Source organism: Gymnogyps californianus, chromosome 2, assembly GCF_018139145.2.
Source record: "Gymnogyps californianus isolate 813 chromosome 2, ASM1813914v2, whole genome shotgun sequence".
In the NCBI taxonomy this organism is placed as follows: Eukaryota; Metazoa; Chordata; class Aves; order Accipitriformes; family Cathartidae; genus Gymnogyps; species Gymnogyps californianus.
The window spans coordinates 132,008,203-132,130,098 of NC_059472.1; the positions used below are offsets into that span (position 1 = coordinate 132,008,203).

The 121,896-nt window shown below is 40.2% G+C and overlaps 3 protein-coding genes across 7 annotated transcripts; all 3 read right to left on the reverse strand.

Annotated features, from left to right (window-relative positions):
• Nucleotides 1-42,188: 42,188 nt before the first annotated feature.
• On the reverse strand, nucleotides 42,189-82,724 carry STK31 (serine/threonine kinase 31). Its single transcript, XM_050892478.1, has 23 exons — nucleotides 82,686-82,724; nucleotides 82,553-82,605; nucleotides 81,002-81,100; nucleotides 79,934-80,008; nucleotides 79,036-79,194; nucleotides 76,954-77,309; nucleotides 74,884-75,052; nucleotides 72,730-72,845; nucleotides 71,732-71,891; nucleotides 67,234-67,356; nucleotides 62,284-62,463; nucleotides 59,631-59,747; nucleotides 58,462-58,581; nucleotides 57,831-57,962; nucleotides 56,686-56,787; nucleotides 55,627-55,707; nucleotides 55,138-55,263; nucleotides 54,312-54,437; nucleotides 53,963-54,049; nucleotides 52,360-52,509; nucleotides 50,447-50,572; nucleotides 48,399-48,467; nucleotides 42,189-43,917 (listed from the first exon to the last, which is right to left on the reverse strand). The coding sequence occupies exons 1-23, from the start codon at nucleotides 82,711-82,713 to the stop codon at nucleotides 43,735-43,737; spliced, it is 2,937 nt and encodes a 978-aa protein (XP_050748435.1). The 5' UTR covers nucleotides 82,714-82,724; the 3' UTR covers nucleotides 42,189-43,734.
• A 4,911-nt stretch (nucleotides 82,725-87,635) lies between these two features.
• FAM221A (family with sequence similarity 221 member A) lies at nucleotides 87,636-96,553 on the reverse strand. 5 transcript variants are annotated; one of them, XM_050892223.1, is made up of 7 exons: nucleotides 96,498-96,553; nucleotides 94,628-94,801; nucleotides 93,970-94,160; nucleotides 91,509-91,715; nucleotides 90,560-90,670; nucleotides 89,799-89,887; nucleotides 87,636-88,025 (listed from the first exon to the last, which is right to left on the reverse strand). In XM_050892223.1, exons 1-7 carry the CDS (start codon nucleotides 96,551-96,553, stop codon nucleotides 87,963-87,965), a joined length of 891 nt encoding a protein of 296 aa, XP_050748180.1. In that variant the 3' UTR covers nucleotides 87,636-87,962. The 5 variants fall into 5 exon arrangements, with proteins under 5 accessions (XP_050748180.1, XP_050748181.1, XP_050748184.1 ...); XM_050892224.1 differs by lacking the exon at nucleotides 96,498-96,553 and adding an exon at nucleotides 96,067-96,281; XM_050892227.1 differs by lacking the exon at nucleotides 94,628-94,801.
• A 9,584-nt stretch (nucleotides 96,554-106,137) lies between these two features.
• Nucleotides 106,138-113,608, reverse strand: CCDC126 (coiled-coil domain containing 126). The gene is made up of 4 exons (XM_050892769.1): nucleotides 113,573-113,608; nucleotides 111,058-111,190; nucleotides 110,036-110,439; nucleotides 106,138-107,462 (listed from the first exon to the last, which is right to left on the reverse strand). The coding sequence occupies exons 3-4, from the start codon at nucleotides 110,271-110,273 to the stop codon at nucleotides 107,281-107,283; spliced, it is 420 nt and encodes a 139-aa protein (XP_050748726.1). The 5' UTR covers nucleotides 110,274-110,439; nucleotides 111,058-111,190; nucleotides 113,573-113,608; the 3' UTR covers nucleotides 106,138-107,280.
• Nucleotides 113,609-121,896: the final 8,288 nt, after the last annotated feature.

Genomic DNA, 121,896 nt, shown 5'->3' on the forward strand with positions numbered 1-121,896 from the left:
ACTGCTGCCGGTCTCACGTGGAAAGAGGCAATTGCTTCAAAACCGCTCGCTCCAAAAGACTCTTGGCAGCGCCCCAAAACCGGCACCTGGCCCAATGCCCTGGAAAGGCCACGGGGCTGCTGGGCTGCCACCACCACCAGTGCCCCACGCGCTCTGAAGCAGGGATGGTCCGCCACTGCTTCCAAGAGTCATCACCAGGGGTGGGGAGCAACAAAAATGCTGGTTCTGCTTGGCCATGAGATAGGGCTTCACGTATCTCACTGAACCGAAGAGAAAAAATGCTACAGGGGGTGCAAATGAAGGCCCCAGCCCCACAGAGCTTTGCACGGTGGAGGTCCTCTGTGCCCACAGCGCAACTTAAAGGACTGAGGTCAAAAAACATTTAAAGAATCCCTTTCCCCGTTAATTCAAGCCTTTTTGGTGCTGTTTGCAATTAAGGGATAATGCATTTAATTGCTAATTGCACCAATCAGTCTTGACTTCCAAAAAGCCAAGGGAAAGTTACTTTCCCTGAATTCCACTCACATAATTGGCATGCACAAGCCAGTGTGCAGACTGAAACAGTAGAAGCAGTGGGTTTATCTGTTGGAGTCTATATCCTTCTTCAACTCCAGGCTGCTTTGATGACAATGATTCTGGCTGGATTTCTGGTCTCTTGCTGCACAGTAGTTCTATATTGCAAAAAAATAAAAACAGAGAAAACTTTGCAAAGCAAGCTTTTCTTTTATGAAGATACCATCCTAGCTTTAAAAAAAAAAAAAAAAAAAAAGATAAAAGCAAACATGCAAAAGAAAAGGAAAAAAGGTTCAATCTTTTATATACAAGAACAAAGACCCAAATCCTAGATCTGTAAATTGTTTTGAAAATATGTGATGTAGTTCAAGTTTGGCTATAGCACAGGAAGCTAGTCACTCTTGAGGAGAGATGCCAACAATTTTGCAGTGAGCAATGTCATTCAAGTCTTCTGTGTGAGCTGCAAGCCTGACAAAAAAGCCTCATGGTGGTTCTGAGCTGCTGTTATTATTAGGCAACAGCATATGTATGCATCCTTGACACATTCAGCTTGTCAACACATTTCAATCTCAGGAGGACTCTAAATAAAATCTTTGCCTAGCATGTTCGTTAATAGTCTCAAGAAGAAAGAAGGACAGAGGAGGGCAAGATTACGGCATACAAGCTACGGAGATCTTGGATTTTGAGTCACCTAAAGCAATGAGAATCAGCAGTGGCTTGCTTAATCTTTTATTTCCTTTCCATAATGAGCCTGCCTCTATGAATACAGCTGCCTCTCAGCTGTTATCTGCCACTTCATAAAGCAAACACAGCTTCAAATTCGACAGTTTTCTTGTTGTTAGTCTTTGTTCTGAAACCAACTCTCCTGTTGATCTAAAAACCCAGCAGCTCTCAGCCCCATCCTGTCCTGATTACGGTCTTGTCTCTCCAGTGCGAAGACTTTCTTCAACTTGTTTTTTCAATGCTTTATCTCCCACCCCACAAACTAGAGCATCTCTACTAAACCCTACCACATTTGTGTTTCTCCCTTAACCTTAATACGGGAAACCAAAGCTAAAAATACTGCAGGACAGTAACACTGCATCCTACAAACTGTCTGGTCTACAGCTGATCAGAAATTTTTCTGAGAAAACTTCAACTGTGAAGAATTTTGCAGGACAAGGACAGCCAGTAACGAATTCTACCAGTCACAGCAGCATTACAAACACCCACAGAAAAATTGCTTGCTTCTTCTGTCAAAAAACTTCTGGGGGAAGACACATTTTGGGAGTTGTTGCTTCTTAAAGTCTGCAGCATATGAGCAACGTTAGCTAGGTTTGTAACATCTTGTTGGAACAGCTATATTTAATAAGAACAGCCGCTCTGGATCTGACAGAGGAGCCGTCTACCCCGCATCCACACAGCGATGAGCAGCAGATGCCTCCGATACAGAACAAGAACTGGGCAAGTATGCCATGATACCTCCCCCAGCGCAACTTCCCTGCTTCAAAAAGCCTGAAGTTTGGGCACATCCTCAAACAAAAATATGATCTACTGCTTAGCAGGCAAAGGATTTTTCTTCTTTTACTTTTTCTATGGTTTTGGGCACAGATAAACCTTTGGGATAAAGCCTTCTGTAACAGTGATTTTCACTGTGGCCAGATGCTGTGGAAGGAAGGACCTCTTTTGGTTCATCTGCAGCCTTCACAGACCAGTTCAAGACTGCTCATTCTTGCAGTATAAAAAGTTGTAATGGCAAGCATTCCCTTTTCACTATACCACTGCATTGTTTACATCATGGTGTATGCATCATTTCAGAACCTGAGCATTTTTTTCTTTTACTCTTCAACTTCAATTAATTTTCAAATTCATACTACTAAGCTCAGCTGAAGAATCCTAAATTTTCATAAAAATGGCAAACCAAGATGTGCAGTCAGTTTCCAACTTTATAAAATTCATGAATAGTTTCATTTTAATCAAATCTTTCATTTTCTTTTTTTTTTAAATAGATAAGAGGAAGGAGATGAAGATATTTATAACACTGCAAAAAAAAAAAAGCTTTCCTTTAAAAATCTTTTTACTGAAAGAAACTTCTGGATTCACGCCTAGAAGTCAAGCATTCAAGAAGGATCTAAATATAAGTATTTTAGCACTGGTGACTGGCCACCTAGTTTCATGTAGATCTGCTCAGGTGCAAAGACCACGATGAGAAAGCTTTCTGGCCATTCGCTATTAAACAAGGCAGATTTTGATGTGGCCCATCAGCTCTTCCATACATCATCTCCTCTGCAGAACCTTGAACTGCAGTATTGGGCCTGCTCCAGACACAGTCACATGTGTTGAAACGAAGGGAACATAAGAACATATGGAAAAATCACATTTAAATGTGGCAAAGTACTCAAAGATGCATTTTAGACACTTAAGAAACCCAAGAAGTTTGTTTAGGGCACTAGCATATTATGTAAAACCCAGAAAACACTGCAGTACATACACTCAGAAGGCTCCAGACTATCCAGGGATGTAGACTGAAGTAGGGAGATGCAAACAGATCAAGCCAACAGCCTTAAATGCCTGAAAGGCTACAGTCTAAGGATTTTCCTTTATCATCTGTCATTCTTTGCCTGAAGCAAAAACAGGAAGGTGTTGGTTAGACTTAATTAACTGAAAAACACCTGAATGTTCAATGCATGGCACCTCAGCCTTCTTCACTCAACACTAAATACTCCAGCAGACTGCCTTTGCTATCATTGTCCTTGGCCAAAACCTGGAGATTTCAGTTAAGTATCCAAAAATATCCATCAAAGTACAGTTATACTTCCTTGTTGACTCCAGCAGTTACAATGAGAAACCTTAGGTGAACCCAGCACTACAGCAAAACCCAAGTGCAGGTGAGATAAGCCACAATGACACAAACACAAGACACAGAGCAAGCTTTCTGTACAGATTTACTCATCTACACTTGGGGTTTGCTCTTTACCTTAGGGTAAAGTCCCAGCGAAGGCAGAGCCAGTGTCACTCTTCCCTTACTCCACTTCCCAGGTTACTCAGCATACACATCTCAGTACACCGGAGTCAAACATCCTTACTCCCTGAAACACTTGTCTATACGGTTGCTTCTAGCTCCAAGCAACTGTCACTAAAGTAGGGTTAACAATGCGTGTAGCCCATTTGTGAATATACACTCTGCAAAATGCTTCAAATACATCATCACTTGTTCACTTTTTAGTGAAGTAAGCAGAGCCATGCAAACTACTCCATTTGGTCATGCAAGTACACATGGAGAGACAGGAAAAAGGTGTTAAGAAAATGCTCCTAATTCAAGGGCCTGATGATGAGACATTTCCAAGCAAATAGCATTTGGACTTCAAAACAGAGAAGCGAAAAAAGCCTCAACTTTAACAGCATTAACTTCAGTAAGCTTTGGTAGAGAAGCATGGCAAAAAACACTGGAGACATTCCAATATTTACAGATGCAACTTTCTCCCTTTAAATTAGCAAGTTAAGAAAGCTAAAACACAAAGTGCAAAATCTTATTAAAAATATCACATAATGAGACTAATCAAAGCTTAATCATTAATTGGTTAAATTCACTCATAATCATTAAAACTGTAAAGCTTGTTACTAGAGTGGCTCAGGTCTGGGATTTCCCCCCTGACAACAGTACCAGCAGAAACAGTTAAAAAGCACTCCATAGCAAAGCCAACTGAAAGAAAAAAACCTTTCCAGTGGTATAGGAGGGGTGTTCAGAGGGGGAAAATTACTGCTTACAGTCTTAATACGTAAGGGGCTATTTTGAGTGGCACTATCTGTTCCCTCTCTTTCTCCCACACAAAGCAATTGTTCTCACGATGAGCAGCGCTGCCGAAGTAAACAAGGCAGATCCAAACAAACTTGTTGTTTGTTACCTGACAAGCCCGCAGGTCCAGCAGATCGGTCTATCCCCTCCTGGTGCACTTTCACAGTTGGATGAAGATGATCTAAACCCACATTGTCACCAGAAGGGGTAGAGCTGCCCCCAGCCACACGCTCCTGCCCTGCGCCACCGGTCATGCTCACACGACCATCTGGCCGGCCAGATCCACGAGCTGACACGCGGCTGAAAATTGACCCTGAAAAAAATAAGGTTACTGGCTAACTGAAAACAGTTAGCCAACTGTTAGTTAGTCAACTCCCTACATGGTTGCCCGTAATGCAATGCTGGCACAGGGAAAGAAGCAGAAAGGGCAGCACTAGTCATTTCAGAGGTGGCACAGGCTTCGATGAACTTAAACTGTCGCCAAACTACACCCTGAAATCAATCCCTGCATTGCTCGTGAGGCCCCATCTCCCAGGCATGTGGGTTTGTGATGTGTTTTGCATCAAAACACGTTTTTGAAACAGCCAGGGGTACCTACCCAGGGAAGTGGGGGACAGAGCTCCATCTTCCACCTGACTATCCCCTTGATAAGTCCTATTCAATCTCCTCTGCTCTATGTCCCATCCATACATCGTGATGATACTTAAAATTATCTGGATCCCTACAGATTAGCACTTGAAATAAATCACTGTTGTAAAACTTCTCAGACTACACAAAAGCACAAATCCTCCTTTTCTTTTGGTGCAGTTTCTCTTGAGGACATTTCTTTTAGGATCACATTCAGCGGAATGAATCAAAGTTCTCCTTGCTCTTTCACAGTCTACCTTCTCTGGTTTACCTGGTTTGATGTAACTGGGACATCCAGCACAAGTTACACAAGTACAAGTATGTAAGATTAATGTCAGGAGATGATAAATGAGGCGTGAAAAATCATTATCTGAGTTGCATTTATTATCAAAAGACTATCGGTTGGTCATCAACTCATTAACTAATGATTACTGTCTTCCACCCCAAAATCTCTTGAGGTTCTGCCTGAAGACCAGGGTTCCCTTCTGGTTAGCAGACAACTTTTTTAAAACTTAAAGGTACAGACAGAAGACAAATAGCAGAAGTTGGAAGAAAGCTGTAGTTCAAATCAGACACTTCAACCACCTGGCTTCATCACAGTATGTAGCAGGTTGATCACAGCGAACTCCCACAGAATCGCACACCAGAGATGCAATTACAACATATACAAAATGAGGGACAGTCACTGTGGGACCACAGATTATCTACAAAACTGTTTCCTTCCAAGGTCTTTTTCAGTGCTCAGGGAACAACCCTAGAAGTGAGTTACATGGGATGAAGTTCTCTCCAAGGAAGGGAAGGTCCAAGAACCAAACACTATAGGAATATAGGCACTTTGTAAGCCATTTAAGTCCCATGTAAGCATCATTTTGGAGGCCTGATGAGAATAAGCATAGCGTTGGTCCTTATGTGAATGCAATAGACAGAGAAGATGCAAATTAGGTTTAAGATTATATTTTTATCACACTTCAGGGCTGTAAGAGCTCCACATAATGAGGTCCACAGGATATAAATAGCAGACAATTCAAAAAGCCAGAGAAATATTATATTTTCCAACTTCTGAAAATAAAAATAATCAGAGAACAATTATCAAAGTTTGAGGTATTTTTTCCCTTTGAAAATAAAACAAAGCAAGAGTTGATGAGTGAATTGTAAAAATGAATGATTCAGGCTATAACATGCCTCAGAGGAGGTAAACCTGAATTTAAAACAGTTTTACAAAAAAAAGGCATGAGGTTGTCAGCCAATCAGTAAGGGAGGTTTTGCCTCTTACTTGATTACTGGCATGAAAGTCACTAAATCCCAACTCTCCTGATGAATCACTGAGAGTGGGTTAACACAAGCCACGACTCTACATTTTTTGTTTCTTCAAAGTTACGCGTTACGGTCTGATAAACAAAATTTTTCTTGAGTCATCAAGTAGTTAGATATCAGCATTAGATTTATTCTCATTTGCTGAAAAGCATTAAGGAAGAGCCACTGTCACTTAAGCCAAACAACTTTGTTTCTGCTAAAGTAAACAAGAAATCTAACTTGTTCTAGCAACAGAAAAGGGCAATTTTTTAAAGATATCATACAACATGACTGCTTGTGGTAAAAAAATCAATAAGCCAAAATCCTTTCTGAGTACCCCATTCTCACAGCTTCCAGGAAAGCAGTAAGTCATCAACACATCTGAATATCAGAGTCTGAATCTGAAGGGATTAATTTCCTTGATGATATGATTTATAGCCATTTATTACCACAGCTTGTAATCTATACCTGTTTGTCTATGCCATCCATAGCGGTACATAGTGGACCAACAGCATCTATACAGATTTAGCTCTACAGGGGATTTTTGATAGCTGTCAATATCCTATAAGGTAATAGCATTTCCAAAACAATTAAATCCTAGAGAGAATCTATCACTAGGCCCCTGCTGGAAGGGAGAGAAGCTATTAAACATACATCAAACCAGCTGCCATGCAAACCTAAAATACAAGAAAAAAATGTATAAATAGATTTATAGAAAATGTCAGTGGCGAGGGGGGAACCAAACCCACCAAAACCCAATGGCTCAAGGCTAATAGCGACCACAGTTTTTCAAAGTACATTCACATGCAATAAACAACAGCCTTCACAACTGACAGCATCTGCTCTCTGGCCTTTCACAGTTTAAAATGAAAGTAGGTCCTTCAGAGTGAATCAAGGCAAAGAGAGCAGAAACATCTCATAAAAGGAATAAAACAGTCTGTAGCTAACACTCTGTTAATCACTACTACACTTAAGTAGGAAAAGTGAAAAACTAGCCCTTTTGATCCTGATACACTGACTAAACTGGGGCCATTTTTACCAGAACGTACAATTTGACACGAGAAGTATGCAACCGATCTGGGACCCAGTTCTCGAAGGTGAAGATGCACCTTCATTTTCATGCAAGATGCATGTCGATGGGAATCAGGTGTGTTCAGCACCCTTCAGGACTGGGAGCCCAACTGCAGTCAGACAAGAAGTACTTCTCTCTCCCATTTCTCCTTTCATCCAATTTACTCTGTGGGTGCTTTGTCAGAACTCAGCCTTGGTAGGAAACATGTTCTTTCTCACAGATGATCAGCTCTTTGCAGGTATTACCATTTTTGCATTAGTCTATTCTACCACTGTTCATGGAAAGAAAGGGCTCTCTTCAGAAGAGCTACAAGTGAGGGAGGCTGTGGGAGTCTCCCTCCTTGGAGATATTCAAAAGCCATCTGGACATAGTCCTGGGCAACTGGCTGCAGGTGGCCCTGCCTGAGCAGGACCAGATGACCTCCAGAGGTCCCTCCCAACCTCAACCACTCTATGATTCTGTGATGTGCAACCTCCTCTCAGGCACCTGGAGAGGGATCTGAAGTTGTGAATTAGAGAGAAAGGCTCCCAGTACAGAGTTAACTTCAGAACAGCAGTCAGAACATTTGAGGGACTCATCTAAGGTACACAGCAAGGAAATTCTGTCTTCAGCCCCAGTCTTTCCCAGGGTTTAAATACCTGTATCACTTTGGGATTCACACCAGATTATTTGCAAAGCAGAGCTGGAGCCATTTCACACCTTGCCTGCGAGCAGCAACAGCCCCCAATCTTTGTACAGTAACATCACTGTCCGAGCATCCTGGCCGTGCTGCAGACAAGATTTCCGCACACCCGGCAGTCAGAGAGGATTCAAATCCACACACCTCTGTTCCTAAAGCTACTGGAGTTTTGCAGATGTTTATGGGGAGGAAGATTTTTAGCCTGCCAGAAGGCACATTGTTGGACCGGAGTTTTGCTTGTTCTCATGGGTGAAAGAAATCAGCAATGTTTTTACATAGACGGGAAGAGCCATTCCCATTTCAGCATCATTAGAGCAAGGTGCTGAGAAGGAAATGGATGGCTGGTTCATGCCAGGTCTATCATTTCCCACAGATGTATGTCATAACCACCAACCAGCTCCACATACTTCGGGACAGGACACCACTACCCCTCTCTTACCCATCTTTTTGGGCAAGAATGTCTATGACCACTATTTCCAGCAGACCTTTTACGTACCAGCTGCTGTCCTGCAGACACAGGGACTGACAGATATGACGGAACTTCTACGGCCCACAAGCACACTCATCATTTAGGTCCCAGAGGAGGTTTGGAAACATCTGAAAATTACCTTTTAGGACTTAGGCACCTAATTTTGCTAAATCTTAAACGACTAAACCTTTTTGTAGTTCTCCAGGATACGACTGCAGGTAGGGACACAGGAATTAGAAGGGACAAGAATGAGAACAGAATATTATTAAACAAGCAATAGCGATATAGGAGAATATGCATTATGGAATACCTGATAGTTTATTAACTCACTTTCTTTGGCATTCTGCAGTGATAAATCATGAGGAAAGATACAACAGACAAGACTCTTAGTGCCATTTGTGGGCCAAAAGTTTGAACAATTGAACAAGATTTGTCATGCCTTTACAGAAACCAGTATTTCTGCATGTCACTGTTCAAATTCGCCGACTGAAACAGGTAAACCTACCAAAAAGAAATATGTAGAGTACTGGATGTTAAATAATGGCCTATTTTTGCAATTTATAAACTCTACATTTAAAATTGACCTAATTGCAAGCAGAATACAATCTCCCCAATGTATCAAATCCTAAGTTTGTCACTAATAATGAACAGTATAAATTTAATCTTGACTCCATAAAATGTTCTTTTTCTTAGCAATGTCCATAAAGAAACATCGTGCTAATAGAGGTAGCAAGATTTATTTTTGAGGATGGTAATACAAAGATGCTGCTCTAGAAGCAATTGTAATATTTACCAAAGGCACCCATAGATTTTTATTTCCAGACAGGAAGATTATGACTATATAGTCTGGGCTGCTATGAAGCACCAATGACAGACAAAACAATTTCTGCGTCAAAGCCCATAAATTCCTGTTCAGACACTTCCTCACTTTCAGAGGGCTATCTTGATTTACAGTTTTTATATCATACCACTATGCTCTTGTGTGACACAATGGCTATTAGCCCTTTCTGTTAAATATGTACCCCATGTGCATAAACAGTGTGTCTGCGTAGACTCGTATATGGATTGCAAAAACGGCTATAAATTAAGAAATCTTACATCTTTGAGGAGAATCAGTTGGGCCTACACTGAAAGTCTACTTGAAGACTCCTCCTCTTCCCCACCCCTCCCAAATTGAACCAATCAAACCCAACCTTTTTGTTACCTGATTGCAAGCACCTCATCATCTGGGGCAACATTCTGACTTCATCTTCTCTGTAAAAGCTGTATCACAACTCCAGGACACAGGCCCAGCCCAAGTCTTCATTAATCTCCATTAGGGCACTGTACCCCATAAATCAGCATTTTCATTGCCATTAAGATATCTGTGGGTCCTAATACCTTAAAGGACACAAAAAGATGTCTTTCCTAGAAATGTAACTGCAAAATCAGTCTTTGCTTCGCTATGGCAGGAACTTACACTGAAACCAGCAGTGATCTTGTCACAGAGTAGACTAGGTATGGGCTTAGGGCTCTCTCTAAGTAACATCCTTTGGGTTGGACCATGAGCTGCGTTTAAACTCCAGGCTTTCCAGAACTCAAGGGGAGATCAGTCTTCATGAACAGGTGTGGTGGGTTAGCATTGACTAACAACCAAACGCCCACCCAGCTGCTCATTCACTCCCTACCCCCACAACAGGACCTATTTACAGAGGAGTAAATAGGAAGAACAGAAATGAGAAAGCTTGTAGGTTGACATAAAAACAGGGAGATCGCTTACTGTTACAGACTCAACTTGGAGAAAATTAACTTAATTTATTGCCAATTAAAATAGATATTTAATTACTGATTCGGGTAGTAGGAAACAAAAAGACAAATACTGAAACACCACCTTTACTCCCCCCTTTCCCACACCTAATCTCCTTCCTTCCCTCCTGCCTCCTCTACCCACTCCAAGAGGTATGGGGGTAGATGGGGATGGGGGATTATGGTCAGTACACAGCAGTTGCTCTCTGCCACTCGTTCCTCCCGACATCTTTCCTCTGCTCTGGCATGGGCTTTCCATGGGCACCTCCTCCTCCTCCAACCTTGCTGTTGAACCCTATTGTTTCTCACTCTTTTTCTTCCCTCTTCCTCTGCCTGTCCAGTGTTTTCTGCCCTTTCTTGAATACATTTTCCCAGAGGCACCACCAGCTTGGCTGATGGGCTCAGCTGTGTCCTGCAGTAGGTTCATTGGAGCCGGTCGTGTCCAGCATCCTCTCCTCACAGAGGCCACCCTTGCAGCCCCGCACTGCCAACACCTTGCCATGGTCACCCAATACAACAGGAGGCACACCAGCACACGGAGGTGTCCCAAAAGGCATGGGTCACATCTGCACATTGTGATCCCACTCAGCACAGAGAAGCCAGAGAGCAGCAGAGCCAGTGGCACTGTCGCAGCAGCATAGGGCAGGAGGCGGCAGCACCACGCTACCAGTTTCTGCACCAGCTGCCTGCAAAGACCCTCTCTGGGTGTTTCGGTACATACCAGATTGAGCATTCATTTCTGAGATGTGCCATTTGTGAGGCACTGGAAACACAGGCAGAGCATGAGGTTTTACTACATAAAGCCTTCTAAGAAAGAAATGAGTGAGAACAAAGGCATCGGATTTGCTGTTATTTGGAGAGCACATCCTTGCTGGTTTCAAAAACCTGCCATGTAACTCGGAGAACTCCAGCCTGCCTGCGCAGACAGCAGAAACACAGAAATGAGCTGGTGAATCTGTAGTGTCAGGAAGGAGAGGAAATGTTTTTTAAAAAAAAAAGATGCAAAGCATCTTAAAAGAGTTTTAATAAGTCTTTGAAAACTTATTGGCACTTCAGTCAAGAAGATGCAAAGATTTCATTTTAATACATTTTAATGGTTTTGCAGTGGTACAGCATGGAGCCATCAGGAATGCATGTCCCCACATGAGAACAGATGCCTAACTGTGCAAGTTACATTTATCATCTATACCTGGAATAAATCCCCTTTCAGCGTCTTCTGTCACAAGGAACACTGAGCTCCACTGAGGCTTTTGAAGGCATCAGCGCTTCACCAGGTGAAATCTGGTAAATATTACTGCTATATATAGCATCTACTTGATGGGAAATCCCCTCATCTTGATATGATCATATATTCTGCATCACAGCAAAAAAAAAAAAAAAAAAGTCTGAAGAACAAGATTGAGATGGCAGAAACTGATGGAAGGACTGCTCTGTATCCTGGAGAATTAGACCACGCGTTTATTACAGAATTTTCTTAGTCATATGAAAATGCCACACAAGAAGCTTAAGTTCACCCTGGTTTTCAGTACTAGGCAACATTTGAAGACATTTCAGGCAGCAAACTTGTGGAATGAAATAAAAAGGAAGAATTATTGGTCTAGGATTAAATCATTAAAATGTTGCAGCTAGAATCCAAATGATTACTCTGCTCACTTTTGAGCACCTTTGTAGGACGTGCAAAAGTCTGGCCACAAAATTCCGCACTTCTGAAGACCAGGCAATTTTCAGAAGTATGAAAATACTCAGAGAAAAATAATCTGTTTCATCATCCACAGGCAAACCAGAGTCTAGATTTAGTAATCTTAAAACAAACAAAAACCGAAAAAAACCCTGACAGAAAAGGCCCTCTCCATTTTCTAGCTGTAGTCACTTTCTCTCAAGAAAATCCAAATGAAGTATTACTGCACCAGTTGCCCAAAGGCATTATTCTTTGCTCTACCCTACTTTTTATTTTTTTCCCAGACCTGCCACCAGGTTTTTCTTCTTTATTCTCATCATGGTTTTGTGTAGCAGTAGCCTTGCTACAGCAAATTCAAATAGCACTCCTGTTTCTCAGTCAAAACTGAGAAGGTATCTAACTACTTTAAGCTCAAGGAAAACAGTGACTCATCAGTGTCGGTGATGTTCTGGAGAGCACCCAAGTGGCAGGTCATCTAAATCTGATCATACAGAATAAAATCTTTCCAGTCCTCCTCAGTGCAACTCCATACCGATCAGTGTTCACAGAAACACACATGTCTTCTTCCAGTGCCGTACAGCCTGATGGGAAGCAAAGATACCCAACCCTTGGATCACTGACTTGTATCAGCACTGAATCCCGAGAGATAATTTCAAGAATAAACACACAGAACCATAACATTTGCTTCTAAATACGTTTCCTTTACTACCTGGCTGGAAGTTACAGTGTTTGTACTCTCTTTCTTCTTCATTTTTAAATCATGAGTAGTATAAGCAAGTGGCTTCACCGCTTTGGGCTCAGCAAGAACAAGGTGAGCAATGGATACAATTTCAGGATCTCTGTGGCGTCCATTTAATCCTCAATATGTAGGTTTTGGCATCTGAAGTCAAACAACATTTCTGAGATTAGGCCCTGGAGAGGAGGAGCCGAAGAGGAAGATAAAAACCTGAAGGTTTCATCAGCACAAAGCCAGTGGCGGGTGAAGGTAGGTTTCTGAGCAGTGTGCTGTTTTCTTCTAAACGTCTGCTAAGACTGAGGGCACTGACTGAATACAACTGTGTTTGAACTGCTGCTCTGACTACTACAGTAATTAGTCCTACAGTTGCTGCATGCAGGTGTTTAATTATCAAGGTCCCACTAGCTACATGTTTTTATTAGATTGGCTTTTTCCTTTTGTGGCCTTCCACTGATGTGTGTTCAGACTTGATGGGGATGGTACCCTTGAGAGAGCAGATCTTTGATCTTCAGGGTTTATTTCAGCCATCCAAAGCAAGCAGAGGGAAACACAAGCGGTCGCAGGCATGCGTGCGCCCCAGGCTGAGCGTCCCGATGAGAGCAAACAGACTGTGCAAATGAAGGTTACTCACTAAGGCACGTCCTGGGAGAGGCAGGGATCCCCGTTAACTCCTGTCTCCCGGGACACACATCACCTTTAACTAGGCATGCCAAGATCGGGAATACAATTTTCCCTCATTCAGGACAACACCTAAACCATGTGCACTCTGCCAAAGCCATTTTAAAAATTTGGTTGTTATTTCACATTAGATCAAAACCTCCAGAAGGACAAACTACACCAAAAAGATCTTTGCTAGTTTCCATAAAACAAGCTTAAACGTACAATCCTTTGTTTTACTGCTTTAAACCATCTCTTATGTGTCTTTAAAAATCTTGGAGCTCCTTTTTAAACAACCATTTGTAGTCAGCTTCGCGTTTCTTTCCAGGAAGCACAAAATTCCCATTTCAATGTTATGAACAAAACAATCTCCATGCTGAGACTGACAACTAAGTGGTTAAAGACTGGCACAACCACCTTCACTTCCACAGCAAAAATAACCAATTGTATGTGGTTTGTAACTCTCTCCTCAGGAAGGCAGGTGATTTGAAAGAAACAGAGCGTAGATTTGGGCCAATGGAGTAAGCAATATTCTTAAACATTTCTGCAAATGAAATCCAATGTTCACTGGCATCTGTGACCGCCCTTTATTTGCTCATCCCTCCTTCTTTCCTTTCTATAAATGTTGCCAGTGACCACAACTGAACTCCTGAGAGCCTTCCTCAGGGATTTATTCCCAAAACCAGCAGGAGTACACTTCCCTGAAGACATTCACACCAGAAGTTCCAGCACGAAACCCATCACTTCCATCAGAAGTACAACACACATTTTATAAAGACATTTAGCCCTGCTTTAAATTATGGCATATCCATCACACCCAACAGTAAGCTGTCTCCTTAATTACCTTTGCTGTTAATCTTCTGCACCACACACACTCCCAAAAATCTATTGCATGAGATGGCACCTCAGCATGACGTTATCCTCTGAACCAGCCTCCTCACTGCTACAGGCTGAATGCTAATCTTCAGACCCAGTGCTCTCCTCCTTCTGCACAGATTCAGCAAAATTGAGCACCAGCATGGTATGAAGCATTGAAGCTCTTTCACAGTTTGCAAGTTGGCCAAATAGCTATTCCTGCACTCCTACGTGAAGGCAAGAGATCAGATGGAAAAGCCCAGTGGATCAGATCTGGCTCACAGATACTCCTGTTCAGCTCCATAAATAAGGGACAGAATAAAGTAGCTTTCTTGCTGCTGGAGGTGCCACTGGTGTGATCATTCCCACAGGGGAAACACTACGAGGAGATGCCCCCCGAGCACATCAGACACTAATGCTGACTCTCAGCTTGCCCTTCTCCACCTTTAAAAGCATTTACAGCAAAGTTATGAACCCCCCTCACCATGTGCACAAGAACATTGGAGGCATTTTTATCAAAGGAAGGCTGTCAATCAAGACCAGCTCTTTATCTAAAGGATGTGATTTAATCAAATGGGAATTAATCCAGAGAAGCCTCAGGAACTGAACTATGAAGGAGGCCAGACCTGACAACTTGGCACCTCTGTCACTGGTGTGAAGTTGGACGCAGAGCTCTGAGCACCTGAAGCCCATGATGGATGGACACGTAACCTACACCCCCATTCCCACTGCTGGCAGCTTCAAGGGTGCCCTGGGATGCCAGGGACAGAAGGCTCTTCTGGCTGCCACAGTTTGGCGCTCAGAGACCTCAGGGAGATGGCTAACTGAAGCTGGGGTGTAGGTGTCCTCTTGACAGCCATGACGTTCTTCAAAGTTGTTCATTCAAAACCTACTGCCAGAACTACCCTAACCATAAAATAAACAAAAACCACAATTGTGTGTATAGTGTTGGCTTTACAAAACTGCAATGGAAGCACTGAAGGCTGCAGCTCTCGTTTTACTCCTTGCAAAACAGAAATATCATCTGGTGCTAGAAAGGGCAGAGTACACAGGCATGACTACTCCCATGAGACTGAAGCACATGCCGCCACAGATTTCCTCCATCCTCACCACTCAAATTTGTGGACATACACAAGATACATGCGAAATGCATTTGTAGAAACATCAGGATTAATTCTGCAGAACACACAAGAGTAGTGCTGGGTTTACACCTCCGACCAGCCCAGAAGGTGCTTTGTGTCTCCTCTTGTTTCAGCGCCAGCCTTCACCCACAGAGGGATGTCCAGGCACAGTCTGTGGCCAGAGGAGCCACTCTTGCAGAGGCCCAGAACGAGCATCCCTTACACCACCCCTGTACCCACAGAGCATATGCTGTCCATGGACAGGGCTGAGAAGAGTGGTGTCAGACACAATTTGCCTGAAAATTGCTTTCCGTTGCAATAAGCTGCACCACACGAAGAGATTTGCCGACAGAGCGCAATTGGAAATCTGAGCTGTCAAAGGGCTGAGCAAGGCTCACTGGACAACCTCTCATCCACGTATGTGGTCACTTCCTTAACGTAAGGATTTTAGATGACCTCTGTCTCTCCCGATGAAAGCAACATCTCTATCCACAAAGCAGGACCCTTGTTTTTATTCATCAAGATTTCAGAAACAAAAATATAGGTCTGAGCAATTATCCTCGTAGAAAAAGCAACAGCAAAACTGGAATGCATTAGCCATAAATGAGGCAATTAAGTCTAACCTTTGCTAACCTGGCAGGTCAATGGTACAAACAGTATGCCAGGAGTTATTTGGGTCCTATAGATGCCCTTTAAAAAGCCAATTATCTGGAAATGAGTGACTCTGTCAGATGACAATACAGCAGTCCTTCAGAAAGTGCTGGGAGGGCAGTGGGGGGGGGTCTCTCCGCCTGGCCCACATGCAGCTTTCCAGTATAATTGAATAGCTCTCACTGTTCAGAGGAAGGCAAAGGTTTCTTTCAGCGTAAGGTCTTTGGAGTTAATTACACCGCCTCTTACCGGGGAACGGTAGGGCACGTTTGCTTGGATGCTATGTCAACATATGAGTAGGTTTTTAAGAGGTATGAAAAAAAAGTACAAAAGCAAAACAAAAAAGAGAGGGGACGCAGCAAGCTGTATAAGAGTGCCAAGTCTTTCAAAAATGCCAGGATGAGATGAAACACAACCAACTGAGCTTGAGTTACTTAAAAAAAAAAAAAAAAAAAAGTCAAGCACTAAAATGGCTGTCAGGGCACGTATGCAAACCATGGTTACAAAGCAGGTAGGACAGGCATGCCCATCCTAGGACAGGCACAGAGGGGGAAAGGAGGGCCTTGATTTCAGTTTGGCTTTCAGAACTAAAATACTCATCTACACGCTATTTCAGAAAGAGCAGCGCATCAATCCCACCCCAGGGACTTCTCCAGGTGACACAGCTGGCATCACAGCAGGGATCTTAATCAAGGGATGGGATTCCAGGTCCCAATATATATTTGGGCTCAATTATTTTGCCTCAGCCCTGATTATATTTTTTTAAGTCCACGAAACAAACTAAACCCAAGGAAGCATTACAAATGTGGTTCACCTACATCCCTGACCCAAAACTACACCGCCCTTCTCAGACTCAGCAAGAGGGAACCAGGAAAACCTGAAAGGAAGGCAATGAATGACATTTATCTGCCATCTTGTATCCTATCTACTGCTCTCTCCTCTCTCTGCTGTCCCACTCACTCCTGTCTTGCCCCATTGCCTTAAGCATCCATCCCATTTGTCCTTCACTTTCACTTCCCAGCATCCTTAAGCAGCAGAGGCTGTAAACGAGCACCAGAGAGCATGCTCAGGAAATGTATCCACCAGCAGAAAAGGAACAGGACAAAAATCAATACCTGCAGCCCCTGCCAGCAGGAAGCAAAACCCTGGAGATGAGCAAAAGCCTTGCAGAGAGAGCCTTTTAAAGCTCAGCCTTCAGGGTGGCCTGGCCAAACGCTGTGGAAGGCAGGTCTCTGAATATTACATCTGTGAACCAAGATAAGCCCTAGGGCCCACCCAGGCAAGCACTATTTCCACTGAACTGATGAGGCTGCTCGCAGTCATAAGCACTACAGTTATTCACACTGTGGCTGGCCACTCTCCCGCACCGTCTCAGCTCCAAAGGGTGAGCAGTCTATAGCCTACAGTCTCCCCCAGGTATTCATCCCTGCTGCTCCGATTACGTCACTGTAACATAAAAATCAGCACTATTTTTAACCATTGCAATACAAAAGGGATCTGCAAATTAGCAGTATAGATACCACCGGCAGGACACAGGCTACTGTAATGCAATATGCAAACGCTGCAGGAACAGCAACATGCCTCCTGCATGTGTGCACAGTCAGGAACTTCGCTGCTGCCACTATCCACGCTAGCACCGGGATGCAAGCCAGCCAGGCCAGAGCACACATCCCTAGAATATTGCTGCTGCTTGTTATGGGACAGGCCCTGACTATCTGCATTATGCACTGCTCTTGAGGACTCATCTCCAGACCACTGCTCTTCTGTTTGTGCAGGATGGCAGGCTGGTTCACACTGGCTCCAGTGACACACAAGACCCACTGCACGTGAAAAGCCTTTAAAGCAGGAAGAGCATGATGTTCTCCGGGGTTTGGAAATTATGTACAAAAGCACTGTTGCTAGTGTAGGCTCCTGCCCTTGTGTGTACTTGTCTTCACAGGCCAACAAGAGAGAATATGAAAATCCATAAAACATTAGCAGAGAGCAGGGAGCAATCGGAAAACATGAGATCATAAAACAGTGAAGTACTGCCAAATCATTATATGCTCAACTTTGACACACAGGCTGTATGACTACAGCTTTGGAAAACAAAACATGACTATCGCAGCACCCAATGAAAGTAAAACAAGCAGCAGAACCAACCACATCCATCAGCACTGTAACTATCCCATCAAGCCCTGCCCCCAAAACCCTTTAATAAACATTTATTAGTTTCTCACCCCAAATTGAGATTTACAACAGTAGACTATTTTCTCCCAGGAGTCCTTTACAGCACACTTCACTCACTCCCCAACAGCTACTGGTCTGTAACAGCAGCTGCTCTGTATGCCAGACTGTTACATAGGTGAGCTGAACAAAAAGCATCTCCTGGGGTGTTGCACTTTTAATGAGCTGGGATCTCTTAACAGAAGTAAATTTACAAATTTTGTATTTATTAGAGCTCTCAACATAAGCAACTGAAATGCACGGACCATTAGTTAAGCTGCTTTTTTGGTTGATTACTCTATGTTATCAGAACTCTCCATGGTGATCTCACTACACATTACCCTATGTTTAATGGCAGTACCTATTGGTATACCTGATCTGACAATCATAGAGCTTTACAGTTTCTTTTCTAAGAAAAAATATCTCCAGAAAAAGTGACCCTATGGTCCTTTCAATGAATCGTAAGACAAAGAGCACACTGAGCTCTTCTCACCAACACCACTCTGTTATTAACTTCCCACTCAGTCCACTTAATGCATGCCCCACTGACACTGGACCTAGCAGCTTATTTCTTACAAGTGCTTAAACAATGTCCTACCAATTCAACTCTGTTCCCATTGCTATTTTTTTTCCATTTCATTAACTGCTTAGGTCTGGTTTTTCCCCCCATTTATGTTATCACGGCGGTAGTTTTCATACATCTCAAGCCACCTCCTGCTCAATAATCACCAAGGTCTCAATGCTGCTACTGGCTCCATGTTGACTCAAGTCCTGCTGAGACAGCCCAGGATTGGGTCTGCTCGCACTATGGCCTGGACATGTGCTGCCATCAACTTATAATGGGAAAAGCATTAGTACAGAGGGTAAAAACCTTACAATCTCTGCTTAGCACTTTTGAAATCAATAAGAGCTCTCGCTCAGATCTGACCTTTAATCAAGCAACACAGGACAACAACAAAAAAAACCCCAAAGCCCAAAGACTGCTAACAAGCAGTGCTAGTAAATCTCAAAAGCCTAAGAGACGCTCTTTGCAAAACAACAGAAAATGTAGCGGGTAGACCTAACCTAAGTATTTGGCATCACTGTAACACTGCACTGCAAGCTCAGCAGAGCAGACTTTCTTATTTGCGGATGACACGTTGTAAGTCACCTCCTTCTACCATTTAAGCTTTACCCACTTCAAGGAACCAGCAAAGAGTTGAAAGGAAGAAGGCTCATGGGTTTTCCTCAGAAAATAAAAATTGTGTTTGATTCTCCCTCAAATTAGTTGCTTCTTCAGCACTTGGGAACAACTCCTGTCCTCCTGAAGTCACGGCAAGGCTTTTACTGACAAGCACCATAAAGATGGCTTTCACAGGCCTGTCTTCACACACATGCCTTCTAGTCTGAGATTTCTCCTCTTCCCTCTATTCTGCATTCAGTTCAGCTTCACTTCACATGGCAAAAGTGACCACGACGGTTTAGACACACCAGCAGTCTTGTGGATGCACATGTAGTGTCCAGCCACAGTTCTCACTAGATACCATACAGAGATAAGCTTGATTTCTGCCTCTTCCGAAGACTAACTTCTCAGCCTTCGTACCACTGCTTCCCAAAATAAATCTTCGCCCGCAGCACATGCCTCCGCTCCTATTTTTGTGGTGCTTCATGTGATGTTCAGGACCTTGCAGACCCTCAGCATCCTCTCTCTCTGCCGATTCTACCCATGCACAACCAGTGCCTACTGCCCCTCTTTCAGAGTCTGGACAAGTCATCCTGCTCAGAGACATTTCTTCAGCACCACTGTCCATCCAAACTTACCATCTCATGTTTAACCATCTGAATTCCCTCAAAACATCCTCTATGCTGTCTTTTATTACAGTCTACCATAAACGTTTTTCTCCCATTTTGTCCAGGTCCTTAGGTATTACCTACTCAGGAACCTGACCAAATCCACGCTGACCATACAGTCTTTCTCACTAGTTTAACCAATTCTCATTGTTCTGTGCATATTGTTCTTTCACAGCTCATTTATCCCATTTCTATGTTTTTAACCTCTGGTTCTGGCCATTATCAATCCAAATAATTTTTTTTTCCTTCTCCTTTTAAAGGTTTAAAATATTCTTTGTTGATTAATTACATGTTGTTCTCAGTTGCTTGTGGCAAAAGACTCAAATAACAAGCCAGAATCAGCACACTGTAATATCATAGCCTACCCACTCTTCCTTAGCTTGTTAACAGGACTTCTCGCCACCACCCTTTCAGTGTACCAACCCCATTCCCCATGGTAATTAATGCCCATTTGGGAAATACTCCTACTGCTTAAACTCCAGGAGGACTGTGTGTCAAGTCAGCGCAAATGAATCCTCCAATCCAGCTGCACACGACTGCCAGAAGGTGCATGGACACTGGTGTTAAACACTCTCATGAGTGAACAGGTTCGACCTCTCCCTGGAAATCCCACAGCTTCAGGGGAACAGGTACCAAGCAGCCCTGCCACCTGGAAGTGTTAAACACATCACTGCGATGGGTAGCAGGAGCTACCTCAGGTACCAGGAGGGAGAAAACTGTGGCAAAGGGGAATAGCACCAAAAATAGAAACCACTTTATCTGAAAGACCCTTACTCAAAAGCAACCCTTAATAGCAATCCCCAGAAATCACAATGCTCCTTCAATATAATGTTCATGGTGACAATTGGACTGAAGGGAAATTCTTGATACAACATTTGAGTTTGGAATTGTAACAAACCTTTGCATTTAGGTCTATGCTAAATCCAGTTTGCCTTCGTTCATACAGAAAAAGTAATCAAGGAATTACGTCTATTCATCTCTTTGGGTTATTCTTGCCTCACAGTGCTGGAACAGACACTGAACTCCCTATTCATTTTTCCCAACAAAACCAAATGATTGCCAGTTTGTTTCCACACTCACACCTGAAATAAAAACAACGATCCCACACACTCCTTGTGCAGCCTCTACAAAGTGACTCTTTTTCTCGAACAACTTACAGTAATACGGACCTTCTTAGGCAGAGACTAAGCAAACAAAAAAGCAGCAAGGATTGTGATATCCTTTTCTATTTTATGTCCTGGAAAGTCAGCCCAAAGGGTTTGTTTTGTTCGCTGTAAGACTTCTTTTTGTTTAGCACTTTTGTCAACAGAATTTAGGGATGTCGGAAATGTTCCATCTTTTCTCCAAAACAACCCAGAAATACCAGATAGGAAATAGGGTTCTGAATGTTTAGTATCAACAGCTTTTCTTCCATTTGCCAGGATTTTAAGATAAATCTATTTTACAACCTACAAAAGAGAACTGTAAGCGGTCTTAAAACAAAGAATCATGCTGCCTCAGTTAACCAGATTCATTTGCTTATAATTTATGATCCTACTAGTACTCTAGTCTTTCATAAAAAATGGGGTAGGCAAGATAATTTTGTAATATGAAGGCAAAGAAGCAAAAAATCTAGATGTCATTCTAATACATCTTAGAAGAGTAACAAAAAGTCCAACTCTTTTTCCCTTTTGCAAATGATTACATCAGTCACTTAGGAGCTGCACCATCATTTCCAAATGCCTTCTCTACTACAGGAAGTTTCAATTAAATTAGTTATTAAACCCAATTAATTAGTTGCACGATTTCTATACAGATGCACTTGTTTTTGTTTAAGGGAGTCTTACTTGCTCTCGGTCCTCTTTCTAATCAACCTAAGCAAAATCAATATATGAGAGTTGATACAGCCTGTTGGTAGTGGAAGGATGAATTCCAAGTCATTTAGTTACAGTTAATTTGGAAAAACTTTCTCTACTACACAAAGCCTACCCAAATTGCCATTTTCTCTTATCTGAGAATTGATCATTTGACTTGATGACAGGGAGGGGTGGGGGGATACATCCCTTCACTTTACTGTATTAAATGACTAAATAATCCTTTCCAGGTAACATTTTAAGTGAGGAAAAGGAGAACTTAGATGATAACAACTTGTCAGAGCTTCAGGAAAACCTCCTGTCACACAAAATGGCCACAGCTGTTTAGCCAACACTATGAGCTCCCACAAGCTGCTCCACACAAGGCCTAACACGAAAAGGTTTGCCGTAGTTTTGACTCATCTTCCTTCTCTTCCCACTCACATCCCACTAGCTTTTCTAAGTGTTTTTCATTTGGTTCTTCCATTCAATACTTCCTTCAGGTTTTTCTCGTGTCTCCTACATTCATTCCTTGTCCCCTTCAAATCCTCTCTTGTCCTTCTCTCCCTTTGTCTCCTGCCTTCTCCCAGTTCACTCCTCCCATTTTTTCCTCTCCGAGTCCATTCCCAAGCACTTGTAAATGTGACTGCTCAGCAGTCAAGCAGAAAGGGAAAACCCAGGCATCAAGGGAACCTTACTGCCTAGGCCTAACCTGAAATAGACTGACACAGGAGCAATTAGAATGCAATTTTATGTAATAAGATGATTTATTCATTAGTACAAGGCAGGGATAAAAGCTTACAGCTGATGAGAGAAGCAGGTTTGTTACAGCTGTCAGTTTCACCAGCAATATGTATTAGTCATTTAATTTCTTTTTTTTTTTTTAAACACCAAAAGCATCCTATAATTACGTGTATGTGCCCTTCCTTATTGAAGGAGGCTTTGCACAGAGTTATTTTCATAATGAAACAGCAACAATTAAAGTGTCATGAGATGATTGGTCTGTCAGTGAGTTTGATTGACCCACGTATTACCAAAACCCGTATTAAAAAAAAAATAATAGTAAGATATTGGACTCAAAATACCTATCTACTTCTCCATAGTAGGAAGGTTAATAAGCATCAGGTACTTCAAGCACACTCCTAGCCAAGAGATCTATACAAAAATTCAGATGGTTTCTTTTCAAGGACAGCTGCATTAACAGGAGTCAGCTCTCATTTCTTTCCTGCTTTCAAAGCAATTTCAGCATAGAAGTCTGAGTACCAACACCTAAAGCACTTCTAGAGTTGGCCTTCCAACCAATACTGGTAAGTCCCAGCAAAAGATCACCATGAATAACATCTGCACTATTGATGGCATGTGGAAGAGAATGAGAACCTCAAGGCTTTGGTTCATCATCTCACACACTAGCCACAAAGCCTGAGACTCTGTCGAAAGTAAAGACTACTCCACTTTATCTCTCAGTGATCATGACAGGAGAGCACACTTCCTCCTTTGCAGTACCTCCTAGGTAGAATTCACGTTGGATGGGAGCACTCAAAGTCTGTCCCATTCCTATCTGCTGGAGAACAATGGGAACACTTAGACCTCAGCAAAACCATACCTGAAGACAGACTCAGCACTTAGTGCAACTGAACTGGCAGGAAAAACAAGCAGAAAGGACCCTTGCACAGTACCAAGTCTCCCGGGTCATTCTACCCTCCCCCTACTTCCCATCTGCCCTCCGAGGACTTTGTGTTCTTCAGAATATGAAATCATGGACTAAGCACCAAACAAGGGTGCTTATCGTGGAAACACTGGTGATGGTTCACTTTAAGCAAGATTCTCAACCTGTATGAACCAGACCCTGTTCCTGCTATTCACCACCCAGCAGTGGAGAGCATGAGCACCACCATTGTACTATTATGGGGGGGTTTGTTTGTTTTTACATGTCAGACCTCAGTAATTATATTAGCATGCATGGCCCTATTAACATTTCAGACAGTGAGGTTAAACCCCTACAACCCAACTTGCAATAGAAAGGAAGGCAACTGGTGATTTGTGGAATCGACTAAGGCTGGTAGAAAGACATCATACACTGAACAGAGTGAGGCTTCAGACCAAAAAAAGTGAAGTTCCCCTGGGAAACGAGGAAAAACAAGGAAGACCACACTCTGTCCATGGATTTCTCTGTGCAAGAAGGACAAGTTGGTAACCCCCTCTTGGATGGGTTTTGGACTACTTTGATGCCTGACCTAGGTATATTGCTAAAAACAATCTCATCTTCAAAAGAAGAGTGTGAAGTCTAACGTAATCTGCAGAGCAGGTGCTGTGTTTGCAAAAAGAGCTGTGCTAGGTGGGTTATATCTAAAAAAAAAAAAAAAAAACTGTAAAGAACTTAAACACCTCCTTGATTTGTTTAAAACAACTTCGATTATTGAATTCTGTCATTAAACATGCTTTCTTCATGCTCCTTTGGAGAAAGAAAGGTGTCAGAAAAATAAACCCTTTCAAAAAATATACTAACATCTTCCCAATGTTACAAATCCCATTCACAGCAGCCCTTCTTGCAAGGACACCTCATTCCTCACTGGAAGGAAATAATCCACCACTATAACATACCAACCTTGTGACATTATCGAAGCAGGAGGTACACACAATGGTGGAAGGGGTGTCAGCCTCTATTTAAACCGCAGAAGCACTACATAGAAAGAAATAATGAGGACTAGTCATACAGCACACAAGACACTCTGTTCTGTACTTTATGAGAAAGCATCAATTACAGAAGGGAAGGCAGCAGTATAACATGGGAATAGACCGATGCTTTGCACAGACCACAGCGAGCAATGTGACCAATAGCCCAGACAGGCTACAAGGAAGAGATTTCTCAGAAAAATTCCCACTCATTTCAGTTTGGATCTATCTTTCATCATGGCTGACTCTATACCCATCACTTAGAACAGCACATCCAATGCGCTCTTACAGTGCATTGTACTATTTAGAAATGGAAAAGTGTTCATTCACATAGCTCACCACAGGCTTTGTCCTGAAACAAGTTACAGTCCCTAGAGATTCATCCAGGCATGTCCTAAAACCTCTTCCCAATGGATGGCTGACATTTCCCTTGCAGCAGCTGTGTCAGGTGCCTTCCACTCTTCCATGCAGACTCTACACAAGTCTCCCAGTTACAATGAAAACAGTGGCTACTTCTCAGTAAATAGGTGATGAGATTTTAACTTTAAAATAATAGCAGGTCTGCCCTCAGTTTCAACAGTACAGCTACTTGCTTACACTCTCTAACCAGCTTTAATATCTCATTTTTCTCCCCATTTGCTTGTTTTTAGCTTACAATGACTTCCCAGATACATTTTCTAGTTCCTACATTCTTCTCTAAAAACCTCTATTTGACACTAAGTCTTACTGGCCAGGACAGAATACTACCATACAGAAGTGATTAAACAAGACCCATACACAAACATGCCCACATCCCTCAAATACTAAATGACAGTTTAGTACCTTAATCTCACTTTCAGATCCTTCTTAGCATGCACTCCTCGCCTTCTAAAGAGGCAAGTGCTAGCGATGTGTGCAGGCTGGAAGAGTGGAAAGGCTGGGGCTCTTCACCTGAGAACACCAACTCATGGCTGTAAATAACATACTACAGAAAATATAAGTGGGAAGGATCTGCTCCACTGTCTCATAGCACACAGCAAAGGGAATACTTGGATTCAAGGTTAGAACCTCAGAAGTTGTAAAAATCTTTTTTCCATCCAATCTCAGCTTTTACCAAAGATAACAGAAGCCAGATACAGAACTAGACACAACTCCTAGTGAGCTGAAAACCAGGAATTAAGTGCCTGCTGTTTCCACAGCTCCTGAATAAGTTTCATTAGAATGCCATGGGATTCTCATTCCATAAGCAGTTATGACTTTGGGTTTTTTGCTCTTTCCTTTAAGACCAGGGCTCTAGATTCAAGCTTTGTCGCCCAAGACTTGAGTGTCTCAACTGGAAGCCAATGTGTTTCCATTGGTTTGGTACAGAAATGGAAAGTCCCTTTGGCAAAAGCATTCTGCTTCTCACAATATTTCAGAAACGATCATCTGCTCTATGAGGTGCAAAGCATCTGGCTTCTAATTCAGCAGGTTCTGTGGCAATAAACTGACAAAACAAGTCATCTCCAGGGTCAGCACTGCTGGTGCCTTTCTGCACAGATTAGCTGTGCATGCCTGATGGTGTCATAACTAAGGACAATTAGTGAGTTTACAGCAGCCTTCAGCATGTTAGTCTGAAGATACAGATACATGAGTCATAAACAGGCTCTTTCAGGAAGACATCAGTACCAACATTTCTGCTCTCTATATAAAAAGCACTGCTGTTTAAAGGTTTAAGGTGCTGATACGCACCTTAAGAAGTGATAAAATACTGCACTGAGGGTGTACTGTAAGAAATAGAAAAGATACTCTGCAAACCTTTGTGCCAAAACATTTAAAAATCGAAGAAAAATCCAACAAAAGCAGGACCATGTCATGCTGGTTCCATAAACAAATTAATAGAGAGAATTACGTGATATACACCTTTGGATAGACTTGGTTTATTAGAAATCTTTGTTCCAGTCTGAAAGATTTATCTCCACTTCTCTCACAGGCAGTAGGAACTGGCATGAAAGCAAACATTGCTCCTGAAGCAAACAGGTGACATGCTGAATTACACTGAGAATGAACAGCTTCCTTCAGCCAGCAGGCAAGAGTACTGTACAGTTACTGATTCAACTGCACAGAAGTTTTCAGTACCTGTGCAGCAGGCAAGTGACTGAGCAGACTGAGGCAGCATCCAGAGGCTCCTCTCAGGCTCTGGGCTTTGTTATGCCATGGAAGAAGTTCACACAGGAAAACCTTCTGCTCCAATTTTTCTAAACCAGGTGAAATAAATGGGTAACAAACAATAAGCAAAGGGAGAAGACAGACTGAAAATGAGATATGCAATTACAGGGTCTCACTGTGTATAAGGCAACAGCAGCTCCAGATTGGACCTAAAATGCGCACATGAAGCCCATTATCTGTAGCTGCTGCTCAGTCTGGCCATTAGCCCAATTTCTCACGGGTATCACAGAAAAATGGTACTGTAAATCTCTGCACTCAGGTTCATTACAAGCACCCAAACGTCCCACTGAAATGTCCACATCAGTGCCTGTACATCATCCTTTGTCATTCAAGTGACAAAAGCTTTTTCTTTCAGTTTAACCATATCAAGTATTTTCAGACTCATACTTTCCACCATCGGTTACCAAGATCACACCATTCGCACATGCAAAGTACTTACACATCCACACAGCTCTGCAGGTGCACAGCAGTACACTCAAACACCTCGTCCTAGGCATCTCGTGAGGGATCTTTCCTTTACTGGGGCAGGGGGAGAAGGACCTGCCTGTGCCAGCTGAAAGACCATCGCCAGCAGGTCGAAGGAGGTGATCCTTCCCCTTTACTCAGCACTGGTGAGTCCTCTGGAGCACGAGGTCCAGTTCTGGCTCCCCAGTACAAAAGGGTCATGGACATACTGGAGTGAGTGCAGCAGATTCATGAAGACGGATACATAGACTGGAGCATTTGCCACACGAGGAGACGCTGACAGCTCAGCCCGAAGACCAGAAGGCTCAGGGGTGATCTTATCAAAGTGTACAAATATCTGATGAGAGGGTGTAAAGAAGACTGAACCAGATTCTTCTCAGTGGTGCCCAATGAAAGGACAGGAAACAAAGACCACAAATTGAAATACAGGAAATTCCATTTAAACATAAGAAAAAGCTTTTTTTATTAAAGGTGGTCAAAAACTGGAACAGACTACCTGGAGAGGTTTGCAGTCTCCATCCTTGGAGATATTCAACACCCAATTGGGCATGGTCCTGAGCAACCTGCTGTAGTTGATCCTGCTTTGGGCAGGAGGTAGGACTAGACAATCTCCAGATGTCCCTTCCAACCTCATCCACTCTGTGATTCTGTGATATGCCGGTTCTAAGTGTCTGCTGTTAGTCTAATATTCAAACAAGCAAGCAGCACCTCAGTCAGGGAGAGTAAGCACATAAATGGATACGCAGGCTAAATCAATTTATGACAAACTTTTTTCTTACCTTTTTTTTTCTTTTCATAGCATGTGTACATCATATATCTGTCTACCCACACACTTGTGACAGTTGTGAGGTCTGCTTTGGCATGCCCCGAGTTGTTCACATCATCTTGGGGAATATTAAATTAAAATGTCAGCTTTCAGATTAGATACATTTGAATGCCTTTCTGTATCTTTGTCAGCAGCAGAGTTAGGAGACGAAGATCTTGGATGCAAACAGGCTTTGCCCTAACTTTTACTGACTCCTGGAGAAGAGTAACCGAGCTGAGTCACAGCACAAAAAAGAAGTGGATGCAAGCGCATATACACATACACACACACACGTGGTTTTTAATCATCATGCCCAGGAGGTTGCACTTATTTCGCACAGCAACGCTTTGAGAAAGCATGAGGATGCAAACCCTTCCTCCTGCATGAAAATCAACAACTACAAACAAATACAGTTTCCAACATGCATTGTACACACTTGTTATAGAAAAAATTTTAAAGGCGTCAGCATCTGGAGAAATTGAATCGCTAACTGTGGCTTGATCTCTGTCAAATGGTGCAGATGAACCATGGATCGGGGTGGCAAGCTAAAGGCCCGATGCTGTAATGAGAATGTTCTGCATCCTTTAAGTGACCTGTTAAAGAAAGTAAGGTTTGAGTAGACACCTGAACATGAACAGAGAAGCCTTCCGTGCTGCTAGCTAGCATCTGAAGTGATGCAGCCCTGTAAAGTTGCACTCAAAGGAAAAATACCCAAAGACATGCAGCAGGGGCAAGGGATTCAGTGCAGAGGAAGACAAGATTAAGCAAGACAAGATGCACAAATTGCCGACTGAAAATGAGATTGAGATAAATAATTACATTAATGTAAAGTGGAACAACTCCTTTTCCACCCTGCTCCTGCACAGAGCAGAACGTTCCTTGGCATGGAAGAAACTGCACAGCTGATGTGAACTGATCCATTAACTTCATCTGAAAAGGATGCCTAGATGATCATTTTCTATGCCAATACAGAACATTTTTAATGGGAAAAGATAAACCTCAAAATTAAAAAGGTGTCAGTAATACAACGGAAACTCATTCCAAACAAACTAATTCCCAATGCATTTGGATATTTTGCCATAGTACTGCAGTATGAAACTTGGCATCTCACTCTGGAATTCAGAAGAATTTTCTCCTCACTTCCGCATTTAAACCAGCCCAGGAAAAGAACATGGAAAGTGTTCAAAAACACAACAACAACAACCACCAAACCACAAGAAAAAAACCCCAAAAACCCACTGTCAAAACACCAGCAACTGTCAACTCTTTACATTGTTTTAAGCGATTAAAGGTGAGATTATTTTTTTTTAACTGTTTCTTTTTTTTCTCAGGATTATCTGGCATATGAGCTGTAAACTGTGAGGTGAGATCTCACTCCAGTGCTGGAGAACACCGTAAGGAATATATGGACTATACAAAAATTATTTAACAGAAGACAATTTTTTACAAATTTTTAGTTGTAAGAGAACTAAAAACCGTATTTGAAAAGCTGACAGCTTTTCATAAAATCTTTTAATAATAATTTCAGAAGTCAACACTCCTAGATATTTTCTTCTGATCTTTACTTAGTCCCATAAAGTGATGAACATCAAACGTTTGAAAGCAGTTTCAACTAATCAGATGAACAGTGAACTTCAGAAAATAATCTACAAAACCCCCAAGTATTACCTTGCTTTTTAAAAAAAAGTCTGCATTTAAACTGGTCTATCCTAAAGTTTTCACAACTCTAAATTAAAATGTATAGAATTGCTTTCAACACTCAAATTGGCATTAAATAGATATATTCCCAGAACAACAAATAAATAAGCAAACACATACACAGTTTGGTACACCAAAATATTTCATGGCCGTGTTTTGGCAATAGGGTTCTTTTAATATGACTGATAGTAAACATCTTTTGAAGCCATTTCTCAGATCTATGCCCTGCTTCTAGCACAACTCAGATCTGTCACAGATAGTCCTAAGTCAATGCTAGCTTAGTAAAAGACATCCTTCTCTCCAACACCTTTAGTGGAAGGCTGTCGTGGTTTAACCCCAGTCAGAAGCCAAGCACCACACAGCCGCTCCCTTGCTTCCCGTCCCCCTCCCCCTGCTCCCAGTGGGATGGGGAGGAGAATCGGGAAAGAAGGCAGAACTCGTGGGTTGAGATAAGAACAGTTTAATAACTAAAGGAAAATATAACACTAACAATAGTAATAATGAAATATAATAATACTAATAATAGTAATGAAAAAGAATATAACAAAAAAAAAGGGGGGGGGGGAGGGAAAAAACCCAGTGATGCACAATGCAATTGCTCACCACCCACTGACCGATGCCCGAGCAGCGATCCACCCCTCCCGGCCAACTCCCCCCTGTTTATATACTGGGCATGATGTTCCATGGTATGGAATACCCCTTTGGCTAGTTCAGGTCAGCTGCCCCGGCTATGCTCCCTTCCAGCTTCTTGCACACCTGCTTGCTGGCAGAGCATGGGAAACTGAAAAGTCCTTGGCTTAAGATAAGCGCTACTTAGCAACAACTAAAACATCAGTGTGTTATCAACATCATTCTCACACTAAATCCAAAACACAGCACTGTACCAGCTACTAAGAGAGTTAACTCTGTCCCAGCCGAAACCAGGACAAAGGCAAAAGGGAAGAACCCATAGGCATCGCAGGACAGGTAAGAGCTTCCGGAAGACACAATGTAGAATTACACTGCTGGGGAAATAACAGCTAACTGGTTATCTTGCTAACTGGCATCGGCAAGCCCCAAAGACACAGCACAGATGGGGAGACAGAAAGGACACAACTGAAGCAGGCAACACGAGGACCCCAAGTGCTTCCCCCTCTACCCACTGCACCATTTCAGGCTTCTGTTGGACAGAAACCCTGGCACAGCTAACAAACTCTGACAGGGAAATCCTTCCACTTTACTGGCAAACTTTGGAGTCATTTACCATGGCTTGGGGGAGTTCTCCACAAGCAACGGGCTCAATTGCATTGAAGGAAAGAGTTTGGTTTCCAGTCATCATTTGCATTGCACTTGCTACCTAGAGTTAGCACTTCTTCACATTTAGTGATTGTCAACAGTTTAGACATTTACTGTCATACAGCTGGCCCTCAGTACTGCAGAAAGGCAGTCCAATAAAAAGCAAGAAGTTAGATCTTGGCAACTGCTGTCTGTCGGGGCTATTGCGAGAACACCAACTCTCAAGAATTTCTCCAAACACCGAAGAAAAATTCTACTTCAGATCCAGGTCCACCATACCTATGTGAAACTCTGAAGAAACCAAAACTGAGTCTACCATAGCGACTTGCTACAGCTCTCCTTGGAAGTGGAGTGACCACTGTTGTTCTGTAATAGAAATCTCAGTAGTGCATACTTGCAAGGACTGCACTCCTGTTTCCTTTAACTTTGTCACTGGCCCATTAAGTTCCACTTCCATGAAGAGCAAACTCTCAGAAATCTGCCCCAAATTTAACAGTAGCTTCCTGTTTCCTTTTTCCCTTTGATTTTAGATGCGTTTCTTCAAATGCTTGGCTTATCTCAAAAGATCTTTTTTCATATCGTGTAATAATGCATACTTCTTCTCCGGGCCTGTTGAAGGCTGTCCTATGTCAACACATACCACGCGGTAACAGTTACATCAGTAGTAACTTTAGAGAAGGAGTCTTTCAGTCCTAAACACGATGCCCCCTGCCTCTCACTCCAAACATATACTTTTCCTCCTGTTTTCCATTAATGGCATATAAATTTCCATCACCATTTCAGTTAAACTTTTTTAAAAAGACTAGAAGAAACTTTACATGAATACCATTTCAGCTTTAGTTCCCACCAAGAAACACTGGATGACTAACAAAAAGCCACCAAATTCACATGACACATTGCCCAGATATTGCCTAGATATGTCCGTGCTAGACCTACATCTTTCCTATATATTCAGGAGAAACTGATTTTAATATTTTGCAGGAAATCACAAAGTCTTTCTTGTGCATATGTAATTTGGGAATTACTACAGGCGCCATATGTTAATGCTGCAGCCTAAAAGAAAACACACATGCTTTCATCCATACTGTTCCACTCTGGGTCAGCAACACAACATGCATACCATTCCTGTGCAGGAATCAAAACACTCCCAACACCTTTATCCTCAACCAAACTTACATGTCGTAGGTCAACACGTTGATTTAAAAAGCAAAAGAACAGAAGCTAGCTAGGCATTAGACCTCCTCATCACACAGGAGTTGCAAAGCTTTGAGTACAAAGCAGGGGAAACAGTAACACTGGTCCAAGTTCATGAAACCACTAGACAGTTGTTTCAATTCACCTCCACTCAACAGCATTTAGACGCAGACCTGATGCACTTTCTTGATGTAAAATCTTTCTGATGAGGTGGGAAAATACTGCACATTCAGAAACAGAGAGCTGGGAGACATGGGAGGGATCAGTCTATACCTTGAGCTCACTACCTGTGGTGGACTTAGAGCAGAGGCACATACTCTAAACTCAGAACAATTTCTAGGGTCACATCAGATGACTGAAAACTCTTCAAAGATAAACGCTACCCTGATTGCATGGATGCAGTGAATAGAAGAACACTCATTGCCAAGACTGTCTCAACAAGCGAACTGTGAGAGAAGGGACACTTCGGTTTCTATTTACTCAATTTAATCATTGCAAAGAGTGAGCTGGGTTTCTTTACCTTCTCCTGGTTCAGGATTCCCCCTCGACCTTTGATTTTCAGGCTTCCTGAGAAAGAGGTTAATAGCAAAAATTCAGTATGAGCTAATGGTCTAAAACATTCTACAAACTGAATCTCTTCTGCAATGCCTGGCATATCACTCCCTTTAAAAACCAAGTCTGCTTGCATCATACTCTGTGTATTTTTTTTAATACTACTCCTACCAGGGACAGCTGAACAAAAGCAGGAGGTGTATTTCTCAGAAGTTCATCTCCTTCTGCTGCTTATTCCTCCGCCTGAAGGCAACTGTGACTAGATCATCGTAACTACCTCTGCAGCAGATATGCCAAATAAGCACAGCAGATGGGGAATCAACAGCAGATGATGACCTATATAGAAAGAGATCCTGTTTTCATCATCAGGTACCATTTGCAAAAAAAAAAAAGAAAAAAAAAAAGAAGAGGTACAAAAACAGCGGATAGGATTTTGGTAACCTCTCAAGGGACAAAGCCAGTCCCACTTTGAAGCAGATAGCTGGGAGGCAGGGGGGTCCCATATGAATACTGATGTAAATGCAGCAGTCTGCCCAGCCCGATCACAATTTACCAGTGGTTGGTGTGTTATCTAGCAATTTTTCCCCCATAGCAGATTAGACATATAGGCAGTATACTCTAAATAGAATGTTTCCTGACAGGACGAGACATGTGTTTTCAGCCCTGTATCCAAACAAAGTCAGTATCTTACTAATCATATACCCATAACATTCTGGCCACAGAAGACAGTTACTGCTTCCAGCAATGCATTTGACAACTAGCTAAGGACAACAGGCCTTTGTATAAAATAAATTAAAATGCTTTAAAACTGATTTAGAGACGTACTGAACAAGACTTTACAACTGATCAAGCCTTTGCTGAAGTCACCCTTGCAGGCAGAACCTATTACTTTGAGTGCTGCCAGTCTCTGCAAATGTCAAGCTGCCTTTGGTACAGAGCAAGTCATGTGTGCAGCTTCCAATAAAGAGAAAAGGCCAACCACTTTTTAAGCTTCCTAGGGCTGGAACTGCAGACACATCTCGACTGCATGCAGTTAACCTAGGTCTCCTTTCCCTACCATCTGCAAAAGAGAGATTCTGACCCAAGTTTCTACTTTTTAATTTACCCAATTCAAGGTACTCCAAGTTCACATATTTTTTCTTGATGAAACCAACCTACCTGATAGTGATGCCTTAAGGCAAAGTGATACATTAAAAAAAAAAAAAAATTACAAAAGACAGAGCCAAGTAGAACAGAAAAAGAGTTAACCAGCCCATCTTCCACCCCATAGTAGTTATACATACCTATGCTGTTCCTGCCAGACAGTTGCCTTATCTCACTACAGTACTGGAGCCTTCAAGCCTCACTAAGCCATACATTGCAGTGCTTAACTATGCTGAATTAGAATCAATCTTTCCCTAATGTCTAACCTTAACTTCCTTTGCTGAAAAATCAACCCATTAATCCCTAAAGGGCAGAAGTAGTAATAACTCTATTTTGTTCACCTCTGTTCTAGGCTTTTACCTCTTTGAAGACTTAAAACCCACCCTTTCTTTACCCAAGTCTTTTTTCTAGCTCGTAGATCCTGGTTTGTAGACCTTTGACTTTCCCACACTCCTCCCTGAACTGCCTCTGATGAGTTTTTATTCTTCCTTGATGCGTGATGTCCAAGTCTGGAAAAAGTACCTCGGCCAAGAAAAAGGGTATCCCCATTATTTTACAGAAAAGACAGATAGTAGCACTGAGGTCACTGGAGATGTTTTAAGTCTCAAAAAATCCTGTCTTCTCCAATTGATTTACCCTGAAGTTGCTTGGCATTTAACTTGCTAAAGCTAACTTAACCTGGTTTTGAGGCTAGTAGGATAATCAGTGCATGGTCAAAAGACATGATTTTGCATATTCTTTAGAAGTGACCCAATCTTACACAGCAACTTATGCAAATGAAAGTGAGTTACCATACTAAGATTTATCAAAACAATGTAAAAAGCAGAGATTAAACAGTGGCTGACAATTCATCGATCATTCCAGAATTAACATAGCTCTTCTAATGGCACAGTTGAACCACTTATTCACAGAGCCCCTCAGAAAAGACATGAGCGAATGAAACGAAAGCTGGAAAGCAGCAGTCCTAGAGGAATCTAAATACAAACACCAGAATGCAAACAGATATGCATACATGTATAGGACAGTTTTATCTGTCCTGAACACTGGAAAGACATGTTGCAGAAGGGGAGCCTGCAAGCATTTTATAAAAACAAGGTTTGTTTCAGTGTTCAGTCCTTAGTGGCACACTATGATTATATTGTTACTTTGTCAAGCCTGTGCCTGGAGCCAATACCCCAGCACTTTAGGTCTATATGACATTTACCTTAGCATAAGCTTGGAAGCTTAACAAGAACCAAGGATACTGATTTTATAATGAACAACCATGGGTACAAAGCTGCTGGTCATATATTTATACGCCCATAACTTGTTTCTCCTCACCACACTGATGCCTGAAAAAGCAATAAACATTACTAGAGCAAATTTATTCTCCTGAATAATGCAAGTTCTGATTCAGTAATGCATCTCTACCTACCCATCTATGTAAAGACTGATCCTTTCTGTAGAGCTTTTCAAATTTCAAAATGAAGTTAATAGGTGGCAGGTACTGTTACTGGCACGGCACCTAAAAACAGGGGACATTCCAAAACAAATCACACCACTTAAGGATTTTAAACTGAAAGTGAACCCACAGAGAATAATGAAAAGATTACGTTTTCTCTAATTAAATTAGAGACATCAACCATTCAAGGGTCTGACAGTACTTCTGTAGTAGCACAGACTTAATATTAAGCAAATGTTGATTGCTTCCTGCTTAAGTCAGCCCAGGATCACTCTGTTAAGTGTCTGTGCACTGATCTATGGTGGCAGGTCACCTTCAGCAAACGAGCAAATGCATTTCAAAACAATCTGAACAAAGTATAAATTTTAGGTTGAGGTAGCGGTCATTTGATAATCTGAATGGCTTAATCAGCAAGTGCTCCACTGAAGCATGGGAAGTTGTTTTGCAGATTTAAGAGGTCAGAGGGACAGATTTACTACGTATACGTAGGAACAATCAAACCTGCATTCTCTCCTACGACTGGGGTGAGACAAGACAACTCTGCCACCTTACTGTTGAGCTATTTATCTGATGACACACTAAAAAAAGAAACTAATAGACTTATGAATCATAAAATGATACTAACTGCAGTGGATGATGAAATTCATGACTCAGGCTACTAAGATTACCATGTTCCAAATTATACTACTTGCATTTCTTTTATTTATTCCTTTGTGGCTAGTATAATTTGTAGTTACCATCAATTAAATGACAGTCATAAATGGAACTTCTAAAAGATAAGAAATGAATCGTGACGTTGAGCCAAAAAGCAAATAAAAATGTCAAAAGATTAGCTTCATAAATGCCCCGAGGTATAGTATTAAGATATTAACACAACATGCTGGTCTGACAGTACCCTTTCACTAGAAAATGTTTTACATTTTCAATAAACCAAGTTCAGCATTTTGGCCCATCTAACAGCACTAACAGGTTGTTTCCTGCCACTGTGTTCTTGCAAAGGACTTAAAGCGGTAACTTCTTGCAGAGTTAGGACCAGCGGGAAATAATACTGCCACCTATGTTTTCAAATAGCGTATGGGTGGTATGTATAGACACTATCAAGTACTCTTCAAATATACTGCTTAGAACAAGTTTCAGTGCACATTTCTTAAGCTTCCTATCAAAACCTGTCTTTTTTTTTTTTTCAGAGACTTTCACTGAAACAGAAATACCCAGGAAGGAAAAAGTGGTGTTCAAAAAACAAGTCATTGGCATCCAGTATCCCCCTGAGTTCCCCACACCATTTCTGTCTCCAGCAGCAGGAGCAGATGACTACAAATAAGAGTGAGGGTTTTGATCCTATCTCTCAAAATTAGCTGCTTCCCTAGTAGAACAGTGGGACAAGATGCAGCACACATCCAGATGAGGCTGGAAGCCTATTATTAAGTTGGAGGAAAAAAGGCTGCTCCGTGACAAATCACTACAGCATACCCAAATGATCCGTCTCACAGTTTATGCACATTAGCAGTCACGTTACTTGCAAATGGCACCATGAAGTAAATAATAGTGTCTCCAAGAGAACACCAGCACCAAACCATTCTCGCCCCCTACAACAGTGATGTTTGTAGAGACCATGTAAGGAATGAAGTACTGAAATACAAAGGCTGTTGAATCATCGTGACTGAACTATGAGGCCCTGATAGCAAAAGGTGTCCCAAGAATTTAACAGCTTTGCAGATACATCACTGTAATAAAATAAAGTCAAGCTCTGGTTAACAAAATATTTCAAGAGTGTTAGGAAAAGGCCATTAATGTAAACATGCTGTCATCCAAGAACACCTACTTTGAGATGTTTCTTTCTTTCTTTCATGTGATGTGGTGGAAACTGTGGCCCTAGCTGCACCTGCAAGTCACACACGTATTTTCCCCTGCTCCTTGAGCATCCTACACAACCAGGTACAAATACCAGAGCCTGCCCAAACAAGCCTCAATTCTTCAATGCTCTCCAGTATTAAAAGGAGGAGGAGCTGCCACCTCTGGGAAGGTAATGACTGTACATGTCCTTTCCAGAGGAGAGGTTCACAGGCCATCCTCGTCAAAAAACATGCGCTATGTTCTATGTGAAACCACTGGAAAAAAGATGTCATACAAGAACTTAGAGGCTTGCCTCTCCCCCACTCCCTTGACAGAAGTTATTACTATCAAGAATATCTTGCATGGGTAGCAGCTGGGATTGTTGAGCAGCCCTGTGGAGAAGGACTTGGGGGTGCTGCTGGATGAAAAACTGGATATGAGCCAACAACGTGCACTTGCAGCCCAGAAAGCCAACTGTACCCTGGGCTGCATCAAAAGAAGTGCGGCCAGCAGGTCGAGGGAGGTGATTCTGCCCCTCTACCTCACTCTCCTGAGACCCCACCTGGAGTACTGCATCCAGCTCTGGAGCCCTCTGTACAGGAAAGACATGGACCTGTTGGAGCAGGTCCAGAGGAAGACCACAAAAATGATCAGAGGGATGGAACACCAATCCTATGGGGAAAGGCTGAGAGAGTTCTTTAGCATGGAGAAGACTCTGGGGACACCTTATTGTGGCCTTTCAATACTTAAAGACGGCTTATAAGAAAGATGGGGACAGATGTTTTAGAGGGCCTGTAGCAATAAGAGAAGGGATAATGGTTTTAAACTAAAGGAGGGTAGATTCAGACTAGATATAAGGAAGAAATTTTTTACAATGAGGGTGGTGAAGCACTGGAACAGGTTGCCCAGAGGCTGTAGATGCCCCATCCCTGGAAACATTCAAGGTCAGGTTAGACGGGGCTCTGAACAACCTGATCTAGTTGAAGACGTCCCTGCTTGCTGTAGCGGGGTTGGACTAGATGATCTTTGGAGGTCCCTTCCAACCCAAACCATTCTATGATAACTTGAAACGTATCCAGATGCTACAAAATTCAATATGCAAGTACAAGAATTGATCATTTCACCAAAAAATTTACACAAGGGTACAGAGAAAACAGGTAGCCACAATAGCCAATCCTTGGGCCAATGGAGAAGTTAAAAACAAACAAAAGGTTCCAACTAGGTTTAAAAAAAAAAAGAAAGAAAAACACAACTTTACAGAGGAAAGGTGACAGCTGGAAGAACAAATGAAAAACAGCTCCACCTCTTGCTGGCAAGGACAGAGGATAAAAATTACAGGCAGACTGATGAGCTTACAACAACTGCACACCCACAACACGAACATCGGCAACAACCAGCCTTCAAAAAGAGGTTGGCATTGCTTTTGTGGAATCATCATTTTGACAGTTATCTTAAATTAGGAGAAGGAAGAAAAGTTGCTATGAAACAGATCTGCATTTCCAACAGCAGACTTCAACTTTAAACAAAGTCCTGGGGGAGGGGCGGGTTCAAATAAAACCACTTCCAATTCCAGCAGTCTCCACCTGCATCTCCTGATATCGAGGTCAGAAGGCTTTTACTTTGGACTATTCATCCAGCTTTCATCACAGTAGCTGGACCAAAGCATCTTCAATCTATTTGCTCCAAAGGAATTCTCCTGTTTTCTCTCCTGATGGAGACTGCTATAAACTGAAAGTGAGATACTTGTACACGAAGAAATCCTCCGAGTTGTGTTGGCTATACACACTTAGACTGCATGTGGCTTTTACACTGCACAAGGCTTCTTGCACGTTTGTTCAGTGTTTCAGCTGGTAGTACTTGCACAGCTTGCAGGCACCCTGCAATTTATCATGGTTCATGCAAACACAGCATAAAAATTTGAAGTGTGCTAATTACCACTTAAAAACCTTCTACTGAACATCAAGATACCCGAAAGACTATCTACTGTGTACATAACTCTTATATTCTCCTTCAAGAATTGCCCCTGTGTCTACTCTACTCCTGCCTTGGCAGACCAAGGTGGGGGAGCCGGCAATAACTTAACCCACCACAGGGTACATAAGGCAACACTATTAAGAACTTGCATTTCACAGATTTTCAGGTTCTAGTAACACCGCAACAGACTGTCTTTGAGAGCAGCACAGAAACCTTATTACCAGAGCGAGGACAACGAACAGAAAAAAAGTTCTCAAGAAGTTGGTTAGAAAGAGAAGCTGCAGCAATGCGTGGAGGACTCACTAAGTGATGGAGAGGACATTATAAATGTTCCCTCAGCCCTTGGAACTAAGTACATGCAACCGTGTACTCATTGCAAGGCCGTTAACATGCACTTTAACAGCACAGGCATCCTAGGCCACATCTGGAAGAACAGACAATCCAAGACACACCTGGTAAGGGCAAAACCTGCTGTTGAGTCATCTAGAAGAATAATAATCTTGCATCTCAAAGCCCCAAGGCTCACATGCACCATCTTCTTCCACTTCAAACAAGGACTCTTTCTCCAGAACTGTCAAGTCTGCCAGCATCCAGCATACTGACACCAGGCGGTACAGCTCTTGGCTTTTCTGAAACACCAGGCCACAGAGTTGAAAAAGGAGATCATGAAGAAGCCAGAGGGCTGCTAAACTGACAGATTAAACTCGTAATACCACACTCAGGATACCAAAAACTTCTGGTCCACACTGGGACTGTCGAGATGAGACAGAACAGATCCAGTCTGCTTGACTATGCTACCATCATCAAGATTTCAGGGAAGTTGAACAGCTGGAAGTTCACAAGTGAACGTGTCAGGGAGTTTTGGCAAGCTTTCCCAGCTCTGCTGTACAGCAAGTGGAAGGGAGTCCTACCCACAGACCTCAGGCAGCTAACAAGCTACTGACAACATGGGGGTAACAAATACAAACCAACATCACGTCTTCACACAGCAGGGCAAATCTTGTTTCTCCCCACCTACTGGTAACATACCTTGCAGCTGTAACACACAGATGCCAGACAAAAGGGATAAAAAATTATATTAAAAAAACCCATTCCAATTCAAATGGTTTTAACTTATAAAGATGCTTCTACATGGTGTGATCTTGATGTACTGCAGCCCCTGAACCTAAAGCTGCCAAAACCCAACTCCAACACCTGAGCCCATGTGCCCCCACCACAGCACAGGCTGACGCTAACAGAACAGAATTCTATGTCGTAACAGCAGATCTGTCCTTTAGGGTTGTGGACAGGACAATTTGACAATTGTTTTCAGTCTATCTAGCCATGGTGTGTCTGCTGTGAAAAACACTTTTCAAGACAACTGCTGCAGGAGCTGCAAGTGAGGTGTGGCATGCTGCATAATCTTCTTAGTGCCTGCCAGCACACACCCAGAAATCTGAGGAAAGTTTTCACCAGTGTTTTAAATTATATGAATGAAGATGTGGCTCTCAAACATCCACCATGGTCTAGAAAGCAATCAGCTTGCAAGCTACTAGACTCCCGATTTGAAATCTGGATGAATTCATACCAATTTCCTTGCAAGATGGGGAAATGAAGTGACTGCAGATGAAATAAGTCTTTGCCCATTTAGGGGAAGTCCTTGAGACAGTTGCCTATGAAGGAATATAATTTAACCTGCAGGCTATACAAACTTGCAGCCACCATCAGGAAAAAAAAAATTGTTGAAATACTAGTGAGTGCTGATAAGGACTCTGTAATAGCAGAAAGCTATTTTGAAGTACAAAACACCCCACCCTTCTCTAAACTACACAGGCAGAAGTGTTAAATACTAACGGAGTGAGCAGCAAACTACTCAGAAAGACGTAGTAATGTTATTATGGATGTTAGGGTGGGCATGAAGATTAAGAGGCAGCAAACAGAACAGCAGGAGTCTCCAGAAATGACCGGAGGCACAGCATTCAGAAACGAGTAGTTCCCACAGCTGCACCCAAACCATGGAGATAAGAAACGATAAATCAGTATTCTCCCAATCTGCTGAAAGAACTCCTCTCCCAAAGAAAACCAGTCCTATCCCAGGTCTGCAGGCTAGGTTAGGTAAAGCCAGAGGAAGTGGTTGTTTGCAGGTGCCTGAAGAAAGCATTTCCTCTTAGGTGACTTTGTTACTGGATCTACAGCCTAGAAGGCGATTGTAGTAGCTGACTTGGGTATGATGTCCTGAGCAAAAGCTGAGACTGATACTGACACACACTGGTGGACACCAAGGTGAGGAGTGCAGAGAGAACACAAGTCTGAACAAGTAACAAAGGTAACAGTCCTCATGAAAGGAAGTTGTCGGCACCAAGACCTGGAACTGCAGGCTCACCATTAGAGGCCCTAAGAAGATATGAATGTCTTGGGCCCATGACAGCAACTGAACTCCTTACTTCCCAGTGAAGCAATACTCAGCCCCTGAAGGTCCCCCACCAACCTGGTCTGTGCCAAGGACACTGCTCAAAACTGCAGAATGCTGGTACCAGGGAAGAGTGAGGTAAGTTTCGTTTGGGCTTCTTAGAAGCAGCAGCAAGTAAGGACACAGACCGTTCCTACAAGATCATTTCAACCTCCCTTCTCTATCCTCCAAGTACCCACCTTCTAGCCAGAAGAGATGCAGTTTAAAAAGGTGTGTCTCAAACTAAACAGCAGGCAGGCCATTATCATGGATTAGTATTCAGCTTTGGCAGGATAGCTGTGCAACGTGACCCTGAACCAACCTATTTTCTTAAGGCCTCCGGCAAGTAAGAAATGAAAAAAAAGCCACAGCTACAAAATTACCATAGAAAAGGTTGAAGTAGAAACAAACAGAACCAGTGACACTAAGACTGTAATCAACATTTAATTCAAATGGAAAGGCTGTATTGTCTAGTACCCTGACACTCATATGTACCAAAAGGTTTCAAAAGTTTTATAGCAGGGTTGGTTGGTTGTTTTTTTTTTTTTTTTTTTAAATCCATCTCGTGCTAGGTTCCACATGTAAAAATCATATTACTTGCAGCTGGTGAAGAGATTTTGAAGAGAGTGCAATTTTTTTAATCAAGCATACACAGAGACTTCTGGTTTCAGAAAACCAAGAAGGTTAGCAATTTGGAGATTTAAGAAGTACACTTTAGGTTGCATGGACTCTGGAGCAGGAGAACTGGGCAAAAATTTATTCTAATACACATGACAGCACAACACAAACCATCAGGTTAGTCTTCTAACCTCTATTCAGTGTTTAACATTAATTAAAGTTAGCCTTTTTTTAACAGTGAAAGACTGCAATCAGTATTTGGAAAGCATCCCACAAAATCGCTAAACTGTTTATTTTCATTGATAAAAACAAGGTATTATTATTCTGTGATTTCAGTAATGAAAATATTTCACATTAACCAAAAATTCTACATAAAAAAATATTTTTAACAAAGGTTTTGCTATCATTGGTTACATACACATTAAAGAAATTAAAAAATCATTATCATTTAATGAAAAAAGGATAAGGCATCTTACATGCTACTCCATATAAAACAACTAATTGGTTTAAGGATGGAAAACCAAGTCTAATATCAGAAGTGGATCTGCCAGGGTGGTATCTTCTATCCACTGTGGACTGTATTATTGTACCTGAGGGCTCCCCAATTCCCCTGGTGCTGGTTCTTGCCCATTACATACTGCATTCTTCATCCGACAACATGCAGCTTCAATAATTCCTCTACAAAATACTAGTCTGCCAACAGCGCTGTCCAAGAGCAACACCCAGAGGCTAAATAAACTGCTACAGCAACTCTGCACATTTTGACTTGTTTCTTTCTGAGAAGAAAGGAAAACCTTCATAAAGATAAGCAACAATTTCCTGTAAAAATAAAGAGCTGACAAAACTCTTTCAATGGTAACATTAACAGCAAAGTGTTGCAGGCAAACAAACCCGCTCATGAAAAATCACACCTTTATAGCTATTGCGAACAACGTTTAAGAACAGATGATATACACACATGCTTACGTAGAGCAAATAAGCAGTAGTTTTTGCAAATGCGTGTGTATAGTATTTTGGTTGGCAGCCGCACTGCAAAGGAGCAACTAGAAGGATGCTTGCTCTCTAGAAAGCCAACTGCATTTTTCAAATGCAGAAAGATAGAAAAGAGGCAGGCTGCTCTCCATTTCCTTTACCAGTTGTCAAAGCAGTACTTTTTTTTTTTTTCCCCTTAAATCTTGAAGGCAGTTGCTGTAGGAACATCTTGGCTATGCAATAGCAAAAAACCTCCAGCAAAAAGGTAATACCCTAGAGCATCTTTAAGAGGAACATGTTATAAGGAATCACAGCAAGAAGAGGGATAGAAAACTGGATACAAAAACAAGTCACTAAAGCTTCATCTTAAAAGATCTCTGGCATCTAACAAGACTACTCTCTGTAAATTTAAAGCCTATATAACAGACAAAGAAAAAGGCTGATGAACTAAGAACACAATCAGTAACACCACACTTATACCCCTGAACACTTACTTAGAATAGAATGTACTTAAAAGAAAATGCAGTGAAGATTGTGTAATCACAAAACATCACTGCACCTACCAAACCTCTTATATTTTGAGATTTCAGATCAGGACAATGATTTCAAAACCAAACAAAAACAGAAGTCTCAATCAAACACCTGATGGAAAAGTTCCTCATCTATTGAGTATGGTTTGCTCCATTCTCCTCAGTTAATCACATTTTTTTTTCACCTGTCTTCTCAGAATCATGTTCTTCACATGGCTCATGCTCTTCACCTTGTTGTGGTGAAACTGGAACCGCATCAACTATGAGGAAGCAATCATGCCTCAGCACCTGCTCAGCGGTCAGTCTGTTACAGCAGAACAAATTCAGGAGAAGAGATTTAACTTTATCTTCCTACAAACAGAGGGAGAAGGATTTCATCAGTAAGCAAAACAAACTCAATTACAAATAACAACCAAGTATTTGATGAACACATCTTCTAAGTGCTTAGGGCCCAAAGCCCTCATAAAATGTTGTACCATAGCATTCCCAATGGTCAGCAACACTTGACAGTCATAGTGCTCATTAACAACAAAATCAAAGCAAGCGTTCAGCACCAGGTCTGTCAACCTGGTGTCAGCAAATTTCACAGAAGAGCGTGAGTTATTATATTTTAAAGTATCAATTCACTGAACTACTATAAATTAGAGAAACTGAAGTTGGTCTTTCTACTGAGAAGAAACAGAACAGGTGCCATTCACCTTCTACATCTCCATCTTTTAACTTTTGTCATCTTGCTTTATCTCTCTGCAAGAGCACAGAAAAAAAAGAAAACCAAAGTAATGGGCTCTAAATCAACAACAGCTATTTTGCTATTAACCCATCACTTACCCTTAGGCTCTTTGGATTTATCAGAAGGGATTACGTGCCTAAATGCTTAGCACATTAACAGTGCTAGACTCCATACACAAAACATAAAAACACAGCTGCTACACATATGCATAAACATCAGCTGTTGAGGGAGGAAGAGCACACACTGGATTTGGACAAGCAGACTGCAAGAAAGACAATCTCAAATGCTGATCTAGAGATCTAGATTACCAAAACTCAACGGGAACAAAATCTTCCCATAAGAAGGCTTGCTTGTTCACAGTCTCCAAGCCAGCAACACCTCTGACCAGGGTCCATAAAACAGCAAAGCACAAGATACCTGTACATCTCTCACCTATCCCCATTTCACCCAGACAGAAGAATCACTGCAATGCAAAGGAATGTACACAAGTAGTCAAAAACTTGAAGACAGAAACAAGCAGACAGTTTCCAACTCTGTCACTAATTATCAGAGTGACTCTGGAGAATTAGCCACTCCCCAAATCATCTGAAATCTGGGTGAAAAGATGTCATCTGAAAACTGTTGATCTTAGAAGCATAAAGCATTGTTAAATGTTTATAAAACATTTAAAATGCTCAAAGGAAAATCTCTAGTTGAGGAGATCCAAACATGTGCAATGAAATACAGGAGTGAACCATGACTACACACTTCCTCTGCAAAACTAAGTGAAGAAAGTCTGAGCATTTAAAGAGCTTCAAAAGCTTTGTATTTGTGTATTTGCATTTCATGATACTATCAAATGTCTGTCAACAACAAATATCCCCTTCTCACCATCTTATCACTACTAAGGAGACTGAAAATTGATTCCACGAGGAATACTGCTGTACGACAACATTTCATCGTGTTTACTCCATTTCATTTCATTGTGTTTGCTCTTATTTACTTTTCTTTTTTAAATACGCAAAACTGGATGCTGAAACACACTGAACACTGAAACTTGGCATGGCTAAATGAGCAGCTACAAGATCTTAGCTCTAAACTTTGCTTTTCCTCAACAGTTACCTAACATTAATATCCCTGTTTTAAAGGTTAACGTTATTTTCCTGTGGCAATTTTACATTTGCTGAAAACAACAAAAATTTACCAGTTGCAAGTGTGCAATTCCTCTGGGCACGAGACTGAGATGGAAGGGAAATTACCAGCCTGTCAAGAGCCTGCAGATGGGCATGGAGATTAATTCTGAATAAGCTGATTATAGATAAAGCACTTAAAAGCAAAATAGATTTTCCCCAAGAACTGGGACAAGGATTAACAGCCAGAGGTCTAAAAGATTCCCCAAGAAACAGCTGAAAGGTATTTATTAGTATTACATTTCTTAGTAAAACCCTCATGTATGTTTCTGTGCACTGCAGGCAACACAGACTGCTTTCCAGTGGACTTCGGTGGCTGGTGCACGTGCAAGCACACGCATTCAGGATGAATCCTTAAAAACTGCCAACAATATATTGATTAGGACTGTATCATCTGACAAGGTCAAACTCAAATGCTGCTTCTTTTCATCAGGGAAAAATGTTAAAGAAACTTGGTCTTATTAAAAGCTGTAAAACAAATTAATCCCTGCTAAGAACAATAATGGCTAAATTTATTAATTGTCCTTGAGACAAAGGCAGCTGTTCGCACTTCAGAAGATACCTGCTACAGAAGAACACAGAAGTATAATACCCTGAAACTGGCCATTTCAACTTTGATTTGCATACTTCAGACCTTATTTGTAAAACACTATTACAGCAGAAATTTTATGGAAAACAGAAGTGAACCAACTCCTATTTTTAATGTCCCAAGAAATCTTTTCTACTTCCTTGAACAATTAAGTTTCCCTTATGCATGAGAGAGAGTTAGGTTTTTCAGTATCTAAGGATTATTATGCATAATCCTGAATGACACACTGGGCAGACGGTTCTGTACAAATTTTGTGGAATACATTTAAACCCCCCTAGTTAGCCCTAATGGTGAATCACAAATTACTGAATCTTCTTTCCTATAGTATTGTGTGTTTCATGAGATTAAATTAATTTTTAATAAGAAACCAAGCAACTATAATGCACGATAAGAAACACTATTTACAGGATCACCTCCCTGCTCAAATGCTGCGTGTTTTATTCTTGTATTGTCCATGGTAGTGTCACACTGGAAATAATTTTGCAGAGGGATTTGGTAGACAGTCCTGTGCTTTATCAGTAATGCTTTCATCACTGGAGAACACTGTTGAAATGAAGTTATTAAAAGACATACTGTAGAGGATAAGAGTCATCTAACAAAACAAGATTATTTACAGTACTGTGTTATGCAGTGATACACTACAGCTGTGTTAGTCTGGTACTGTATCATGACAGTTTCTTAACCTAAACACAGCAAACAGGATACACTAAGCTCGTAAAGAACACAACTCTAGTAATTTAGCCCCATGCTTTAATAGTTATCTCCGTAAAACTGGCAAATAACTAATACACAAGTATAACCAATAAAGAGGGATTTATTATTTATTATTTTTTTCTAGTTTTTTCCCCTTAACAAAACAACCCAAATTTATCTGGCCAACAGCAACTCCACTGCTTTGTTTTCTACATTTCTATTTAAAGTATTTTTCTACTTTTCTGGAAAATATGGGGATTAACCTCTAACTCTTTCCTATATTCCTTAGAAAATTCTATCCATAACCTAAGACTTCACTTAAAAGCTAGAGTCACCTGCTTGCCTTTTTTTTTAAATAACAGTGTAAGGCTTGATTTAAGGAGTTTCATGGCCTTCTCAAATCTAGATAAAACTGTAAGCTCTCACTTAAAGTAAGATCAACAGAATAAGCATGATAGGAGAAGTAGTCCATATAGATTAAAAAACACAAGATGGGAGGCACACAAGACAAGAATAAAGCAGTCAGTAACTAGACAGGCAGAAGCACAGCAAAAAGTATGAAGCAGAAACTAGTCTGGGAAGGCTAATGATTTGAAAAAGGTCCATAAACTTCCCAGTGAATTTCTTTAAACTATATATGGTGGCATGTCTTCTGTTATTCCGACTTTTATAAGGGGGAAAAGGAATTGCCTGTAGCAAAGGTAGAAGAGGTTGAAAGCAGGCAAGAAAAAAGATCTTAACTCCTAGCCAGAAGGCTGAAAGCTTATGGGAAAGAGTTACACAAGAAAATAAACCCAAGGAAAGACAAGTGTTCAGGTAACTAAGGCACACAGAGAGAAGGCCATAAAATTATCTGCTTATGATTAACATCCAGGAGATAGATAAGTTAGCGAAGGATCAACTTCAAAGTTGGAGACCTAAGTTGGGAAACACAAAGGCACGCAGGTCTACTTATTCTCAAAGACACACTGAGACACTGGGCAAGGATAAGCTTCAAAAAAGGGACTGAAAATAGAGTTCAAGGTGACAACAGTTGCTGGCATACAGTAGACAGAGAACAACAGTTCAGAGTAGAAAGAATGAAAGCAGCAACACAAATTCGTATCATGCAGGGTCCACTTATATCTGTGCATTTGTTTCAGAAGCATAGGAAAGTTTGTTTCACACACACAAAAAACCAAACCAAAGAAAAAAGGGCACAATACACTTTTACAACTACATTTAAGTGATTAAAATGGAATTTGGCTGTTTTATTAATGCTCAAGCACTGCGCAATCATTATGTAGGAAGACAGATGAATAAAGTCAACTTCCTTGACTTCAGAAAAGATAGGTTCCTAATTCAAATACCTCCTTTGAGGCTGAATCTCAATGACTTATTCCCCAAGTCTGTAACTTGGTGTCATTCAATTAATAGTTATCTGTGAAGAAGTTGCTCCTCCTGAGGTTGGAGTTATTAAGAAAACTCCGGGATTTTCTACCTTCTCAAACATCATTTTATTTGTGCATGCTAGTTAGAATTATCCAAATAGTCAATTAAGAACATTTTCTCAATCCAGCACTTACAATGAAATGTTTGACTTCAAAAAAATATCGAATAACCACCTCTGAACAAGAGCAGTCTAATCTTCCTCATCTGACAATTAACATACCATGACAACCACATCCACCTCAGGTGTTCCATCTTCTTTTATGCCAAACTCCTGGTTTTGAATGCAAAGCTGTAAATGAAGATACATAATGCATAACACTGGTAGGTTTTTTCCCTTTAGTTTAACAAAACCAAACATCAGTCAAGGAGATTCCAGGTTTCAAGTGAAAATGGATTGTTATGGGAAAATGGCAGGGAAAAGCTTTTTTCCTAATTTCACAGTAGGGTAAAACATGCAAGGGGCTCAAGTTCCCCTTACACAGAAACAAGTGGAAAAAATTTAGTATCAGAAGAAACTTTCAGAGGTCAAAAGAAATAGACTTTTAAAAACATGACTCAAAGTCCATCCCCAAGCCGTACATTTAATTATATAATCCTCTTTAAGAAATGCTGAGGAGTAAGCGTACTTTAACAGACAAATGTGAACCCTGTGCCCATAAACAAAGTAAAGTTTCCCCAGTCTTTACTATTGCCTAGAACCATGCCTGAGTACAGCATTTTTCAAAACCCTGCCTGCAGGTTAAGCTGAAAATGCCTCTATTCTGAACAATTAAATAGACAGCAAAAGGAAGCATGTGTTTAGTCAGTGCTGGGCTCTTGTGACACAGATCAGCAGAGAACTTGGAAAACCACTGTCTCAATTTTAGAAGTGGCACTGCTGTTTAATGAGGGGGAACACAATTTCAGATGCCCAACATGAAACTGGCAACTGTTGAACATTATACTAACACTTGAGCTAGAGCTTTCCATCAAATGATCAATACACCACCAAGTCCACACTGAAGATTAATTACATGTGGATTAATCTGAAATTCAGCTGGCAAACTTGGATGAGGTTTCTGCTGATCTTGCTGCATCCCAGATATTCTCTTCAAGCAGAGCCAGCCATTTGTAAAACTGGCTTTGGTTTTAGGGGTTTTTTACTGGGTTTTTTTTTTAACTCACTTCTACTTGTAGAAACCTTTTTTCTAGAAGAGATGAAGATCTGAATAGTGGTACTGAAAGTGTTCTGACTAAACCGTACCATGTTAATAAATTATAAACATCTATGATATTACATTACACTTTAGTTCCATCTATTTCAGTAGAAAAATGACTTAATTTTAAGCAACTGCTTCCTAAATTGGGAATAAAACATAACAAAGAGTGACTTTTATATGAACCAGCTTCATCTTCTCAGCACAGGTAACTGACAGTGGCTACCTATCAACTTGCAGTTTACGTCTCTGTTAGGAAGTGGTTTTAAGATGCTACAGCACAGAAAGGATTACTGAAGCCATCACTGTGCAGCTGATGGAACTGCCAGTGTTTCCCAGGAAGACCCCCATGTACCCTGGAGCTCCAATTGGCACTCAGTGAACCAGTTCCAATATATCAAGCGCTCATGCAAAATCACTGCCTGGGAACGTCAGCACTTGCTGGGTAGCTTGTGGCTTTTCAAGTCTGGGAGATGTGAAGTTTTCCCATTCAGAACACATGGCACTGACACCCTGAGTTGGGGAGGCAGCAATACAGTGCCAGAAGACAAAAAGGAGATGGAGGAGATGCTGTGCAACATGCCACCTAACACAGGAACATAGATTGCTTTCTCCTCCCTGGCATAACACGCACTAAGAAACAAAACACCCATCTAAGCACTGTTGCCAGCAACAAAACATATGACAGTCCCATCCTTGCCTTTATCTTTCCTGTCTTTTGATTCGGGTAATTCCTCAGGGGCAAGGTCACAAAAAAAAGAAGAAAAAAAGTCTCACAAGGAATGAATGGGAAGTGCAGTAAGAACTGATAATCCACAGCATGAGGAACAGAAGCATAATTTTTTTCATATAACTATATAAATTACATTGTATATTTTATAGAAAAATGCACTGTCTTCTGCCCATAATCGTAACCCCCATTCATTCCACACTTACCACTCAGTTGAAAATATGAACACTTATCTCACCAAAACAGTTCAAAGCAGAAGTTGGAGATAACATTTATTGCTCTTTATAAGCCTGCTACAGTTCCATAATATTACTAGAAACCCTCCCACAAGTCATAACATACCCAGAACAGAAGGCAGCCATAAGCATACATGTCAGAGGCTGGAGAAGCTGGCTGTCCCATTTTCAGTTCAGGAGAAACTAAGCTCAGGGTACTGACAACCATAGTGTTTGCAGCAGCACGTTGCTCCTATGGGGAAAAAAATTGTACCTGTAATTTCAAGCAAGACCAACAGTACATTGAAGCAGATGTATCTCCCTCTCCCTTCTAATGTGCCAGACAACTTCACCATAGAGTTCTGTGCTGACCCAGACTGAAATGTAAAATCCTCCTTTACTGATCAAAAAAAAGTGGTGTATAAAGGAAAAAAGAGATAACATCTCACATGTATCATCTCTAACTGTAATAGAAGAATAGGGATGGCAGATTCTACTCCATACTAGAACTATTAAAGCTCATAAGGTGGTAAAGAATACAAATTACAAAACTTCTCAAATTGGGGGGGGGGGTGTGGGTGGGGGGTGGGGATCACAAATATTAAAGACATTTGGCACTATTTTGGAGAACTTTAGAACTAAAGTTCAGTTCTGACAGCTTTCCTATTTTTTCTTCTCTGCCTTTCTGGTCTTCACCTGAAACTAGCTGCTTCCTCCCTCCTGGTTTCCAGCATATTTTAGGATTGTCTACTGTCAAAATAACAGCTAGACCCTGAGTTTCTATCCCCCTCCATGACACCAGCCAGCACCAGCTATAGCCAGACTGGAGAAGACTAGTCTCCAGACTGCCAAGAGTACTCCGTAACACATCATTTACCAGCTCCACTCATGCACTTGTGATCATGCAGAAAGTACAAGCACTGAGCAGTACTGACACCCCTATAGAGAAGGCACAAACTGGATCCAGGCTGTGAACCATGGGTGGAACTTTCCTGCTCTATCACGTGAGCTGCTCATTTCAGCACAGCCCATACCTGCAGGGAGGAGTAAAAAGAGGGATAGTCTTCCTCAGCTCCTGCAATTTTCACAATGGCACCATCTGTACTGAGTATGACCTTTCAGAAAACTCAGCTGTCAAAAATTCTTAAAGCATCTCTCTTTAGCATGTTGAAAATTGAAACTTATTTCAAGGGAAGCACACCTTGCTGTCCAAACATTTGACACTCTTCATGAGATTAACAGATAATGCATTTCCAAAGCAGAAATAAGGGTTCTCAATTAAACTTACTTTTATTTATATTATGTTTATTATATTAATATAATGACATATTAAAATACATATTACTATCAAAAAAATTAAATAAGCATGAAGCAGACCTCTAGCACAAAAACGTTTTAGCTCAACTTGAGTTTAGAAAGTCAAAAGGTGACTACAGAACAGATACCATTATTGGAGACTTTACTATGTAAACACAATGAATAGTGAGAAAATAGCTTGTGTTCTTAAAGAGTATTTTCCCCAAGAACAACTATGAAATTCTTTACTACAGAAACTGAGGACTAAATCAGAAGTAGATATAAATACAGGTCTATGTAGGCAACATGTAAAATCCTGTTAATTTACCAAACACCGTGACAGATTAAACCACATACTAGAACCCCATTATCTATCAAACAGAAAGGCAAAGAATTTGTACGAGCTTGACTAGCCCTTCTTCAAACATGAGTTCTTACTCTCACCTCTGATGATGCTCATTACCATTAAATATACAAGACAGCCAACAAACAACTACTGCAAGTTCTCTATCTTTTTTGTTCCACTGTTTTGCTTAACTCAGTAATTCTTTTTTCCCCTCCAAGATTAGACTGTGTTTACAAAAACTTCAACGAGACTCAAACTGCCCAACCCTATTCAGAATATGAAACAGGAGTCTCACTGCTAAGCACAATGTTTACCAATACTCTTTTAAATTGCAAACACAGTTGTCTGTTTTGATACATAATTCTGACTAAAAGTCACTGAAGGATTTTTTTTTTTACCTCTGATTTTGTGAAATCAAAGTCTCCAACGACTCCTTGTTTTCGATTCACAGCAAAAACATTATTTCCATGCAGAGATCCATGTACTATATTAGCTCTATGCAACGTTTGTAGACCTTGGGCCACTCCCTTCATCACTTTTAATGCCTCCTAATGATTTAATTTGGGTGTTTATTACAAAGACAGATATGGAAAAAACAAAGCACAGTATCAAGTAAGTTTCTATCCAGAACTAAGGCTTTTTAAGGTCTGTACACATTCAAAGTTCATGACAATTCCATTTTATGAAGTATGGACTAATTCCCAGTAAAACTATTATGACTTGCACAGTGTCGTGCTTTAACCCCAGCCAACAACTAAGCACCACGCAGCCGCTCCCTCACTCCTCCCCCCTCCCAGTGGGATGGGGAGGAGAATCAAAAAAAAAAAAAAGTAAAACTCGTGGGTTGAAATAAGAACAGTTTAATAACTAAAGTAAAATCAAATATAATACTAAAAATAAAAATAAAATAATAATAATAGTAATGAAAAGGAATATAACAAAAAAAAAAAAAAAAAAACACCCTCAAGAAAAGACAAGTGATGCACAATGCAGTTGCTCACCACCCACTGACCGATGCCCGAGCCGCAATCCACCCTGATCCACCCCTCCCGGCCAACTCCCTCCTGTTTATATACTGAGCATGACGTTCTATGGTATGGAATATCCCTTTGGCTAGTTCGGGTCAGCTGTCCTGGCTGTGCTCCCTCCCAGCTTCTTGTACACCTGCTTGCTGGCAGAGCATGGGAAACTGAAAAGTCCTCAACTTAGGATAAGCGCTACTTAACAACAACTAAAACATCAGAGTGTTATCAACATTATTCTCCCACTAAATCCAAAACACAGCACTGTACCAGCTACTAAGAAAAAAAATTAACTCTATCCCAGCTTAAACCAGGACACACAGCCAGGCAGGAGGCGGGGGAGGGGGGGGGGGGGCGGGGATTGCAGTCAGCAATTAACAAAATCACTAACATGAAAAGGGAGGGGGAGTGGGGAGAAAAAAACCAAAACACATGCAACTTGGGACTTTTACAAGTAGGTCCAAGTCAGCAAACAGAAGCTTCAAGTCAGCAAACAGAACTAGAGAAAAGACTGTATTGGGTTCTAGCTACTGCTTCCTTCAGAAGGGATGACTATCCAAACTGGCTATACAGTGTGTGGGGAGGAGGGAAAGGAAAAGGAAGGGGATGGGGGGGGGGGGGAGGAATTACACGAGTCCTCTAAAACTTTGTTACAGAAATGCCTGCCCCTGAACATCTAACATGTTCAATTCCAGTACTTTTAAAGTGTACTAGTAATACAGCTGAGGCATTAATTTCAATAAAAGAAAAAAGTGTATCTAAGCAACAACATCTCTTTTAGAAAGTTATAAACTACTGCCTGACCAGATGCTAAGAATGCCAGTCAAGCTACCTGTGCAACTTTGTACAGTCACTGTCAGCCACCAAAGGAAGTACACTGGTGAAACACCATCAGCACCATAAGATACAGCAAAACAATAAGAGTTCAGTTCAAAAACACACAAAATAAAATGCTGATAGTCTAAGCAGTTATACTTACTTCTAAAGTTAAAGGTGTATGAGCCTGTAAAGCGCCCAGACTTGCTCCTGGGTAGTACGGGACCATTAAATATACCAAAGGATCAGACTTCAACAACAACAACAAAACAAAAAAAAAAGGGGGGGAAAAATAGATTGTTTCAAATATCAGGAACATTGGGAAGTTTAACATGCACTAGATGTGTCATAAATCAATTCATTATGTTTACTAAGTAGACAGTTTATCTAAACTCAGAAAGGAAATATTTTTCTGATTCAGTGCTCCAACTTAAAATATGTTAAAGCTTTCAGGTCCAACTGCAAGTCTTTCAGCTTAAACTAGAAATCAAGATCATCAATTTGAATCTTGCCTTGCAGAAAAGAAGGAACAACAGTTGTAGTAATCCAGAGTTCTCCTTCTGTTGATCCCAAGCTCTGTGATATTTGGCAACTCTTTCTATCACTTTGGCTTCCGAGCTTACATCTACAGAGTAGCCCTTAAAAACAAAACAGATACCCAAGCTATTACTCATATGCCTGTAACATTATTCCATTAAACTTTTTTCTTTGAATTTTAGAAATGCATATTTTTAGGTGCCATCAAATAACTTCCTCTTCTACTTAACACAAAACTCAATTCCAACTGTCATAAACTTTTCCCATATTTTCTTATTAACTCTTAGAAAGTCTGTACCAACAAAACAGGGAGCACGTCTCCAATTTGAGATTTAAATAAGCCAAGTCAAAAGCAAGAATATTTACAGCTATGCCTCTCATACTACTACATCCCCTGGTTTCACAGTTGCTAGCAGATTGGTAGAGAAGTAGAGCAAGGGAAAAGCAGCAGTTCCTGAAATGTCTCAGTGAAATCACCAGGAAGACAAATCAGCATCTGCAAAAAGAGACAGGAGTAATGAACAGGATAAAAGGTCCACCAGATACCAGAAAGAACAGGGAAGCACTGTTCACTACAGCAGTCCTCAAAAGAAGTGAAAAAAAATCAGTAAGCAACATGGAAGCAATCCAGAAGGAAAACAATGCTTCATGTTCTACAGGCCTCAACAAAAAAATCTGCTATCAGAAAAGGGCTGTTAAACACAGGGACATGAAAGGAACAGCAGAGTTCGTTCAGAATCAGCACGTTAATAAGCCAAGGCCTCACCTGCAGCGCTCACTGAAACCCAGTGCCAACATTACCTTTAAAAGAACCTTCTGGCCCTGAATTTCTGAACACACTAAAGGTCGCTTCGTGCTCAGTTCCTTCATGGGCTCAGCATCCAGAAGGTCTCGCTCCAGGCTGCGTGTCAGAAGTCCGCCAGAGTTCTGAAGCACATGCACACACAGATATCCAGGGTAAGCACATGGCATTTAACAGCCGGTAAGATTCAGAGGCTTCAACTACCTCGCCTCTTCTTCAGTCAACTTAGCAAAGCACAAAACCAGTTGGGACATGTTAAAAAGTTACAGCATCCGTTACCAAGAGGCTGGCCGTGATGCGGCAGCTAATGAAATGCATTCCTTGAACATCTCCCAGAAGAGGGGGAGAAGGAGGAAGACCACAACTAACAATGCTCAGGGTATATGTCCCCCAAATGGACACAGACTGTGCAGAGCATTTTTGGTGCAGAGCATTGATAGCGCCCGAAACAATAACTGACAGTACATTCAAACACAACCTCTGCTTACCATATAGTTCAGAATTCCTGCTTCTGGATAAAGAAGTGGTAACTCAGGGAACCATTTCTGTACCAAATAAGTAAGCTTCTCCTAAATGAAGGAAACAAGGCCCACAGCTTCAGGTCACTAGTTTGTGACATATATAAATATACAGTGACATTTGCAATGTATACCCAGGACATTCAAACGTACATTGACCATGACTGTACCTCCTTCAACAACAACATTCAAAGTAACACTGCCATTTGCTTTTTGAGAGAGCACAAGAAACCAACACACACAACCACACACAACATAAATACAGCAGTTCAATATAGACAGATTTCTTAAATCTCTGAGGGTGGGTAGTGTTAAGGCCCCAAACAGCTCATGCACTATCACAGAAAACATTTCTTCTTTTCTACAAGAAGCTTTAGTAGGCCTAAACAAAGGAAAACAATTCCACTACGGTAAGTGGAAGAAGACAGAAATCAAGTAGTGACACAGACCAGGCCAGCATCTCACACATCTCCAGACCCTACACAGCTGTAATGCTGCAACATAACTATTACACACAGATGTTACAACTGCAGAGGTAGGTATATCACCACCACAAATTCTGGTGCCCTTCTACTCGCTCACAAGGCAATGGTTTCTGATTCTTCCCTCCATACAGAGGACTTAGAGAAAGGGTGATCTCCTTCACTTCAGGATAAAAGCCTGTTTTAACCTAGTCATAAGGAAACAGTTCCCCTTCTTGCAAGAAACAGAGTCTTTCTTCAGCAACTGAGCTTACACGTTCACCTGCAGCTCTTCTGGGTTGAGAACTACAGCTCACTTTTTTTTTTCTCACCTCACCCTCTTATGGAGCGGGACAGCAGGGGAAAGCCTGAAGAAACTATGTTCAAATAGAGATAAAACTGATCAGCCTCCATGCCTTCTCCCATAGGTTTCACCAAAAAAGGGCCATCTTAACATTCAACACTATAAAAATCACACTTTTTATTTTACCCAGAGCATATATTAAAGCAACTGAAATGCAGATGTGCCTCATACAGGTTTTAGTTGCCTAAGTAGTTTAATACTTACATATTCTTCTTGTTCCTTGGATATTTCCTGAAGAACCTTGTTTCGCAGATCAGCAATTTCCTCTTTTATTCTTGTCATTTCAAACTCACTGTAATCATCAGACTGCATCAGGAATAACAAAGTTAGTGTATAATTCTCATTCTGCTATTATACCAAACAACAGTAACCTACTATATCAGGATTAAAAAACAGCTTCCACATCACAGTTCTGGAGTTGAACATATTCTCAAATGCATATTTTACTCACTCTCCTTCCTGGAAACCCAACAGAACCTCTTAAAACCTAATCACTGAGAAAGGTGTTCCCTTTATTTATGTGACAGACCAAATGTTCTAGCCCTTTACCTACTTGTTTCCTAAGTCAAAAAGCATTTTTTTTTTTTAATTAGCTGATCACATATAATCATAACAGCAACACCATTCATCTACCAGCAATGCCAGGTTCCATAATTCATTCACGTTTTTCTCCAATAAGCAGGCACTTTCCTCATGTCACCTCATTATTCAAGAATCCTTTTCCCAATGGGTTTCATTAGTGTGTCTCATTTTAAATCCCTCTTGGAAGCTTACTGCCCCTTTACAATGGTTACAGAGAGACACATGCAGGTTCTTTTTTCCTTAAGCATCATCAGAATAATTAATGTGCAAGCAAACAAACAGCACTGAAGTTGGGGTAATACTTTACATTCTTTGGACTTCTCTAAGGGGTAGTGGGGAACCCTGAAAACTAGAACAGACACTGACTTCTGTCACCAAAGGGGAGGTACACACATTATTAACAAAGTAAAAACTTAAAAGTAATCACACAACCAGCACAGTAAAAAGAGCTGGACAAAACTGTTCATGCTGTGAACAGCAACCGTCACCAGAGGGACTCAGTTAAAAGCACAGTGCCATGGCTGGGGACTGAAACAGGAAAGTGGCTATGCACCAACTTTTTTTTTTTTTTTTTTTTTTTTTTTTTTTTTAAGCCATTCAGCCTGGGTCTCGGGGCCTGTAAAACTTCCACAGTTAAAGGCAAAATTCAGGTCAGAAAACACAAACTGTTCTATATAGTTACCACTTACTGGGAATAAACAAAATTAATGTTTCTAAACAAATTTAAAAAAACAGACAAAAACACCAACACTGTAACATTTTCATACTTCCTCAAAGTTGTTCTTTTCAACCAGCTTCCACCTTAACTGGGCCTTTAAACTTTTCACAGTTTTCTTAATTGATAATAAGTTGTTAAGATCGGGTCTCCTATTCAGCCATTCCTCAGCCTGTTTTCTGAACTAAGAGGGAAAGAAAAAAAAAAAAGAAAAAATTCGGAAAGTGTTCAAGCATTCTATTTTAATATGTTTTAGTCCAATGTGTTAGAGAAACTGCCTGAAGTCTATTTGAATTCAGCTTTTCAGGGTCTTTCCCCACAGAAGAGGGGTTTTATTGTGTTTCATTTTAATTACATTAACAACCTTCTGGAAAACCAACATTCTACTTAAAGCTCAATCCCCTTAAGTTACATACTACTGATTTGTAATGAATCCAGAGCTTCCAGCTTCCACTGCTTTATTTTTTAAAAAAGTATCTTTGTATTTAAATGAAATGAAGCATTGGCTGAGGTAATGCAAAACTGCAATTCTTAAGCTTTAACCCAACCAATCTCTCATCACCAATATACTCCTAGAATTTCCTTATAAAAAGATAAGGGAACATCTTTCAAAAAGAAATTACGTCAGAAAAGGGTTACTAGTATAGATCAGTGTGACAGAAATAAATAAGGCATAAACTCACCTCAACACTGGCCAAGTATCTGTTCTGTATGACAGTGATTATACTTTGCTCCTGACAAACTTTACGTATAACTTTACTGTAAGCACTCATAATTATTCCCTTCTCTGCTTCATCATGCTCCTGGATTGAATTACAGAGAGAGAGAGATTAAAGATGAAGAGTTGTTCTTCACTTATACACACTAACGTTTAAGATGTAAACCTTTACTGAGAAATGCCGTTGTTAATGGGAAAAAAAATTATCAGAAAGAGATTCTAAAAGGGAAGTTATCAAGTCTAAGAGTTCATCCAATAGTTTCAATAGAATAAAACTGACTGGCACTTCTATGCAGAAGTCCAATTTCATATTCCACATGCTATGAAAGAACTTTTTTTAAGGATAGCATGGTTAAACAGATACGAAGCATTAAAGCATGCAACCATTCTTCTAAATGAGAGTCACTGGTTCTATCACAGAGAGCAGTCACAAGCAGACTGAACTACTGGTTTGTTGATAGTATGATGCTACATCAAAGGACAGGTTCAACTTTTGCCGACATGACCATTCTCTGGCACAGTAGGGACTCTCATTGCAGAGACAATGCAAGTACCTCAAAGAGTCAGCAAAAGAGAATGGAGGAAATGCTTATCAGAAAAGGTAAATAACTGGGAAAAAGGCCAACACAAGCATAGAAAAAGATTACCAGTAAGGCAAGAACACTTGTCCCATGCAAAATGAAAGTGATTAAAAACTATTCAACTCTTAAGACTGGAAAAAGTAAATTTATCCATACACATTCACACAGAGACACAATCCCATTATTTTAAACAGAAACTTACTTTTCATCACCTGTATTTTCAACACAAGCACCAAAACTCAGTACAGCTCAAAGAAAGCTTCTCTGCACATAGAGAGGGAAGAACCAGTTTTCCCAGTATTTCTTAGTTAAGCCAGTCATACATACAGCTAAGTTCCTGTAACCCAAAGCCGTCCTCTGCCTGTTGCCTGAAAAACACATTCTTTTCTCTCTGGGAATCAACCTGAATGACTTTCTGTCACTTTTCCACAAAAAAAGATGCTGCCTTGTAGCAAATAAACTCATCTGATACATTAAGAAAAGCTTTAAACTGAAATCAAAGATGTATAAAATATATAGAAGTCATGATACAGTAGACATGATTAGAACTTACATTTAAGTCAGTATCCAGTTCTTCACAAATAGCCAACTCAACCTTTTTGAGAATTTCATCTGCATTGCCAACCACTTCCTCTAAATCTGAAGATGCTTCTGACATCAGGTCAAAACACTTCAAAGAGAGGGGGGGGAAAATCAGCCTTGCAATTTAAAATAAGACATTAGAAGCAGACAGCAAAAACAAGCAAGAAATACAAAGAATTAGCACTACTGGAAATCTAATCAGGATTTGTGTCAGATCTCACCTTTAACTGCCTCACACTTGAGTAGTATAACGACTTCTAGAACTAACAGAGTTAAGATTCACCAGGCAAGAAGAAAGTTGATTCTTGCCTTGATCGGGTTTTATTTTCCTAATCTCATTTTGATTTTTCCCAAAAATGAAACAGTAGAACAATCCCAATCCTTCTCCTATTGAGTTTCATGTCAAAAATCAACATGTGTGCTGCCCACACAGTGATACACAAGATGGTCTATATGGCACTTTCACTATCAAGTGGGCTTTCCATTCCTATATAGTACTACCTGAGATAAAGACACATCCTGGGATCTATTTCACAGTTTATCAAGCATGAAAGAAGGTTAAAGATTTCACCAGGAAACCCTAGGTGTTTTCACAGAAGTCAGAAATAACTTAGCTTCAAGATATAAGATACAGAGGGTACCAGAGAAAAATCAGTAAGATTAGTTTATAATCACACTGAATGTTGTTTTCAGCAAAGTTTTGTTACTCATATCTGCAGAAGAGGAGATACTACACTGGTAACCAGAACTAAAATGAAAATATAGTCCTGTATTTAACATGCAAGATACACAGTCATAATAGAAACCTGCAAACTCCACCTTGTTCATTTACCTATCAAGCATGTGTATTCCACTACAGATTGTGAAAATCTTTTATTGCCTTAACCTTAAAGGAACTGAAAATAAAAACTTTAGCAGTGCAAGTTCAAACAGTATGTTGCTCCCCAAAGCCTGGAGTTGCATAGTGGAAAGGAGCCGTCCAGTCTCTGAAAATTTCCTTGTCTGTCATTGACCCATTTCCTACTGTAGATTCTGATCGATGCTACACGAGATTAATTTGGATTCAGAAAGAGAGGAAGAGGAGTATCTACTTAAAATAAGGGGAAGGTAAACACTTCAAATAAGCATCTCTTCTACACGATTGCTCACACTTTTTTTTTTTTTAAAAGGAGGTTGAAGTTAAATTGCAACAGGATAATTGCATATCAAAAGCTGAAATGATTAAGATGGATAAATGAAAATTTCTTCCTTGGTCTACCTAGTAGTGCTTTACCAACCCATGCTAAAAGTCTGTACATTTCTCCTGTGTCTCTGAACTGTTTGGGAAAAGTTCAGATTTGAAATGTGTAAACCAAAGTTCATCACTACACTAACAAACTTTAGTCACTTTCATACCTGCAGAACAGCACTCTGAATTGCACCCAGCAATCACAGAAACCCACCTGCAGGTTTGTTTGCCCCCTCTAATAACTGACATGATTATAAACATCTGCAAGTAATTATATTCATTAACATTATACTGCACATGACATGCACCAAGTCTACACTGCTGCTGAACAGCATTTATTGTCAGGTCAAGGAACACTGTTATTCATAACAGCATCCGGCCACAGTAAATGCTCTGGGTACAACGAAATGCAAGTGCAGAAAACCTATTCACTATGAAAGGGCATGACCCTGGTGGATTATGTACAATTCACATGGGCAGGAAGGTTATGCTGACACAAACTGAGAATATTTACACACAAGTGAAACAAGGAGATCAAGGAAGCTGGGCCTGCAGGAATGGAGGGAGAGCAGCTTACAGTCTTCCCAGGAAGATTAAGAGTCCTAAACTGAGCAAGAACATAGATACTAAGCACAGAGGCAGGAAAGCCACAAAGCTACCTCCCTACTTTGCACTTTCTTTACAAGCAGAACTCAATGGATGGTCATCCACTTCCACCATCCATCTCCTTTTAAGACAAGTAATACACACTCAACTTCAATGCTCCAAACCTCCTACAGCTCAGACCGAGAGAGACACAGCGTCAGAATGGTATTCCAGAAAATATTGCAGGACATGTAAATAGAAGTGGACAATTTATCTGCATGAATTCCCCACACTCAGCATTTCAATGAGCAAAAAAATTCTATTATATATTTGTCTGCAACCTGTACCTAGATCATGTCAAGTCAGATTGGCTTCTTCTTTGCAGTGATCTTTCAGCAGCACTTATGAACTAGAACCTTTTTTTAAAATCTGAAGTCTTTCTATCCAAAGGCCACTCAAAAGGACTAATTAAAGCATTTCAGTCACACAATGAACAGGTAGAGCACACCCATACAAAAGTTATACTTGCATAAAAGTACTGATCTTTATACAAAAGATGTCCTTTCATAAGAAAGCATAAACTCTGGCTCACTGCAAAGGTACACTAAGAATAAAGGTAAATTAACACTCCGTTCCTCAACGCATTACCTGCCTCTGTACTGGGGCACTGTCATTTAGTGCCACTGCTCATATGCACAATCTCCCTGCCATAGGTAGTTGTCCCTACTAATGCCTACTCCTCACAAGCTCCGTTAGACAGTGTCATACTTCATCTTTTTCACCAACAGGAAAGACTGACTGTTTGCCTTACCTTTAAGATGTCACTGAACCAGCCAGCAAGAATTTGCAGAGCTCTGTCCGTGTCATTTCTGACACAAATTAATTTCTTCATTTTAACACTCTTCCACTTAAAGAACTGTTGAAATACCTCCTCAGAGTCATCTGCTTCAGAACCTTGACCATACACCATCTCCAGAGAAGTAGACAGTTCCTGTGCATCAAGTGAATCAAACAAAAAAAAGGTTTGCAAACCAGAATAATTTTGTGACCGTATACTATCTATAAAAATCAAGACATTTGACACAAAAAAGTTAGCACTACCTGCTGGCATGAAATTATTTCTACTACAAAAGCCTCTTTCTATATCCAGTGAAGTATATTTTATATTCCACTTTCATCTCAGATCTAGTGGCAGTACATCTACCAGAAAATACAACACAGAAAAGGATCTCACACAGAGGTCACAGAGTCTGATTTTTCCCTTCAAAACATGGAAGGAAAAGACACCACAAAAAGCTTAACAGCTCATAAGAAGTCATTTGTATTCTAGTCTCTTCTTCCCTATGGATTGGACTTTAAAGTCATACTCATCAGGATAAAGAGCAAAATGGGGTTCAATTTATGATGCTCCTCATAGAACTGCTCAAATTCAGAAAACAAAGTGAACTTGTACTAAGAAACAAGGTGAGCAGCCAGACACCCAAGGACTGATCCCTCCCTTCAAAAGTCACTAGTGCATCTCTTCTGATGCACCTTCATCATCACGTGGATTCCTAGATGGAACGGCAATTACCTACATGTCTGCCACCTGAAGGCCCTCTGAAACGAGTTTTACAGCCTGGAAACGTCTATTTCCATCTAAAAGCCAAGTATTCTGCAAGTATATGAAGCACAGGGTCCATCTCCTTTTGACGTGTATTGGAAAAGAAACTGAAGTGCTACACTTAAGGGAAAGGCATTGAGGCTAAAGCTCAGGGCAAACAGAAATCACTTTTAAACAAAGAGCTGTCTGTCAAACAACCTGAAGAACAAGTGGGGTCAGGGAGGAATGTATCAGTCAATTATCAGTGGAGACAACATCCTGACAGAAAGCAGCCTTCCTTGCACCTGGGTGGAAAGTCCCATGATGAAAAATACTTGAGAGCTACATTGCTGTTTGCAGTCAATTTGCTGCAGTTCGAAAGAGAAATTCTCCCTGAACAGTGGGATTTGACTGGATGAACTTGTGCTTTTGTAATAAGCAGCATCCTTCAGCTTTCAAAATCCATCATTTTACTTATCCACATCATTCCCGACAAGATGACTAAAGAAATCCTGAGAAAGGCTGCTGACAGTTTGCTTACATAGTGTTTCACTTTTTTTCTTTTCTCAGATCCCAGAACATTTGAGTTAAATATCACAGACCTTCCCAAACAACACCTAGGTCACGTAGATGAATAAAAACACCAACACACCTCTCTCTCCTCCTCTTGAGAGAGGTGTACATCTTTGCATCCCTTCAGACTCAACAGCAAATACCATGGAAAAAGCAATATGACAGAACTTAAAGTCACTTGTCAGGAGCCTTTTAGACACTTGAAATGCAGAGGTCAGATAAGCAACCAAACATAACAAAGTAAAACAGACTGACAGTACCACCACAGGCCAGAACGTGGCAGCAATGGCCTCCCCTTGCTGAGGACTGCAGATACTGCGGAGGTGAGGAAGTGAGCTTGATCAATTTTGTAGAACTACACATGATGATGCCACAACCAGGCCCCAGCTCTACAGACATAGCACAGCGAAAGTTCAGCTTGGGGCCAAAAGCGTAAGAATTTCCTCACATTATAACTAACTAAATGCAGTGATACAAAAAACACCACCACACTACCAAACAGTATTTTACAAAAATTATAAAACCACTTTCATAACAATAGCTACTACAATGAACAGCATTCATTCAGTGCAATAGATTGTTTAAAACAGCAATTTCCAACTGAGCCAAGCGACACGAGCTTTGTACAAATATACTTGTCTATAAGCAAATACAATATCCTGCTTTCAGCTGCAATAAAGTTAATTTTCTTCTTAGTAGCTGGTACAGCGCTGTGTTTTGGATTTAGGATGAGAATTATGTTGATAACACGCTGATGTTTTAGTTGTTGCTAAGCAGTGTTTATACTAAGTCAAGGACTTTTCAGCTTCTCATACTGCCCTGGCCAGCAGAGGCTGGGAGTGCACAAGAAACTGGGAGGGGACACAGCATGGACAGCTGACCCAAACAAGCCAAAGGGGTATTCCATACCATATGACATCACACCTAGTATATAAACTGGGGGGAGTTGGCCAGGGGGCACCGCAGCAGCTCGGGGATTGGCTGTGCATCGGTCAGCGGGTGGTGAGTAATTGCATTGCGCATCACTTGTTCTGTATATTCTATTATTTTCCCTCCCTTTCTGTCCTATTAAACTGTCTTTATCTCAACCCACGAGTTTTACTCCCCCCCCCCCCCCCCGATTCTCTCCCCCATCCCACTGGGCGGGGGGGAGTGAGCGAACAGCTACGTGGTGCTTAATTGCTGGCTGGGGTTAAGCCACAACATACAAGAAGAAGATTTGTGCTAAATTTATGGAGACTATTTAAATCATTCAAGTGCACAACAGATTTTTCTTGCATTCTTTTTTGAACAGCTGGAATTTAATACACCAGGATACACACGGATAGAAAATAGCACAGCAAGGTAGAAGCCAGGTTCAAATGGAACAGTCTGAAGGAGGGAGAAAAAAAAAAAAATCAGCCTGTTTAACAGCAGCCAAAAGTGGGTAATAGAGCTGAGAAAAGTGCTCAGTAACAGTTTCGTATCCAGTATCATACCCTGTTTACAAAAATAATAGCACTAGTCACACCAGAAGAGTATCTGCATGCATTCTATCAGGCTGTCCTCAAGGAAAGAATCCTGTAAGTTACATCCTATTTCTTCCCATTTATTTTTCATACTATAAACACACTTCCCTAAAACATTAACAACCTCACCAGCATATGGATACAGAAGCAGGCTCCAGAAGGGTAACCATTTACCATATGAAGATGGCTCAGTGTCCTACATGCACTTGTCCCAGTCGCTATCTCTAAGCGTGGTAACTCAAAGGGAGCAGAACAAACTACTACACACTATCCATCGGGCAGAGGAAACATGCTTACAGACAGCTAACACAGAACAGCTGACAACTGTTCAGCTCACACCCTAGCTTGCTTTAGAGTAACTTACATGTATGCCCACACTCTCGGCTTTCCTCTTAACCAATGCAGTATTATCACTTGGAAAGCATGGAGCTCATCAACTGTTTATTTTGGTCCTAGCCAGCTGGACGAGCTGCGGCTGAAGCTGTTCGAATTTGTCTGTAGTTCAGGCCAACAACAATTCCCACCTCAGTGAGAGGGGTATTAGCTCCCAAGCTCCCATTCTTCTGAGACACACTGGAAAAATACTTGTTTCTCCACAACAGCACAGCATGACCTCTTCAGCTCTATAAAATTGCAACCACGGTTCTCACTGATATTTGGTAAAAAATTTATTTCTGTTTCCCTACTTGGGAAAACTATTTAGATCTTCTAGCTCCTAACACAAGAGAGGACCACCAACAAAAGTTAAGCTAAAGCCCAAAATTCACTTAACACACCTAGCAGCATTTCAGTGCCCCTTCAAATATTTTCCAAATACTATTAAAATTTCACTGCAATACAATTATCTAGAAGACGCTTAATGCCTACCACCTAGTGGATTAGCACAGCACAACCTTCAAACACACACCAAAAGAACAGAACAAACCAAAACCACCACAAAATAGGAAAACCCCCACACAACAACACACCACACCACAACTTTCCTCTGTCTGAAGGAGCAGGATCCACACAGGACCTTCAGTGACAGAAAGCCATGAAATGGCACCCATCCAATATCTTCTCTAATGAGATACCAATCTGCATGTCAGACTAGAACCAAAAAATAAGTGTATCAAAACATTTCTTTGAATGGCATTGAAGAATAATTCCATTAGAAACTGAGTAAGTAATTCCATGAAAATTTGAATGCTTCAATTTATTAATGCTGCTCCAACCTTATACAAACTTACGAAAAATCACCAAGATTACAGGCTGCACATAAGAACGCAATCTCATACATGTGTGGACAAATACATCTCTGGAATTTGTACAGACAAGCTGTCAAACTACTGCCAACGCTCTTCCCCTCTTCACACACACTTGCACAGTCAAAATAAAAGCAAGTAATATTTCTGAAGTTAAAAAGAAGAAAAGAAATTATTTCTAACAGCAAAGGCCAGTAACACCAGCTTGGTAATACTACTATTGGTAAAGTCCCCTTCAAAAGTTCTTACTGCCTCTACAGAGCCTATTTCCCCATCTACTTCCCCACTTTCTGTTGTTGGATTCACTGAGAGGGAGAGAGACTCTTGGTATAAACATGTACTTCTGTAGCGTTTAACTCTCACCTTAAAAAAAAAAAAAAAAAAAAAAAGCTTTAAACATTTTACACTTTGCTACAGTAGTCCAAACTACACAGCCACCTTAACAGAAAGGGCTAGGAAAGCGTATAATCCAACCACAAAACCCACTGCCGCAATTTACAGGATAACTGCATTGACTTTTTAATTGTAAGTTCTCTCATTAGCACCTGTCTTCTACTAAATATTCTGTGCTTTGTGAAGTCTTATTAGTCACCAAACACAGTACCATAAGAGAAAAGCTCTTGCTCAAATCCAGGATCTAGATAATAATTTGCCTCTAGAAACAGAACCTCTAGGAGACCAGGATCACAAGTAACACTGAGAACTATAGGTGCCAGACGTACAACTCAACTCAGAAGTGTTATCTAAAGTTTCATCTGCTGCTGTCAAGGTCTCCAACTATAAAACATTTAAGAAACACCCTCCACAGGTTCTCAGTGTTTCAGAATCAATACTGATAAAAGCAACCTCCTTACCTGTAATGTTCTTGAGCGCTCAGAGAGGGGCAGTTGATCCACTTCCAAAATTAATTCTTCCACTGCTGAATACAAGTTCTGCTGCACGTCATCTCTCTTGGTAATCAATTCATCTCTTTCATCCTATGCAGAAGGAAAAGCAAGTCAGCAACTCACACCCAAATGCCACATACACAGGGTGAAAAGTGATATCCTTGCAAAGTATGAATAGCACAATCCACGCCTGCCTAGGAAGAAGTGAAAAAGCAAATTTTGTTTTTTAACCTCTACTCCTATGACCACCTTGCACAAATACAGCATCCTTTACAGTGTAAAAATATGACTACATTATCAGACAACTAAAGAAACAGTTTCTGCATGACTGTTCATAACAGCGGGAGTCCTAACCGCCACTGTAAACTTAAATGTCCTAGTCGTCCTGCAGTTTTTGATTGTACTACAGAAACCAGAATTTGGATTATCCACTTCCATACATGCCAAATTACATGCACAAAGTCAGATTGCAAAAGATTTCTCACTGTAGAAGGATACTCTAGAATCAAAAAAAAAAAAAAATCCTTTTATCATTCTTTTCCTTGCCTTCTAAAAGGAAAGACAGGTGACCTGTAAACTCCATACTGATTATCTGCAGTAAGAGCACATTTAATTAAAGATAATTTTCTAGAAACAAAAACAAAGTTTCACTTGGATGACTGGCAGGATTAGTTCTGCTAATGGGAGAACCACCCCACGTTCATATCAGACAAGGTACCTAACAGACTCACCAAAATGAAACCTTTCGAAATGGATGAAGGAAGTTAAAAATCTATACTCAAAAGTATGTTTGCAGTGTTCTTTTCACAGGGATTTAACCCAACTTGCCCACAGAAATATGAAAATATATATGAACATGGAAGACCAAACTACAGCTTTACAGACCTGCGGTAAAGATTTGCTATTTCCTTCTACATCCATTGCCAAAAATAAAAAAGTAAAATGACTGAAGTAGCTATAACACACTGTCCTGATATGTGTTCCCTTCCCCACGACCCCCTGCCAAAAAAAAAAAAAAAAAAAAAAAAAAAACAAAAAAAAAAACTTGGAAAGTCTGGTGTGGAAAGTAATTAGTAAAGAAACTGAAAACAACAGAAGAGTTAACCATGGCACTAATACCAGTTTCACATGGAGCCAAAGAACAGTCAAATGAACACTTCTTACTGACAAGCAATATATAATATAATATAAATATATCTGTAATATAAATACGTATAAACAAACACAGGTTCAAGAGTGTTTTAAATTTACATTATCCAGTGAAATCTTAGAAGTTGACTTAATCAGAAGTTTGTAAGTATCCACAGAAGATAGACTAGAAATCTTTTGCCTGTAACAGACAAATATGAGATCCCATAGTTGGAAATTGAAAGATGGACAAACTCCAACTAAAAATAAAACCCCAACTTGCAGCATACACTGCTTTACAACTTAGATTAGCAACTGAACAGATGTTGTAATTCAGCCAGGCATTAGTGGGCTGGATAATAAAAATCAGTGGATTAAGTTCTGCTATAGAAGGTGAACACAACATATTGCTTCAGCACTTAAAAACATGAAACAACAAAAAGATTTAATAGGCACTTCTGCACTTTTGGGGCATCTCTGGTGACCGAAAGCACACACAATTTTTACAGACTTCCTGCTGTTTTTCCTGCATAAGACAGGAGCTAGTTTGTACAAGAATACTGTAACGCACTGCATAAAAAGGAATAAGGACTCCTTGTCATAAAGAACACTTTTCAAGACAAGATTTCTGCAGAATATTACTTCAAAAACTAGAGCAATAGAGACTTAATGTAGTAGAAGATTCAACCAGGCAACCAAACTCCAATTAATACCAGGTTCAAGCACTAGAGTAAATTTAACAGTCTACACATGACTAAATGACAATCCAGGAAATCAAAACATGGCTCAGGAGCCACAGGACTCCATCTGTTTGGGTTCACTGGGCTTCCTGTACACTGGATTTACATGTACCTCATTTTAACTGACCAGGAAACAAAGTCAGTGACATTAACATACTCGGTTGCACTATCAAAAATACTTGGTAGCCTATCTACAGTCAATATAATTTAAGTAGGGATGACAGGCAGAATAACAAGCACACCCTGTTACTGTGTGCATCCTGGACATTTCTTGTATTTGAAAATACAGTAGCCAAGATTCTGTGCATGTTACAGCACATAAAATAGATCTTTTAAAATCAAAATGATTCTCAGGGAAAAAAAAAAATTAAGTCACTACACTGCACATTAAAACAGGACAACCTTTGTGGTACCGTAGCTCTAGCATGATGCCACCAAAACTCTTATTCTGTACCCTTCACCTACCAAAGTCTTCAAAATACTTAAGATAAATTCCACAAGAGCCTTGTTATGTCCTGCTTCCAGCTGCTACCAATTCATCTTGAAAACTAAATTAATTCTTCAGGGAGCTGTACACTTCCACACACATTCCCACTTGCACACCCTTTGCAGCACTCAGGCACTCTGGGGGATACCTGACATCCAGCAGAACTCCCGTCTTCTTTATTTTTCCCCATTTAAAATATTTGTGACACTACCATGACAACTTCCTCTCTTCAGATAGCAGGAATTTTTTTTACAACAACAGCGTGCCCTTGACAGTCACAAGATTTCATGCCACCATTCATTCACACCTTAGCTTAGGCAACTAGGAACAATGTCAGAATGGACAGGTGGGGACCAGGAGGGTGTTGTTGATTTCTGAACGAGTTTTCAAGCCATGTGTGAGGCCACACCTTTCCAACACAAAACAGAGGACTACACAAACACATGTGGAGCTACTAGAAGGAGCATAGTGCTGTAAGTTCATTTCAGCAGTATTTCAAACATTTTGGCAGTGTAACACGCTACAATGCATCATGCAGACGCGAGTTCGTTGTTAGCCATTCACAACTGAAATGGGTGACAATGTCCAAATTGTCTAACATATTCCAATAAATTACTCCATCAGAAAAACCTCAAGCACTCTTCAAGAATTAAACCTCTTTTCACGATGATTCTCATGGAAGAATGCTGCTTGCTGGGGTTGGCAACTCAAAAAAAAAACCAAACCAAAACACCCTCACACACACTGCCACCTGAATGACACCAAAGCAACCGTCTCCTGTATAGAATAAACACTTTGAGACCCCCCCAGCCACACTACTGTATCTGCATCTGTCCTAACTCTTGTCCACGTTAAGAGTTTTCTTTCCCTCTATCCCCAGCCCAACTGAGTCAAAGCAAAACTGGATGATGGTGAGAAAACAAGTTCTAAGACTTCTTTGCTTTACTTGGCTGCTGTTGTTCAACAAAGCTTACAGACCCACTTGAGCTCAACCACCCCGTGTAATCTCCAGAAAACTGCAACTATTTCACATGGGATCAGGAATTCACCCAAGAAAAGCTTGTGCAAATGAATCCCTAAGCAGTCCTGGCTCCTGGGTACCTCGCAACCTAGCTATTCTTCTACACATTACTCCCCTATACAAGATGCGACACTAAAATGTCATCTGCTTATTAACACTTATCTTAATGTTGTCAAGTTTAAACATTTGACTTAGTTTTTAGTAAACAAAATAATTTCTTTTCACCTACAGCAATCAAATGTATGCCTGCTATAGATGTTTTGATGCTTTTCCCTGTACAAGCAACAAAAACAGAACTTACCTGGGTTCTCCTCATGGCTCATTAATTTCTAGTCCATTTCATGAGCTGTTAAATTCAGTGTAATACAGCAATACTTCTCAAGCAAACACGTTTAAAATGTTTTAGGTTATACTTGAAAATAGTCACAACACATTTGCTGACATTCTCCCAGACACACAACTACCATCCCTTAGCTGCCTTACCACAATGCCTGGCACAGACCAGGGAACCTTCCCCATTCCCAAAAGCAGCATTGCCGCACACAAGACGCAGTACATAACCATCCTTATCAACACAGCCATGCCTACATACCCAGGCAGGCTTCTTCAGATCTGTGGTTGCAGAGAAGTTGCACTAGATGGCAGCTTTCCCCTATACAATCTTCCCATATAACCGCATTGGCATACTGCTCTCCCTAGGCCTCCCCCGTATGAGGGAAGCGTATATTAAGCAGCGGCATGCTGCTTTAACAAAAGGTTTTGAAGACAGACACTGCAGCTGCACAGCTGAAGCAGTTTCTAACTATTACAGAACAGAAACCTTTCAGCGACCATGTTCTGATATCCTTATATTTCTTTAAAAAAAAAAAAAAAATCAAGGGTGTCAAAAAGTCTAGGTTTAACACAAAAAAATAACACTCCACAAATACATCAGTTGTGGCAAAGGTAGCAAAGCCTCCAACGTTATCTAGCAAAGGACAGATGCTTCCATGCTGTGCTCATACTATCCAGCTACACTTATAAGACTAAAATACTCTGTCAATAGCTGTTAAATGATAGCTCTTGAGAAAAAAAGTAATTCCAACCTACCACATTTCTGCATAACTGAATCCTCTCTTGAGCCAAGTCATACTCTGTCCAAATCTTCTGCAATTTTTCCAAGGAACACGGAATAGTGAGACATCCTTCTGTAACCACTTTTATGGCTTGTGAGAGCTGCTCCCCAAAACGACTGTTCTTATTTGTGTGCCTAAGTTGTAAGGAGGAAACAACATTTTACCAGGATTTTTTTTTTCCAGAACTCAAGCAGTTTAAAAATCAATGCTATTCAGACCCCTTGAACATACGAATTTCGAGATAGCACCTGCCATGCTAATAACCTAGTTTCTTTCCAAAGGTAGCAGCAGCCATTTGTCTCATTCAGCTGTTAAATCTTTTTTTGAGGAAGAACCAAGAATACATTCGTTATACCTCAGTATTGACAAGGCTGTACATGGACATTCTCTCCTGCACTTAATTTCCCTTTTGTCCTATTTCCTCCCTTGCTATTTTTTTTTTTCACTCATCTTCCACAAACACATATATACCAATATATATATTCCTTCTTAAAGGAGCTGATGGTCATTTCTATTTCAACTCTTCTTCCCACTGCAGTTTTATCCGTTCTTTTAAAACCAGAAGGGTAATTTGGGCTACCCAAAGAGCTACACCTCTCACAGCAATACAGATACCCAAGGAACTCTGACTACCCAGTTACTTTTAACAACTAGCTGCATTTACTAATTAGCATCTTCCTTGAAGATGGAATTGAAAGCTCTTCTTGCAACAGCTATGGTAAAGGAGCAGAAGTGAATCGAATTCATCTGATAAACACTGAGAAGCAGGCAATGCAAATTCCAATGTGAGCTTCCAAAAAGCTCAAGTTTCAGCCTTGCTTTTGGGAAATACTCCCCTCTGTATACAACACCACATTTTTCTTCGAAAATGAACAAACAAAACTTTTGGGAAACAAAAAAGCACGCATGAATTCAAGAGAAAAGCAGGGCAATGATAAATAGTACTATTTTAGGAAAAACAAAAATACATACCTAACTTCTTTCAATGCCTTCACCTTAGCAGCCAAACTTCCCATTTTCGTTCCAATGTAAGTACGCAGGGTTTCCTCAAAACTTTCAGCAGTTTTCCTGGATGCTTCCTTCTCTCTCTGAATTATTTAGCATTTTTGGAGCAGTGTTTCAACAAAGAGAGGTAAAGATAGATCAGTCACAACAGTCAGCCAGGGTTACTAACATGCAGACCACAATTTAGACTTTTGAAAACTAGAGATAAACACACACATGCACCGGGCACACACACAGAGCTGGCCCTCTTCAAAACACTAACAAAATGCCTAGAAAGAGATACAAACCAATGAGAATAATTTTATTTTCTTTAACAGCTTCTTAAAGGTTAATGGTTCATTTCCTTCCTCTCATTTCAGTAGTGATGTGTTCAACTGTATTTCTTCAATTACTCCCCATTTGCTAGCAAGTCTTCAGACAACATGAAATTTTTTCTTCCCTTGCTGAAAAATTCCTACCCATTAGTTCAGGGAAATCAAGTCCAGGACCTCACTTAACTCCTTACTCCCATCACTACCACACCTCAGAGCGGTGCAGCAAAACAAGAACTCTCACTGTATGTACAACCATCCTGACCTTCCCACAAGGAATATTCTTAAGATAAAATAAGGAATATTCTTGACCCAAAAAAAGCCCACACACCGCATCAAGCTATATCCCTCAAGAGGCAACCTAAATATAAAAGCTCTTGCTCTCATACCACAGAGATGTTTTTATAAACTCCACTTTAGGTAATGAAACACAGTCTTTAAACTTTGTTAGCCTTTCAGACTTGTTACATGTTATATTAAAAAACCAAAAACACCAACAAAACAAAAAAAAAACAAACATAAAAGGATTTAAATAGTTTTGTATTTGCAGATGAGCATCCAAAGTCTCATGACTGCAGGGTGGTTTGTTTTTTGTTTGTTTTTTTTTTCTTAAGTACCCCTCAAAGCCACCACCACATCACCCTTCTAAAACAAACCATTGCCTACCATCGTGTTTTTAGCAGGGAGCAAATATTTTCTTACTTAAAAGAATATCCACAACCTTTTCTTCTAAAGCAGTTTACTTGCATTCAACACAAAACAGCAATTAAAATTTGTAGAAAACAGTTTAAAAAAAAAATCAGACTATATATAAGAAATGCTTCTAAGAATTCCCCGCATTCAAGTATTTTTTCTTAGCTGCAGACATGTGTTCTGTTGCTTGTTAATTTATTTTGCACAGAAGTGCACAAACATCGTCTCTTCAGTGGATGGAGAGTCTGTGCAATGACAGGTTAGCATATGTAGAAACACAGGTGTTCTAGGTAGAGGTAACCAAGTAGCAAAGCTAGTTATGAGTAGTTTTGTTCCACAAGAGAGAAAAAGGAAACAGCTCTGTGCAAGTTCAGGTTTGGGGGTGTCAAAGGGATTTACACAACGGCAGATTTTCCTTTCTTATCTGTAGAGATACGAGTTTGCACAACATTCTTCTGAATTCATGCAAACATAACATCCTTCCACACAATCTCTTCTTACTACGGCTCTTTATCACACTTAAAACCATTCACAGCATTTTTAAGCCTATCAGTAACTATTACTAAGTACTGCGCTTCTCAGATAGTGCTAGGAACTTCCCCTGGAAAGAAACATAAGCATCTTTTCTATTAAGCAGCAATTAAGGAAATAATTGTTTTTATCCAGTTCTAAAATTCCACAGCTGCTATGATTCTGTGATGCTTCGGAATTTTCAGCCCAACACACAGAAAGCTGTTTTTCCCTCTAAGTGAGCAAAAAAAAAGGCAAGTATTACATCCTTATACCCAAAGCTTGTTTTTAATCACAAAGTGCAAAACTCCACGTTCAAACTGAACACCTACATCCAAACCAGCAGTTGCTTCAAGCACGGTGGCAAGCCAGTACGTACACCAAAGCGAGCTAGGGTCCAACCTGGACTGCAAAACATGTGCTAGCACACATGGACAGCATCTCCCCGCGCCAGGGCAAGACAAGTGTTCACTCAACCAGTTTAATCCTTCTGTATTCCAAACAACAGTGCACAGCTGAACTGCAGTATGATGAAACCGTAAGACAGAAGCACTGTCAGAAACACTCGCAACAAGGAGAGAACCATCCTCTTCGCTTTTCCACATACCTGAAGTTCACGTTTCAGCTGTTGAACCTTCAGTTCTAGTTCCTTCTGCCTCTGCAACAGATTTACATTCTCTCTTCTGAGAATTTCTTTCTCTTCAGACAGCTTCTGATCTGGTCTTATTTGTGCCAAGCTGGTGTCTGGCACTGAGGTAGAAGCTAGCATTTTTTCCCTTTTAAAAATGAATTAAGAGGAATTAATTAAAAAAAAAACCAATAAAACACAATGTGCATTCTTTCACGCTATTGTAATTTCAGTAATGACTACAGAACGCCACATCAAAAAGACTACAGAAGCACCTACACAATCATGCTTTACTTCTTCAGAATTTGAATCCCTCTCCACGCCAGTCTTTACAAAGACTGTGACACAACACCGAGGAAAAAAATACATCATTTGAAGACAACCCTTTATATGTTTTCACAGTCACTAACTCAAACGTCTTTCCCATCCAAAAAACATCTTACAATACCACACTGCAGACCCAGAAAAGTCAAGGTCCACTGTAATTCAAACCTTCTATCTACTAGATAAGCCAAAGCACTTTAAGGTTCATGTTTTGGATCTATACCCTGAAAGTTATTTTTATAACGAAGAGTGATGTGAAGCCATCTGTCTCAGAATACTGTGACAGTACTGTACAGTACCAAAGCTCCACTAGACACCACATCAACTTCATCCTCACCCGCATGGCTTTGGTTACATCCTGGCTTCTTTCTTTCTCAATTTCCTTCGCAGGCATACCACCCCAAAAATGCCTGCGATGTTCAAAAAGTTAAAGGACACCAGAACATACAGAAATGGAAGAGAATCTGCTGGCTGCCAGCTGCTCAGGCCAGGATAGCTTTGTACACAAAAGTATCTCAACACTGCACACCACAAAAACAAAAAAGTAAGTCTATTTCTTTTTTAAAATCAGTTTCAGAGCATATCTGTAACTCAGAAAACAGGGCGATCAGAGTATCAAAATACTTCAGGATGAGGCACTTCACTATAAGTTTAGACTTTTTTGAAGAGCACCTCATTTCATATCAGTATTTGTTAACAGCATAGACTTGCCTAAATGATCTAATTGTAAAACAGATTTGGATACCATGCTGGTATGTGGAAGGGCGTGCCCTCAGATGACTCATTAAAATGTTTGAGAAGGTCAAATTATGAAACATTAGCAAATTCTAAACAATTTTTTTGTAGAATATTACTTCTTACACCACCTCAACTTTCTAAATGCCAAGTACCATCTTTCCCACCCACAAACATTTTTCTCAGCAGCCTGTTGCCATGGCAATCCTAGCAGCTGTAGGACAAGTCTCTTTAAAAAGATTTCTGACAACAACTGTAACTGCCAACTTACCACCACCTCTTGTCAATGTAATTACAAGTTGCAGAGACACCACTATCCTCTAAAGCTTATTTCAAACTGTGATTGCTGGCTTTATTTCTTATAAGCACACACTGTTACATTCCTACACAAATAAATCACCAAAATATGTTTGTCCTGCTAGGTAAGCGTACTTTTACATTCCACATTTGTGTCCAGTGAGTTTTTAATAGAGGTAAATAGAGGGTAGCTACAAAAAGTCTCAAGGACAAGCCTATGAAAATTACACAGATGCTAAAATGAACATCATTGCATTGCCTATCACTGCAAAATCCGCTAGAGGCCTGATGTCCTGCGACCCTCCCTTTCAACTGAGCTTTCCGGTACCTTCTCCTCTACTTACTAGGTACTACCCCTTCCTTTTCAAAATCTTGCATTAAGGTACATAAGAACAGTCTGTCTCTGGAAATCAAATGAGGAAGAACAAGCTATCCAACAAGCAACACCACTAATGAACAGCTTTCTACAGATTAATGTCCTAATTCCCACCACCATAGCATGCACACACACACACACTCACATATACCTCCCTTCCACTGAGTACCAGTATTACTTGATGCTGGAAAGACAGAAATTGAACTTTGTATTTTAGATACTCACTTCCCCCTCCATCTTCTCATATACCCACATCCCAGCAACTAAGCTCATCAGATCACTCATACAAAGTTTTCTATGACATCCCGCTGCCTTACTTTGGGGTAAACGTACGGTTTCCAGTAAAATTCTGATTCCTTGTGCTGGCAGCTACTTGGTCAAAGCACCCTCTTGGGGCGCTGTACAGTGTGTCATCGGACCTGTTTATCCACAGTGGAACTGAAACTTTTATCTTCCGATGTTGGTTTTGCACGACATCTACTTTTCTCTCTTCTGCATCTTTAGTGCTTCCTGGAGATGTGCATTTTTCAGCAAACCCTGCCTTGGCGACCTCTTCTCCAATATCTATTTTTTCATATTCTGCCTGGGCAATAATGGTACCATCTTCGTGCTTGGCTTTGTGACGTATTTTTATTTCTTTTTCAAAAACTAGGCTGCTCAAGAACTTCTTGCCCTGTAAAATAAAAATACAATGAAGTTGTGCACTGGACACTCTGAATACTTTTAGCTGAAATCAGCCATCTTTCCTCTAAGAAAGAGAGGACATGCTTAAGACCAAAACCCAAAGAGCTGCACAGGTAAAGCTTACGTTTAACACATTTATTCTGAAACAATGGTGTATCTGTACAACTACAGCTGTACCTGATCTAATCACTGTCAATGCCAGACTGGACTTTGACACCAATAGTTCCCCCTCAATGTTCAGCTTTGAAGAATTCAGTATCCATTATAAGTGACAGAAGCCCAAAGTCCCATCAGCTCTCAATAAAAGTTGGCAACCAGGTTATCCAAGTATTTTAGAGGATACTAGACCAACTATTTAACAGTATTATACAAAATAATATGAAAAAAATACTTGAATTATCACACTGTTTAACAGCCTTTCACTAAGTGGTCCAGAAGCTGAAATAGAACATAGCGACAAATGAATTATTATGTGTATCTACCTTATGGAAATCCACCTTACTGAAACTACTCATTTAGAAATGGGGAAATGCCAAAAGTAGCACCTATCAGTTTAATCAGTAGTATCAAAGAAAAACAGCTTTGAAAGACTGGGGAATGCACTCAAGACCTTCACAAGACATCTGGGAGAAAGTTATCAACAGGATTTTTTTCATTTTGCCCTACCACTTCTGAAAACAAGCTGGTTTTGCTGAAAATTAAGAACGGAAGGGGTGGGGAGCAGGAAAGCTACACAGAGCAAGCAAATAAAGCTTTCGCTCAACTAACAAGAATTGTTTAAAAAAAAACAAAACAAAATAAACAAAACAAAACAAACAAAAAAAAACAACAACACACAAACAAAACAAAACCCCAGGGAACTGAGAGCAGAGCTTTTCATCTGTCTTAAGTAATCACATCAAGCAATGTCAATGGGACCACTGGGACGAGACCATACACAAGGGGTCTCAGGATCTCCTCTAAATGATCGAAGGATACGACAAGGCAAGCAGGACAGCCGCTTCCTGCCGCCTCCTCCAGCAACTGCTGCTCCCAAGCCACCGGCTGGTGAAGCACGGGCAGTACCAGTGACAAGCCTTGAAGAAGCATGCCATTAAGACTGTAAGTGGTGTCCCAGAAAGGGAGATGGCCACCAGTAAAACTCAACCAAGGGTCACCAGTGCCACTCAGAAGGGCTCAAAGCTTTTACCAGTACTGTTGGCATCAGCTCCTGAGCCTTTCACGTTCATTGCTGGCCAGGGATGACAGGGTTCCTACTACCACTCACATCCAGGTGCTATTCTCTCTCCTGACCAAAAGTTTGTACAGTACCCAGGCACACGGCATTCAAGCGTCTCAGACATGCAAGTGAATTTATCACAGGTTCTGTGACCAAGGTAGGTATTTTTCCCTCTGAAGGGAAAGAAACAGAGGTACTTTGTTTCCTCAAGGCCAGAAACAACTCAGGTCAGTCAGAAATAGACCTGAGGCTCTGAAGATGGCAAAAGCGTACTCTGAAAATCACCCCCAAGCACAACCTGAACCATTTTTGACAAAAACATTTTAGTTTCTAGAGTATGTTCAGGGCAACAGATCAGACAGTCCTTCCCAGCATGCCCTGCCTTCACAGCTAAACATCCAGCTCTTAGAAAACTCCTCCTGGTGACACTGTGCTGATATTTGGCAGCATCTGTTACAGATCCCATCATCTAAATGCTTCAAAATCTGTCACTCACCTGGTCAAACATGTTTAAGTTCTGATCAGTTGGTATCTGCAGTCCCCAGAGTGTATACTTCTTGGCAACACTCGGACATTGCAAGTTTGGTGGAATTTCAACTATATCTGATCTATTCAGAACCTCAGAATTTCCATAGTCAATGTACAATACCTGACACTGCAATAATAATATAAAATATAAATCAGCAGAGGTTACACAAACCTCCTACAGAAATATGCACTGACAACTACTAGAATATAAGCATTTTAACACACGCGCATGTTGCAGAGATCAGAATCTTCCATACTAAGCCTAGACACCGTTCAGAGGAAGGAATCAAGTTAGAGAAATCTCTTAAGTTGGCACCTAAAAGCTTTAAGTAACAAAACAGATCTTTGCTGGCAATTTTCTTTTTCTCTAAGGGCTATAATTAAGAGGCAAAACAGAAGACTTTCTTCAATGGACAGATATGCAATCTAATGTTTCCAAGCCAACCAGCCTGTTTAGAAATTAGCATTTTAAATAGGAACTACTAGTCTTCTGTATCAGTCACCTAATGCTGATTCACAACTCTTTTAAGTCATTTGCATCAGTGCTAACATGTCACATAAAGGCTGCCATTTTCACCACTCAGAAGTTCTGAAATTAAATTACATTGCTTAACAACATTAACTACCACTTATGAATCAATTTATCAAGAAATACAAACAGCACTTCACAAGTATGTCATGTTTTGCCAGTCTTTTCATCAGCATTTTCCAAAATTACAGGTCACTTGAATTTGCGTCCCACATGTATATTCACTGGTTTTAAATGCATTCACACAGCAAGTTTCAAAAAGAGGAGCTGCATTTATTCCTCTCATCCTGCACGTAAAACCGATATACGATTAAAGACTTAAAAAAGTGGTTCCTGCCTTTTCACTGTTGATCACTTGCTGTACCATACATCTGTACCAACATCTATCTTCAGAAAAACACCCACCATAAATCTGGAAATTAGGGAAAAAAAGATCAAGAACAGCATTCTGAAAATACAAGCATACCCCAAAATGGTATTTGTAATACATTACAAATCTTTTTTTCACACTCTTCTATAATTACCCCAACAGCAGTATGAAAACAAAGTAATGCATTTGATATCCTACCTCATAACAATATATGCTAGATGCTTCAAAAACATAATCCTCTACGCCAAAAACATTAGCTCCAAGAAAATTTTGCAACTAGAAAAACACCAACATTTTACACAGCAGACTCCCATGGCTTTTCTGTTAATGTGCTGGTACAACATTTTATTAACACTGACGGCTTAGTAAGCCCGACAAAGGAAGAAGCCAGTCACACCACAAACATGCTGGGTTTGCTGTTGGTGCGTTTTCTTCCTTTTCAAGAGGAATGTAGAAGGTCCTACACACACAAACAGCTCAGACAAATAATTTTATTTAAACTTTACTTTGCAATAAGCCATCAGTAGTTCACACACAAAAACAAAAGTTGCCATCACTCTTTGTATGCTTGTCATAGAACTGCTATTAAATATGTCCTTGTGACCTTAAGAGTACTTTGTCCAGCATATTTAACATTACCGGTTTTTGTAAGATCTTCCGCGCTTATTGAGATGGAGCAAAGAATCACTTCTCTGAAAAAGCACTGCTCTCGTTAAAGACAACCCATAATGTATATTGGACAATGAAAGAGAATGCAGCGTTCTGTATGTTACCTTCTTGTAGTATTTCCTGAGTGTTAAAAAAAAACTATGGTTGCATAATTTAACTGAAGTCTGAAGTGCAGAAAGATTTAAACTTGCTCACACAAAATAAGTGTTTTCTTTAGGGAAGCCAGCAGTTCTTAAAGAGATCTTAAGAGAATATAACCCACAGCATAATCAAAGATCAAGAAAATACCTAAGAAAACGGTTGCATAGAATTAAGGCTTTTACATTCAGGTGAAAAACAAATTCCATATATACACAACCTACTTACCTTACTAAAATCAGGTTTGCCAAAAACTGCATTAGCCCGAGGACAAGCTTCTGCCAGCGCACAACTTAATTTCAAGAGGTCATGACATCTACTGACATTCTAAGAAGTGTGGAGAGAGGGTACGAGTTATTAACTGTCACTTTTAATAGATACTTGATGGCTTATAACAGCCAAAATTTAAATCAAAACAGTTGCACTGCTGTTGAGACAAGTAATGCCCCATTTTAAGCTTTCAACCTTCACAATTTTAATTGCATTTGTAAGCCTGCTCTCATTTTCTGCCAAAAATTAATGAAACTGATCAGGAGCAGGTAATGTACCCCACAGAAATAGTTTGCAACAAATGTTTTTAACAGTTTAATTACCAGCTTCTGCAAACAGTATGCAGATTTTATTTATCAATCCTTCCTCACAAATTTTAGTATCTATTTGGTGTTCTTTTTATTTCTCTCCTTAATACAAGGAGACAACAGCTCTGGCATACCCCTTATTCTCTTTACATCCAAGACTCGGGTTTTGGTTTGCCTGAGAGAAACAAAGTCTTTCCAGTTACAACTTGCTATCTGAACCACTGTAAAACTGGGTCAATTCCAGTAACATGGCATTTATAGATAACATTCTACTTGTAATTCAAAGGAAAGGATCCAGAGCTCAGAGCAGAAAACACTAGCGCAACTAAACATTGTTAACCTTAGAAATATACTCCTAACTTTTGTACCTTACAATATTAAATAAAACACTGTGACTGAATCTCAGAATTCCAGGGTAAGAACCTAAAGGAGAATTACCTATGAATATTACATCTAAAAATCCCTTTATTAGAAGAAGCTATTCCATAAACAGAATGAGTATTGGTCCCCCTCCCCAAATTCCTATTAGGGACATGACAAGCAGCATTACCTCCTCCAGCTGGCTCAAAGCTACACAGGTGTTGACTAATATGCACACACCAATTAGCCAGCAGACCAAACAGAAAAGGCAAGCTTTGGTACTCCTTCTGGATTCTCCCGTCGCCCTGCTGCACCCCCGACAGTAATGAAAACTGTTCATTGTTTTGGGTTTTTTACTTTTCCTTGCTCCCCCCCTCCAACATCCTCCTGCCCATCTACACAAAACTTGAAAGGACCTAGCATCTTTGAACCATCTCCACATCAAACTTCATTGAAACTGCCCCAAATGCTCAGCTGTTAGAGTAGGGGATCCACCCCCAGCAAGGGCTCCAACTGCCTCCTACAGTATTTTTCAGTCAACAGCAAATATTTTAACCCTCAATTTATTTTTTTTGCCTACCAAGAAAACCCAGTTACAATTCAAATGGATGAACAATTCTTTTTGACACTTCAGAAAAGAATAACTGATTTCAGTTTAAAAGGCAACAGTACTTGCAATTCTGAAATCTAAATTAATTAACTTTTTTTCCCCCAATATCAAATGCTACCATTTATTCTCACTTCTACAGAAACTTGCGGGGGGGGGGGGGGGGGGGGGGGGGGAGGGGGGAGGGATAAGATTGAACACCTCAGTTAAAATCAAATAGTTCTCTGAATTCACCTGTGCCCAAAATGTTACAGCATCTTCAATGTGGCAGCCCACAACATCTTCAACTTGAGGGAGAAGAAAAAAAAAAATTACTCTCCAGTGTAAGATTATGTGTTTGTTTGTCTGAAAAACCACCTCACATTACCTTTGTCATATTCTGTGTCTCCATCCATGACAACAGATTCTGAAAGATTACAAGATATCTATAGTTAGAAGAGAAATTAAGGCATTCTTCTGGAGGCCCGTGGCACGGGGAGGTACGTGCACTCGCCTCGCAGGCCCACGCGACATGTCCCTGCCCTAAACACTTCACGGGTTCACCGCGTAGCAGGCTCCTGCCCTCCTATCGCCTCACCCCCGCGTTTCTCCTCAGCCCCTCTCCCTGCCCACGGAGACACACCCGTCTCTTCCGTGAAAAACGCTTTTTTACACGAGGACGCGCCATAAGGCTGGCAGGGCCGCCGCTTCCCGCCAGCAGAGCAGGGCCCCCTCCTCACCCCGCAGCCCCGCGCCCCTGGGGACCCCCGGGAGCGAGGGCCGGGTACCGGCCTCCTCCCGACGGAGCGGCCCCGGCACTACCTGAGGCGGCCGGGCCAGCTGGAGGGGACGGGCCCCGCCGCGGCCGCACGTGCTCCCGCCGCCGCTGCCGCCCCCACCACCCGCCGCCGGCCCTGCGCATGCGGCCGCCACGCCCGCTTGCCCAGGCCCGGCGGGTTCTTCAGAGCGGCCCCCACGGCTAGTCCCAGCGCCGGGGCCAGAGGCTGCCCGCCCGGGCGGTGCCTCCCCTCCCCTTCCTCAGTGGGGAACGTGAGACGGCAGCGCTGGGGAGACGCGCCCTCCCTGTGCTTGCGCAGTGGAAAGGGCGCTGCTCCCGCCTGCGGGCAGCCCCTGGCCTCAAAGCCGGAGCAGCCCTACCCGACGCAGGGATGCAGCTCAAAGCTTGTAGGCACCAGGCTTTTCCTGCAAATCCGTAATTGTATGCCCAGATGCACCCTTCACCACACAAAAGGGCGGCGACCAGTGCGTGCTGAGCCTGGTTTTGAAGTGTGAACGAAGCAGCAGCAGGGAGGCTCCTGCATTGATGATGACCTCTCCGCTGGACTCCATGCACCCTTTGAACGTGCTCATCCGATTCCCCTCGTGCAACGTGTCAGTGCTCATCTTTTGGTTTCATGTACAGTGTATTTGCAATTTTCCTGTCTTACTTAATATGAGAATGAAAATTGATGAAGCCATTAGCGAGGTATGGGTGCCAGTGTTACACAGGCAACGTGTCACGGTGGAGTCTGGGACTTTTCCCTAGGGAGGTAACTGAAGGAGCGTGTCGGCTTAGTGCCCAGCCAGGGCCAATTGGTACAGTGAATGTAAAATCAGAGCTAAAACCAGTGAAAAGCAAATAACGATTTACTCTACCAGAAGACAAATGCTAAGGGCTCCAAAGCACGGGTAGGCTTCTAGACAAAAGTAGTATCTTCTGTTGTGGGGAAAAAAAAAACACCCAACAGGTACACCTGTGCAAGGTCTTTTAGGCTTTGTTGTTGTTTCTTTGTTTTGTGCTAAGAAAAAAATACTATCACTACCTGCAAAGTTGTCTCTTTTCTTAGGTCACACGGCTACAACAAAACTACCGCTAGAGACTCCAGGGACATATAGACACGAGACCTGCAAACCGTTTAATATGCACAACATGCTGTAAAGACACCGACAACTTGACACAGTAATTCTGCACGGATGCCGTTACTGGCTGTGAATTCACAGATCACATTCCCCTTCCTCCCAAACCTGAGACACACAGATGCGTTTTATATTTAGTATGAGAGAGGCACAGAATGGGAAGGAGCCCCTTGGCCTGCACTTAGGATCACTGACCAGTCTCTACTATCATAAATAGCCATTTCATAGGATGATTAAAACTAGTGGAAAAATGCTATTCTACACTCTAGGAGTGTTATAATAATGGCAAAATATTGATTTGAAAGCCAGCTATTTAAAAAATGAGAAGGGCTTAAGCATTGCCCAAGATCTATGCAATTAGGCTTTAACAGCTTAGAGCACTCGTGTGTAGGACAACCAACCATTTCCCTCATGCCAGATTCCTTGGATTAGAGTCAGAAACAGTTAATGCGTCTAGCTGAACAACAGATATATGCCCACAAATAAATCATACAGATGAACTGATAACTTATCTGTCCCATGATATTACGTTCAAAGTTCACGACTGCTCTCAGGAAAACAAACCATCAACAAGTACGTGTTAAACTGAGCTCTTTATTTAATGACGACTGTTAATGGCAAACATACTAGCATTTGGTCTCTGCTTTTACCTTTACAAAAATTTTCTTTTTTAATAGAAGTACAAAGAGATTTTTCAGTAGAATTGGAGGTTGCAATTTTGATCCTACAAAACAATGACTTTTGTTTTAGGATAAAAATAAGAGTAATTCCAGTTAAGTGCAAATTTCACTTAAGACATGACATCAGTGTCCAGTTTTCACAGCCAGCAACATTATGAGATACATTGCACCTGTTTTTTCATTTATAGATATGAATAAATATTCTGCAAAAATGTACTATATGAATACCAAGAAGTCAAAAGTATGCCTTCTAGTAAGGAAAGTGAGTTTCTTTTACTTGGACATCATCAACATGGGTGAAAAGTGGTCAGAACTCCTAAGCAATATTTAATGCAGTTGATATTTTTATGATCCCACCTGTTTTCCAACTAAAAAGAAATATCATGAAATAAATGTAATAACTTTTTCATATAATTTAAGTGGAAATGTTAAATAAGTTTAAGCACAGAATAAAATTTTTTAAAATTGACTTTGATAAAACCAGTTCATGATAATCAAAGTACTGTTTAGTAAGACTGAATTTGGCAAACATTTAAAACTGACAAGTATTTTTAACTCAAAATGTCAATAAAAGCACAATTCATTATTTCCTAAAAGTAAAAAGTTATGTTATCAGTACAAAAACAAACACAAAATACAAGTTTCTTTATAGCTATTAAAACCTCTGTCTATAACAATATTTTGCTGTGAGAAAGCTCGCCTCTGAAATACACACATACATTTCTGGCACTGCATTCCCTAATGGGTATAGCCACGGGGATAAATACGAAAGTAGAATAAACTTCTGCTACTAAGCTTGTAATAATCTCTTTGAAGACTGAAATAAAAATATTTTTTCTATATTTTTATTTACCTTTTTTTACCAATGTTATTTACATTTGCTTCGCTTCTTGTAATTCTATTGCAAAATCCCCATTTACTTACGAGACTAAGTGGAGGATCTGTAGAAATGATTGCTTATTAGGACCAGAAGAGGGAGCTCAAATTAATATTTTTATTTATTAAGTTACAGCAGTATGTAACAGTGTAGAATTTAAAGGTAAAGGTAGTTTTAAAACATTCATTAGACACTTTGATATATTATGCATTTAAATTGAAGTAACAGATTAACCCCTCTGATTGGCCTCTGTAGTAATGGCAGTATAGGTCAGAGTGAAGGTAAACAGACTTTTTTAATCTTTGAATTTGGGCAACTGAGCCTTCCTTTCCCTTCTCACTCGGATTCCAGCCATCTCCATCAGTCACTGTATGACCTGCATGCACTCCTAAGAACTCTCCTTCCACAGCTGATACCTGAACAAAAAAGCAAGTTGCCCTGCACCAAATGCCTTCAACCTCACCTCTTCTCCTCTGCCCATCAGGCACATCGAGGCATCAGGCACATACAGGCATTCTCTCTGATGGGAACCAGAGCTTTGTAAGCAACTCCCAACTCCTAACAATGTTAGCTCAGGCTCCTGCTTTTGCCTCCTAAACTGCAGCCTCTGCCAGTTATTCTGTACCAAGTTCTTGCTGTGCTGCTTTGCAGATTTAAACCACCAAAGTTACCAAATTTTAAATTTTCCTGTCCGCTACCTTTAATACAACATATGCTGCCACAGCTGTGAATATGGACAAAGAATAGAAAAGCACATCTCCCTTCTTGAGGGACTCAGTCTGTGTTGGATTAGACATGATGAATCTGTTGGATAAATAAGTTTATACCAAACACTATATAATTGTTTGTTTACATGCAAAAAATAGCATATCTATTTCCACTTAATGTTTTCAGAAGTTTACTGTAATAGAATCGTTGTCATGGACAGTATCAGACAAACAGAATTGGGAGAATGGTACCACTAGAGAAATCTGGGGTAAAGTATACAAGCAGGATCCCTTCAAGTAGCTAGTAAGTATGTGTGTGGTTTAACCCCAGCCAGCAACTAAGCACCAGGCAGCCGCTTCCCCCTCCCCCCTCCCAGTGGGATGGGGAGGAGGAAAGGAAAAAAAAGTAAAACTTGTGGGTTGAGATAAGAACAGTTTAATAATTAAAGTAAAAATAAAAATACACAACTAACTAATCATAATAATAATTGTAATGAAAAAGAATACAACAACAAAAAAAAAAAGAAATAAGACAAGTGATGCACAATGCAATTGCTCACCACCCGCTGACCGATGCCAGAGCAGCGATCCACCCCTCCCGGCCAACTCCCCCCAGTTTATATACTGGGCATGACGTTCTATAGTATGGAATACCCCTTTGGCTAGTTCAGGTCAGCTGTCCTGGCTGTGCTCCCTCCCAGCTTCTTGCACACCTGCTTGCTGGCAGAGCATGGGAAACTGAAAAGTCCTTGGCTTAAGATAAGCGCTACTTAGCAACAACTAAAACATCAGCGTGTTATCGACATTATTCTCACACTAAATCCAAAACACAGCACTGTACCAGCTACTAAGAAGAGAGTTAACTCTGTCCCAGCCGAAACCAGGACAGTATGTGTGGAAATGGGTTTACAAGTGTACAGAACTTCATATGTAAAAAACATTTATATGTTGGCAAGAACAGAGCCTAGAGAAGTGTGAGAAAAGAAGGGTATGTTTGAATTTTATGTAAAGGCAATGAAACCAACAGAAACAAACAAACAAAAAAGATTTAAAGATTAAAATGTCAATATTAACAGAAAAAATCCCACCAAGTAAAAATCCATGAACAAGATGAGTTCTAAGGACTCTACAAATAAAGACAGTGCATCATAAAAGTCTAAGAATAAGACGTATATTTTCTTTGCCCTACTACAATGTAATACTTAAATACATGGTTATTCTCTCAGATCTTAAATAACAGTTCTGTAAATCTCTAAATACGATTTTTAATTCTCAAAGGAATATCTGTGTAACAATTCTGGAGATTAGAAATGCATTGATTAAAGTACCAATTTTATTACAACAAAATAATTAATTTCAGCAATAGAACAAAACAGCAGAATAAAGAAATGAAGAAATACAAGTATGCAGGTAGGCACAGCGAAAAATACTCTTCAATACAATGACTAACACTGTGCCATATAATAAATATTTCTTTATTAATCTCATGGCTTCTTTGGTGGCACTGGACTTTTCTCTTTCCGTTTAGCAGCCTTCTCCTTTTTCAGCTGTAACAGAGAAAGACACCAATAGTGGTTCAAGCATTAATTTGCAAGCCAGCTAGCAATGCAATACTAAATCTCTACATCCAGTCACAAATTTACCAGAGTGATACATGCAGTGGAGAGAGCTACAGATCATTATGAGCCCAACCTAGCATTGCTTACTTTTGCATCATAGGACAAAGGAGCACTTATATAGATAGCTCTGCAGCTCCTCCCCTATTCAAACCAGGGCTGCCTTTATCTCTGATAATGGTAATCTAGGTATTTATATATCCCTCAAGGCCCAAGTGCCTCACAAATGTTCATGGGTTTATCTTTATGTCAATGAAAGGTAAAGAAGTTTTATTACAGACATGTAACAGACACAGTTAGACTAACCAGCATGCACAAAATCACATAGGAATTTTTGTTGCTGAGGTAGATGCTAAATCTCCATCTCGGTATCTCCTCACCGACCCACAAGGTCACGTTTTCCTCTCATAAGATTTTTCTACACAGTAGGCTCTTACTGCATGGTATGATTTACCAACACATATACGTTTAACTCTGCCATTTTGTAGTAAGATTATTAATCCAAACAAATATATCTGTTGTTTTTAAAAGCAACAGTTGTTCTCAAGTATTGTTACATTGATGAATGAAATTCTATTTAGAGCAATTATATAAAAGGGATGCATCGACTTTTGCATCTCATCTAACATAAGAGATGATGTTGCTATCAAAAATGCAAGGAAAAATAAAATAATATTTTTAACATGCTTTTTTTCCCCATAAAATAGTGTCAAAAAGAAGCAAGGCCCCAGTCTTGATTTGGATGTCTACAAATGAACTCACTGCTAAGCAATCCTGTTGTTGGTCTACACAGGAACTCATTTTAAAACATTTTTCCGTATCTGGAGGCTTGAGGTTTGTATCTGAAATTCCTACTACCTTTTGCAAAGAAAAGAAAATCTTGGGGGAAAAGAAACGTAGCAATTTGGATTTGATAATAACATGTTTTCTCCTATAAACTGATATTATATTTGTAACATCTTACCATATTTTGTGATGATTTCCAAAATAAAGAAAATTTAAAATTTCACAAAGCTAGAACAGCTTTCTCATTACAAACACCTTGTTGCAAGCAGCAAGCATAACAGCAGTTAAGATTTTAAAAGTTAATTATGCAATACTGCCTTACAAAAGAATTCATAAACAGTCAAGACATACTTCCAGCTGAGATGGTGGAGCTATGGAGCTTATGTGGGGAAAGAAAAAGTATTTAAGCATCTAAGTAACCTACACCACAGGGCATTTAAATTTAAGATAGTCAGTGGGGTGGAGGAGGCACCTCTAAGGGTGTGATTCAGATCATCTAAGAAAGACACACCAGATTTAGCCGAACTACACAGACATTCATAAGGAAAAGAACATCATAAAGTTTTATAAATGAGGTAGCAAACACACATTCCTAAATGTCACAGGGGACTTTCTGTGAGTCTGCTTTGTTGTTTCTTTTTGTCACATAGTAAAATATTTTGTTTTTCTGTAATGGAGAGTTACCTCAATAAAAATCTGCCCAGTTAAGGTAAATACCATCCTAAACATGACTGACCTCTGAAATCCTGCAATAGCTCATAACTGTATTTAAAACTTTATTTTAAGAAGCTAGTGTTTTCTCAGGAAGAGAACAAATGATATAATGTATTTATATGCCACTTAAATCATACATTTATCTTTTTTAGACATCCTCTTGTGAAAATATATTTGAATTAAGCAATAGATGTAGTAACTTGCCCGTTCTTGATAACTTTTTTCAAAGTAAGCCATGTCATCATCTTCTGAATGCTTTCCATGAGAAACTTGCATTGTGGCACTAGAACCACCTGAAAAAAAAACCCCAAAACTAAAATTTTTTTAATTAATGATACTTGCTGTTCCATTAGTTATGTTTTACATTTGGCAAAACACATTTAAAATGAGAATTCACCTTTATAGGCAAGTAAAAAACCCCAGCAATTGGGACCAAAGAGTAACCTCTTTAGTCTAGCCTAGCAGCTATTATAAATAGTCTTGGAGGAGTTCAACAGTTGTATTAATTGCTAAATTCTTATACTAAATAAGGGACATAAAATAAGCATAACCAATCCATAATTACATGCAGAAAAGACTTTTGGCAGAAGGCCATTTCACAGGATTGTGCTGAATATGTACGATCCATTCAGATATAATGAGCTTCTACGAGGAATTAAAAATTTAAAAAAGTGATCCAATGAGTAAGTGACACCATTAATGGGGAAGATACCAAATGCTAGAAAAAAATCATTAAAGTTAAAAAGCACATCATGAGCAAAAATAACAAGCAGTACCAAAACAGTTATTCTAAGCACTTCAAGTACATGAATGTTGTACTAACTTTTCACATAACAAGGCTTCAATACTCATTTTAATTTTTAAATTTGATTTTAGCCCTAAGCATCCTTCGACTCATAAATAAAACCAATTAATTTTATATTAAATACTTTTTGTAAAACCATATTATCCTACTAATATAGCACCTGCTATCTGTGAGATGGTTTGAGCAGAACTAGAAGGTCCCTGAAATGCTTTTAGAAATGGATGATCCATGCTGGTAACGGGGGATTCTAAAAGTTCAGCAGAAGGAGCCCCTGTTAGGAAATAAGTTGAATGAAAACAAAAATTAACTTCACGAGATATATTAAGAACATACATGATGGGGTCAAAACAAGGCTACAGATTCATATATACAACACTCAGTTCAGACGCCATAAACTCAAGTCAACAAAAGCATTACAGAGGATGGCTTCAAAAGAAAAGAAAAGGTTTGTTTCTTTAATTACTACAGCTGTGCTATAGTTTCTAAACTTCAGACAAATCCAGGAAACTAGATCAGAATTTAAAAAAGAAATAATGAGTACATGGCAATAATAAATAAAACAGTATTTCAGGACAAAATGTGTCCATTACTAAATGACACAAAATCACAGAGCAGCAGAGGTATCAAGGCCAACTAACATGCCTGTCAAAAATAAAGTTCTACAAATGTCCTTTTTTTTTATGCTGAACAGCTATTAACTTCTGAGTTTGGAAAAAAAAAATGCTGTAACTGTATAACCAAGAAATACCTGGGCAGTATTAAGCTAAAGGATTAACATAAATACAACATGGAAGTATTAAAAGAAAAACAGAAGTTACAGAGTTCTTTCTAAAAGATATGCTCCACTTCAGCCAGAAGCTACTGGGCTGAACACCAGAATTGTTGATAAAGAGTTTTTTTGTCAGTTCACTACAGGAAGTTGGACAAGATGGTCATAGTGGTCTCTTCACACCTAAGGACTGCTGGGGAAAAAAAAAAAAAATCTGTCTTAGGTCCTACTCCTATTGATCCAGTTTGCCTTTGAACTTTGAAAATCTATGTTGAATTACTACTTTTCAAAACTACTTACTTGGAGAATTAAAATTTCTTCTCAGGTCAGTTGCACTTACCTATTCCACTGTCATCGAGTCTCATGTAGCCTTCTGTTAGTGAACTAAAACCAGTCAGTCCTCCCATAGCAGCATAAGGAACATCCTGCCCCACAGGCTTTCCTTGGGCTAAGCGCTCTTGTTTAGTTTCCACGACTGTTTCATGAGCATACGTTGGCTGACCACATGCACAGGTAAAGCAACTATGAAAGCTCGAACACTTGGAACCTAATTAACAAATAAATAAGTGTAATGAGTGAGATGATAATGGAATTTATACTTCATTGCAGACAAAACAGTGTTTCCCTAAACCGATCTTGTCAAAAATTAGAGTTCCTTTACTGCAAAAGCATCCAGCTATGCTTTCTATTTGGAAGCACGTACATGATTTGGGGCAAAGCATCAGCTATCTTTGCTGAAACCTTTTACAACTTCTTTTCATCCTGATATGAAAATGCTGTATAAAACAGGAGAAAGGATGAATGTGGGGATTAGATCATGGGGTCGTCCAGTCTCAGGGTCTTATTCAGTCAAGTTTTGAGTACCTCCGAGGATGGAGATTCCACCTCTCTGAGCAGCCTGGACCAATGTTGGTCTTCCCTTGCAGCAGACATTGCTTTCCTAATATCTAATTGGATTTCCTACGTTGCAACTTGTGTCCCTTGCCATTAGTAACACCCTTCTCTATCCCTCCCCTGACAAAAAATAAAAAGAGAAAAAATTCTGTCACTGGGTAAAGACGACAACCTGCCAGCATTTTGGCAGTATTATCTCCAAAGGTGTACAGCACAGGTCAATGTTGCATGGCCAGAAAACTTCAAATCACAATTTATGACACAAATCACAATTTAAATGTCTTTTAAAATTAGCAAAATCATCTGGGTAGTAAACAGAGGCTGTGGCAACAGCACAATAGGTTCTACATAAAAGCACCATTAGACTGACTTTCAGGGGGGTTTTAAGCTTACATAGACACAGGATGAAACTGAAATAGTTACACAAATGACATGTGACATTCAGAAACACAGAGTGATCCATCTGCCCTAGCTACAGCTAAGACTGTCATCAAAACCCTGCTGGAGCAATGATGTGAACAAGAAATTGAGGAACTGATTTTGCAAATGTTTCATTATACAAATTACCCTGCTTCCAACTTCCAGTTACAGTTCATTTTGCAGAGCACCAAGAAAGATTTTTTTTAAGTCGTGTCATATGTTTAAGGATCACATTCTTCGAAATGTTAGGCTTTTTCATATCATTTTGGGCACTCCTCAGTAACAGAGCTCTTACTCTGTGTTCGGATACAGAATAAAGTATATACAATATATAAAGTGCAACAGCAATTTTTTTTCAATTATAAAGAGAGTACATCTCTAATTTATCTATCACATTAGATTTATACAGCACTGGGCGAGACTAATACCAGTACATTAAAACAACACAAGTCCAAAATAGAAGCAAGTCTTGGCACTTCTCTGTGTAATCTTTGAAGCCCTCAGAAGTGTCACGTATTTTTGAGAAACGCTAGAAAAAGTGCATAATGTAAAGGACTGTTAAAAACACTGTGTTCTAAGGATTCAGTCTGAATCATCCAATTGCACATTTAAGACTTTCACATTACTTAGAGCAAATTCTTGAAAGGCTGTCATATAACTATTTTATGTTTTATTCTGTGGGATATGATTCTCATTCAGCAAAAGCTGTTTATGATTTTTCCTGTACAAATTAGACAGACTTCATGAAAGAAATTTACTAACAGTATGGAACTCTAACAAAAAAATCTTCAGCTTATGTAATTTGAGGTTTCAAACTAAAACATCTTTATGCATTATTTAGTTTCTATGGTTAATAATTACTGCTGTTTCATTACAATAACCTCGAACAACTGAAGCAAAAAGCTTCCTCTTAATGCCTTCTCAAGCCTTTTGCTTGAAACTCCATTCCCTTCTGCATTTCTGGACCCACAATCTGTATGCTCAGGAACTGCTTTGTTAGAGTACTAACAATAACACTATTTGGGAACAGAGCGCTACTTCCTATTGAGTTGAAAAAAAGATAGAAAAATACATTAAAGTTATATTCAACCAGACAACAGAGGAACGGACATCAACACTTCTCCCTCTCAAACTACCAAGTTCAAGTAGAAAAGTCATGTGCATGCAGCAGTGGAAATGACAAACTGCAAACGGGGTGCTTTCATACTGCCTAACTTTAGGTGGCTGCCTCCATAGGCACCTAACCAAATCATTCAGAAACTGACTCTCCTTCACAGAACTTGGGGAAGAGAAGGATGTTGTTCTAAATCCTCCTGTGGAAAAGATGATGTCTTCCTTCCCATCTCCCATCCTTCTCCAAGGACCAAAATACACATCAGTGACAAGTGCAGCACATACCTAATACTCTGGGCAGAATACAGATCCCTAACGTGCTGTTCCTGTTAAGTTTCCTAGCAAAGAATGCTGGAAGTCCATCAGTAACTTACAAGAGTTACATGAAAATCCAGGTGCTGCACTGTGCTGATCAGCGAAGTGTTTGCATCTACAACGGATGGGCTGTGTGCCATTTAGAGGGACATAGTGATAGGACTGGCACAGACAACGGCTCACTCTACAAGGCACACAAATAGGACGGTCTTTGGGAATCACTTCATAGTCCGTTTTGTGTTGTTTATACCTAAAACAGGCAAAAATAATAACTTTTATAACTTTGGTAGTATTCATCAGAAAACTAACTGAAAGGCTTATAATTTATCTTACAAGTTCTGTTTTGAAGTATCTTTAATTATATTACTGTTGTTAATTTTCAATTAAATGCATCATATCAGGTGCTTTTACATCCATTCATTACATAAATATCACAGATCCTTATGTTTCATTTTGACAGCACTATCAGAATCAATCTGATCTACAATAACTCATGCCTTAAAGCTGAATTTATTGAAGACTACAAAATCATTTTGGTCTCAAAAAAATGTATTGAGATTTAGATTTAAGAACAGTTCTTATGATTTTAAACCCAATTTTCTCAACCCTTAGACCTTAAATTAACTCGCCTATACTGTACTGTAATGTATCTGGAAACATTTTACATTTTCTTGATTTTAAAAAATACAACAGTGCAAAAATAGAAAAGATACCTACCGGTGAGTACAAAAGCACAGTGTCTCTGGTCCCACAAGCTTACAGTCCATGCCAGCTGGTGATCTCCAGCTCACATACAACCTGTTCTGTAACCGAATTGGTAATACTTTTCTTTTGTACTCCTCATATTCCTCAGGGGTAAAGAGCTTTCCTCCATCATCATCACCTACAATTCTGTAAGCATGTCATAAAAAAAAACCATAAGAAAATGAAGACAATAAAAGTAGGTTTCTCAAGGTATTTCTTCAAATAATATATAACGGCACTTTTGCTGTAAATGCAAAAAAACCCTTTATCTTTCATAATACTGTTCTAGTGATATACATTTAACAGAACTATAGCTGATCTGTAGAGAAATTTTGTGAATAATGCTCTTTTAAAAAATTTGCTCTGATGGACTGAAAACCAGCATTGTAAGAGAGAAGGAAAAAATTAATAAAGCAAACTACCAAGCTCCTTTTCATACGGCAGAAAAAGCAGTGGGCATCAAGGGTTGTGTAACCAGCCAGCTCTGCCTCAGACTGCTTGAATGACCTCTGGCAAGTCACTTCACACATCTACACCTAACTGTACCGCAGACTTGTATCAGGTTATCAAATTTTAGTCTAGTCTGAGTAAGATTATTCAACTGCAAGTAGGTAACCACACTGCCATCAAAGTAACAAACAATACAGCCAAGCTGTCTTCTACTTTGCAAGAAGACTGTGCTAGTGTCTGTGCATAAAGTTGATAGCAGCTGTATCCCACACCTCAGGCAGGCCCATTTGTTTAAGCTACCACTACATTCAAATTCAAGGTCACTGAATAGCTAGAACTCCAGCGCAGCATCCAAATTCTACATTTATGGACACAATTGAAGACAATAACTGTAAAATAAAATTCAGACTTAATTGCAGGACTTAACTGTGCTGAAGGTTAGTTTATTAATGTCTGTAAATATTTCAGTTATTATGTGTTGGGTGTGCTACAACATACTGAATGAGTGATTTTATCAAATATTGTGTGGGTTTGTACATTGCCAGTACTGTACAGAACCAGAATAATGTGTCAACACATCACTGTCATTTGCATGTCAATCCAGCTGACACCCACTGAATCAGTGCGTAACTACTTATGTAAGAAATACCACCATGCCTACCTCTGGTGTTTTACTCAAGGTTTTCCTAAGCTAAATTAAGACCACATTTCAGTATAATGACTGAGTTCGTATTTATTTTGCTCAAGATCAACTCTTCAAGAGGAGTGATGATGAGATTAGCGTAGGAGTGCAAGGGCATGCGTTCATACACTGCAAAACTTAATTCGTGATACACGAAAGCCTGCGTTTCCTGAAAGAGTAGTACTGCTGGCAGATGACCCTCTTAGACCACGTCACACGGACGCACTGGCAGGCAGGCAGGTACGCAGGCCTGGGCGTGAGACACGACGCGTTACCTCACCTGCGGGCAGTCAACATTTACAACATGCCGTCACACCGGCGAGGCGGGCAGGGCTCGTGTCCCCAAGGCCTGCCTCTTCACCGCAGCTGCTTCAGGCGAGGGGGGGAGATTCCTCCTCCGCGGAGAGCCGCTCTCGGCACCTCCACGGCGTTAGTCAGGGCACTTCCGATTTCGCCGCTAAATGGCGGGGGGGGGGAGTGGGGTGACACAACGAAGCCGCCGCAGACCCCGAAGAGGCGGCTTCAGGACGGCGGGAGGCGAGCGGAGCGGGACCCGGGCCGCGAAGATATCCTCAAGGGAAACCCCGGGCCGCGGGCAGGCCGCAGGGGAGGGGAAACCGCTGCCGCCGCCCCCGCCCCAGCGACCGCCACCGCGCCGCCCGCCCGCTCCCCTCCCCAGCGACGGCGGGCGAGGCCCGCCCCCCCCCTCACCGGCGGTACTCCGCGTACTCCTCCAGGGTCGCCGCCTCCACCCGCAACCGCTCCATGCCGGCCCCGCCGCCGTTGGGCCGCCCGCGGGCAGGGCGCCGGCAGCACCGTGCCGCCGCCCGCGTGTGCGCAGCGGCCGCGGAGGGGCAGGCGGGGCGGCTGCGCGCCCGCAGCAGGCGGAGTGCGCGGAGCAGCGCGTACCGCACCGCAGGCAGGCGGCTGAGGAGCGTTGCGTGTAACTACGAGGTCTGCGCCAGCGTGTAGCGGGCACGCGTGGGCGCTCACACAAACCTCCCCGGGACGGTGGTCGCCCCCCGCCCTCAGTGAAGTACCGTGCTGGGGCACGGACGCACAGGTACCTCCAGGTGCGGTGCCTCAGAAAGGGCACAGGCGCAACCGCCGGTACAACCACCCACACAACCAACCATGTCCAGCCCAAGCCCTCCTGGGCGCCTGCCCCTGCACTTGCGTTGTCCTGAGCTGCTGCTACTGTTTAGATCTTGCCTTAGACCACCACGTTTCTGATGGGTAGGTGAGGGTATTTTTGGTTGGTCACGGATTCCCTGGCACTCAGCTGGCCAGGGAGGGAAAAACCTCAGGACTGCTCAAGCTGGAGGCAGGGAGAGCTCAGGACCTCCTCTCACAAGGGGAACCTGCGTTAAATCCCTTTATATACACCTTAAAACCACACCTTCGCTGCCCTGCAATTGTGTGCCCAGTACAGAGCATGCAGAAAGGCCGAATCTACGCAAGAGGTATGTTGTGGGTATAGGAATACTTCTACAATATCCTGGCAAAATACAAAGTACAGTTGTATTCTTTACGTACAAAAATCTCCCCCAGCCTGCCTGAACCAAAAAAAAAAAAAAGCTTTACTGCATTCACTCAAGCAGCACAATTGCTCTTAGCTGATACCACTGCATTGAAAAAAGGCTGTCATATGGGTCCTGTGTAATGATGTGCCAGTGCTTCTGCATGATTTAAGTGAGACACTTTTTTCTCTGCTCTGCAAGGCAGTATATATTTGTTCTGCTACAACACCCTAGCTCAGAGGCACAAGTTTTCAACAGTAACATTGACCATGTTAAGACTATCACCTGCAATCATTTGCTTCTAGTAGTAGAGTGAATTTCCTCTTTTTAGTTACCCCTTTTTCCTGTACATAAACAGGAAGCCTATCCTACAGTACCATGGCTATCTTCCTAGAAGGTAGCGGACTGCCACCACTCCAGTTCCACTAGGAATTAATGTGTGTTGGTAAGGCTTACTCAGGCTCCAATTGCTGCCATAGTCTTGTTTAACCTTTAAATTCCCACTCAAGCTCAATAAACAAACCATGTTAGTTACCAGTTTTCACCAGTTCCATACTCCAGCCAATATACATTCCCATTTGCTTCTGAGTCTGCTGTTATGCACTGTAAAAAAAATAAAAGGTCCTGGGACTGTATTATGTAAAAAAAAGCTAATAAATTCATGCATGACTTGGCTTTCATTCCCTATTCATGCAATATAATGAAAGTCAATAGTATTATTCTGTTTATTAGGGGTAGAAAGACAGGGTGTGGTTTGTAGCTATGTTGATGAGCTATAACCAAGTTGACTAGTGCCAGGTAACAAGTCTTCCCTTTATTATGGATTACCTGTGTAGTTTTGCAAAGTTTATTGAGAAGAGGTAACATTTTATTAGATCAACTGACACAATGGGAAAAACAGACAGCTTTATGGCAAACAAGCCTTTCTTCAGGTTTAGCTTTGACATGACAAGGTCCTACTGCAGAAGAAAGGTTCTTTGGTTTTTACAGATTGAGTTGATGGCAAAGATGCTAGCAAAACCAAAAGCACTAATTCAAACATCAAATTATTTTCCTGTCTTAAAATTCTAGTGTTCAGTTTATTAAGTAGATAAAAATTATACACCAAAGAGAAATTACAGCCTTTGTATAATGCTTACTCAGAAAGACGTGTCTGAAAACCAAATTTTGGCAGAAGCATGACCATTTCTCCATGTTTTTATTTTCTAGTTTGAGTAAAATGAGGTGACTGTAAAGAAATCCATTCCAAATATTTACTTTTCTACAAACAGCTTAAATATTTAACATTGAGGCAGGTCTAAAGAACAGCAACAGAGGCAATGTAAATTATTGATGTTTAGCATAATGCATTATATGACTTGTCCCATAATGTATGCATTTAACAAAAAACCACCTCCCCTGGATTTCCCACCACCACCTGCCAACCCTTCACTTGCTGTAGATCTTGAATCTCTTAAGTTACCTCAGTGGGTAAGTTTATACCTATGGAGAGTTTCATTCTTTGTGAATGAAGGAATCTACAGAGAATGTGAAAAACATGACCCAGTTACAGCATCAAGGAACTCAACTGTAAAACTCTTCAGAGCAGAGAGAGTCCCTATCTTTGTGTTTTAGAGAGAATCCAGAGCTGTTGATCCTAAAAAAAAAAAAAAAAACACCAACAAAAAAACCCAAAAACCACACTGTTGCCATTTATCTAGAACAGCTTGAAAGATTTATTTCATCTAGAACATGAAAGCTGCTGCTTGATATCATAAATCTTACCTCAAACTCACTGATGTTCTTTGAAAGCTCTTCCATTATAAAATATATGTTTTGTTCATAGTTCAAGACAAAAGGAGGCCAACTTTGGGAAACACTCGTAACGAAAGATGGTTCTTAAGACTGGCGACCTGCAATTCCCAATTCCTCTCCATGTGCCACAAACAACGCCACCATGTTGAAACAACTCCTCCAATGTGTTTGACGGCTGTAGTAAATAGACCACAGGCTGCTATTTCTGATACTGCAGTATCTGTGTAAATTGACTGCTTCCTCTTGATACAAACATATTGGTCACATAGTGACTGAATATGGCAGCAAAAGATGCAGTATGTTTTTCTTAGCTGAGCTTTAGGAAATTGATATTTAAATTGTGCTCTGCATGTTAGCATAAGCTATGAGCCCTCAGACTGTCAAAATGAGACCCACGAGGGTAGGCTTTTCCAAACAATAAGATGACAGGTGCCTGTTGAAAAAGGTACAGCAATTCAAGGAAATCTCCAGATTGTTTTGCACTGGGCAAGCCACCAGCAACGAAGCAGAAGGTGAAGAGAGATGTCACAAGGACCAAGGCAGTGTTTTGCCAAAACATTCCCCAGAGAGAGATGAAACAATAGGGAGACTCTCAGGTTTCCAGCAGTATCTAAATAAGATGATAGGGCATATGGTCTGGGCATTTGTCCTGTGGCTATGCCACACGTATAAGAAATTTCAGCAGAGCAGCCAGCACTGCAATACAAGACATGTTGTGTCACACCGAGATCTGAACACAAACAGGTCCCTCAAAGGCAGAAAAGATACGGGAGCAAGTCATCACTGCAGTCAATACATCTTCAAGTAAGCCAGCGGAGGAAAATAAAACCACACAAAAAAGTCAGGATTGTTTCTCCAGGGAAAATAAAATTCCTCCTCTGACCAAAACTTTGAAAAAAAACAGATGGGGGAAGGGGACCTTGAAAGCAGGACAAGCAGCTCTGCAGACAGGGAATTCAAACATACTGAGGAACACACTGCTGCACATGAGCTGCACAAAACTGACGATCTTTGAGATACCCTATCTGTATGCACATTTCACTGGTGCCAGAGATCCCAGCACTGCCAGTGAAGTTGGGGGAGAGCTCTGGCAAGCCTGGTTCACACAGAATAAGCAGAGTTCCTATGTCATGGGTTGATGTACCTCATCTGTGCAAGATCTTTGTCAAAAACAGTGCTCTGAAATACAGTTTGGGTTTGGAGAGCAGAGCCACGTTTCTGAATTAGGCAGCTTTCGGTGAGGGCTACAAATGTTAGTCTCTATTGTAGTTGAGTGTCAGATTACCTGTGAAACAGTCAGTGTAAAGGTGTTGAAAGGAGGAAATCAAAAGTAATTTTTTGTGGGGCACGTGTCCTATGAACTACCTCCCATCTTAAAAATTGAGGATTTATTCCCAGATTTGATCACAGCAAGTGTTCTCTGCGAGAAAGAGACAGTGCTCGGCTTATTAGCACCCTAGCATCTGCTTGGATCCAAATTTGTGCTCATAGACTTACTTGGGAACAGATATAAAAGGTGAAAGACTTTGTAATTGAGAAATTAAGTTCTTAGCTAATAAAGATATTTCAAGCACCCACTGTTTTACTGTCATAGCATGAGTATTGGAATATATTTTGGATTCAGAGTATATTTTGGATTCAGAAAACCCTCTCCTGTCTCCCATCCCTTCTAAGAGATTGTTAATGGATATCCAAAATAAAATTCGTTAAAGACTAAGTCAAACCAGATTTTCCATGGTAAACTATCAAATAATTTTGAACAGCGGGGTGGGGGGGAACCGCAAAGAGGCCGTGCCACAAGGTAAGTAAAAGGAACAGAAATCCAGATGGCATGTGTTACCTCCTATGGCTGTGATGTAGCATACGGACGCTGCTGGCCCAAGATCTCTGAACACATCAAAGTGGGTTGAACATATGGACACTCACTTACAGTACAGCTCTGTGAGGCCTAAGGTGCTGCCTACACATCAAAGGCAACAGCTTAATGCTGTGTAGGGTGTTGACAGTCTCTCTCAACACCCTCTGTTAACAATAAAATGTGTGACCCTTTAAATTTTTTAAAATCCTTACAAGTTTGACAAGTGCTTTAGAATTCATCTCAGTGAAATACCTATGTAAATTGAAGATAGCCACTTTATTAATGCAAGAATAAATAATTTAGAAATAACTGTTTTAATATTTTAGACCTCAAGTCATCATTTTGAAGTAGTAGTTAGTCATTCTATTTCTATGCATTTGGTCAATGAGTATCTCTAATTAGCTATTCTGAAAACGAGAAGAATTGAAGTGGCATAAAGAATAATGGAAATAGTTTCCAAATTGTTTCCTCCCTCCACATTTGTTATCAATATTCTGATATACTTAAAAGCAAATGCAAGCGGTATTCACTTATAAACTTCTAACCATGACCATACATTATGCTACAATAAAAATTAGTTTGTGTATTATTAACCCTGGTTTACAGGCATTTAAAAATGTCAACGTTTCTCTTCAGTTTTGCCATCAGAGAAACAGAACATGATTAGACATCTACTGAACAGAATAAGCTGATGAATGCCACAGGGAATATGCAAGCTCATATGCAAGCAAGGGTCAATTAATAATGAAAGGTTCTTGCTGGAGGTACTGACAAACATAGTTGGGAAATTTGTAGTAATTAAGATCACTTACAGATAAGATAATTCAGTAGCATGTCATGCCATTGGTGCTTAAGTGATGTGATTTCATATATGTATGTAATGGGAGGCTTTTTTCTTTAATTTGGGCCTCATTTTAATAACCTAAATGATATTTTTAAACAGATACACCCACATGTGCATCATCCCAGACAAACTGAGATTTAGTGAAATACCAATTCAGTAACAGTCTATTCCACATGAAAAACATTGCAAAAGTGTAATTCACCTTCCTAGTTGCTATAAAAAGAAGTCTCCCATTTCACTCTTGCCTTTGAAAAAGTATTTTACATACCATCCAATACATTAAATCGAACCCCACAGATAGCAGATGTTGCTGTTTTGTGAAGCACAAACTAATGAAAGGACACAATCCCAGGTAAGGAGGTTATATTTGGGTTAATTGTTACAAGATTTCAATAGACACTCTACATGACCTTTAAAAAAACCACGTCAATTAAGTAAAAATGTTCTAGAGATTTAGCTCGTTCCATTACTTTGAGTATTTTGAGGAAGTATTTTCTAAAAGGTTTTTAAGAAAACATAATAAACAAATTTTATGTACTCATTTTTCTAAATAAAGTTCTTGTAGAAGTTCCCAAATTTACTCTGCTTCTGCATTCCCATGAACAAAGGTTGCAACAGCAGTGATCACCCCCAGAATACGTACCTGCACAGGAGGCACTTGGTCACCTAGGCAACTTGCACACATCACAGACATGATACAGTTTGGAAACCTCTGCATTAGCAAATATTTTCTGTTAGAATTTAGATCTATCTAGCCAGCCTCTTTAAATGATTGTGTTAATGAAAAACAAGTATTTAGCAGTTACTTGGAAAAACAGACAACTGTGCAATATGTTAGGCATGTTACTGGATGCCAAGGATACTGATGTTTTACCACACTGATTACAAGAACCTCTACATCCTTGTGCCATATTTCTGTATTTTTTAGATTATTTCATTAAAAACAGATCAACAAACTTCTGTGATCCTAACAGTGGAAAAGCAGATTGTTAAGAGCCATCTCAGTGCGTTTCAGTGGAGTATCTGTCTGTCCATCCATTCATCCCAAAGGTTCTCTAACGTGGGACCACTCAGCACTTTTTCTTCTTCACACACAATTCTGAGACAATGCTTGGATATCGTAATTACATTAAGGTTACTATGGTGAGATTGAAAAATGATTTATTTAGATGAGAAAAGCAACAAAAAGAACTAGAGAATCAAGACAATCTTCCCTAAGAAAGATGTTTGCCTGCCAGTTATTCCGTTGTAGAACTTGAGAACTGTATTGAGACCTGTGGTGCTTCTAGCTGTTTAGACAGCAATCAACATACTCCTTTCCATTTTTCTTCATTAGAATTTTTGTTTGGGAGTGGATCTTGAACATTTTTTGCTACCTGCATTAAACAATCATTCACAGGCACAGAAGTACTACCAATTACCTAGTGAAATCAGCTGGTAAATACTCCTGAAGCAAGTTACAGCTGGGAAAATTCAAGTCTCATAATTTACCGAAATTTAATTAACAAAACCAAAACAAACACCCCACTACCACCATCCCACCCCCAAAATCAGGAGTTCTTTATATAAGGGAGGTTATATGTGCCTCTGCCCTCCAAAGAAAAAGAACAGGAAAAAAAAAACCAAACCCAATCCAGCCTAAGAACCAACCAACCTTAAGGAGATTCCATATTTCACAAAACTTGAAGCAGGTCACTTTGGGGGGATTTGTGATGTCATCTGAAATGGGAAATACATAGCTGCATCATAAAAATTGTAGCACAGCAGAAACACTAAATAGTCCTTTAAAAAAAAAATTTAAAAAATATTTGGCAACACAACCAAATGCTGTGATACTATCAGGCATTTTGGACCTGGGGTGAGTTGTAGGCTTCCTCTTGCTTCTTTCACAACCCCTTGGGTTCTTTACACAACCTTTGCAGGGCTGCCACACCTCTCAAAATACCCTATAAAGGAGGCTGCAGGGTAGAACATGCAGATGTTTTCTTCCTACTGTTGTTGATAGAAAAGGCAGCCAAGACCCTCCCCTTATCCCTTCCTTACCCTTTTTTCCTTACTCCGCACACTTGAAGTTTAGTTTTGCCACTCTGAAAAGTGCTGTCATCTCAGCAAAAAGGATGAAGCTCAGCTTCCACCCTCTGCACAGCTGGAGCACAGAAATCATGGAAGTAGTACTGTGCTAGATAGTTGGTGAAGGGAGAACGCAAGTCAGAGGCACAGCATGGTGATACAACACAGACTAAGAATGGCCACGAAAAGAGGGGCAAGATGTATCACAGACACTGACGTATTGCTGAATCAACCCCCAATAATGCTGGTTTCATGTAAAACTAGATGTAGGATGCTACCAGAGTATTTTTAACTTTCTTCTTGATGAACAGTTGTTTCAACTATATTCATGAATGGAACATTTGTGCTAAGATACAGGTAGTTCACAGTTCTCCCTATATATTTGTCAAGAACAAGCTAATTACAATGAGCCACTGTACTAATGAAACCTGAGAGAAAAGCAGTTGTTCGCTAACGGCACCATGAATTACTATGAGGAGCATGTAAGTGCATGTAAGTTAGTGTATCAGTCTCCAAAATCCCCACATAAAACAAGCTGCATGTGCATGTAGTGACAAATATTCACCTTGCAACTTGTTACGCTTGTTTAACAATCCTCAATAACTTTTTAAGACTTCACATACCCTTAGAAGAAAAGAAAAAAAAGTCACTTTGCATACTCACACAAAAACTACTCATATTACTGTTTATATCAGAAAGGGACACCACCCACAAAGGTTTTGGTTGGTACCAATCAAGTATTCAGGGAATAAGAAGCATAGACAGGTAGATATAAAAACCTATCTTCACATTGTCAACAGAGACTTGCAGATTCCAAAGAAGTTATGCACCTGTCTTCTTCACTCTTAAAGAGTGAAGAAGAGTTTAGATCTGTTACAGATCTAAACCAGTCATTTTATTTGTTAAGGGAGAAGCCGCTGCCCGAGCATTCACACACCAATCAAGGAGTCACACACACACACACACACACACACCACCCGAGACTAACTGCTAGGACCAGAGTGCTTTTACAGCGGGCTACTCCAGTGAGCCGAGGGGTGCCCCTTTCAACTCCTCACACACACATGCTCATGCTCGGGTGCTTCTTCTTCCCTCAGGCTCAATCCTAGGTTCCCCGAAGCAGAATCACTAATCAAGGTCTTCAAAATAAAAAGTGTAATTTATGCTATCTATGGTGCACAAATCTAGACAGCTCAAGCTGGGTGCCTCTGGAGAGGGACCCCAAACACTAAAGTCCCTGGGCAATTATACCCTTACAATCTAAGTTCCCACCCCTCACACCATAGTCTAGTCCAATAGTAATATTTGGGCCTGGGGTCATCTTCTCTCTCATTGGGTCCTTTTTCTCATCTCTAGGTGGGTTCTTTCTCTTTCCTGGTGTTTTGGTTTTTTTTTTTTAGGCTAGTTGTTACTATGTCTCCTTCTCCTGGCTCAAACTGGCTCTGGGGCTTTCTGAATCTTCCTATTCCTCCGATCAGGGAATAGCTCAACATTAAGCAAAAGCATTAAGCAAGCTGTGAGTTCTGCTTTATCATGAACGGCTACTTTTAAGCAGATAAACAAAGTCCTTAACGCCCTCCAAAACATATTAATGGCCTCTATAACTTAGATACATTCCTGGGCTATTATAGACTCACAATCTTATCCCATTATTGCCACGTGCTGTTTACATCTTGTTCAGGTGTGGTCCACATGCTCACGTAGCTCAGCTTTGCCACCTTCCACAACATACTTTCTTTTCATTTCTTTCTCCCCTCACCTCTAACCTGAGGAAAAGTGTCAGGGCATTAGAATTTCAAGAGCAAAAGAACTCAGTGATTGAGCAGGAAGAATACCAGATGTACGTCTGTGAAGTTTAGTAGTAGTCTAATTTTCCAATCCAGAAACACCTAGAGCACATGTAGCAAGAATGACAAAACTGTTAAAAAAAAAAAAAAAAAGAACAGGAGCCTTTACAAGTACAATTAAAAATTTATTTTTCTCTTTCTGCATTGAAGTGAGTACATGTTTACACACAACGTGATAGAAAAAAAATCATCTGGATACTAACTAAGGTTGTATGCGTATTCTTCCTTTGTAACGGTCCAGAATATCAGCAGGGAAACAGAAGAAAAGAAAAAACATATAACTTTGGATGGTGTATCATCCAGCACCTCCGGTTTTATTGGTGGGTTTTTTCCCTTAATATAGGATTAGACCACCCCCAAAAACCCACTCACAGCACACTTTTGGCAAAAGTCCCTGAACATACCCTCCCTTCCCCCCCGAACATTCAGTACATTTTAAAAAACAGGCTCAGTGGCACTTTCTCTTTAATATGACTTCAGTAACATTTTGAAATACAGTGCATCCACACTGCAATTCACTTTGCTGTAAGGCTAACTTAGCAGTAAGGCAAACATCACCTTAGCTCTCAAATATTCCATGATAAGACACCCTTAGTACATATATCTCTGTTAAATGCAGAGATGCCTTGTTTCCCTTCATTGCTTTTCCTCCCAATCAAAAAAGCAATTCAGGGAGATGGTGTGCTATACTCATCACAAATTGCAAGGTACTAAAAAGTTAAAAAGAAACAGCAATGAATAAAAATAAACAGTATTCACATATCCAAAACTTATTTCCATCACTTAAATAATTTTATCTGCAATTACAAAATACATACACTTAAATATCTTTGTAAGAAATAATCACCTAAGATATCACAGATTATGATTTGCTTTTGATAATCTAACTGCCCTAACTCCGGCACAAAGATATACCTGGACAGTGTTACTACCTAGGATGTCTTCCTATTATAATTAATTTTCTTAAATATACAGTAAATTCTCTCCAGCTATTTTGACAGATAGTGCAAATAAAGACATTCTTTGGGTCACAATTTTAAAATATTACTGCCAATGCTATCCTCAATTTAATATTGTTTTAGTAAGTGAGTAACAAAATATTATAAGTGTATACACATTTTTTAACATGTTTAACAATGCGTTTTCCTCACTTACCTCGGCTTAATGCAGATCACAAAAAAATGAATAAGCTACAATACTGCTCACCTATCCAAAAGATATGTTATATTTATACTTAAATAAATATATTTAGAAACCTACCTATAAGTTCCCCATTGCTTTCCATTTATTTTTATTATCCAATGGCATACTACATGAAATCATGATATCAAAATACCTCTAAAGACAACAAAGATCACTTCAGAAGTACTGCTCAAAGGCAATGAAATAATGCTTTGAGAACCTATGCACATAAGTTAGGCCTACATAGATCCAGCACATTGTATAATAGAATAGTTTACCCTTTTTTTGGAGTCAACTACTGCTTTGCCCTAACAGAGATAAAAAGCTTATCTTAAATATTACCTATCATAGATGTAGCAACACAAAGTGGCCCTGTTTGCTATCTAATGTTGCTTGCTGGTTTTACACGTTTATTTGAAGTTACTGGCACCTGATTGCTAGTTCCATTAGTGGTATTTGTTGCTGAGCCATTCACAACGATGTAATCAACTTTGTTTTCCAATTTCACGAGGCGTTGTAAGATGTCATCCAGAAGAACAGCAATTGTTCTCTTAAGATCAGCTGAAGATAATGGAAAAAAAACAAATTAGATCCTATTATTTACTATGTGTGGAAAAGAATTGGTATTTCGACATATTCACATCTTAAGACTTGCTATCCTTCCTACTATACTTTTTGGGAAAGAGTACAGATTAGTATACAAGTATAGAATTAAATAGCTGCTTGTTTTTTCTTTAATACCATTTCTTTGTTATTTTAGGGAAGGAAGATACCACCATAATAGTGAATTGTGAACAAAGCCAATTAAATATTCGAGTGTAAGAACAAAACCACTAGTTGGAGCATTAGACTAGTGACTATTCAAAGGCAATATTTCAAATTTCATCCAGACAACGGCACTGGAATATCCAGCTATCACACCTTTTAGCCTTGGACAGCAACAGAACGTATTTAAATACTTTCCAACATAAAAAAAGGTAGTTCTTAATAGCTTTCCTCTGAATAACAGATCTATCCCACAGAAAAACTGCTATGAGAAAGTATCTTATCGCTTCTTACGTAAGCTATAAATCAGGAAAAAAAATTCCATATATTTAGGCCTATATTGATTGAAAAACAAGAGAAAGGACAGTAAAAACATTCCCATATTCTGGAACATAAAAACAGTAACAGACCTTTCAACAAAAGCTCATTACACTGTTGTCAATGTTCATATCGCTATCTTCTCACAGATTTGGAAAAAAATGAACAAACTTATCAGGTTTTACAAGGTGTTAAGATCCCACCACCACACACAGATGCAAACACACACACACGACTCACTCTCTCCCCGCCGCCCCCCCCCCCATCAGTTCTTAACTAACCAGAAAAATTGGGGAGGAAAAACACAGGTATGAAAGTGAAAAAAGAGGAGTAACCCAGATAAAACTAAAACACTAATAGTAAATAATAATAATAAAAAACCTCAGGTCAGTCCCTCCCTCTGAAATTAACTAGCTCTTGTTTAGTAATATCATCTGGGGGGGGGGGGGGGGGGGGGGGAATTGCTTTACAATTCGAGCCAGAGCAGGGTCTGCTGTCAATGACACGCTGTGGATCGTGTACTCTGTAGTATCATTCTGTGCTCCACAGTCTGAGGGAAGGAATTGTCTACTCAAGTTGTAAGTCTGATGATCAGCATGTAGATCAAGAGTTGACTTCATTTTTTTATTAAACTTCAGACAAAACATCAAAAGGCAAATCTCATTTGGAAATACACTGTTAAGACTTATATAGCACTAGAAAGCTGCAGTACACAAGGGTTTTTTAAAACAAATTACGCAGAAAAGTAATTCAACAGTAAAGGCAGGAAATCCTTGAAGACAAAAAAAAAAAAGGGGGTGCAGGGGGAGAAAAGGGGAAAGAAAAGAAAAAGTAGTCTCTTACTGTGGTAAAAATGTTAACTTAATGAGTGAAAGAATTAAAGGCTAAGACATTTTGATACTGTCTCCTCCTCTTGGATTGCTTCCTGCTCATCTTGTCATCACAGACTTGCCTTACTCCTGAGCAGCAGCGAAAAGAGTTCAGACACATTTTTGCTGTTTGTACTCTTACCAGAGTACCTATAAAGGGCATCCTACAACTGGTAGAGCCCACCCTTTTAAGGATTCCTTAAGAAGGGGATCAAAGTACATTAATATAAATCTTCACATATATTTATTTTTTTTAAATATTTCTTTTTAAGCCTTGTACTACCCTTATTTTCACAGATGCATTTTTTCCTTTATGACAGAACACAGGTAGTTTATTCAAACCTAATCCCTAAGGGATTAACTAGAGCTCATTGCAGCCTTCCCTCAAGAGAAGCTATGAGACACCAAAGAGTTAAAATTATTAAGACATTTTTATAGCTTTGCTAAAAAGGTCTCAAAACTATAGTCTCAAAGCTATCTTTTCTGTATTTCAGAAGACAGGCACAGTCTCTAGTAATATATTGTGGTAATACATTCACTGGTAATATACCAGTGAATAGTGGAAACATATTCATCAAGTTAACAGGTAAATCAGACAGAGATACAATGCAGCAAGTATCAAAGCTCTAGAGACAAGGGACCTTATCTCTAACAGCTACTTCTAAAGCAAGGGGAGATTCTGCTAAATTCATAATTGCCTTGCAGTCTCCAGACTGCAAACTCAACTAGTATGCTGCTTTCTGCTGCTTTTTTACTACTTAAAGAGAAGAAAATTAAAGAAATAAAAGCAGAAAGTTAGCAATGAGGCACAAGAAGAATCTGGAATGTTGAAGTGACTTAATCTAAAATTTTGTCCCCGTATCAAGCATGTGCTTATTCCTCAATAGCTTAAGATTCAGAAAAAGCACAATGTTACTGTTAATCCTGTAAGTAACAGTAGCCATATACCTAGAGATAGCTAAAAAAATTCCTGGAAAACAAAAATCTCATGTCTCAAGCTTGATTTTGCACCCACGTCTTAACCTTCAACTTCAGTCAATAATCTAAAATCAAATCAGTTAATACAGATGATTTTTTCTCTTAAAGAGTAGTATATATTACTTTAAAAAAGAAAAAAAGTATGACTTCACAGTTTTCAGGAAAAAAAGATATTTGAATAGCTAGTATTTTTTTTCCTCTTACCATATCCTGCCATAGAGGCTCCACCGCCACCATTCATTAAATTTTTATTTTCTTCTGCCAGTGCTTTGACATATCTTTTACTTAGATCTAATATCTGTCCACGCAACTCGGCACTGCTTTGGCGTCTTGGATACTGAAAAGTGTAGCGTAGCAACATCAAACCCCAAATGATTCCAAAAACTAGTAAAAACATACTCAGTTTCTGGGACATATTTTTTCTTGAAAATGTTAGAAACATTTCTGATGAAGGCCACAGGTGTGTCTTAATTTCAAGCTAAATAATTGAACTTGGCTTTGTCAAATTATATTACATATTAAACAAAAATAAGATTTCTATGAAGTGAAAAATCTTCTGGCTGTAACATCTTGAATACATCTTCTCATGTTTTAGTTGGTCTTGATTCCTGAAATTCGTAAAATATCATTTGGTTATTCAAAACTGCTACAGTTGTTGAGATCAAGGACAAATACCAGTTTCCAAATGCAGTAATATTGCATAATCTAGCAAACAGTTGTGGATTTGTATCTGCTTAGAGGTGCAGTCATCTTTCTATCTCACCTGCTGTTCACAAGGTTTCCTCTTCTTATTTTTACCAATTTTTATTCTCCAAAAATCAAAACGTCTATGCTTCTACGAATCACCGTATTTTAAATTTGAACTGACATTAAACCCAAATGTATTTCAAACAAAATGCAGTATCTAGAAGAGACTTGTAAAACACTTACACACAACATTTTGATGAGTTATACACATACATCTACACACAAGAAAAAGATCTTGTGAAATTATTCACTTGATTCTTATTCCTCACTTAGAAGCACAGGGCAAGTATAAACAGATAAAATGCAGAACAAAATTTCTTGGTTGGTTAGCCAGTTCAAAGTTGGGCATTATCCTTTTCTGGTTTTGTACAGCATTAAGATTTTTTTTGTTTTGTTTTGGTGTCTTGCTAATAAAGAAATAAAACCAAAATGAACTGGCACATTGCACCCACTTTTAGCATTAAAAAAAAAAGTCTTACCATAGCAGCCAATTCTGATCCCCCAATAGATTAAGGCTTCAGGAGAAAAACAAATGGTAGGAAAGCTTCAGCAGTTAAACAGCAAATGTCCAGACAGTTTGAAGCAATATGAGCCAGACATCTTCAGGGAGCTCTGTATTGGGGGGGGGGGGGGGGGGGGCGGGGGGGAGCAGAATCAAACAAAACAAAGTGCAGGACTAAAGAGACCTTCATTTTCACATGGAATGGTTGAAGTTGAGGGCTTCAAGCCACAGGCTTTTAAAACAGAAATGCATTTTTAAACCTAACTTGAAGCAATTGTTACGGAAAAATATAGAATCCATTTCCATTTTATTATAAATGTGTACATTTGAATGCCCAATAACCGATTTGAACATACTTAAAAAAAAAACAAACTTGGTAGGAATGTCACCGAAATGTGTCCCTCTTCTTGTGCTATAAGACAGTGACAGCAGATGTTCCAGATTCGTCATATACGTATATACACATATATTTACATATGTATAATTCTCATATTGATTTTTCCCCCTCAAACGAATCCGATCTTTTCAGTCTCTTTACATGTGTATACCTCATATTTCTCATTTTTCAGCCACCTCTGAAACTTCTCCAATTATTCAATACTTTTTTGAGAGGGAGTTTCTATTATTTAACAGTCTGGATAAAGCTACTCATTTTACATAATAGTTATGTTTTCCCTGTTATTCCCCATTCTTCCCCACATATTACCTGACATGAACGCTTTTCAGACTGAAGTTACACATTTAATAGAGTTCCCCACCAGACTTTCTATAGTGGTACTTAGGTCTCTGTTTTTATTAGAACATTGAGACCTAATTTCTTACCCTGCTAAGCACTCATCTAAACTCCTCCTCCACGGTGTTTTTCATTGCCTCTGCTGACCAGTTCAACTGGCCTCATGCTGACACACCACAGTCTGCTACAAACACGTGTCACTGCCAGCAGGGTGCTGAGTTGTGCTTGTCGCTTACCCTTCACCTTCACTCTTCAGATAATGCTCTCAACAGGCAGGCCAACATGACTGATTCAAGTGGCAAATCTTCGAAGTGCTCTAAAATCAACATGCATATCTAAATTATTCTGAAAATGATCAACCCAGGCAGGGGCAATATTAGGACTTGGACACCAAAGTTGCTGTAACGTAACAAGTTATTGTGTGTAAAATGCCCTATAGTAACTGCCAGTACATAAAATCTTACTTTTACTGTTGGATGTACTAATGTAAGTGGCAATCACAAGTCACGGAATGAGGAATAGCTTACTTCACCTTAACTGTGGGATATGACCTTGCACATGGACAGATAGCCAACATGCAATAATTTGAAATCCTGCTATAAATTCAGTGGGATGTACTTTGTTCAAAGAATGTGCTTATCCCCCAAAAAACTGTTTTTAAGACACAAATTTGTCTTAAGTACATAAAATGAGAGAAAACAATAAAAACTTACATTCTACAGTATCAGCATGAGCGTTTGGAATTGTGTGGTTAAAGATTTCCTGAAACAGATCCTCCCTAAACATGAGCTAACCAAAACTTCTTTTCCCTAGCTCTTTGCCAAATCCATGGCTCTGCACTCAGACTTTAAAGCATAAGCTGCACCTACATCACTATGCATCTACATAATCCCTGAATAGTATCAAATATGATGGAAAACATTCACATATGAGGTCCAGGTGTATTCACATGATGGCTCAGAAGACCAAATAGTATCTCTCAAGGAGAGACCACAAGTTTCAACCCCCATTCCCAAAAGTCTACAATTTATATTATTTTTAAAAATTGTCTGAAAATAACAGATAGCTCTTGCAGAATTTAAGTTCAGCTCTCCACAGATCTCCAGCCATATCTCATCCTGAAGCATTTAGACAATATCACTACTGAGCTTTGGAGTGGAAATTACTCTGCCATCCTGCTGTAAATAAGACCACAAGCCAGGATAAGAGTGCCAGCCAAGAGGAACAGATTGAATAAACTCCCGCCAAGGAGCAGCAGGAATTGCAGATTGGGTCTTTGCCATGTATATTTGATTCACAGTGCACACGGTGACTACTGAAACTAATGGAAATCAAGGACTTGACCTGCTGGGCAAATGGCATAGCACCCAAATACTGACACTTGGCAAAGGAACTAGGAGTAAGGTGTACCAAAATGAAGGGAACTATTTGTACTTGTCACTTTTCCTATGCATTTTTAGAGGCCATTCCCCCTTAATGAATTCCAGTGTAATTTCAAAGTTCTGGAGATTTGATCTCCTCGTTCTTCCTGAAGCGTACACTTCTAGTGACATGTAACACACTCCCTGCAAGACCCTTCCAAGGTTACACAGTGCGGAGTAACAAACAAACAAACAAAAAAAAACCACACACACAAAAAAAGCAAGCTTATACCTGCATGATTTGCAAGTAGGAAAAAAAGGTATCTGAGCAGCAGGTGTACATATTAGGAAGAAAATAGCACAATAAGTAAGATGGATGGATTGGAATATTCTCTTACCTCTTGTTGCCCTGAAGGGTCAGCACTTCTCTACACGAACATTATAGTTCAAACAAAAACTCAATTCCTCAGAATGGACGTTTTTTTTCCAGTAATTCAGAGGTAATATCCCATGAGATAACAGCATACATGTAAGAAGGAACACTGTCTCTTGTGATCTTTCTTCTCCCTCATTCTCTCAACTCCTCCTTACCCACCACTCCCTGAGCAGGGGAAAAAGGAAGCTGAGACTTCCTTCTTCACACTGACTTAGCCTGGGTAGCAAACCAGGCTTACCACTCTCCCAGCTGCAGCTGAAAGGCTTTTATGGCAAAGGAGGTCAAAGCACTGCAGAGAGCAACAGCAAAAAAGGGCACATCAGAGCTATGCCTTGTTGGAACTCCTACCATCCCTAATCTGAGACAAAAGACAGGCGACCACAAAAATGAAGGAGTACAGCCAGGACAAAATCTGAAAATCTGAGGAGGGAAAGGAAAAAGCAAAAACCAAACAAAACACCACCACCACCACCCCAAAAAAACCAAACACCACCATCCCACCCCAAATCAAACAAAACCCCCAACCTGACTGTGCAGGCAAAATGGCAATCCAAGAATCCATGAAGAAGTGAGTATCTTCCAGATAATCCTTTCAATAGGCAGCCTGAAGTGACTGATTCAAGTGGCAATTTTTCCAAAGAAGTTCTTTAAAATCAACATGCATATTTAAATTATTCTGAAAATGACAAGCCCAAGCCAGGGGCAACATTAGAACTTGGAACTACAAGCAATTCCTGAACAGAGGATCTAAGACTAGGTTTGCCTTTCACAGACATAGGGAGTTTGGTTTTCTTCACTGTTGCCACTGCTGGTTGTCCAAGAAATGTATTGCCAAAGCCTGCCAATGTGGATTTAACATTGTCCAGTGATACCACAACAAACACTGACATACATCTGGCAATGAAAGCAATGAACTAAGGCACTCATCCTCTCCAAAAGAAAATCATGTCTCTATCCTCTGAGCTGTGTTCCAACATCAGTCATATATAAATTATATTATTGAGTGCATGAAACGAAAGGAACAAGGGCCAAAGAAAAAGTAACAGAAAATCCATTATATGTTCCGTAATAAAGCAAAGTTCTAGTATCTCTGATGCTACTTAACAGAACAGTAGCATCGGACTTCGGTTTGAATACTGATCCTTCTCCACGGAAACCAGCCCATACTTACAAAACATCATACTTGAATTTTGTTGCAAAGTCTTCCTCAGATTCTGCTTTACTTATTCCCAGCAAAACCCAGAGATTATATTCATGTACAACACAAAAAATGCAACAGTCTGTAAGGCAAAGGAATGCCTCATACATCCTCTGAAAAAATCTCAGGGTGTCATAAAACAAGGCATACTCAAATCCTTAAAAGGTTGCAAGGCACCTTACAGCACTGTCAGTTCTGCTAGTCAGTCAGCTCATGAAAGACCGGTACGCATTCGTCATAATTTTTCTAGTCTGTCCAAGATCCCAGCCTTCCTAAACCACTGGAAGTGGTTATCAGCATCAGCAGGGCAAATTTAAAACTGTACTGCAGAGATGGTGTGTACCTTCTAGTTTTGAAAAACGTACAGGACAGATGATTATTCATCAGACAAAAAGAAAGCAGCAGGCCCATCAGGTAATTTTGGTAGTTATTAGTAACCAGCTTTAGCAAAAAACTAACAAAAGAGAGTCAACAAGAGGTGAAGAATAAAGAAAACCGAAGCCTGAGAATCCCATTCCATTCAGGGATCAAGATGACTTTAAGGATAAAGCCAAGAAAGATGCACCGAAAATAGTGTTGTTAATACACAGTCCAATAAAGTCACCTCTTTGGTTATATATTTTGAAAGACAGAATGCCAAATACTGAGGCAGTAGTTCCTCAGTGATACCCTAGAGACCGATATAGGTCTCTAATGAACTAATACATTAAGAAAGTAGCCTTGATAAATGGGAATTTTACTCAATCTATTATTACTACCATAATATTTATCTGTACCTCACTGCCAAATCATGATCAACAACAACGTGACACAGTAAATTCAAAAGCAAGTCTGGCTTTGTGACCAATTATTATTATTAACTGTATAAACACAAGTGATTTATCAAGACAGAGACTAAAAAAAAAAATGCCAGATATAGTCATAGAAGACTGCATCCAACCACAGACAGGGGAAGGGAGGAAAAAAAACCCCACACTTGTAACAGAACAGACAGCAGACAGAAATTAGGACAGTACAAATAAAAGCTGACATTAATAATTACTATAAAATAATTGTACAGCACAACATCAGAATTTATTACAATCTCAGTGGGAGTGTAACGAGTTTATGTTTAAGTTAAGTTTAAATTAAGGATTCAAAATTAACATACTAAAATTATGTCTATATGAGAATTTTCCATTCAATTCATGGCAGCAAACATGTCTCAGTACAGTGAGGGTACTATATTAGTAAATAATAAGCTATGCTGTCAACAGGCATGATGATACCTCACTGCAACAGCCAACGAACATTTCAGGAAGACAAAAATCACAGGGCATTACAGAATACCAGGAAATATTTCCACAGTTCTATTCTATTAGTTTTCTTTTTTGTATCTACTTAGAACGTGCTCCCCCCGGCCCATTTACCTTTGTGACCTCCAAAATCTTTTGTTTTCTGATTTTCCAACAGAAAACTTTGAGCATCATGGTCACTCAGCTGACAGACATCATGCTGACCATTCTGAGAGCAGACAGGCTAGTTTTATGTTATTTGGAAACCTATTGGCACAGTCGCTGTGCAGCAATGAAAACGGGAAGTCCAAAGAATGACTGACACAAAAAAAGCATAGAACATATTCACTGACCAATTAATCTTTGAAGACAGGGACAATGAAATAAGCACCTAGAAGCCCAGGAGCTACATGTTGAGACTTTTTCAACACGAAAAATGATGGTATTCCGGTAATTTGCAGTCTTAGATGGCTATCAGTTTGGCAGTAGGAGAAAAATCTGCATGGGGTGCAGCTGACAAACAGGTGCCCAAAGAAGTTAGGTATATCCTGTTACACAGGACCACGATTCCTGGCAATACACAGAAACTTCAGTTCTCCGTTCCTACACATAACACAAACTCCCTTTAACATGTCACCTTACCCACACCATTCATATTTAAAACTGGTGCCCAAGGAAGAATCACATTCTTCATATTTTTAAGAGCACATGAGTTTTTGAAAAGATGCCAATAAAACCACTTTCCCGTACTGGCACATCTGGACTGGTGACTTTTGCAGACCAACACCACCCTTTGTTTCCCAGGTTCATTGATCAGGTTCACTCAGACAGCTGCACAGCGCCATAAAAGAGCAGAATATTCTACTTGGAAGCAAACAATTAACAGCAATGCGTGTCCCCAGACAAGCGAAACCATGTTTGAGCTGTCTTTTGACGACATCAACTCTCAGCATGTTAAGTATTCCCATTATTGTTGCTGTAAAATTTGGTCAACAGAAAAACGTCACCAGCAGAGACGGAAAAGAGAAGGATACCCTATTGACAAAACCTCAGCACTGCTTGACACAACAGAGCCCATCAAAATGCTATACCTGCGTGCTGATGAGACTTGAGGGTCTTTCAAGACTGCACTGTAGATCAGTTGCTAGAAGAGAGAGTTTATATTAAAACCTGCTAGGCTCAAGTGAAAAGAACAGCACTATACAACACACTGCCATCTTAAGAACAGGTAAGAAGGCATATTTCCAGAAAAAAAAAAAAGCTGCTTTATCAGTATGACGGCTGCTGGACTGCAGGTTTTAGCCATTCTGTACCACTTTTGGAATGCACTGCCAAAGGAGTCTGCCTAGTGCTTGGTGTCTTTTCCAGGACATCTATCTTTATACCTTCTCCTACAGCATATGTTCCTTCATTCCCTGCGTCTGCATGCCCTAGACTTGCAATTACCAAGGAATGCTGAAAAATAAAAAAAAAACAAAAAAATCCCTTTGCCTTATTGCTACCTGTCTTTCGGGAAATACTTTTAATGGATATTCCAAGTGAAATCATAGAAAGACATGAGGTTTAAGGGAATAGCAAAAATGGGTAAGTAACTACCAAGAATACCTCTTCTTCTACAGTGCTGCAACAAAGAAAGAAAATCTCCTTGTGTGCTCCTGCCAGTCCCTGTCTCTCGATGCAGCCAAAGGATATCTGGGCCAACAAAACTCACAGCTCAGCAAGCAGACAGATACTGTCACTGCTGACAAGCTGCTAGGACTACCTCAAACAGATCTTAAACCAGGAACAGTTTTACCTCCTACAGGCTAAGAACAGCACACAACCAATTTGTTTTGTAGCTGGACTTTAAGTTGAAAGCAAAAACATATCAGTTTAGACTTGAAAACCCACACATCAAGTTTACAGCGGCTCTGGTATAAAATCATCTGAGTGCCCAAACACTAGATTACCTTTTGTATTTCAATATTTTAGAAATACTGGTGACTTGCTTCTACTTTGATGCATGTAGTCCTATTTGCATTGTTTTTATTTTACACTTTCTGCCAACACTTGCTTTTATTTTGCATTATGTCTAAGGAGTCTGCTTAAGTACTTTTTGGTACCTTAAAGTATCCTGGCTTTTTTTCAGCGCCCTCCCCTCCCCCTTTATTTTGCCTACTACTGTCAGTGAATGCTTTTAAAATAAACCAAGTATTTAAAAACACAAATTCTTTGTTCCTTGCCTGTGGGCAGTCAGCCAAGATTCAAGATTTTGAGAGGGTAAATGACTTGGCGAAGGTTGTGAAGAAAATTAAAGAAAGTAGATATCAACGGGGACAGTATATTATACTTGCTGAAGCTCCCCTCATCCCACTGGGTCCATCTGAGCCTCAAAATGTTTCTACATCTCTGTATCAGCTTCTTAGGAAAAAAAAAAAAATCTCAGCTTCATTCCATCTAGGATACTTTTCTTTATTTTTTCTTTATGCTTTTTTGCTGCCGTTCAGGACACAGTAGGACCCTTGCTTGTAAGAACCACAGTTACGACAGAGCATGAGGCTCCTTCTTAGCTTCTCATTTCCTGGTAAGATTGCCACAATTTCTGCATTGCAGTTGGACACTAGGCTATATCAAGTACTCCCTTGCAAAGTCCTAACTAGTACCTCTACTCCCTTGTGAAATTTCACAGCTCTGTTTGCACTGCTCTTTCCAAAGCCCCTGTGACTCCAAAACTTCCTTCTGAGATTATAATGTTTAGCTAATTTTAGCTGGTTTTACAGAGTGCCATACCTGCAAGATCATGAATGTAGGCTACTGAGAAGAGAGGGATTTTCACTGAAGATTTTAAAGAGAACTAAAAGGACGGAGGGTGTCATTATAGGGAACTAAAAGGGGAGCGGACGGGGGAGTCAACTAACAAAGCGATGGCTGCAATGGTGGATAGACTGCTACTGCATAACTGGTCATACGTGTACACACAGTGCAGCATCCACACAAACACCATTCCCATAGAACAGTAACAAAATAGGACTTGTACCACTGGGGAGAGAAGAAGAATTTAACTTGCCTGGTTTTATTTCAAGAAACCTGCAGAATTCAAACCGAGTATGGATGTGTGCAAGGTGTCCACCAAAAGTATGTTTCAGTAGTAAAACTACAATACAGATTGGGCCTCAGATTCACACTCCCTCCCAGGAGGCTGATCCAGTTCAAGATTTTAGAAAAATAACACTGGAGGCAATGTTAAAGACACGTAAGTTCCTTTCTTCTATATCTTTTATTATTTCTAGATTGACTTGTCAGTTTATCTTAGCATAGCAAGGGTTATGACAGACACTAGCTAACAATAGTACCACAGTGGTGTGCACTGCAAAATATTTGTTAAAATTAAGTACAAGGTACCCAGAAATTTAACTGGATTATTTCTATCATAGTAGATTCTTATTTCTTTATTATTACTGAAGAGACCAATTTCAGTGGAATAAGTTTTAAGTCCTCTTGTCTAGGCCTCTAGTCTAGGCTCTGTTTTACACAGACAAAGTACCCATTTAGTTCTGAGTAATCCAAAATTAATCTTTTAAATTACACAGGCAAATGGTAATATAAATAATTTTTTTTAAAGTTGACAGTCATAAAAGAAAATTTAGGAGACTATTAATAATGCTCAGTTGAGGAAATCCAGCCCATCTAATGGTACAAGTTTTCAATCGCAGGTGAAAGAACTTGTCAAATAACAAATACCATATAAAGTACATTTTAGCAGTAAACTTGTACCAGCACAAAACACATTCATTTGAATGACTGAGCTCCACAGATTTTTGACAGCTACTGGAAACAATTTAATGGCTATTTTTGACACTTACTAGTCTTCAGATATGTTGACTACACAGCTGACAATTTAAGCTGACAGCATGCATTTATCCTACTTCCAGTTTGGGCAGGATGCAAGAACTAGTGCCCTGAACTATTCTTGGAAAAGGTACAAGTGATCATGAACTCCAGGGGAAATATTTTACTTTTAGTAGTTAAATGATGTCCAATCCCCAAGCTAAATCACAATACGTGATTAGCTAATACCAATGCCTCCTTCAAGAAGCTAAAAGCCAAAAGGAGTCTCTAAAAGCAGAGACTACAAAAGCTTTAAAAAAAAAAAAAATCGAAGTAGCTTTATTTCCAACTGTAAAACCTTCAGGAAAAAAAAATATTTATTAGACCAAAGGAATTCCAGCGTACTTGCTTAATCCTCTAGAGTTCTCAAGTACCTAAAATGAATTATTAAACAATTATATATTGTAACACATAAAATAACAAAAAGAGGCCGGAATAATTTAGACTTTATACACATGGGTATCTCCAGCAGTCAAAACGGGAACACAGGCAGCAATAATTTCCACATTTGATCTAAAACTGCAATCGCTCCTCTTCTGACAGTAGAACAAGATGCTACTTATAATATATTGTTATATTGTTATCATCTTCATATTGTCTCCTTTCTTTGATATTCTCATGAAACAGCAATTCATGACATTTGCTCCAAAATAAACACTACATTACAATTAGAACAATGCATGCCTAGCTATTATGTTCAGCATGTTCATATTCTGAAGGTTCTGTTAAAAAAAAAAGTCACAATTCCTACAAAGCTCACTTTTCACAGTGAAAAACTGTTGTCCCCCCCCAATTCACCCACTGAGGGGGCAAAACAACAACAAAAAAAACAAAACAACAACAACAAAAAACCCAGCTGTTAACCTGATCTAAACTGCACTAAAGAAACTCCACATCATGTCATAGGACAGAACAAAAATTCTCTCTGCTTTGCTTTGTGGCACACAAACACAGAAATTACACTCCATTCTAGCTGTCAGTATCTTTTAGATGACAAGATACATAAAAGAGAATTTACAGGATGCTACCATGTTAGATTAGGAAACTGAAAAGAAAGTTTATTAATAATGAATGATTAACAGAGCTACAGAAATAAGGTAGAGATAATAGTATGTTACAAATACTTAGAGAAATAAATTTAATAGAAGGTTAAAAATGTAGTTAAAATATCATCAGATGTTACATATAAAAGCAATTTTATTATATTCTAAGAAGGAAGCATTATTCCACAACTCTTGCTGTCAGGAAGTTTCATATATTATGATCTCCTAAAATTAAAGCAAATGTTTTGCCCAGTTGTTTTTTTTTTAATGCAAACTTGTTAGTGCCATAAGATCACTTAACCTAACATTATCAAGGATCCTGCCTGTGCTTGAATATGGATTAAACAAATATTTTTTTTTCCTTCTAAATTCATTCACATCATTGTAAGCATGCTTTGCCTCTTTGAAAGTTAGGTCCTTACAGTACGAGAAAGACATCAATCTTGCAGAGTCACTGCAGTCATAGTTTATGACAGGAAGACCACTGCAAATGAGGAAAGAGACCAGAAAACCCTTGTTTCCTTCACTGCTTCCTCACCACCCAAGGACATTGCATCACAGCCCTGGAACACGGTTACCCAGCCGAAGGGAACATCTAGCCACGGCGGGCAGCAGAACACACCGTACCCGAGCACCTCTAAGAGGGGCCTGCAATAGCACGGCGACGAGCCACCAGAAGGACCCGCGCCGCTACCGATAACCACAGCCTGCAGAGGAGGAAGGAGACCGACCTGCAGGCAGCACCGAGCGCTCACGCAGCCCAGCGGCACGACCCGCTGCGGAAGGACAAACGGGGCGGGGGAAGGAGGTCAGGCTGGCGGCTGCACAAACGCCGGCGGGGGAGGCAGAAGCATGGCCGAAGCCAGAAGGAAGAGAAACCTGTCCCGAAACAGGGGGCAAGCCT

What these genes read in the sequence shown, in the direction of transcription:
- STK31 (XM_050892478.1), bottom strand. Translation starts at nt 82,713, where the DNA reads ATGGATGGAGACACAGAATATGACAAAG. An exon ending in GCAAACCTGATTTTAGTAAG is followed by an intron (nt 80,009 to 81,001) that starts GTAAGTAGGTTG and finishes CCTAATTTCCAG; the next exon opens with ATTTATGGTGGGTGTTTTTC. An exon ending in AGCTGAAACGTGAACTTCAG is followed by an intron (nt 72,846 to 74,883) that starts GTATGTGGAAAA and finishes TAAATAATTCAG; the next exon opens with AGAGAGAAGGAAGCATCCAG.
- FAM221A (XM_050892223.1), bottom strand. Translation starts at nt 96,553, where the DNA reads ATGGAGCGGTTGCGGGTGGAGGCGGCGACCCTGGAGGAGTACGCGGAG. An exon ending in GAGTACGCGGAGTACCGCCG is followed by an intron (nt 94,802 to 96,497) that starts GTGAGGGGGGGG and finishes ACATGCTTACAG; the next exon opens with AATTGTAGGTGATGATGATG. An exon ending in TGGATTTTCATGTAACTCTT is followed by an intron (nt 91,716 to 93,969) that starts GTAAGTTACTGA and finishes TTTGTTAATTAG; the next exon opens with GTTCCAAGTGTTCGAGCTTT.
- CCDC126 (XM_050892769.1), bottom strand. Translation starts at nt 110,273, where the DNA reads ATGTTTCTAACATTTTCAAGAAAAAATATGTCCCAGAAACTGAGTATG. An exon ending in AGCCTCTATGGCAGGATATG is followed by an intron (nt 107,463 to 110,035) that starts GTAAGAGGAAAA and finishes CATTATCTTCAG; the next exon opens with CTGATCTTAAGAGAACAATT.